Here is a 144,179-nt window from a genome sequence, read left to right on the forward strand (position 1 = left end):
TTGAAATAGCTAATAGTAGAATTCATGGGAATTGGGAGATGAATTACAAGAATTGAACTAGAATTAAGGCAATTAAGTTAAATCATGCATGCATGTACATTTCATGCATTTTGAAGTTGTTTCCAAGAATTTTCCTCATGCATGATATTATTTCACCTTAGTTTTGAAAATTCATGAAGTTTCATTCCATTTAACCTTGTTAGATCATGATTTGAAAGGTTGAAAGTCATGACAATTCATGCATGTCATGTTCACATCATATTCTTAAGTTTCAAGTTGAATTTTAAGTAATTGGCAAGCTTTTGGGCCTTAATTAGGCGAAATGGTTTTGAATTCATGATGTTGGACAAGTTCAGACATGTTTTCTCAAGTTTTGAGGCCCAAAGGATGTATTTTAAAGTTTTGACTTCGAGTTTTGAACTTGGGAGTGCAATCTGGAAATTTTAGAATTCTACTCTTCGCTCGAGCGATAGAATCTGTGCTCGAGTGACCACTCTTTCTTTGGCACTCCCCTTCGAGCGACCAAAAGTTGGCTCGAGCGTAAAATGCATGCTTCCAGAAGTTTTCATGTTTTGCAGACAACACGAGCGACAATAGTTACGCTGGAGCGAGGACCTCAGTCTCACGCTCGAGTGACCGTCGATCTACCGTCGAGCAGAAAATTCACACAACTAGTACTTTTGCTGAGTTTACAGACCGCTCGAGCTAAGGAAGTTGTGCTCGACCGACCTCTCACATGTTTGGACGCCCGCTCGAGCGAGGCCCCAATTTTTAGCATGTTTGCTTAAGTGTTTTCAAGTGCATTTTAGCATTCTCATTGCATCCTAGGCATTCCTAGGCCATGATTAAGACATAATAATGGGGTTAAGGGCAAGAAACACACTAAGAACGAAATAAAATAGGTTAAGCATTGTCCAAGTGTGTGTTTCAATTTGTGAATCTGTTATGTTTGTGTAGGTCACGCGCCGTGAGTTGTTGATCTATGGATTACTACCAAAGTTATCTGTGCAATTATTGTGAGCAATAACTTAGTAAAGCTATGTTCATTATAAAGTACTTTCCGAACATTATGGTACGATATGAACTGTTTTAACGATACAAAAGGATATGTTGTGATTACATAAATGATGATCCACTTCTTTGACATGTTTATGTGTTATCCTTAGCAGAGGCCCTCGCCCAGGGGAAATAGTACTGTGGCTTATGGTCATGAGGCCCTCGTCCAGGGGAATAATACCGTGGCCAGGCCCTTGCCCAGGGGAATAATATTGTGGCCCATGTTTCAGATATATTACCCGGTACTGGAGGTTCCATTATGGAACTTGATAGACTTGACCATAGGAATATGTTAATGCTCATGGATGTACAACGCATGATTTGAATGGGATTATGACTATGGTTCTATTTCTGATACGAATATGATTATGTATCTGATATGATAAAAGGTGTGGAATCTGTTCTAGGCATCATTCATTAAAACCTTTACTCTGTTATTATTCATTGGGCTCGAGCTCACTCTATTATTTATGTATGTAGGTGACCAGGCGCATGACCAGACTCAAAATTGATAATCTGAAGTTTTAGTTTGTCAACCAGGCTTTGTGCCTCCCGAGGAGGTTCCAAGTGTCTTGTGGTCTTATTTTGTGAACGTAAAAGGCTTTGTTTACTTTTGGATTCAGAACAAGTTTCTTGTTTATTTGTATATTGGGCTCGGTCCCCTTTTGCTTTATCTGTAACGAAAGTGATGTAGACTATGTATTTATGACGTCACGCCCATGTATATTATAAGTTTTTGAATTTTCGTCCCATGTATGTCTACACAACTCAATGGACTATGTATGTTTCTATGTTTGCTTCCGTTAGCCCCTTATATTTTGCTAATCAGGTCAGAGGCCTTCAGTAATCTGAGGATTACTGGCCGGTTATGACGCTAAACCTATAGGGGCGGGTTTTGGTCGTGGCAGAGTGGTATCAGAACATGAGTTATACCGCACAAACGAGTCCATATGAGCTATAGGACGTTCTAGAAAAGAAGTAGGGACATTTCACCTGCATGTGTGAGTGTGTGAGTTAATTTCTATAACTATGGAAATTGAATCTAAACATGAACTCAACATGAACTCACACAATTGAAATAAATGCATTGAAACTGAATACCTTGAACAATGTGGAAGGAATTACTTGCCTATGTTTATTTTTGCTTTGTTTACCTATAGCAAATGGAAAACACAAGAAGTGACAGTACAAATGAATCCTCAAAGGCTCGCATGAGCCGAATGGAACAAATGCTTGCAACCCTAACTGAAGCAATGATACACTAGCAAAGACAACAACCTCTGCCTCCTCCGCCCCCTTCGGTCCAAGTTGAGCTGGATAACAATGATATTATAAATCTAACTCAGAAGTTCATGAAGATGAAGCCGTCGACTTTCTTAGGTGGTATTGAATCCTTAAAGACAGTGACATGGCTACTTGAAATGGAGAAACTATTTGAAATGTTTCCTTGCTCCGAGACACAGAAGGTTCTATTGGCCACATATACCCTAAAAGATGAAGCCCAAAGATGGTGGTTGCTAATTCAAAATAGTAACGGGAACATAACATGGGCTCAATTCAATGAGATTTTCTATGATAAGTACTTTCTTCAGTGCTTTTGAGATCAAAAGGTTTCTAAATTCTAAGATCTTAAGCAAGGTAAGATGTCTGTAGCTGAGTATGAGGCTAAGTTCACTGAGTTGGCCAGATTTGCTCCTCATGTGGTCAACACAGACTATAAGAAGGCTCAGAAATTTGATGGGGGATTAGATTTGGAGGTGTTTGATTGAGTAGGCGTTTTGAAGTTGTCTACATATGTGGAAGTACTTGATAGAACATTGATGGTAGAGGCCATTCTAGCAGCCAAGAAACAAGCTAAGGCTCAAACAATTGAATGGCGAGGTAAAAGGTCCGGATTCAATTTCAAGAAGGGTCGGTCATTTTCAAAGAAGCAGAACACGGGATCCTCCAGTAGCTCTAGTCAGAGTAGTGGATCTATTTCAAACTGTCCAGATTATGGAAGGAAGCATAGATGAGTGTGTTACTGTGCATCTAGTGCTTGTTATCGGTGTGGCAAACTCGGTCATATAATGAAGGATTGTCCATTGGGGTCCAAAAATGCCAACCGCCCTGCAGCAAGTTCAGCCGGATCTGCCTCCGTAACAAGATCAAATGCAAGAACTAATGCCGGAGGTAATACTGGAAATGAAACATTAAGGCAAGTGAGAGTATTCACACTGGTGCCAGGGGATGTACAGAATACTGAGTCAATAGTGTTATGTATAATTTCTATCTGTGCCCAAAATGCATATGTCTTGATAGATTCTGGTTCTACACACTCATTTGTGTCCCATGCCTTTTCTCGGAAATGAACTAGACCATTAGAACCTATGAATTATTTATTGTCTGTTTCTACACCAACTAGGGGTTTTATGGTATGTGCATATATGTTTATCCAGCATGTGATGTTGTAATCAGTGATATAACGTTGTATGTTGGTTTATTACCTTTGGGAATTGATCATTTTGACTGCATATTGGGTATGGATTGGTTGACGAAGTACTGTGCAACTATTGACTGTGTGAATAAAACTGTTGTGTTTCGTCCACCCGGTCTACCTGAGTTTGTGTTTGTTGGGAATGGGGTAGTTCCTCCACCATACTTGATTTCTACCATGAAAGTTGTTAAACTACTTAGGAAGGGATGTAGGAGCTATGTGTTGTGTTCTGATCGAGACTTCTGCTAGTCCGAATGTGGAAACTATTCTCGTTGCTTGCGAATTCCCTTATGTCTTTCCAAATGAATTACCTGGGAATTTAATTAATAGAGAAATTGAATTCACCATTGATGTACTACCTGGGACACAACCTATTTCCAAAACCCCTTATAGAATGTCAACCTCAGAATTGAAAGAATTGAAAAGCCAACTTCAAGAACTGTTAGATAAAAAGTTTATCCGACCGAGCACTTCACCATGGGGTGCTCCAGTTTTGTTTGTCAGAAAGAAAGATGGATTTTTTAGGCTGCGTATGGACTATCAAAAATTGAACAAAGTGACTTTCAAGAACAAATACCCACTACCCTGAATAGATGACCTATTTGACTAGCTTCAAAGAGCACAAGTGTTCTCTAAGATAAGCCTTAGATCCAGGTATCACCAACTAAATGTTAAGGCAGAAGGCATAGAGAAAACTGCATTCAGAACTAGATATGGGCATGATGAGTTTTTGGTAATGCCATTTGGGGTAACTAATGCACCTATAGCATTTATGGACCTAATGAACAGGGTTTTCAAACAATTCCTTGATGAATTTATCGTTGTATTTATTGATGATATACTGACTTACTCCAAAAGCAGGGAAGAACATGAAAGCCATCTGAGAACTGCCTTACAGATTCTAAGAGAGAAGAAGTTGTCTGCCAAACTTTCCAAATGTGAGTTTTGGCTTGACAGTGTAGCATTTGTAGGACATGTAATCAACAAAGATAGCATATCGGTGGATCCACAGAAAATTGAGGCCATTGTGGACTGGCCAAGACCAACCAATGTGTCAGAAATCAGAAGTTTTCTGGGGCTTGCTGGCTACTACCACAGATTTGTAAAAGACTTCTCTAAACTTGCCATGCCATTGACACAGTTAACATAGAAAAATGTGTCATTTGATTGGACTGATCAACAGGAATCAGCCTTCCAAGAGCTGAAAACTAGACTGGTAATTGCACCAATTTTGGCATTGCCCATCAGAATTGATGGGTTTCAAATTTACAGTGATGCTTCCTACAAAGGCTTGTGGTGTGTGTTAATGCAGAATGGAAAGGTGATTGCCTATGCTTCTCGACAACTCCGCCCACATGAAAAGAATTACCCAACTCATGACCTTGAATTAGTAGCTGTGGTTTTTGCATTAAAAATTTGGTGCCATTATCTGTATGGTGTGACTTGCGAGGTATACACTGACCACAAAAGCTTAAAATATTTTTTACTCAGAAAAAACTGAATATGAGACAGAGAAGATGGTTAGAGTTGATTAAAGATTATAAGTTGCAGATTTTGTACCATCCAGGGAAGGCAAATACAGTCGCAAATGCCTTGAGCCGAAAATCTATTGGAAATTTGTCATGTTTACTCACTGGCCAGAGAGAATTGTTATGTGACTTAGAGAGGAATGAAATTGAGATAGTTCTGCGTAAACAAGGTGGAATTCTAGCCACCATCTCTGCTTAGTCTGCAATCATTGAAGAAATTAGAGAGAAACAACTTGAAGATGAGTTTTTGAAGAGAGTTATTGATGAAATTAACTAAAAACCGAGGCTAGGATTTGTGATTGAAAGTGGTGTGCTGAAATTTCATAATAGACTTTATGTACCGAATTGTTCTAATTTGAGGAAACGTTTTATGATTGAAGGCCATAATTCAAAATTTGCTATGCATCCGAGGAATACAAAAATGTACCATGACTCGAAACAAAATTTCTGGTGGTCGGGAATGAAGAAAACCATTGCTGATTTTGTGACTAGATGCTTACATTGCCAACAGGCAAAAGCTGAACATCAACGACCTGCTGGATTACTTTAGTCGCTTTCAATACCGGAATGGAAGTAGGAGCATATCATGATGGACTTCATTGTCGGATTGCCTCATTCCTCTTGAGGTATAGATTCTATTTGGGTCATTGTTGACTGTTTGACTAAGTTTGCTCATTTTCTGCCTGTGAAAACTTTTTATAATGCTGATAAATTAGCTAACATTTATATGAATGAGATTTTGAGATTACTTGGTGTGCCAGTATCCATTGTATCTAATAGAGATTCGAAGTTCACGTCAAGATTCTGGCAAAGTTTGCAACATGCTTTGGGAACAGAACTGCGATTGAGTAGTGCATATCACCCATAGACAGACAGGCAATCTGAATGAACCAATCAAACTTTAGAAGATATGTTATGGATGTGTGTATTGGATTTCCATGGGAATTGGGAGGCTTATCTTCCTCTGGCCGAGTTTGTGTATAACAACAACTATCATTCCAGTCTTGGAATGGCTCCTTATGAAGCTCTATACGGTCGGAAGTGTCGATCTCCGATTTGCTGGGTTGAGGTAGGTGATAGACCATTGTTGGGACTGGAACTTATGCAAGAAACAACTGAAAAGGTGAAATTGATCCAGCAACGTTTGAAAACTGCACAGTGTCGCCAAAAGAGTTATACAGATGTCCGGAGAAGAGACAGAGAATATGAGATCGAAGATCATGTGTTCATAAAAGTGACTCCGATGAAAGGCCAGACACGGTTTGGTGTAACGGGCAAGCTAGCATCGAGATATGTTGCGCAATATGAAATTCTTAAGAAGATCAATTCGGTGACGTATCGGGTAGCCTTACTGCCGGTCATGAAACATATGCACAATGTTTTTCATGTCTCAATGCTTCGAGACTATCTAAGAGATCCATTCCATGTGATTGAACCAACTCATGTGCTTCTGAAAGATGACAATATGTATGAAGAGAGGCCAATATAGATTGTTAACCGTCAAATCAAAAGACTGAGGAACAAGGAAATCCCACTGGTAAAGGTTGATTGGAAAAACCACGGAGGGACCTATGCAACTTGGGAAACTGAAGAAGATATGATGAAAAAAAATGTTGACTTGTTTCCGTTGGATCTGGTGTTCTTCCAAAATGAAGGTAACTCGAGTTTGGAGGACCAAACTCTTTACGGGGGGAAGACTATAACAATCCTAACCCATGATTAACTGTTAAGCCATGATTAAGTATGCCTAATAAGTAATTAAGATGAAATCCTGAGTTAATTACATGTGCATTGCATTATGTGTGTTTATATCTGTTTGCTATAGAAATATCTGTTTCTGTTTCTTTTTGGTTCTGCGAATTGAAGGCCTTATCGGCATCCGATCACGAAATTGACTTGAATTTAGTGTAAGTTGAAATTTTTAGAATTTTATGGTAGGTTTAATTAAAATATGATTCGGAACGAATTCAATTAGAATAATTAATGTCACTTAATTAGTCATTGATTATACTTCTTAATCAAGCCTATATAAGGCCACCCCTAGCACTTCCTATACACTTTACACTCTCATTCCCTCATCTTTTGAGATCAAACGTGAGAGAGAAAGAGAGAGAAAAGGAAGACTTGAATTCAACTAGAGGATTGTGGGAAATTAGAAGAACTTGTTTTGGCTTGGAAACTTAAACAATTAGCTATCTAACATTCAATTGAGAAGCTAAGGTAAGGACTCAATCCTTTAATTATGTAATTGAAATAGCTAATAGCGGCATTCATGGGAATTGGGAGATGAATTACAAGAATTGAGCTAGAATTAAGGGAATTAAGTTAAATCATGCATGCATGTACATTTCATGCATTTTCAAGTTGTTTCCAAGAATTTTCCTCATGCATGTTATTATTTCACCTTAGTTTTGAAAAATCATGAAGTTTCATTCCATTTAATCTTATTAGATCATGATTTGAAAGCTTAAAAGTCATGACAATTCATGCATGTCATGTTCACATCATATTCTTAAGTTTCAAGTTGAATTTTGAGAAATTGGCAGGCTTTTGGGCCTTGATTTGGCGAAATGGTTTTGATTTCATGATGTTGGACAAGTTTAGACATGTTTTCTCAAGTTTTGAAGCCCAAATGGTGTATTTTAAAGTTTTGACTTCGAGTTTTGAACTTGGGAGTGCAATATGGAAATTCCAAAATTCTGCACTCCGCTCGAGCGACAATAGTTGCGCTCGAGCGAGGACCTCAGTCTCATACTCGAGCGATTGTCGAGCTAAACTAAAAATTCACACAACCAGTACTTTTACTGAGTTTACAGACCACTTGAGCTAAGGAAGTTGCGCTCGAGCGACCTCTCACATGTTTGGTCGCTTGTTCGAGCGAGGCCCCTATTTTCAGCATGTTTGCTCAAGTGTTTTCAAGTACATTTTAGCAACCCCATTGCATCCTAGGCATTCCTAGGCCATGATTAAGAGAAAATAATGAGGTTAAAGGATAGAAACACATTATGAACGAAATGAAATAGGTTAAGCACTGTCCAAGTGTGTGTTTTAATCTGTGAATCTGTTATGTTTGCATAGGTCACGCGCTATGAGCTGTTGATCTATTGGTTACTACCAAAGTTATCTGTGCAATTATTTTAAGTAATAACTTAGTAAAGCTATGTTTGTTATAAATTACTTTCTGAACATTATGGTACGACATGAACTATTTTAACGATACAAAAGGATATGCTATGATTACATGAATGATGATCCACTTCTTTGACATGTTTATGTGGTATCCTTAGCAGAGGCCCTTACCCAGGGGAAATAGTGTTGTGGCTTATGGTCATGAGGCCCTCGCTCGGGGGAATAATACCGTGGCCAGGCCCTTGCCCGGGGGAATAATATTGTGGCTCATGTGTGAGGTATGTTACCTAGTACTGGAGGTTCCATTATAGAACTTGATATGCTTGACCATAGGAATATGTTAATGCTAATGGATGTACTGCGCATGATTTGAATGTGAATATGATTCTGATTCTGTTTCTGATACGAATATGATTTTGTATCTAATATCATAAAAGGTGTGGAATTTGTTCTGGACATCATTCATTAAAACCTTTACTCTGTTATTATTCACTGGGCTCCAGCTCACTCTATTATTTATGTTTGTAGGCGACCAGGCATGTGACCAGACTCAGAATTGATAATCTGGAATTTTGGTTTGTCAGCCAGGCTTTGTGCCTCCCGAGGAGGTTCTGAGTTTCTTGTGGTCCTATTTTGTGAACGTAAAGGCTTTGTTTACTTTTGGATTCAGAACAAGTTTCTTGTTTATTTGTATATTGGGCTCGGTCCCCTTTTTGCTTTATCTATAACGAAAGTGACGTAGACTACTGTATTTATGATGTCACACTTATGTATATTATAAGTTTTCGAATTTCTATCCCGTGTATGTTTACACAGCTCAATAGACTATGTATGTTTCTCTGTTTGCTTCCACTAGCCCCTTATATTTTGCTAATTAGTTCAGAGGCCTTCGGTAATCCGAGGATTACTGGCCGGTTATGACACTAAACCTGTAGGAGCGGGTTTGGATCGTGACAAACCCATTAGACTCATACTTTATTCATTCAAGCACTCTCCTCACTTAGTACCAAAACAACAATACTCCAACACCAAACACCATTATATGGGGGTTCTACAACCTCTCCCACACCCTCTTAAGTCTGAAGTGGACTCTTGGGGCCGAAACCCCCAATTCCCCTTCGCAGAACAATATACACCACCAACACAATCACATACAACCACACTACATCGCAGATCGATGAGGTCCATGATAGGCTCACTACCCACACCAATCTACATGCATCTGACAACAATCACAACACCACTTCTGTCACTACAAGACACAAGCCTCTTGCTCTTCCAACAAGCCTCCACTGCAATAAATTAAAACTTATAACATAAGCCAATATCAACCAAACCGAACATACTGACTAGTATAACTCCACCCTCGCCATATTCTAACTAATCATAATGACCCTCAAAATACCCATCTTCCACAACCAACTCTATTGTCCACCCATTCTAAATCAATTTCAACCAAACACAAATTATTTAGCATAGTAAACAATCCCTAAGTCAAAATAAGGCTCTCTGGCCATCACATTCCTAATTCAAAACGCAATAGTTCATACACGTCAATATGAAAATTTCTAAATTCCACAACGACTCATCACATTAAGAAAAGCTCAAAATCACAACGTATCCAACTCATAAAATAAACAACCCACCATATATACATAAACAAAAAACATTTTCCCTCCAACGGTCCACATCATACCGGTTACAAAACAAAACGACTACATAATAATTACAACCATTTGCCCTCCAGTCACAAAACAAGATAACCAAAACTAATTACCAAAAACAGCTATCCATCCGCCACCACCGCTATCACATTCCTAACTAGACAAGGACAAGAGCTATGATGGGTTATTCTCAACCCCCGGAACCCTCCAAGAACTATGATGCCAGGGACAAGAGCTACTAACTTGACCCAGCTGGCCACACTTGAAACAAACACGCATCTCCTCAGTTTGAGGGTAAAAGTTTAACCCTCCAAAGGCTCCCGAAGTCTGGCCTACTTAGTTTTGGTATTGGTATTGCCCCTCCCCAGACTATAACGATCCCAGGTTTACCCTTGTTGTATAGTGATCCGGACATGTGACCGTGGATGTTGGTAGTTGTTTATTATCTTATTTACATCCTTTCTTACTTTGAATTTGAGTTATAGGATGTGTTGAGCGGGTTTGTTACAGGTTGGTTGAGTTTAGAAACCAAAACTAGTTGCCCAGATTTTTGGCCTGTACGCTCGAGCGGAGGTGTTGGCGCTCGAGCGTAGATTACATCCATCCAGTATCTTGTTGTGCAGTGTTGTGAGCTCGAGCGTAGGGTTGGGAGCTCGAGCGGAGGCCGGGTTCTGCAAAAGTGCTGGGCGAGAGCATTCTACGCTCGAGCGGGAGGTTGGCCGCTCGAGCGGAAGTCTGTGAGTGGCCGCTCGAGCGGGGTGTTTTACGCTCGAGCGGAAGACTGGGTTTAAGTCCCGAAATTGTGACTTTTCAAATCACTTTTTCACTTTCTCTTCTCTCTCTTACTTTTCCAAAATCACCATTGTTGAGCCTCTCACTCTAGACTCTACCTTCTCTCTAGGTTTTGATCTAGTAGGAGTGATTTACTCACCTTTGGCCTTTACAAAAAAGTTGTTGATCGTCGAGGGCTTCATTTTAATCTGAAAATCTCGGGTTTTGGAGCACGTTGGGTTTTGTCGTCTTCTCCTTTGGGGACTCCGAATTTGAGGTAGGGATAACCTACTCCTCTCTATGGGTTTGTCTTTAAATTTTGGTATTTTGAGATGTTGGGGCTTTTGTGTAATTTTACAAAGGTTGGGGTTTTATTCATAATAAACCTAGATGCATGTTTGGGCATGGAAGAATGGAATGATTGGTGAATCATTGATGAAAATGGGACCTAAGGGTTGAAATGGTAATTATGGAAAATGGCCTAATTACATTGTTTAATTAATTGGGATAATTAATTGGTGAGAAATGAGGAAATGAAATGTTGATTGAATATCCATTTGTGCATTTATTTTCTGTTTTAGAAATAACTGCTTTGGGCTATCGGTGGAGGATAGTCGTGATTGTTGTAGACAATGCTTGATGATTAAGTAAACTGAAACTAATCAATGAAATGTGTCATGGAACTTGACGGTTGATTGAATACATTAATTATATGTATTGAGTGATTGTATATAGAACCTTTGTGTTTGTATACGTTATGTGTAGAGGAGGAGATAGGGGATGTACTCCGCGGTTTAGGGGAAGATAGGGGATGTACCTCTAAACCGGATAGGTATTGGGAGGAGATAGGGGATGAACTCCGTAGACAGAGCTCATATGCTTGTCTAGAGAAGTGAAGATAGAGCTCATATGCTTATCTTTGTGAAGTGTGGATACAGCTTGTATGCTTATCTGTGGATATTGTTGATATACATATCTGTTGAGAATGTGGATATAGCTTTTATGCTTATCTGAATGTGAGATATAGTTTTTATACATATCTGTGGAAATGATGATAGAGCTAGCATGCTTATCTGTTGAAAAAGGGAAAATGAAAAGTAAATGGGACTTGTAAGTCGTTGACATAAATATGTAATTTATGTGATTGTATCAGTGTTGACCAACTATCAATTGCTAATCTTTTAGTCATTGTCCATGGTTGGTTTAGTGTATTTCTACTGGGCTGTGGCTCACCCTATATGGGAATATCATTTTCAGGTACAGGAAGCATGCCACCTCCAAGGACATAGCTGGGAGGCTAGAGGCGGACATGTTTTGTTGTTTTACTTTTGATGTATTACATGTAACTTCAAGCCAAGGGCTTAATATGTATCGAGTTAGTACTCTTTGTTGTAACCAAGTGTTAACTTGGAAAGCTGTAAGCCCGTAGGGCATTTTGTTATGATGTTAACATGTAATACTTATGTAATGAGACGCTAATGAATAATAGAAGGTGGATTTGTTTATACGTCAACGCATGTCTTGATTGATGGGTTTAATGTTATTATTTTTTGAGGGCGTTACAACTTGGTATCAGAGCGTACCGGGTTCGAATACTTTGGGTACGTGGGAAGTGATTAGGATCACAATGGGTTTGTCTCGCTTGATAGAGACTTAGATGTAGTATCATATGTGATGTGCTTAAATGCTAACATGCTTATGTGATTATGTGGGTATGGGATTTAATTTCTAGGATGTTGAGTGGATCCTTGAGTTTCTGGGAGTCTTGTTGGAAAAGCACTTGATCAATGCTATTTCTAACCGGAACTCTAGTAACGTCTCGGGACTATCATTATCCGGAAATGAAGTTCGTAAGTGCTTATGTGTTTATGTGCTTATGTGGAGTGAATTACAGTTGTCCATGCATTAGGACGTGAGTGTTTAGATTCGGCACATTTATGAATGTGCTAACGTTCTGTGTTGCCTTTATTAGGATGTCAGGACGAGGAAGAGGTGCTAGGCGTGGTAGACCTGCGAGGCAGGAAGCGCCGTTACCGGGTGAGATTCCGGCAGTACAGGAGGGGGTTGGTCAGGCCAATGTGGCCGAGCCAGTGGGTCAGCAGGCTATGGGTGCCTTGGCCAGAGAGTTAGCAGGAGCTTTGGGTATCCTTAGAGCTGGGAATCAGGCAGCTGAGACAGGGCCTTCCTTCTTGAAGAGGGAGTTCTTTCGGTGTAATCCGGACGAGTTTATCGGGGATCCTAAAGAGCCGCTTAAGGCAGATGAATGGCTCGAACAGACAACGAAGACGTTTGAGATGCTTGGCATCGAGGACGGAGCACTGAAAGTGACCTTGGCATCCTTCCAGCTGAAGGGAGATGCGGGTCAATGGTGGAAGTACGAAAAGGCTCGTGTTGGTGGGACTTGGGAGGCATTTGTGAATGCTTTTCAGGAGAGGTTTTTGTCTGCAGTAGCTAGAGAGAAGCTGAGGGATCAGTTTAGCCGGCTTAATCAGCAGGGCTTGTCAGTGGCCGAGTTTGAGGCTACTTTTACCAGTTTGTCCAGGTTTGCACCTGAACTGGTGGCGTCTGAGGAACGCCGTTGCTATGAGTTTGAGCGGAAGTTGAGGCGGGGCCTCAAGTTGAGAGTTGGTGGGTCTTATATCCGAGAATATAGACACCTGGTAGATGCTGCAGCTCATATGGAGCTCATGATGCAGGAGGAGGATGAGGGGCAGAGAGGCTCCAAGAGGAGCCAAGATAGTCAGAGTGATGGCAGGAGGCAGAGGGGTTCTAACCCTCAGCAGTCGCAGGGTGGTGTTGCTAGATCGACCTTCCCAGTGCCGAGTGTGGGCTCAGGGAGAGGTGGTCAGGGGGACTTCACTTGTTACAAGTGTGGCCAGTTGGGTCACAAGGTTTCAGTTTGCCCGCAGAAGGGTGGAGGTCAGAAAGCTGATTCTTCTTCAGCTAGACCGCAGAGTCAGAGTTTGGGCAGGGGGCAGCTCTTGACTTGTTATCAGTGTGGACAACCTGGGCACATGAAGAGGTTTTACCCACAGTTGTGTGCCACTTCGGGAGCGTCTGGTTCTAGGCAGACGCAGGGTTTTCAGCCAGCTCAGTCTGTGCAGGCCTCGAGGGCCAATCCGGGAGCTTCGTCATCCCAGTCTGTGCAGCAGTCTTTTGCTCCGAGAGGTGAGCAGGTAGACCAGGGGCCTACGGGGCGCGTGTATGCTGTTACCGCGCAGGATTTAGTACCGGCTCCATCAGTAGTGAGAGGTACTTTTCTGTTTTGCAACTCAGTTGCTAATGTGTTGATAGACACGGGTGCATCTCATTCTTTTGTATCTGCTGCATTTGCATCTGTTTTGGAATTGGAGTTAGCACAGTTAGCATCTCCTATTTGTGTGGTATCGCCTTTGGGTGGTGAGTTGATTCTGAAACAGGGTGTTAGAGGATGTGATATAGAGGTCGCCGACTATAGGCTTCCTTTTCCATTTGTTGTCATGCCCATGAAGGGTTTTGATGTTATTTTGGGTATGGACTGGCTATCGTCATACCGGGCTATTATTGATTGCTACCGCCAGAGGGTCACGTTATGTACCTTGAGCGGGGAGTGGTTCCATTTCTTGGGAGACCGGGTTGGTAGTGTTTTGCCACCGGGGTTTGATTCGCGAGGGCGAAGTGAGCTTAGTGGTCTACTTGCTAGCTTTGAGAGTAGTAAGTGTGATGAGACACAGATTGTGTTACCGAGGGTGGTTTGTGAGTATTCGGATGTCTTTCCCGAAGATCTTGTTAGTTTGCCACCTCACCGAGAGATAGAGTTCTCTATTGATTTAGTGCCTGGTACGGCGCCGATTTCTATGGCACCTTACCGTTTTGCTCCAGCAGAATTGGTTGAGTTGAAAGTTCAGCTCCAGGAATTGCTAGATAAGGGCTTTGTTCGCCCTTGTGTTTCACCGTGGGGAGCACCGACACTCTTTGTTAAAAAGAAAGATGGTGCCTTGAGATTGTGTATAGACTACCGGAAGTTGAATCGGGCTACGGTTAAGAATAAGTATCCTATGCCCCGTATAGATGATTTGTTCGACCAGTTGAAGGGTTCCCGTTGTTTCTCTAAGATAGACTTGAGATCGGGTTACCATCAGTTGAGGGTCAGGGAGGAAGATATTCCTAAGACGGCATTCCGTACGCGGTATGGCCATTACGAGTTTTTGGTGATGCCATTCGGACTTACCAATGCACCGGCGGTCTTTATGGACTTGATGAACCGGATTTTCCGGGAGTTCTTAGACCGATTTGTGGTTGTTTTCGTGGACGATATCCTTATCTATTCGTCTTCTGAGGAGGAGCACGAGGCACACTTGAGAGTGGTGCTTGAGTTACTTAGAGCCCATAGGCTGTATGCCAAGTTTGGGAAGTGTGAGTTCTGGCTGGGGGAAGTCAAATTCTTAGGCCACGTGGTATCCGGGGAAGGGGTGTCTGTTGATACATCCAAGGTTGAGGCAGTGCAAGATTGGGCACAGCCTAAGAGTGTGTTTGAGATCCGCAGTTTTCTGGGATTGGCCGGGTATTACCGTCGGTTTGTGAAAGATTTCTCCAGGTTAGCGTCACCGTTGACTAGACTGACTCGGAAGGGAGTCAAGTTTGAGTGGAGTGAGACTTGTGAAAAGTCGTTCCAAGAGCTGAAAGTTAGATTGACCACCGCTCCGGTGTTGATTATTCCGGAGAGAGGGTTGGGTTATGCGGTTTATTGTGATGCCTCACGAGAGGGTTTGGGCTGTGTGTTGATGCAAGAGGGGAAAGTGGTAGCTTATGGCTCACGTCAGTTGAAAATACACGAGAAGAATTACCCCACACACGACCTAGAGTTAGCAGCTGTGATCTTTGCCTTGAAAATCTGGAGGCACTACCTTTATGGTGAGAGGTTCGAGGTATTCTCGGATCATAAGAGTTTGAAGTATCTGTTTACACAGAAAGACTTGAATTTGAGGCAGAGGAGATGGATGGAGTTCATCGAGGATTATGATTTTGAGTTGCATTATCATCCGGGAAAGGCCAATGTTGTGGCCGATGCCCTTAGTAGGAAAACCTTTAGTGATGTAGCTTGTATAGCCATCCGGGAATGGGAGATGTTGGGAGCACTTGGCGAGTTTGATTTGCTACTGGGCGAATCTGTTAAGGCTGCGGCCTTGTTTTCTGTTGTTGCGCAGCCTACACTTGTGATTAGAGTGTTAGAGGCACAGAGAGGTGACCTTGAGGTAGAATCCCTCCGAGAGACGATCTCCAGTGGGAAAGTTGAGAAGGGTTTGACGGTGTATCCCGACCTGAGTGTGAGATACCGAGACCGTTTGTTTGTACCGGAGTCTTGCCGAGAGGAGGTACTCCGAGAGTTTCACCATTCGCGCCTTGCGGTGCATCCGGGAGGTACTAAGATGTATCAGGATTTGGGTCGCCAGTTTTGGTGGCGGGGTATGAAAAGAGATGTGGCTGTTTTTGTATCGAAGTGCCTTACTTGCCAGCAAGTGAAGGCCGAGCATCAGAGGCCAGCGGGTTTGTTGCAACCCTTGCCTATTGCCGAGTGGAAGTGGGAGCATGTCACTATGGACTTCGTTGTAGGTCTTCCGAGGACTCAACGGGGTAGTGATGCTATTTGGGTGGTTGTAGACCGGTTGACTAAGTCGGCGCACTTTATTCCTATGCGCGTGAGAGATTCAGTGGATCATCTTGCCGACTTGTATGTTTGGGACGTAGTGAGATTGCACGGGGTCCCAGTGACGATCGTCTCAGATAGAGATCCTCGTTTTACTGCTAGGTTGTGGCAGAGTTTGCAGAGTGCCCTGGGCACTAAGTTGACCTTTAGTACGGCTTATCATCCTCAGACTGACGGACAGTCCGAGCGTACTATTCAGATCCTCGAGGATATGCTTCGGGGTTGTGTCCTGGACTTCAGTGGGACGTGGGAGAGGCACTTGCCATTGGTAGAGTTTGCCTACAACAACAGTTTTCAGTCTAGCATCGGTATGGCACCGTTTGAGGCCTTGTATGGTCGACCGTGTAGGTCTCCAGTTTGTTGGGCCGAGGTGGGTGATGCACCTTTGTTGGGTCCGGAGTTGGTTAGGGAGACGACGGAGAAAGTTGAGCTTATCCGTAGGAGGCTTGTTACAGCCCAGAGTCGACAGAAGAGTTATGCCGACCGTAGGAGGAGGCCTTTGGCGTTTGAGGTAGGTGATCATGTCTTTCTGAAGATATCACCTAGGCGAGGTCTGATGAGGTTTGGGAAGAGTGGGAAGTTATCCCCTCGGTTTATTGGTCCTTTTGAGATCCTTGAGAGGATAGGTGAGGTTGCTTATCGGTTAGCCTTACCGCCGCAGTTGTCCGGAGTGCATGATGTGTTTCATGTGAGTATGCTTCGGAAGTATGAGCCAGATCCATCACATGTGTTGGATTGGACTGATTTAGAGGTAGATGAGGATGCCTCTTATGAGGAGAGACCGGTTCGGGTCTTGGATAGGCGGGATCAGGTCCTGCGTGGCAAGACCATTCCTTTGGTGAAAGTCTTGTGGAGACATCACGGAGTGGAGGAAGCCACTTGGGAACGTGAATTGGAAGTCCGAGAGAAATATCCGGACTTGTTTGTTGTTATGTAATCTTATATTTAAATTTTACATTTTGTTGAACTTAAGAGCTTGGATATATGTCTTAAGTTGTGAAACATTGAAAATGTTTTGGTTATTGGAAGTATGTTTTGGAACTTGCCTCATATGGAAGTTGAAAGTGACATTATATGCGTTATATATATTGTTGAAATTGGAAGGATAGTGCATAATGTTGATGCATGTTGAAAATACATATGTTGTTTACATATTGTGATATGTCTCTTGTTAAAGGGATGGGATGACCGGTAATGGGTCGAATTGTTGAATGTTAAAATGTAACATTGTTTAAAATGGAGGAAAACTTGTTTTTGAAAACTTGTGTTTAATTTCGGGGACGAAATTCTTTAAGGGGGGGAGGTTATAACGATCCCAGGTTTACCCTTGTTGTATAGTGATCCGGACATGTGACCGTGGATGTTGGTAGTTGTTTATTATCTTATTTACATCCTTTCTTACTTTGAATTTGAGTTATAGGATGTGTTGAGCGGGTTTGTTACAGGTTGGTTGAGTTTAGAAACCAAAACTAGTTGCCCAGATTTTTGGCCTGTACGCTCGAGCGGAGGTGTTGGCGCTCGAGCGTAGATTACATCCATCCAGTATCTTGTTGTGCAGTGTTGTGAGCTCGAGCGTAGGGTTGGGAGCTCGAGCGGAGGCCGGGTTCTGCAAAAGTGCTGGGCGAGAGCATTCTACGCTCGAGCGGGAGGTTGGCCGCTCGAGCGGAAGTCTGTGAGTGGCCGCTCGAGCGGGGTGTTTTACGCTCGAGCGGAAGACTGGGTTTAAGTCCCGAAATTGTGACTTTTCAAATCACTTTTTCACTTTCTCTTCTCTCTCTTACTTTTCCAAAATCACCATTGTTGAGCCTCTCACTCTAGACTCTACCTTCTCTCTAGGTTTTGATCTAGTAGGAGTGATTTACTCACCTTTGGCCTTTACAAAAAAGTTGTTGATCGTCGAGGGCTTCATTTTAATCTGAAAATCTCGGGTTTTGGAGCACGTTGGGTTTTGTCGTCTTCTCCTTTGGGGACTCCGAATTTGAGGTAGGGATAACCTACTCCTCTCTATGGGTTTGTCTTTAAATTTTGGTATTTTGAGATGTTGGGGCTTTTGTGTAATTTTACAAAGGTTGGGGTTTTATTCATAATAAACCTAGATGCATGTTTGGGCATGGAAGAATGGAATGATTGGTGAATCATTGATGAAAATGGGACCTAAGGGTTGAAATGGTAATTATGGAAAATGGCCTAATTACATTGTTTAATTAATTGGGATAATTAATTGGTGAGAAATGAGGAAATGAAATGTTGATTGAATATCCATTTGTGCATTTATTTTCTGTTTTAGAAATAACTGCTTTGGGCTATCGGTGGAGGATAGTCGTGATTGTTGTAGACAATGCTTGATGATTAAGTAAACTGAAACTAATCAATGAAATGTGTCATGGAACTTGACGGTTGATTGAATACATTAATTATATGTATTGAGTGATTGTATATAGAACCTTTGTGTTTGTATACGTTATGTGTAGAGGAGGAGATAGGGGATGTACTCCGCGGTTTAGGGGAAGATAGGGGATGTACCTCTAAACCGGATAGGTATTGGGAGGAGATAGGGGATGAACTCCGTAGACAGAGCTCATATGCTTGTCTAGAGAAGTGAAGATAGAGCTCATATGCTTATCTTTGTGAAGTGTGGATACAGCTTGTATGCTTATCTGTGGATATTGTTGATATACATATCTGTTGAGAATGTGGATATAGCTTTTATGCTTATCTGAATGTGAGATATAGTTTTTATACATATCTGTGGAAATGATGATAGAGCTAGCATGCTTATCTGTTGAAAAAGGGAAAATGAAAAGTAAATGGGACTTGTAAGTCGTTGACATAAATATGTAATTTATGTGATTGTATCAGTGTTGACCAACTATCAATTGCTAATCTTTTAGTCATTGTCCATGGTTGGTTTAGTGTATTTCTACTGGGCTGTGGCTCACCCTATATGGGAATATCATTTTCAGGTACAGGAAGCATGCCACCTCCAAGGACATAGCTGGGAGGCTAGAGGCGGACATGTTTTGTTGTTTTACTTTTGATGTATTACATGTAACTTCAAGCCAAGGGCTTAATATGTATCGAGTTAGTACTCTTTGTTGTAACCAAGTGTTAACTTGGAAAGCTGTAAGCCCGTAGGGCATTTTGTTATGATGTTAACATGTAATACTTATGTAATGAGACGCTAATGAATAATAGAAGGTGGATTTGTTTATACGTCAACGCATGTCTTGATTGATGGGTTTAATGTTATTATTTTTTGAGGGCGTTACACAGACGAATAAGGCTGAACCCGACTAGATTGCGGAATACCCAAAGAAGTCCCCAGTTGCATACAAAAACGCTTAGTATGACCCAGTTGATTACATGCATAGCAAATAGGTGGTCCTCGAATTCGTGACTGGTACGAAGTCTGAACTAGTAAGGATCCCAATGACTGCTCCTGTCACGGCCCAAACCTACTCTGATAGATTTAGTGCTGTAACCGGCCAGTAATCCCGGGATTACCAAGGGCATCTGAATAGATTTACACCTAATAAGGGGCTGCAGAAGCAAATATATAAAACATACATAGTCCATTGAGCTGTGCAGACATACACGGAATAGGAATTTAAAACTTATATTTATATACAATACGTGACGTCATAATTACATTAGTCTTATGTCACCAAAACCCACAAATACAGGTCTTACAAAAACTAATTTAGACGAAACATAAGAAAATGCAAGTCTTAAACTTGATTCACAAAAACTTAATCACATCTCAAACGGGAACCTCCTCTGGAGGCACAAAAGTTAGCTGACAGAAAAGAACTCCAGGCAACCTCATTGAACCTAGTCCCGCTCCTGATCACCTACATACATAAATAATAGAATGAGCTGGAGCCTAGTGAATAACAACAGAGTAAGGGGGTTATAAATGATGTCAAAAACAGATTCAGAAATTAGAGTTCATATCAAAAATAGATTTAGATTCACATACTTATACATATTTCATAAGCAGTTATATGTGGAACAGCCATTAGCTATTAGATCAGATTGGTCATAAGACTCACATGCATAGTTGGTACCGACGACCTTAAAGGTCAATATCTTGTGCACAAATAGCTGTGGTATTGTTACGCCCAGGAGAGGGCCACGTGAACATAGGCCGCGGTATTGTTATCCCTAGGCAAGGGCCACATGAACATAAACCATGGTATTGTTACCCAAGGGCGAGGGCCACGTGCATATTGGCCATAGTATTGTTACCCTCGAGCAAGGGCCACATGAACTAAGGATGCCACAAATACATTTCAGAAAAATGGACATTCATTCATGATTCATAAAATAGAATTTTAGAAAACATATCATATCATTTCAGTCAGAAAATAATTATAATCAAACATAACTTTACAGAGTTATTACTCACAGATAGCTCCAATAGCAGAAGAGTCAAATAGTTGAATCAACAATCTATGGCGCGCGAGCTACACAAACACATAACGGATACACATGAAAACACACGCTCATAAAACACTTAACTCATTTCTTTTCTATCTTGGTGTGTTTCTAATCCTTATCTTCATTATTGTGTCTTAATTAAGGCTTAGAACTTCCTAGAATGCAATGAGGATGCCAAAATGTAACTTGAAACACTTGGTCAAATTTTCAAAAACAGGGTAGTGCCCTCGAGCGTAACTTCGTTTGCTCGAGCAGTCTACAAAGTCTGCAAAAGTACTAGTTGCATGATTTTTCCGCTCGACGAACGCTCGAGCCAAAGACTGAGTAAATATGGTCTCTGCTTGAACATAACTTTCTATGCTGGAGCGGTCTGCAAAAGTCTGTAAAACTTCTGAGAGCTCTCATTTTACGTTTGAACGTAACTTCGGTCGCTTGAGCAGAGGTCAAAAATAAGGGTGGTCTCTTGAGCGCAGGTTCTGCCGCTCGAGCCAACCCCCAAACTCTACAAAAGTACTAGGAGCTCGCATTCTCCGCTAGAGCACAAACTCCACCGCTCGAGTGGAGGATGCAAATTCTGAAATTTCCAGATTGCTGATTTAAGTCCAAAACTCAATTTCAAAGCTTCAAAACATCTTTTTGGGCCAAAATTTGGTAAAACATTGAGAAACTCATAGTATATGATGAATTACAAAACATTCCGCAAAATCAAGCCCAAAAGTTTTGCCAATTGTACAAAACAAAACTTGTAACTTAAAGAACATAATATGAAGACAACATGTATGAATTGTCTTGGCTTCAAAGCTTCCAAAACATGATCAGATGAGGTGTTTAACTCAAAAACATGTTAAATTCTTAGAACAAAACCAAAATGAGGACATGCAAGAGAAAATTCTTTGGAAAACAACTTTAAAATGCCATGAAATATGCATGCATGCATGGCTTGAGTTTTGATTCTTCAATCTTAGCTTAATTCTTGTAATTCAACTCTTAATCCATTTGAATCCTAGCATTAACCAACTCAATTATATAACTAAAGGGTTGAGTTCTTACCTTAGTTTCTCAATTGAGCTCTAGTTGACTAATTGTTTAAGTCTCTAAGTCCGAAACCTTGAATTCTCTATAACTCTCCTTCCTCTCCTTTGGTTTCCAAGCTCAACACTCTCTCTCTCTCTCTCTCTCTCTCTCTCTCTCATGTTTTTGAGTCCAAAGTATGAGAAATGAAAGTGTAAATTAATGGCCTTAGGTCAACAAGTTGCCTTATATAGGCTTGATTATGAAGTTTGATTAGTGACTAATTAATTGGCATTATTGATTTTAATTATTTGGTTTTGAATCGAATTCTAATTAGATTTACCATAATGTTCTAAAAATTCCAAATAACGCATAAATGGAGTCAATTTTGTATTCTCTGGCCGATAAGGCCTTCAATTTGCAGAACAGAACGAAAACACAAACAAATATTTCTATGATAGACATATATAAATACAAATAACATATAACATGTAATTAACGTAGAATTTCATCTTAATTACTTATTAGGCTTTCTTAATCAAAGATTATAAGCTAATCACAAGTCGGGGTTGTCACAGCTCCCCCTATGAGCACTCGATCGCCCCAAGTCCTGGTTGGCTAGATGATCTCGTTGGTGCAACTATTGGTTGAGACAACAACCTTGCCTTCTTCGTTGGTTCTTACTAGGTCTACCACAACCCCAAGTTGCAGGAGTTGCTGAAGTGGCTTCCTCCTCACTCTACCCCATGACTAGGATGAGGGCCTCCCCCTGAGCCGCCGTATCCACAAGCGCACGATAATTCCTATGCCAAGACCCGGCAATCCGTTCTTGAACTTCATCACATAACTTACTCTCAAACTCCATACAATAGAGCTCTTCGGTTTCCACTAACTCTGGAGCGAACCTCGATAGATTGGTAAACCACGTCTTAAATTGTGTTAAAGGTGTAGTACCTTGGTGTAACTTCAGCAATTGCTTCCTCAATTCTTCCCATGTAGAAGGAGCAAAGTCGTTACTTTTTTCGCCTAGACATCCTAATCAAAACAAACATAACGAATTTAGCACACATCTAATGGTGTCCCCAACAAAATCTCATACACTAGTATTAAAACACACAATGTATTCCATATAAGCACTTAGCCACCTAATCACACACGAATTATCTTCCTAAGATAAAATTTGTTCCACGAAACCCCAAGAATTCCTATTAGAATGAACATTGATGAAGTGTCTTTCTAATAAAACCTCCAAGTGTTTAACAGACACAAATCACATCCTAAGGATCCAATTTCATGCCCACTTAGCCACATAAGCATGTTATCATTTAGCATACTGAGCATACAACATCTCTATCAAGCGAGACAAACCCTTTTCTGGTAAGAACCACTTCCCATGTACCTAAAGTATTCTAACCTGGTACGCTCTAATACCAAGTTATAATGCCCCAAAATAAATAAACATTCTACTCCCGTATAATAGTACTAACATATGGAGCACAACAACAATATGATTATAAAACATCATTTCCAACACGTGCTTCAGAACATTCTTTTAGTCCTACAACATGAATTCTTATTAGAATGAATAAAATTAAACTATTATAGGTTAATGCCTTAAAGGCTACAAATTTTCAAGGCCTTGCCCAGTTACAAGGAAACCCGCGCCTTAAATTACAAACAAATAACCAAAGAAAACAATACATACGGGCCTCAAGCTCTAAGATCCTCCTAAGTCATCACCTTGGCGGAGGCACACCGGTTCACCTGAAAGTCGTTTCCCTCGTAAGGTGAGCATAAAGCTTAGTAGAAATAAACTTAATGACATGTATGAAGCTTAACAATGTCATAAGATGAATGCATGTGAAATGATATGATAAAACACATATTTTCTCTCTTTGAAACAATGTAATGCGAGATTTCCAAAACATCTTTCCAAATCAACAATATTCTTTCAAAATAATCAAGTGGTAAATATAATGAATAAATCTCTAGGGCTAGTGTTCATAATAGTAACTATACAAGTCACTAAGCCATTTTTACCGGTACTAACTGGAAGACTCGGCACCTACCATGCGGATTTTAGGTTTTACGCCTTAGATACATAGTCTAATTTAATTCTTCTTTAACACCTCCTTACAGTTTTACCATTTTATTTATCCTTTCAATAATACAATACTTTCATCTCAAAACAACAATGCGTTTTCCGAAACATTGAAATCCCCAATTACTAATCCATGATATGCACAATACGATGTATGATTTGTGAACATTTCCATTCCCTAATCCACATGCAGTTTCTACAACAATCAATACAACCCTCCACCAGTTGCCAAAAATAATTATCTCTAATTAAAAACAACAACAATAATAATATTCCAAAGTCATAACCAAATCGGAATCCCAATGATTTATACAAAATCTCCTGAGTTCCAAACAACATTCACACTTCTCATGAGTCTCGTGAATCTCAACCAAAAATATACAATTTTTCCAAAACCGTTCATATCATTTTCAATGAAACCACTATTTCAAAAGGATAAATAATACTTAGTATTTTTCCAATAATTCAAACATTTCTCAACCAAACCTCATTTCAATTAAAATCTTACAACCATTCCAATTTCTTCTTTTCCATAAAAAGAACACCCAAAACCCTAGTTTTTGATTAACTTTTGAGAAACCCTTTAAAACCCAATTTTCTTCAAAAACTCATAACACAACAACTACTTGGTTACTAATCCCAAACCATAACTGAAAACAAGTCTTTTTTTTCCCCAAATTTGTACATCAATAAATATATATATCCAAAACTACTTTTTTGAAAACCCTTGACTAGCAAAAATAATAGATAACGATGCTAAACAACATGCACACCGTTAAGAAAATCCCTACCTCAACTTCGGAAGAGGAGAAAGCCACAAAGCTCCAAAACTCAACGTCGACGAAAACAAGAACTTCTCATATTAAAACGAAGCTCTCAATGTAACCTATCTTTACTCCAAAGGACAAAGGTGTAAAGATCAAGGGTGGGGGTGTATTTGAGGTTTGAAGGTGAGTTTTAGAGAGAGAGAAGAGAGTAAATCTAGGTTTTTGAAATGTTTAGAGAGAGAGAGAAATGAAAAAGTGATCCAAAAAGTGACTTTTATGGACTGATATACGCGCAGACCGCTCGAACGACCAAAACTCCACTAGATCGAACAAACACAATTAGTGAGACTGCTCGAGTGAACTGAATTATCGCTTGAGCACACAATGACACCCTCCTAGAAGTTTTGCAGACAGAAGCCAACCACTCGAGCACAAGAAAGTTCGCTCGAGCGAACTAGTCAAATTCTGGGCAGCAACTTTTTTAAAAAACTAACTCCCTACCTGTTCCAAACGCAACTACAACACTCCAACAACCAAACTCAACAAGGAATAGAATGAATAAAGATATGAACAACCATTCAAGAATAGGAATCCCAGATCCAAAACAATAAACGGGTCGGGTCTAAACCAAAATCGTTATAGTGCAGGTATCAACATTCATTCCCAAAAAGAAAAAAATGCGTAATTGGGATAAAAGCTAATTTTTTGATTTTTTTTGTTACATTATGTCTCTACATTTTTACATGTTTAAAAAAAAAAAAAAAAAGGTCAGAAAGCTAATTTTTAACTTACTTCCCAAAAAAAACCCAATATGTACACATACATACATCATCCCCATGGATTCTACAACCTATGCATGCCTATGTATAATATCTACAACAACTACAGTTGTGCAAAATACTGCTCAATCCACTAAAATCGCACTGATCTGTATCAATCTACACCGCTCTATCCATTAATCACAGATTAAATTTTAATATTTACGGTACGCCTTCTAAATCACTCCGCTTCGCTATAATTAATACATATATATCTTTAACTTCCAATGAAATATCAAAGTAAAAATGAATATGAGAGAGATTTAAGATGTAAAATTTGTTACAAATTAGTACTTATATATATGAAACATATTATGTAAAATTAGTTTGAGTTATATATATAAAAAAATATTATACAAATTATTGTTATATGTTATGCAAATGTTTGATAATTGGTTAGAATATTCTTTAATCCACCAATCGCCTAAAACCGCCTAAATCGCGATTTGCCAATTCACTAATCTATCAATCCGCCATTCAATTTGTAATTTTACTCTCAAACTTCTGTTGAGCCTGATCTAAGGAAGGAAAGGTTGAGGTTAGCCACCTTTGCAAACTGAAAGCTTGCTAACACCAAAGCCCTTCAATAACTATCAAAATCTTTAGATGCTATTCTTCTTTTGGAAGCATAGTGGCCCTAAAATCAAAACAACTTAAAATTATAAGAAGTTATAAGTTTTTATTCCTTTTTTATGAGTGTTTATCATCATTTCTATATCCTAGATCAGTCACTAAATTGTAATCAAGTACTAGTATTGATCATAAACTGTCAACAACATCGTAATTTTTTACAAATTCTACTAAATATTGGTGTTGCTAAAGATATAGAATTTACAACAAAAATAGTTGATAAAATATCTGAAGAAATTATATATTATCAACAACAACTAGGGATAGTATTGAAAAATCTAGAAATCCCCTAGATGTTGATTTGTGATTATGTATCAATTTTAAGCAATATATAACAATCCCAATCAAACAATCAAGACAAAACAACACAATGATTTTACGTGGAAAAACCACAATTGGACACCTCCAATTGTGATAAAAAAACCACGGGCAACAGCCACAAAACAATCCACTAAGAAGATATAAAGGAATTACACAGGTATACTCTCAATTACCTAGCGAATCCACGCCTAATTGAACCAATCTCTATGTGCCTCTTCCAACCCGTCTTCACCTCAGAATTGTCTTTACGATGAGCCACACCAGAATCCACCGAAGCTTCAGGCTCGAATTCTTCAGAATCTACCGAAGAACAACTCTCTCTCTCTCTCTTGTGTATAACAAACAAAACCTTTGATGTACTCTCTTTAAACCATGAGTTGAATACTCAATAAAACATCAAAGAAAACTAACAAAATATCCCCAGATATAAACCTTAAGAACCAGAAAGAAGATTTGGAGGAATTTTGGAGTCGTCTAGTCTTGGGAGAAAACCAACTACTTATAGAAAACCAAAAGTAATCCTAGATTTGGAAGAAAACCCAATCCTTATTGAAATCCGGAAAACTGTGTTCACGCGGTCCGCTCGAGCACCCAACAGCCCGCTCGAGCGTCAGCTCGATCCCCGTCATAATCAGCGAAGCGGCAATCTTGAAAGCATTAGCATCACAAACTTCTCTAAAAGGCACAATTCGGGTTGGATTCGCATCTAAACACTCATAGCCTCACTGAAATAAAAGTGCGAAAATAAATACAACTGAAAGGAGTTTTGTCAAACGGGGTTGCCAAGAATAAAACCTAACAAGTATCACAATATATATATATATATATATGTAAAATAAAATTAAAAAAATAGAATCAATAAATAAAAATAAGTAATATTAATAATATTATTATTATTATTAAAATCCAAGTTGAACCACAAAATCAACATTCATTCAAAAAAAGAAAAAAAAACACACAATTGGGGTAAAAGTTAATTTTTTGACCTTTTTTTAAAATTTTTTTTGAGTCACATCACGTCTCTACATTTTTACATGTTTTTTTTTAAAAAAAGTTTAAAAAAAAAAAAGTTAAAAAGTCAGTTTTTAACTTACTTCCCAAAACAACCCAATATGTATGCATACATACATCATCCCTATGCACTCTACAACCCATGCATGCCTATGTATAATATCTACTACAACCACGCTTGTGCAAAATACCGCTCAATATGCTAAAATCGCACCGATCCATAGCAATTCACACCGCTCTATTCGCTAATCGTGAATTAAATTTTAAAATTTATGATCCACCTTCTAAATTGCTCCGCTCCACTATAGTTAATACATATATATTTTTTAATTTTCAATGAAATATCAACGTAAAAATGAGTATGAGAGAGACTTAAGATGTGAAATTTGTTACAAATTAGTACTTATATATATGAAACAAATTATGTAAAATTAGAAAATATAAAAAAATATTATGCAAATTAGTGCTATATATTATGTAAATGTTTGATAATTGGTTAAAAATCCACCCAAAATCGCTTAAATCGTGATTTGTCAATCCGTCAATCTGCCATTCAATTTGTAATTTACTCTCAAATAGCCTAAACCACACCACGCACAGCCCTAACTACAATCCCCTCAAAATTACTCAGCAGTTGTTTGGTCTGTGCTAAAATAACACATGCTATTTTAGCACATTATCCTATTTAGGTCACAATCATCTTATTTAAGTTACATCACCTCTCTACCATACTACTTCAAACCCAATCCATATTTCACATTTTTTCATAAAAAGTCAAAAAGTATACTAATCTAGCCCTTCCCAAACAACCCCTCAGTCACAGCCGCTCTCTCTATTTCTCTTCCCTCCTAGTATGCTCTCTCTTCACTCTCCTCTGTCTTCACCAGCTCCGTTACCGCGTTCTTCATCACCTGGCTCACCTCCTTCAAACTCCTCCTCTATCTCAGCCCTCTCTCTTCAACCTTCCTTAACATCTCTTCCTCTTCATCATGATCATCGCATGTCTCCCAATCAGAACCAATCAACAACAAAATCAAAACCAGGAAAACCATCGAAAATCTTAGAGAAATCACGAAAACCCACAAAATTGCCTCCCAATTTCGCTTAAGAAATGGTAGTTTCAAATCATCATAATCAAAACCCAGAAAAACCATCTAAAATCTCAGTAAAATTGTGTTGCAACATTCGGCAGAAAATAAAGCAGGTAATTGTCCCCTTTTTTTAACAACTCTGTACATGCACTGCTCCACCCCTCACTGCCACTGACTTCAAATTTTTTTGAACTTATCCTCACTCCTATTTCTTAATTTATATTTAATTGGACACTCACTTCATAAATAAAAGTCTCAATTTTGTTGGATCAAAAGTCCAAGCATTTTTCTACTTTGCCCAAATGGACAAACTTAAACACAATGACCAAAATAAGGAGAAATAGCATCACTCTACTTTTTATTTTTATTTTTTTATAGAGATACAAGAGTTTCATCTTCATTTACTTTACTTTTATAGTTGAAATTATCTACTTTTGAAAAAACTGCCAATATTGCTGAAAAATCTCCCGAGGCTTTCTTTCTTTACCCACCTCAAATTTAATGTTATTTCATTTTAGAACCTAGGTCAAAATTGTTGCGAAATGATTTTTTTTTTTTTTTAAAAAAAAAAAAACTCTATATTCGGTTCATTGGACCAACTAATTTAGGAGACCACTAGCAGCGTCCCAATTAAAGTCAAGATAAAGCCCATATAGATTGACCCAAAAAAATTATTTACACTTAAGAAGTTTTGAACTTGAGATTTTAAAAGAAGCACCAGAAAATGATTACTTAGCCCATGCAAAGAACGAAAAAATGAATTAATCAGTTATAATTTTGTTTATTTTGTTAATAAAAATAATGTATTAGTTGGTCATATTAAAAATAATGAAATATGAATTTCATAGCATTTAAATATTAAAAAAAAAGAAGTGATAGCTTTGAAAAATCAATTTCCAGGAAACAATCTTTGTTCTTGAAAAAACAAGGAAAAAAAATTTATGCGGTAATAATTATAAAAAAAAAAGGCTTCACTCTTATAATAAAATAAATCTTGAATTTTTTTATTTCGGTAATTTAAATCCTATACTTTTAATTTGTTTTCAATCTAAATTATTTGTCTATTTTTGTTCAGTAAAACTAATTAAAAAATAGTATTTTAATCATTATATTCAACTACAGAAGGTATTTTAGACATTTTAAGTATACCTATATTGAGTTTAAAAACTAAAATATATTTTTCCCGTCGATTTTACTTAATATAAGTAAACTAATGGTCTAGATTGAAAAATAAATTAAAAGATTGAAATTTAAATTGATAAGATTAAAAGTTCAAGATTTATTTTGTTATAAGAATTAAATGTTGGAATTTTTTTATTTTTTATTTTTTGGTTGTAATTACCCCCAAATTTAATGTTCAAATAAGAATGATGGCATGATAGAAATATAAGCAGAAGAGGGTTTGCAAGATCATGGCCCCGTTTGGTGTAACTGTTAAAACAACTTATAGATTATAACTTAACAGATTATAGATTATAATTTTAATCAGAAGTTGTTAATCTGTTTGGTGTGACTGTTGAATTATAGATTTAAGTTGCTGAGTAATGTTTGTTAAATAAGCTGTGAAATAGCTTTTTCAATTAATTTTTATTTTTTATTATTTACTACTTTTCTACATTTCTCATAAAAAATAATAATAATAATCTATAGTCCATTTGGATCTTTTTCTATTTTTAAAAAAATAAAAAATAAAAAAATCTAGGAGTATAACCATAAATTAACATGTCCACAGCAGAAGCTGATAATCAAAAGTAAGGGGTGAGCAGCTTCTGAGAATCAGCTTTTTTTAGTTAAAATAAGCTGTTAGAATCAGAAGCTGTTTGAAATAAGTTTAACCAAACAGTCCAAAATAACTTTTTTAAAGCTAAAAGCTATAAGTTAGCTTTGAAAAGTTGAAACAAACACCCCCATATAAGAAGCTTTTTTTAAGCCCTTTCTCAACTTAATAAAAACCTAAACTAGAGCTAACCACAAAAGTCATAAAAATCGGGAAGAGGTCCAATCTAAGCCAAATCGTACGAGTTTAAGAAACTTTAAGGTAGCGTTTGGTAGAGTTTTAAAATTATAATTTGAGAATAAAGTTGTATTTTGAGTTTGTGAGTTTTGGAATTATGATTTGAGTGTGGAAAATTTGTTTGATTATGAGTTTTAAAAATAGTTTTGAATTGAGTTTGAAATTTTCGATGTGACATGATATTTGATTTAAAAACTTACAATTAATAACCAAACACACAATCCAAAATTTTATTCAAAACACAAAAAATTTAAAAAAAAATCCGAAAATATTTTTTATTTAAAATATAAAAATAACAGGTGCAAAAAAAAAAAAAAATATTGTTCCGGTCAACCGGCTGAACCTCTGGGGAGACGTCCAGGGATATGACTGGGTAGACGAGTTTTCAAACGTAGGTGTGGAATTAATTTTAGAAGTTGTATCCAAATAGAGGGTTCATGTTAAGGGGTAGAATTATAGTTAGAACACTGCACCAAACACAGCCTAAATTTTCAATTCTGGCCTCACTTTTTCGCACAATGGGTTTGGATATTGATCTACATGCTAATCTGTCTGTTGTACAATTAACGAAATCTTCTATCTTTCTCTCCTATCACTACTATAAAAACACTGAAAGATAACGGTTAATCATGATCTTTCATAAACAATCTCAACCTTTTCTCCCTCACTAAGTATGATCTTTGAAGGTAGGATTGTTTATGGTTATAATTTATCACAGTTTTTTTAACCCTAATCTTACCTTCAAAAAACTGTGATTGTTTCTACAAAACAATTTTTTTTCTAGTATTATTAATTTCAGTTTACAAAAATAAATTGTGATAAATTTGGACTTTTTTTTTTTTTTTTTTTTTTCAAAAAATGGTTTCATGAAACCTTTTGATGCTACCATAGCTACTATAATACATTCCTAATGATTTATTTGTCTAGTTTCAATATATCTCACCCAAAAATAAAAATAAAAATAAAAATAAAAATGGGCATTACATTGAATCATGTTCTAATGAAGAACTTCAATCAAACAAATTTACTAACATGTAACGCCCTCAAAATAAACCCATAATAACCATAACATTAACATGCATTTATAAAAGAAAACGAATCATTTGAGTTAGTCATCAGAGTATTCTTATTGAAAGACATCACATGTAACATCCTGCAACATCAAAATAAATGCCCTAAGGGCTTACATCTTTCCAAGCTAACACTTGGACACAAAAAGGATGAGTACTAACTCATTTACAAGTTAAGCCCTAGGCTTGAATGTTTACATGAAATCTCAAAAATAACAAAATAAAACATATAACTAAAGACAAGTCTTCAAAATCCCAAACATCAAATCCTTCCAGGCTAAGTCCGTGGAAGTAGCTTATCACCTGAACCTGAAAATGATGTTCCCATAAAGGGTGAGCCACAGCCCAGTAGAAAAATACTAAACCAAATATAAGCATTGAATAAAGCTATAGCATTCAATAGATGGTTAACCAAGATAATCAATTTTATCATTAAACAGTCTCATGACACTAATGTCTAAGACACATTTCACTTTCCATTATTATCAACATGGCTCAGAACCTGGCCAAACTCACAACAGTGAATTATATATCATATTCACATTACTTTCAATATCAACAAAACAAATGAGACTCATGCTCATATCAAAACACTTCGTACTTCCCATTTGATACACATTTTAGTGCTGTATCAATAATCATGTAAAAACACTTCAATAGAATAAGCACACATAAAAATGGTGCTAATGGAGTCCATCCCCTATCTCCTCCCAAACAAAATCCGGTTTAGAGGTCCATCCCCTATCTTCCCCTAAACCGTGGAGTACATCCCCTATCTCCTCCCACACAAAACAATATATGCAAATGCAATGCTCAATCAATACACGTATTTTCTGTATTAATGCAATAGTCAAAATAAATGACTTAACCAATGTGATTAGTTTCAGTTATTCCTAATCCACATGCAATGTCTACAACAATCACGACTATCCTCCACCGATAGCCCAAAACAGTTATTTCTAGACTGGAAATAAATATAACAACAATTCAATAGGCGAGTGGTTTAAATTATCCAACTACACCATTTAATCAATGAATTCCTCAATTTCATGCATTTCCCCAATTTCCCCAATTTCCTTAAATTAATTATACAAATTAATTTATTAATACAACTAGGGTTTTTCCCAAAATTACCAAAGTACTCCCAACATATCAAAATACCAAAACTTAGAACAAAACTTATAGAATGGAGTAGGAAATCCCTACCTTGAAGTGAAGAACTCGAATGGATAAGATGAAGATGAAGACCCAAATTCCAAAGTGCTCCAAACCACCAAACGTTCAGATTAAATGGAAGCCCTCGACTCACTCTATCTTTTTAACAAAGGACTTAGGGTAGAAATACACTCTAAGTAGATCAAACCTAAGAGAGAAGGTGTGTAGGGAGAGGGAGAAGACGGTTCTAGGGTTTTAAAATAAAAAAGGAGATGAAAAATGATCCAGAAAGTCAGATCTCGGATTTTTATACCAGTCGCCCCGCTCGAGCGTGGAAACCCCCGCTCGAGCTCCACTCACAGACTCCCGCTCGAGCGCCCAAACTCCCGCTCGAGCGGCGAATGCACACTCCCAGAAGTTTTTACAGACAGGTCCCCGCTCGAGCGCCCAACTCCCCGCTCGAGCGTCACTCACGACTTCCCGCTCGAGCATCCAATCCCCCGCTCGAGCGGCCAACACTACACAGGAGATACTGGATGGGTGTATTCCCCGCTCGAGCGTCCAAACCTCCGCTCGAGCGGATAAGCCAAAATCTGGGCAACTAGACTTGGTTCCTAAGCTCAACCAACCTGCTCCAAATCTTCCCAACATAACTCAAGACTCAAAATAAGAAAATAATGAATGACAACAACAATTATACAATGACGGAATCTACGGAACCTAAGTCCGGATACAATAATCAAATGGGAAAAGACCGGGGTCGCTATATAACAGTTAACAAAAATTAATCCATAATTGATCAACTATAACCTTTCAAAGAGAATTCAGAAATTCCATATTAAAACCACCCTAATCCACTCCATGAAACAACAAAACAAGTTGATAAGTTCAACAAATTAGGTTTGCATTTGGTTGTTAACAATATAAATGCGTTTTCACTTCCTTCAACGTTACACTGGGCAGCCTGCAAGCAATAGCAATATCATAAAACAAATATTCAAATCCCAAGATCTGTTTTCCAACAGGCATAACGTACAAAGATTAAAGGATGCATTTAACTTGCATTCGATGGTGCATTTGAACATCAGATATGGTGAATTATTGATCCGTTGGGAATAGATTATTTTGGTGAAAGAAAATGTTTAAGAGTGACAAAAATTTTTTTATACTCACAATGATATAAGTATCATATGTGTCAATTTTGATTTGTTACAAATCCAATAATATAAAGCCCAATTCCCTTACCAAATCATTATAGATGAATTATTTAGTAAAAAAATTTATTAAAAAATTGTGATTATTGCACAATTACCAAGTGCTTCTCGGGCACGTGATAAGTAGCAACCAATAATACTTTATTTCATGATTCTTGGTATTTGTTCAATTTTAAATAATGGATTAAAAATACAAAACTATTACATGCATGTAATTTAATTAATGAATAAATTACACTTTACACCTCTGTATTTTATACTAAATCTCACTTTGATCTCTACACATGAAATTGTGACAGTCAACTCTTGCACTTTTAGTCAATTATCAATATCTTCCTCTAATTACTCTATTGTATAAATCTTTAATAAAAATAATAATTTAATAAATACATGACTACGGAGTGTAATTTACCCTTAATTAATAGATTAAAAATAGAAAATTACTAATTTCAAGAAAATTTAATATAATATTAAATATGCATTAATAATTTAAAATTAGACCGTTACTAAAATCAAGAAAAATCAAGAAAGTATTTATTAGGGTGCCTATTGTGCCTAATAATAGGGTGCCTATTGTGCCTATTGTCCTGATAAAAATCAAGAAAGTATTTACCAAAATCAAGAAAAATCAAGAAAGTATTTACTAAAATCTAGAAAAATCAAGAAAAATTAGGGTGCCTATTGTCCTGATAAAAAATAAAGAAAAAAAAAATTAGGGTGCCTATTGTATATGTCAAGCACTACTGGCACTGTTGTGCTGACGGTGAGACTCATTTCGATTCTTATTTTAATGATTGAAAGTATTTATTTTTTAGACTATATCGTGTATAATATACTTGTAAAAAATAAGATAATCGGTTAACGATAACCCTTAAATCGAAACATATTTATATTCAATATTATATTCAAAATAACATTGACTATTCATTTTTATCAGTACAAATGTATTTTGATAAAAGAGTTACTGTTGTCAGATCAGCTTGATTATTTATAGATGTGTTTTTCATGGTATACACTAAAAAATAAATAGTTCGAATTATCAATATAAGACTCAGAGTGAGCCTCAAAGCATGCACAATAGCACTCGCATGCTTGATGCACAGTAGGTACCCCAATTCCCTATTTAACACATGGGTAATGTTAGGAATACCAAATGTTTTACCAAACAAATGACGAAATATCTCACATGAGTGTGGATTTTCACATGATTGTGGGGTCAATAGGAGACATTTAGTCCTTTGTTTGGTAAAAAATTTGAGACCTATTATAGCGACCCCGGTCTTTTCTCTTTAAATTATTGTATCCGGACTTAGGTTCCGTGGATCCTGTCATTACTTATTGGTTGTTGTTGTCCTTTAATCTCTTTGTATTTGAAGTATAGGTTGTGTTGGGCGGGTCTGTTACAGGTTGGTTGATTTTAGATGCCAATAGGTGATGCCCAGATTTTGGCCTTCACGCTCGAGCGGAAGTTTTAACGCTCGAGCGGTCCCTTCGTTGTTGCTTCTCCGCTCGAGCGGGAAATTTTGACGCTCGAGCGTGATTTTCCATCTCCCAGTATTTTGCTCTGCAGTTCTTCCGCTCGAGCGATAGTTTTTACGCTCGAGCGTGATCCCTTGTTTTTGCTCCTCCGCTCGAGCGGGGAGTTTGACGCTCGAGCGGGTGCCAGCGCCTGCAAAACTTCTGGAAGGGTGCAATCGACGCTCGAGCGGCTTTCTTCACGCTCGAGCATGATTCTGTGTCTTACGCTCGAGCGGGGATTTCTACGCTCGAGCGTAGAGTCGATTATATCAGTCCGTGATTTCACTTTTTGGATCACTTTTTGACCTACTTTTCCTTCATAACTTTTTAAAAACCGCCCCTGGAGTGTTTTTATCTCTCTCTCTCCCTCTACACACCTTCTCTCTTTCGATTGATCTACTTAGAGTGAGTTTCTACCTTTGATCCTTTATTAAAAAGTTAGAGTGAGTTGAGGGCTTCGTTTTAATCTGAGAAACTTGGGATTTGGAGCACGTTGGTCTTTGGTCTTCATCTCCATCTTCTCCATACGGGTTATTTTCTTCGAGGTAGGGATTTCCTACTCCATCCTATAAGTTTTGTCCTAAGTTTTGGTATTTTGATATGTTGGGAGTAATTTGGTAATTTTGGGAAAAACCCTAGTTGTTTAAATAAATTAATTTGTATAATTAATTTAAGGAAATTGGGGAAATTGGTTAAATGCATGAAATTGAGGAATTCATTGATTAAATGGTGTAGTTGGATAATTAAAATCACTCGCCTATTGAATTGTTGATATATTTATTTCCAGTCTAGAAATAACTGTTTTGGGCTATCGGTGGAGGATAGTCGTGTTTGTTGTAGACATTGCATGCGGATTAGGGAAAATTGAAACTAATCAATTTGTTAAGTTATAATTTTAGACTATTGAATTAATACAGAAATTACATGTATTGATTGAGCATTGCATATGCATATTGTTTGGGAGGAGATAGGGGATGTACTCCACGGTTTAGGGGAAGATAGGGGATGGACCTCTAAACCGGATTTTTGTTTGGGAGGAGATAGGGGATGGACTCCATTAGCACCATTTTTATGTGTGCTTATTATATTGAAGTGTTTTTACATGATTATTGATACAACACTAAAATGTGTATCAAATGGGAAGTATGAAGTGTTTTGATATGAGCATGAGTCTCATTTGTTTTGTTGATATTGGAAGTAATGTGAATATGATATATAATTCACTGTTGTAAGTTTGGCCAGGTTCTGAGCCATGTTGATAATAATGGAAAGTGAAATGTGTCTTAGACATTAGTGTCATGAGACTGTTTAATGATAAAATTGAATATCTTGGTTAACCATCTATTGAATGCTATAGCTTTATTCAATGCTTATATTTGGTTTAGTATTTTTCTACTGGGCTGTGGCTCACCCTTTATGGGAACATCATTTTCAGGTTCAGGTGATAAGCTACCTCCAAGGACTTAGCTTGGAAGGATTTAGCTTTTGGATGCTGAAGACCATCTTTAGTTATTTGTTTTTATTTGATATGTAATCAAGCCTAGGGCTTAACTTGTAAATGAGTTAGTACTCATCTTTTTTGTGTCCAAGTGTTAGCTTGGAAAGATGTAAGCCTGTAGGGCATTTAGTTTGGTATTACATGTAATGTTTTTATTTAATAATACTCTGATGAATGGGATAATGAATTGTTTTCTTTTAATATTGCATGTCAATGATGTATATATATAATGGGTTTTTTTTTGAGGGCGTTACACCTATAATATTTTTCTTAACTACATCTTATCAAATACCCCAAAGACATTTATTAGCATTAACCATAATAATAATGGGCATTGCTAATCAAATACCCCAGAGACATTTATTAGAATTAACCATAATAATAATGGGCATTGCTAGACATCGGCTTCTTTTACTAGTATATATATTTGAACCACACACATTCCCATTTCCATTTTCATTCCCATTCCCATGTGTATTGAGGTCTCAAAATCATTCTTGTGACAGAATTCTATTGTCTTTCAGGTATTTGTTTATGATTTATGGCATTATATTTTTTCCTAGTTAATAATTTGTTAATTTTAATTAGAAATTTTTTATAACTTCCTTCAAATGTAAAGATGTTTTAGTCTGAATTCCAAATTACAGAGTGAAAAATTAAATAAATGTTAGTCAAGCAAAGCAGCAGTTCACAACATCTCTCCCTACAAGTATACTTTTTTAACAGAAAACGGTGTTAATTCATGCTTAATAGTTGTAAAATTAGTATATTTAAATCCATTTTTACTAAACTCAAAAAAATAAAAAATAAAAATTTATTGTATTTTCCTTCAATTACTTACAAATAATCACTTGCATTTTTTTTTATATGACAATCATTACTTGAAACAAATTATGCCTTGATTTTTGTATGTGCATTTGTAAATTTACTCAGTATTTCCTGTTTAATTTGTCTGTTCATTTTCATTGTTATTTGGTTAACTTTGGTTTAGCAGTTTGACATGTCTTTTTTAATCTCTTCCTAATAGAATAACATTGCTAACCATTATGCTCTATTTTTGGTTGATTAAAATGAATTGTATTTCCATAGTCTTTCATATGGAATGACTATTTATTTAAAATTGTGAAAGGTAATTCTATTTATAATTCCATAGTCTTTCATATGGAATGACTATTTATTTAAAATTGTGAAAGGTAATTCTATTTATAATGCGTTTGTTATTATTTTTTTAATTTAATTAAACAAATGAATGAATATTTTGATGGAATGATAATTTCATTCCACTTTAATCATTCCAATGAATGAAACACTATCTAAGGAGTTGGCATGGTAGTCAAGGCAGGGGAAATGGGATGTGCTCTCGTTATGTTGTTAAGTTCAAAATCTCCTTGCCCCAAACAATTTTTTGGGTCAGTCTATAGTTTAATTGGACCATTTCTTTGTAAACAGTGAGAAGTTATCAAAAATAAAAAATAATTCTCTCTCGCACTCTTATTAAAATAAATTTAAGAAATCGATTTACAAAAATAAATTTTACATAAATAATTTAATTAAAATAATATGACAATGGCATTTTAAAATAATAAGTTACTTTGATAAGACTATCTAATTTAAAATGAATTTTCCTATATTATAAATTTGTCACCTCATTGGTATAATTTTCTCCATAAAAAATCCTATGGTTAGCCATCAATCCAGTCAAATTGATATTTTCAGTTTTCAACTAAAATTAAATTGGAGCAATGCAAGAGATTAGTTTTTAATTCATTAATTCTTAAATAAATTACTTCATTGGAAATAAATTTAATTATTATAATTTTAAGGGTTTTTTTTTGGGGTCAATATATAAGAGAGTTATTTACAACCAATCTATCAAGCCCAACTTCTCTATCGAAATTGAACCAGTGACGTTTATACAACTATTAGATTAAATATCCTAATTTAACTCTTCTTGGGGAGAGTTGAATTTACAAAGGGTGAGAAGGCTAATTTCTAAAGGTGCTAATCTAATAACTAATAACTGATTCTAGCATATAAATATATATATATATATATATATATATATTTCGTCATTTTCCTTCAAAATTGTCAATTTGAGTCAAATTAATATAATTTCAAAACGGATGTTTAAATCGTTAAAAAAAATAATTATAAATTTTACTATGGTCCTAAAAATGTGTATTTTGTGTCATTGGTCTCTCAAGTATCAATTTTATCAATTTCGTCCTTTAATATTGTATGGGTTTTATTTTCTTCATTAATGTTTCATGACCAAATTGACAAAATTAAAAATTCAAGGACCAAAGTGATACGAATGACAAGAAACATATACTTTAAAGAACATGTGTGTATTTTATTACCATTCCGTTAGCTATTTAGAAGGTACACTTAGAATTGGAACAAATTGACTCAAATTGAAATTTCAATAATGAAATTGACAAAATTAAAACTTGAAGAACCAAAATGACAATAAACACATACTTTAAGGACTATTAATATATTTTGTTCAAAAATAAAATATGTGAACCTTATGTGTATAGATATAGTACGATTGTAATTTCATTAATTGCCTTAAATAATTATAGCATGACTGTTGTGATTTTTGATCACTGACTATGCTTTTTTATTTTTTTCCAGATCATCCCATGGACGTACATGCTATTGTATTATTTCTCTGTGTATGCTATCACCTTGTGGGACACAATGGAATTGAAGGAGACTGGAGGAGTTTAACTAAAGAAGAAGATTTGGAGTTGGAGGAGCGACTTAAGCATCTCAACAAGCCAGCAGTCAAGACTATTCAAGTATTTATTTTCAACTATTATTAGAAACATTTAGACTGCGTTTGGATCACGAATTTAGATAGAGAAATGGAATAGTTAGGTAAAGTATAATTATATTTGATTCATTTTTCACTCATGTTTTCTATTTCCCTTTTCAAATTCATATATAAATCTAACATCCAAACACAGTCTTAGTTCAATTTTGCTATGTTTGTTTCAAGGGAGTAAATTATACTTGATTAATAGACTTGCCATAATTGATGTTGATATTATCAATTGCATATCGTGTCCCAGTTTGAAATGTTCCTGGATTGAGAAATTGGTCAAATCTTATCATATCCCATACCACACTTGACATACATACGTAATGTAATGACCATAATGGGAGAATATTTTGGTGTTTTTACTAATGCAGACCCTTCTTAATCTCTCATTTGGTATCTTATCACCTTATAGAGCTCAATAATCAATCATATTTCCTAGGATGTCCTGAGACTAGTTTCGAGAACATTCAATTCCAATATTGTCCACTTAAATTTTCTATGAAAATCAAATGGCAAAGATTAATAGGCATCTTAGGCCTAATATCATGGATGTCTTGAATTGCAACCATCTAATTTGATGTTCTGAACTTGAGAATACAGAATATGGTATTATTATTTTTGCACAAAATTGTGAACAACCTTTCATGAATTGAACATTTGTATATAAAAATTAACAGAAAGATTGTAACATTTACAGAATAATTATGGAGATATATATGATTGCGTGGATTTCTACAAGCAACCTGCATTTGATCATCCTTTACTGAAGAACCATACTTTTCATTTTCAGGTTTGTCTCCATACATCCTCTTATCTCCAACACATAATTGAAGGCTACTTAATTATTTATTCAACGCTCTATAACACAAAATAAATCACAGTACACTGTAGTTCGCACAATAGGTGCTGGGATTATTGCACATCCATATGTACACACTAAAGATTAAAATCAAAAAGATTTGCATACAAAAGAGAAATATACTATGAAGCATAGCGAGTACAGCAATAATACCAAAAACCTTTAAAATCCGACACCAATACCGAAGTCTTGAAACTCTACCCGTTTCCCTACTTAAGATTAACTGATTCTAGAAGCTACACGTGCTTACTTACTCACTATCATTGTCCCCAGAATTTTTTCATATCCCCTACATCTTTACAAACTTCTCAATCTCACACCTCTACAATACTTCTTTTTTATTGGCGAAGGGAATAATTGTATTGATCAAATCCAATACATAAAATATAATTTTGGGACAAGCATCAATAACAGAGAGGAGAGTGTAGGGAAGATTCATATTTACAGGCAAACCATAGAAATGTTAGTCCCATACAATTAATAAAACCCTACACATTGAATTACTAGTGAACTCTTAACTTCACAACCTAACCCAAAATATAGTATGGATCGTACAAAATTTGATACACACACCCAACACTAATAACTGTATGAGGCTCATAGAAAATAAGACATGCACGTATCCAACAGTAGAATCCAACTCTTGTGAGTTTTCTGTAATCCATTATGTGATCAATTTATGTCCATGTCTCCTTTACCTTTTTCGAATTGAGTTGAATTGCAGATGAAGCCCACTTCATTACCTAAGAGATCAAGAGATCAAGTTTCCTCAAATGTTAGCAAACCTCTACATCTAGGACTAAAGGGCGGGGGTTGCCCGGTTGGAACAGTTCCAATTAGAAGAACTACTAAAAAAGATCTCATTAGAGAGAAACTTGCTTCAAAAATAATGACTCCTGCAGATGACACCGGTGGTGTTGATGTAAGTTATCCTAGTCAATCAAGATTATATAGCTTCACAATATTAGTTTTGCACTATTGCTTGTTTTCTATATTTGGTTTTATTTGTTTGTATGAATCACCTTCTTGAATGAACTGAACACACACGTAAAACACTGTAGCCACATTTTTTGATCCTATAAATTGATTTTAGTCCTCATTTTTTGAAGCTATATGTTTAGCCTCATCTTGTTGAAAGTTTTAGGCAAACTTTTGATAATAATTTTACTTGCAGATGTGATTGTTTACATGGCTTGAATCTGCACAACCAAAAACACTAAACATTAAATCTTATAGTTAGGGCACAATGGCTTTTTTGAATGAAAAGAGGGGGAAAAAATCAACAAAAAAAAGTATGAGCGTATATATATATGTTTGTTGGGTTGGGTTTCCCTTGTATGTAGAGGATGACCCAAATATTTGGTAAAGCCCATGTAAGTCTCAAGCCCACATGGAGAGATTATGGTAGCGTTTGGTTTACTTTTCAAAACTCAACTCTGTTTTTAAATCATGATTTAAATGCAACTTGTTAACCAAACATATTTTTAAAATACAACTCAAAATTACTTTCAAACTCCTCGTTTTTCTTTTCTTTTATTATTAATCAATCACTTTTTCTCTCTCATCTCTCATATTTCATCTCACCTCTCACATTCTCTCACATTTTTTACATCAATCAATCAAAAAAAAAAAAAATACAAATCATCCCAAAACTATTTTTAAAACTCATAACTAAATAAATTTTTTCTTTTCAAATCATGATTCAAAAACTCAAAATTCAAAACATAACTCTACACTCAAATTAGAATTCTAAAATTAAACCAAACGGATAATGTTTTTTGTTTGGTTTTTGATAAACTCTGTCCAGCTTTGATCAAACGGTTCGATCATCTGATTGAGCTGAAATTTGAACCGTGGAGATTAGATTTGGAGCATTCTGAATTTGGTTTTCTGCCTCGTGAACAGTACCCTTTTTTTTGGTGAGATCTTTCCTAAATTTTGTAACTAGTTCTTTGGTTGCCAAGAAAACTTATTTGTAGTTGTTCTTGATTATTTGCCTCTAGCTCTAACTAGAGAGAACTCTTGTGCACCCATTATTCCACGTAAAAATTGCTTTTGCCTTTTTTTTTTTTGTTTTTTTTTTTTGTTGATTGGCAAACTGCTCTTCCCTTGTTGTGTGATTTTTAGATTTATTATTTTCAGATTATATATATATATATATATATTGTGCTCTATTCAAATTGTTCCCTAATAGATTCACACAAAAAGGGAGAAAAATTACTTCTGCTATTTTGTGCTAGATTTGGGTATTTCGAATTGGCCTTTGGTTTTCTCCCAACAATATGGATATGTTCAGATTCTCACTGTAAGGGAAAATATAAAAGTAACACATATGTTTTGGACTTTTATTACCCAGTATGCCATAGTTGAGACGATAGATGGTCCAAACAAATACAGTGGAGCATCAGCGGTGCTTAGTGTACACCAACCAGATGTCGTGGGTAAACAATATAGTGCAGGGCGAATGATGATTCAAAATGGGCCTGATAGCTTACAAGTCGGGTGGAGGGTAAGTTGATCTTCTTGCTTCTTGTAAATTTAACTTCTTACTTATTTTAGAAACAATTTTCACAAGTAAAAACTAGTTTCACATAGACAAAAGCATTTGTTGTTATTATGTTTTTGGTTTGTCTCAGGTGGATCCATCTCTGTTTGGTGACGCACGTCCTCGACTATTCATATATACGAATGTAAGTATCATTGCTTTTTATTGCATATTACTTGATTGACTATATTTTCTTAGTAACTCTTACAATATATTCGTATATGTTTGTCTACCAAACAGGCAGGTCAATCTCATTGTTTCAATACAAATTGTCCTGGATTTGTGATTGTGGACACAGCAATACCTCTTGGTCAAGTAATAGAAGAGGTCTCTATACGTGGAGGGACAACGGTTGGGATAAAAATCTACATCTTCCAGGTTACATTTGAAAACTTTTAATTATGAAACAAGTTCCCAAGTCATGCTACCATTGTGTCAAATAATTATTACACCAATAATTATGAAACAAAAATCGTAATTAAGTAATTAGTGGTAAAGAAATAGAATTTGCGTTCTTCTGTTCAATTATTCAATTTTGATATCCATGTAAAAATATATAGGACCTAGCTAATGGAAACTGGTGGCTTGGAGTTGCGAATACCAATCTCGGATTTTGGCCAAAGAGAATACTTGGTGGCGGATTAGCAAACTTAGCTTCACGTGCTGAATGGGGAGGAGAGGTATTTAGTCCACTGGGCACCCCGAAACCTGCAATGGGGGGAGGTCATTTTCTAATTGAGGACACAAGATATGATGCACACTGCAGGAATATTGCACTTAAGAGTCCAAGTGGAGGGGATATAAATCCTCAAACTTACGAGTTTACAAACAGTAGAAAACTGTATGAAGTGAAAGATGAAGGATACCAGGGGGCTCTTTTTGGGCATCTGGTACTATATGGGGGCCCTGGAGGTTCCTAGAAGGAGAACACAAATTTGGTACTTTTAAAATTTCATTTTGGCATGAATTAATAATGTAAAATTGACCGCCCCTTGTCCTTTTATATATATATAATTGCATGTGCTTTGCAAAACTTTTATTAAGACTCAAATGCTATTGTTTATGCTTGGGGTGATGCACAATCCAACCCTTTTAGCTTTGCAAATTTTAATCTTCTTGACTGCAATGTCATCGATTAAAAAATTTGGATTATTCAACAAGACCTGCTTTGAACGTTTACGGGTGCTAAGCCAATGTAATTGGAATTACTCACAATTATTATTTATTTATTTATTAGTACCCACACAGAGATTGTTTGAATATGATCACCAAAATTTGCTTACATAGATTAAGATCTTAGCAAATCATTATAAGAACTCAAAAAGATAAAAATAAAATAAAATAATTTGATTTTGTTATTTCATGGCTTAGCAAGACTCAATATAGAACAAAGGGAAAAAAAAATACCAAATGAAACATAAAGCCATTAATCAATCCAAATTAATCTAAATACAACAAAATATCACTTAAATGTTACTTTTCTTACATTTTCAACAACAAAATTACCAACTAAGCTTATATAATCAAATTTATCTATCATATCATTTTCAATGAATAATTTAGTTAACTGCAATATACATTTGTCCAATTAATAATTAAACATCAATCTCTTTTTTCTATTGTTTGGTAACTAGTTTAATTATTTTTTGAGGGGCCTTTAACTGTGGTTTGGGCTTTCCATTACGTGGGAATTTAAAATTAGAGCAATTAATAATTGTGAAAAATTATAATTCAATGGAATAATTATAAAATAATTACAATATAGATTGATTTTTAATTTTTAATCTTTTATTTTTTTTTGTGCAGCAACACACAAATAAAATAAATAAAAAAATTCATTACAATAACAAAATTTTGGACAAAATCATATTATTCCTTCTGCCAACATATCAAAAATAACATTAAAAAATAAGAAAATAAAATGGGAAAACATAGTTCTTCATGAATTAGATATGGATTTTTCAACCATAATCCTCTACATGCCATATCCATTTACTTTCCCACCCCAGGGCCAATATTTACCATCTTCTAGTGTTCATTTTATACATTCTGTAAATTGGGAAATAGCACAAAAAAAATATCTCAATGATACTATCAAAAAGGAGAGGATCAACCACGAAGGTGGGGATGGTTGAATTGTAACAAATCCAAAAATTGTGAGATAATCTATCATGTCACTATGATTAAATTAGAACAACTTTTTTAGGAGTTGAATCTTTTCAATGCCAAATAGTCTGCCTATAATTTATTTGAACTTCCAAAAAAATATACCCAACAGAATGATTAAAAAACAAAAATGAACAAAATCCATACACTTGGAAATAACCATGAATAATCCATATATATACATATATATATATGAACAGATGTGACGAGATATATAAGGAATAGAGAAGGAAATGACATGAGGCACTAGAATGAAAATTTTGGTGAATGAAGAAAGAAAATTTGGGAATAAATATGTAACTATTAGATTGAAGGGCATACTTGAAAATAGAGATCAAGGATTTAGGCAACCATAGTAATTAGCTCCAAAGCTCCTTAATTCATTCCTTTGCTCAGTCTTTGTTAGAACTAATAGGGAAAAAAATTAGACCAAAAATGAAAATAAGTTACAAATGAAAATCTAAAAATTGCAGAATGTATGAAAACAAAAAAGGTTCATTCAGGATAAATTCTCAGCTCATGATATTGGATGCTTCTGTTGTTTTGGCTCCAGACAAGGTAATCAAGCTATATATTGAATAACAAAATATCAAGCATAGAAAAGTCCATACAAACAAATGAATAATATACAAAACAGAACAAAAATAGACCACAATTGACAATGAGGATTCCAACAACTTCTTTTTTTTTGGTTTCCCAAGGTATCCCCAGGCTTCACCCCGGACTAATCCTCCGAGGTACGGTCAGGCACCAAGGCGGGGACCTCTCCCAAGAAGGTTTGCTGCATCGACAAGGACTCGAACCTGAGACCACTTGCTTAAGCGACCAGAGCTCCTTCAACTCAGGCCAACCTTCGTTGGTCCAACAACTTCTTCTGCATACATATAACAGGACTTTCCATCAAAATATGACAAATTAAAGAGTGCAATCAAAATTCTGCTATCTACAAATATGATTTAAGAAACTATGCCATTTCTATGACTGAAATAAACCCAGTCCTTCCATTGCAATAAAGCCAGTACTTAAGTGTTAAATAGTTGATCTAATCTATCCTATTTATCAAGGCCATACTTAAGAAGAAGTGCCCTAGAGAGGAAAAAAAATTGAAATAATGAACTGAAAATAAAAATAAAAAGAATGAAAAGAAAAGAAAAAGAATGTAACGACACTGTTTTGTCTTCAAACTATAGGCTATCATTTGGTCACCAATTGTTATCATACTCAACTCCCTTCCTTTCTCATTATCATCAATCATCAAATCTAGAATTAATAATAGGCTTTCGATTGAATGAAATATAATGTAAAAAAAATTACTCAATTGATCTCACTGTCAAAATTCAACACCCTCCTCTCCCCAAGTTTATCTAGCAACTTTGCCTCTCTTGGAAAGGAGGAAGCTCTATATTTTGAGGCTTATTTCTATTTAAGCAAGAAGAGTTGTCTTGAGAGATTGTCACTCATACATATTCAAACTGATAGTATGTTTCATCTGGTGGGAAAGATATTCCTCTGCCCTTGCCAAAGAAAACTGTGTTGAAGATTGGCTCAGATGTTCAACGATGGCTGTTGATTGATGGCTACCATAAATGTTGGTGGTGGTTGCCATAAATGTTGGTGGTTGCTTGTTGAAGACTTTGGCCCTCCATTTCATCTATAAATGGTTAGTGAATGGAAGAGGGTCAGTGTGGTGAGTTGAAGAGAGATTACAGAGCAGAGAGAGAGAATTATAGAGTGTGTAATTCTTTGTTCAAAATATAGTGAAATCCGTTGCCCGTGGACGTAGGCGATTTGCCGAACCACGTAATTCTCTGTGTGTTCTTGCTTGTGTGCTTGTGTGTGATTGTTTTTTTGCCTCCTAGGCATAACAAATTGGTATCAGAGCATCGTTGTGCCAAAACAAAGCATCCGCAACTCTATTTTCTGTAAACTGAAAAATTTGAAGTTGTCGAAATCAACTTCTGAATATACCAGGAGGTCCGTCTCGACGAGAGGAGTCCAGACCCAGAAAGAACGGCCAAAACGAACTTAACCAGAAGACCCACGCGTAGCAAGAGGTAGAAGACGACTTTGTGCAGCAAAAATATATACTTCAAATATATATTTGAAGGGAAAACCAACACCAAGATGAGCTCTGTCCAAGTGGTTAAGGTTAAGCATTGCACTCCTTCGGCCAAGGTTCAAATCCTTGGAGCACCAATATTGCAAATCATTTTTGCAAAGCGCCACGCGTCAGCCCAGTCACTGCCACGTCTGGACCACATGGCTACCTAGTCACTATCACGTGTCGAGGCACGTCACAGCCAGTTCAACTGCCACGTCAGAGCCACGTCAACACATCTACCACGTCGTCATCCTAGTCAGCTAAAATTTTTGAAATTGTAGAGAGGCCCTAAAAGTTTGAGAAATTGTATTTCAGTCCATAATAGTTTGAGAAATTGCATTTCAGTCCCTGAAAGTTTGGGAAATTACATTTGAGCCCCTGATCTTGTTGAAATTTCAATTTAGTCCTTGGAACTTCTATTAATTACAGTAAGGTCACTGGATTTTTGGGAAATTACAATTTGGCCCCTGGATTTGGAGAAATTTCATTGAGGCCTCTAGAGAGGTGGAGACAAGTGCTTTCCTAGCTAAATCAACCATTCTGGACACAACCGCGGATTCCTTTTTTTGAGATTCGGACCTGAATTTTCAGTGAAGTTTTCGGGAGTTTAGAATTTTCCATGTTCCAGGCTTTTCAAGCATCTGTTATTGTTTGTGGGGGAGATTATTGAGCAGTCTCAATGGCAGAATCTACAGAGACGAGATCAACCGAGTCCACAAGTAACCTAGCGACTACAAGCAACTCTAGGCATTGGACCCCGGTGTCCTATGCTAAGTTTGAGGTAGAAAAGTTTGATGGAAACAGCAACTTCGGCATGTGGAGATGCAAAGTTAAAGATATGCTTGTCCAGATGAACCTGCACTTCACTCTGGGAGACAAACTAGATAACTTGGACGGGATAGAATGAGGGAAAGTGAATCTCCTGGCCTGCAGTTCCATCCGACTTTGCCTTACAAAAGAGGAGAAGTATGCCTTCACAGAATATGATATTGCGATGGACCTTTGGGAGGCGCTGGAAGACAAGTTCATGACAAAGAGCATTGAGAACTGGCTCTATTTGAAGAAGAGGTTGTTTCGTTTCGACTATAAGAAAGGTATTTCGATGAACGAACACCTAAACAATTTCAACAAAATTCTTACCGATTTGAAAAACTTGGATGATCACATTGATGATGAAGATAAAGCACTATTACTGTTGAATTCCTTGCTTGACACATATGATCATCTCATCACCACTTTACTGTATGGTAAAGAAAAGATCAAGTATGTTGATGTTTCAAACGCCTTAGTAAATAATGAGTTCAGAAGGAAAGATAAGTCTGCAAACAGGGACTCAGCATTCACAGTCAGAGGCAGGATAATTACCAGAAGATATACAGGGCGAGGAAAGTCTTGCTCAAAATCTAGAAGGAAATCATCAGATAGAAGACGGCTTGCAAAAGACGAGTGTGTTGCTTGTCGCCAGAAAGGGCATTGGGAAAAAGATTGTCCCAATAAAAATAAGAAAGAGGAAAAGGTGAACGTTGCACGAGATGGAGATAATGGTGAAGGATCAGCCTTCATAGTTTCATCATATGGCCAACCTGATGAATAGATTCTAGATTCCGGATGTTCCTACCACATGTGTCCTAACAAGCAGTGGTTCTCGAGCTTACGAGAGTTCGATGGAGGAGTTATGTTGATGGGCAACGACCAAGCTTGCAGAACAAAGGGGATTGGAACAATTCGACTGAAGATGCATGATAGAACAATCAGAATTCTTGAAGATGTTCGGTACGTACCAGATTTGATGAAGAATCTCATCTCAGTGGGAGTTTTAGACTCCAAAGGTTACAGAGTAACTGTGGAAGGTAGAGTCCTCAAAATTGTTCGAGGAGCATTTGTTGCAATGAAGGGTACTCAAAAAGGAAATTTATAATTTCTAGACGACTTTACAGTCACAGGGAGAGTGGCTGCCTCCACCAGGTCAGAGAACGATGCTTCAGACATTTCCAGACTTTGGCACATGTGTTTAGGGCATACTGGAGAAAAGGCTTTACAAGGGTTAGTAAAGCAAGGCCTATTGAAAGGCGCCAAAATAGGGAAACTTGAGTTCTGCGAGCATTGTGTACTGGGCAAGCAAACAAGAATCAAGTTTGGTACTGTTATTCATCGTACCAAAGGGATTCTAGACTACGTTCACACTGACGTATGGGGTCCTTCCAAGAATGCTTCTTTGGGAGGTAAACACTACTTTGTGTCATTCATTGATGATTTTTTAATGAGAGTTTGGGTTTACACAATGAAGCATAAAGATGAGGTATTAGATATCATTCTTACATTGAAGAAAATGATTGAGATCCAGACAGGCAAAAAGATCAAGAAGCTCAGATCTGACAATGGCGGGGAATACACATTAGATCCCTTCTTTGAGGTTTGCCAGAATGAAGGGATAGTGAGACATTTCACAGTTCTTAGAACACCACATCAAAATGGAGTTGCAGAACGCATGAACCGCACTTTGGTGGAGAAAGTCCAGTGTATGCTATCACATTCTGGATTGATCAAGGCATTTTGGGGCGAGGCATTGAACTATGCTCGTTATCTTGTTAACCGACTACCTATTGCAGCACTTTATGACAAGACTCCCATTGAGGTATGGTCAGGAGCGCCAGCTACTGATTATGATCAGTTACGTATCTTTGGATGTCCAGTTTATTTTCATGTTACAGAATCTAAGTTGGATACTAGAGCCAAGAAAGCTATCTTCTTGGGCTTCAGTGATGGTGTCAAGGGATATAGGCTTTGGTGCCCGGAATCAAAGAAAGTTATCACTAGAAGAGACGTTACCTTTGATGAGTCTACAATGCTGAAGCAACCAAATCCTCAAGAGAATCAGGAAGCATTGAAGAACTCAGTGCAAGTGGAGTTTGAGACTCTAGCAAAGACTATTTAGCCAGTCAACCATCCTGGTTGACAGCTCTGAAGAAGATTCTGAAGAGAGTTCAGATGAAAATGAAGATCCAGAGGCGCCACAATAGTCAGAACCCATTGCAATCAGAAAAGGAAAAAGAGTTACTAAGCAACCTAGTTGGATGACCGATATGGTGGCCTATGCACTTCCAATCATTGAAGACAGTGTTCCTTGCACTTTCAAAGAAGCAGTGCAGAATGCTGAAAGTGTCAAATGGAAGGAGGCTATGGATGAAGAAATCGGGTCACTTCACAAGAACCAGACTTGGGAGTTGGTGCAACTTCCAAAAGGCAAGAAAGTAATTGGGTGTAAGTGGGTTTACACTAAGAAGGAAGGCATCCCAGGCAAAGACAACATCAGATTCAAAGCTAGATTGGTAGCTAAAGGCTATGCCCATAAGGAAGGAATAGACTACAATGAGGTATTCTCACCTATTGTGAAGCACACATCTATTCGTATCTTGCTAGCTTTGGTTGCACAGTTTGATCTCAAGGTCACCCAACTCGATGTCAAAACTGCCTTCTTACATGGGATCTTGAAGAGGAGATATACATGTCCCAGCTAGATGGTTTCAAAGTTGCTAGAAAAGAGAATTGGGCATGTAAGCTGAACAAATCGTTATACGCGTTGAAGCAATCCCCAGAAAGTGGTACAAGCGATTTGATCGGTTCATGACGGAAAAGAAAAACACAAGAAGCCAGTATGATCATTGTGTATATTTTCATAAGCTTTCCGATGGTTCCTTCATTTATTTGCTCTTATATGTAGATGATGTGCTGATTGCATCTAAGAGCAAGGTGGAGATTGATAAACTCAAGGCACAGTTGGCAGGAGAGTTCGAAATGAAGAATCTTGGCAAAGCAAAGAAAATTCTTGGCATGGAGATCAAAAGAGCTAGGAAGAAGGGCACGGTTTGTCTGACACAAACCCAGTATCTAAAAAAGTGTTAGATAGATTTGGCATAAATGGAAAAACAAAAGCTGTGAGTACACCATTGGCCCCTCATTTCAAGCTTAGTGCTTCGATGTCTCCACGCACAGAAGAAGAACGAAAGCATATGGCACAGGTTCCATATGCAAATGCAGTTAGTGCATTAATGTATGCTATGGTTTGTACAAGGCCTGACATCTCACATGCTGTGAGTATGGTAAACAGGTATATGCATGATCCGGGGAAAGGTCACTGGCAGGCAGTGAAATGGATCTTAAGGTACTTACATGGCATAGTTAATATGGGTTTGAAGTTTGAGAGAGATCATAGACTCGAACAGAATCTGGTTGGATATGTGGACTCAGATTATGCTGGTGACTTAGACAAATGCCGGTCAACAACAGAGTATTTATTTACACTTGCTAAAAGGCCGGTGAGTTGGAGGTCAACACTTCAGTCAACAGTGGCTTTGTCTACTACAGAGGTAGAGTACATGGCAGTGACAGAAGCCTTTAAGGAAGCTATTTGGGTACATGGGTTGATTGAGGACTTGGGTATTGTTTAGAAGCACGTTGAGGTGTACTGCGATAGTCAGAGTGCCATTTGTTTGGAAAAGAACCAAGTTCATCATTCCCGCACCAATAACGAATTTTTATCTTCGATATCCATTAGAAGGGTCAATGTGCAAGATATTAAATCACACATAAATGATTGAATAGGCAGGCACCCTGAAAATGCTATGAGGTGTTTGGAGCTATGAAGTCCACTCCCACAATACGGTTTGGGCAAAACAAAAAGAAAGTCCACAAAAAACAGAGATTCTTGGAATTTCAATACACAAACACACTCTATAACAAGTTATACTTCCTAAACTGGGTGGTCATGGTCAATTCACTTGATGAGTTGATGTCTTAGATCTTCTAGTCATCTGGATATAAGATACGTAGGTCCAGGTATTATAGTAAATAAAACCGATTATCATCAAAATCATAATATCTATAGACTCGACAAAATAGGGATTCAAAACAATAATCATCAATCTGTATCTAAAACTCAAAATCAACAGTGTATCAAAAGAACAAAAGCACAAGCTCAATATTGAATTGGAGTAACACCAAACAAATGATGTTCCCAAAAATTTGTCTGTTCCAACACTTGAACACGCCAAATGAAACTATAATGCATGTACTGTAACGCCCCCAAAATAAACCCATAATATACATAACATTGACATGCATTAATAAAAGAAAACCAACCGTTATTCTATTCATCAGAGTATTCTTATTGAAAAACATTACATGTAACATCAAATTAAATGCCTTACGGGCTAACATCTTTCCAAGCCAACACTTGGACACAAAATATGAGTGCTAACTCAAATACAAATAAAGCCCTAGGCTTGAATGTTTACATGTAATATCAAATAAATAAATAACAACTAAACTAAACAGAGTCTTCAACTCCAATTCCTTCCAAGCTAAGTCCTTGGAGGTAGCTTATCACCTGAACCTGAAAATGATGTTCCCATAAAGGGTGAGCCACAGCCCAGTAGAAAAATACTAAACCAAATATAAGCATTGAATAAAGCTATAGCATTCAATAGATGGTTAACCAAGATAATCAATTGTGACTTAATACCGTCTCAAGACACTAATGTCTATGACATGTTTCAATTCCCATTATTATCAATATGGCTCAGAACCTGGCCAAACTTACAACAATGAACTATATATCACATTCACATTACTTCCAATATCAACAACATTCATGAGAATCAGGCTCATATTAAAACACTTCATACTTCCCGTTTGATACACATTTTAGTGCTGTATCAATGACATGTAAAACACTTCAATATAATAAGCACACATAATAGTGATGCTAATGGAGTCCATCCCCTATCTCCTCCCAAACAAAATTCCGGTTTAGAGGTCCATCCCCTATCTTCCCCTAAACCGTGGAGTACATCCCCTATCTCCTCCCAAACAATATGCATATGCAATGCTCAATCAATACATGTATATTCTGTATTAATTCAATAGTCTAAATTTATGACTTAAACAATTTGATTAGTTTCAATTTTCCCTAATCCACATACAATGTCTACAACAAACAGGACTATCCTCCACCGATAGCCTAAACAGTTATTTCTAGACTGGAAATAAATACATCAACAATTCAATAGGTGAGTGATTTAAATTATACAACCACACCATTTAATCAATGAATTCCTCAATTTCATGAATTTAACCAAATTCCCCAATTTCCTGAAATTAATTATACAAATTAATTCATTATTACAACTAGGGTTTTTCCCAAAATTACCAAAGTATTCCCAACATATCAAAATACCAAAACTTAGAACAAAACTTATAAGATGGAGTAGGAAATCCCTACCTTGAAGAAAATAACCCGAATGGAGAAGACGGAGATGAAGACTCAAATTCCAAAGTGCTCCAAATCCTCTCTTTTTCAGATTAAAAGAAAGCTCTCGCGAAGCTCTACCTTTCTTTCAAAGGAACTAGGGTAGAAGACCCCAAGGAATAGATCAAATCTTAGAGAGAAGGTGAGAGTAGAGAGAGAAACTCTCAAATGGCGGTTTTTAAAAGTTAAGAAAGAAAAAGTAGGTCAAAAAGTGATCCAAAAAGGGAAATCACGGACTGATGTAGTCGACTCTACGCTCGAGCGTGAAAAACCCCGCTCGAGCGTAAGACACAGACTCACGCTCGAGCGTGAAAAGAGCCACTCGAGCGTCGATTGCACCATTCCAGAAGTTTTGCAGGCGATGGTATCCGCTTGAGCGTAAAACTCTCCGCTCGAGCGGAGTGACAAAATCAAGAGATCACGCTCGAGCGTAAAAAAAATATCGCTCGAGCGAACGGACTGCAGAGTAAAGTACTGGGAGATGGAAAACCACGCTCGAGCATAAAAACTCCCACTCGAGCGGAGAAGCAACAACGAAAAGCCCGCTCGAGCGTTAAAACTTCCGCTCGAGCGTGAAGGCAAAAACTTGGGCATCACCTTTTGGTTTCAAAGTGCAACCAACCTGCTTTAAACTTGCCCATCACAACCCAAGACTCAAATACAAAGAGTAAAGGCTAGAAGTGATAATGATACAGAACAAATCCATGAAACCAAGTCTAGAATACAGTATACAAAGAAAGGAAAAACCGGGATCGCTATATGTACCCCATCAAAATCATGCCCGCTAAAAGCCTTGTCATCCACTGCCTCAAGCAGGAGGTGCCGATCCTTTCTTCCTCGGAGCTGCTTCAGTCCCTAGATGAACATACACCAAAAATTTCAGTAAAAACAAAAAGGATATACAAATACATATACATACATTTAAGGCTAACTTCACTTTTACTCCTTAAATTATGAAGCACGGATACTTCAAAAAAGGAGACGTATCCGTACTGGATATTTATCAGACACCGATACTACTTGGATACTTGTGGATACGTATCGGATTCTTTTTAAAATTATTTGATATTTCTTAATTAATTTTGGAGTATTGGATACTTAATTTTGATGTATCGGATACTCAAAATCACATATTACTTATAATATTTTGTTTAGCTCTTTAATAAGAGGAATATAGTGGCAGTTAAAGTAGTAGAATTTATCAAATTGATGTATCCTTATTGTCTCTCTCACTTCTCGTTTCTCTCTTCTCTCTCGCTCTCTCATGTTTCTTCTCTCTACTCGTTCTTTTTTTGGTGTTGCATATAAAGATGATGTTTAATTTGCATTTGCTTTTAGTTTTGGATATTTTATGAATGTTTGAAGACTCTTAACTTAATAGAAATCTCTTTCTTTATTTATTAATTTGCTTTAGATTTTATTTTCATGCATATTACATTATTAAAATTATAAAAATAACTTTTTTTTAATGAACGTATCCTCGCTGTACCCGTATCTTACTTTTTCAAATTTTGGCATATCTCCGTATACATATCCCCGTATTGCTGTATCCACTTCCTGGGTAGAGAAGAGAGGTGGCATTGGTGATGCAGGGATTAGGGTTTGGATGGAAGAAGATGGGGAGTATTATGAAATTTTTATTCCAGGACAACTGTATGAAAGAAAATTTTCATTTAAGTGTGTGAATTGAGGGAAATTAATGTGTGGAAATAAAATTACCCCAACTAAACACTTATCTTTTTACTTGCACTCCACAAACAAATAGTTAAGTACTTCTAGAATCCTCATTTCAAAATAGAAAATATGTTTAAATTTTGAAATGACATTTTTATTAATCAAAGTAAGCGATAAATGTTACAAATTTGGAGAACCATCAACAACATCAAATTGATCATATTATCTAAAATTAGAAACTTGAAGAACAAAATGAATGAAATTAATTAATAGTTTACAAAAATTAACCACAGCATACATAGAAAAATGAAATTAACCCTATTGAAAAATGTAAGGGGGTGGGAGGTATCACCTTCTCTGAAACCACTCTTGAATCTGCGAGGTACGTTGCGGAGGTACCTCATACGACCTGTCCCAGTCGTCTTCCTTCGGATCGCCTTCACACTCCAGTTATCTGAAAATATGCATTTGTACACCCATCAGATCCAAATACATACATACACACACATATATATATATATATAGAGAGAGAGAGAGAGAGGGCTTACATGTCCTCTTACGGGCAGTAGGGAAAGCACAAGCAGAGCATCGACTCTTCTGGAGATGAAAGCTGCGGCGGCCACACCTCACACAGAGGGTGTGGGTCTTGTTCCTTCTCTTACCAAAACTCCCTGTTCCCTTCCCCTGTTTCCATTCATCCACTTCTATAAGCCCTTACACATATATTTGTATGCATAGAGAGAGAGAGAGAGAGAGAGAGAGAGAGAGAGAGAGATTACCATTGTTGCGCAGCTGCAAGAAACCCTAGACCTGTGAGAGCCGTTTTGGAGGAGAAGATACAATATATATGGTGAATGTATGTGAGTTGAGAGGTTTAGGGTAGAATCGAGATTCCATCCTCGACTTTACTTCTCGACTTTTTATGGGTCATTGAGCTCATTTTAGACCCAATTTCGATCCAATTTGGATGATTCAAGCCGCTCACATTTTATAATTTGTTAGATATATTATATTTATAAAAAATTAAATTGATCGAATATTAAAAAATATGTGTTCAGATTATTGAACTAAAAATTATTTTTTTAAAAAAATAAATAAACAACTTTTTGAACATATATTTTATGATATCCAATCGACTTAATGTTTTATATGTATAATATATTCAAAAAATTTGATAATATAAACGATTCGAATCATCAAAATTATGCCTAGAACTAAGCCTAATGACCCAATAAATAAAAAGTCAAGGAAAGGATCATGATTCACTTAGGGTTGGCCAAGTTGAATCTTGCTGAGCTTCCAGACGGGCTTCAGCCCAGTTTCACTCAAAATGAGCTAGGCTTTTGGATGCAGTAAAGGCCAACAAGCCTAAACTGACCCAATTTATGGAGGGCCGATAATTCATGGTTGGCCTTACAATTCAATTATAAGAATAAGTTACACTAATCTCCTTTCAAATTTGGAATCTCATAAATTTAACATAATTAAATTGAGTTCTTTAAAGATTTTAATTCAAATAAAACTTGGCTTCCCTTTTTATCATAAATTCATTAGTCTTATGAATAAAAAAATTAATGTTATCATCTCTTTTATATTAAAATATATATTTTATATTTTTTTTATCTTTAAATTTTTATTCTATCAATATTAGTTTCGATCTCTTTAATCTAACTAAAATAAGAGTTAGTATAATTATGTTAAAATTGTGAGCCTTTTAATTTTTTTTCAAACCTAACGGAGGTCAATGTACGCTAATTATAAAGTATAGTTGCTCTTTTATTTTTTGGTTACACAATATGAATCATTATTAGTTTGTTAGCAACCAAAACAAAGGGTGTAAAATTTTTCTTCCTAAGATTTAAATCCACAAGATAGGCTTCTCATATGGATAGGAGTGTATTGTTTGACCCAGTAAGACCCATCATAAGTTCATTTTGGTAATCCAAATAATTTAATTTGTAAGATATTTTGTTTATATCGTTTATACAAAAAAAATGTCAATCCAATAATCATAATTTATTTAGTATTACATATGTCACGCCCTCAAAATAAACCCATAAATCATACATTCATGACATGTTTGGACAAAAGAGAATAAAGCATAATTTCATAAATCAGAATATTCTTTACAAAAAGTATTACATGTTAACAACAAAAGCAAATGCCCTACGGGCTTACAGCTTTTCAAGTTAACACTTGGTCACAAAAAGGAGAGTGCTAACTCAATTACACATTTAAGCCATTGGCTTGAATCTACATGTAATACATCAAAAGGGAAAATAAGACAACAAAAGTCTGTCCGCCTCTAGCCTCCCAAGCTATGTCCTTGGAGGTGGCATGCTACCTGTACCTGAAAATGATGTCCCATATAGGGTGAGCCACAGCCCAGTAGAAATACACTAAACCAGCTATGAACAATGACTAAAAGATTAGTAGTTGATAGATGGTCAACACAGATACATCTACTTATATCACATTTCGGTTTCATGACATTAAGTCCATGTTACATTTCATTTCCCATTTCCTTTTCAACTTTGAGTTTGAAAACAAGGCTCAACACCTAACCAATCAACTTAATGAGATTAAGACTCATCTTTAAAACATTTTCGAAATTCATGAAGGATACACATCTTGATGCTGTATCATTAACACAAAAACCATTTCCACACCTTACGAAAGATACACATTTTGGTGCTGTATCAACATAACATAGAATCACTTCTATACTCTACAATTGACAACGATATACATTTTAGTGCTATATCAACTCAATTCAAACACTCCCATAATCAACACTTGATACACATTGTAGCGCTGTATCAATGCCACACAAAATCCGGTTTAGAGGTCCATCTCCTATCTTCTCCTAAACCGTGGAGTACATCCCCTATCTCCTCCCACATAACACATGTATATAAATGTAGATCATATACAATCAATCAATACATAAAGTTAGCGTATTATTCCAACCGCTATATTCGATAGCATACTCAATTGATTAGTTTTAGTTTGCCTAATCATCATGGATTGTCTACAACAATCAAGACTATCCTCCACCGATAGCCCAAATCAGTTATTTCTAAACAGAAAATAAATGCACCAATGGATAAATCATCAACATTTCAATTTGATGAGTGATACTTGATCCAACTACACCCTTTAATTCCATACGTTCCCAATTTCAACATTCTCAATTCAATTCTTCATTTCTCCAAATTGATTATACCAATTAACTTAACTATGTAATTGGGGCATTAATCTAATAAGTTACATAACAACCCTAAGGTTCCATTTTCAACCACAACCTATCATTTAACTCATTTCTTCATGCCAAACATGCATATAGGTCTATTATAAATAAAACCCCAACTTTTGTAAAATTACACAAGTGACCCAAATTTTTCCCAAAATTACACAACAACTCCCAACATATCAAAATGCTAAAATGGAAAGACAAAGCTCATATGAAGGAGTAGGGTATCCCTACCTCGAAGTTTGAGCTCAAACGGAGATGAAGACCAAAAACCAACGTGCTCCAAATCTCAAGTTTTTCAGATTAAATCAAAGCCCAAGACACCCTCTAACTTTTTAACAAAGGGCTAAGGGTAGAAACTCACCCTAGGTAGATCAAATCTTAGAGAGAGAGGGTCTCGGATCTAGGGTTTGTAAAAGAAAAGGGGATGAAAAAGTGAAGTTAAAAATCGCTGCTGCCTGCTGATATAAAACAGGCTCGCTCGAGCGAAGACTGGGTCGCTCGAGCTACCAGACACAAGAAAAACTCGCTCGAGCAAAGAAAGTCTCGCTCGAGCCAAAAACTCGAAGCTTCAGGTCTGCAACCCAGAAGCATGCTCGAGTGACAGAATGCTCGCTCGAGCGAGGAACTCGAAAACATACACCTCGCTCGCTCGAGCGAAGGAAATCTCGCTCGAGCGTAGAAACACAACTTTCAGGTCCAGAACCAGACGCAAACGCTCGCTCGAGCAAAGCCACTTTGGCTCGACCCATCAGACACAAAAAAACAACTCTCACTCGATTGACGAAACCCTGGCTCGAGCGAAGAACCAAAACAAGAAGCTCGCTCGAGCGACAAACGTCTTGCTCGAGCGAAGGACCAAAATTTTGGACAGCAACCATTTGTTCCCAAACACAACCAACCTGTAACAAACCTGCCCAACACAACCTATAACTCAAATACGAAGTATGAAAGGATGCAAACAAGATTTAAACAACTACCAACATCCACGGAACCAAATCCGGGTCACTGTACAATAAGGGATAAAACCCGGGATCGCTATAACATATATCTCCAAAAACAAAATGAACGATATGTATCTTTTTTAAAAATAGATAATTTTTTTTTTGGGTAAAAAATGTGATAAAATGAAGATATTATGATTATTGTATCGACCCTTTTTTTTTTTTTTTAATGATATACATGACCTTATAAAATAAATGATTCAAATTATCAAAATGAGACTCGTGATGAGTCTCACAAGTCCAAACAACACCCTAAAGTGAAAATCTCTACCTAAATCCACAACCTTACAACACAATTAATCAAGGGCAAATTACACAAAAGTCCTCATAGTTTGGGGCTTGTGTCACTTTGGTCCCTGACTTTTCAATTGTGACACATTTGACCATTAATTTTAAATCTTGTTCCAAATAAGGACAATTGAAGATATCATTAGATTTTTCAAGGATAAAATTATCAATTTGATAAAATATAAACTAATTTGACAAAAATAAATGTCAAACAAATATTTTAAAATTTTTAAATTTTTTTCTACCCACTAAAAATAAAATTATGTAAAATTGATAAATCTTTTAGACATTTATTTATTTTTTTTACCAAATTAATTTTTATTATGTGATTGAATGATGATCATGTAAAATTAATTTTAAAAAATTAATCTTGTAATTTTTATTAATTATACATAATTTTATCATTGGTGGATAAAAATAATTTTAAAAAAATTAAAAATATTTTTTTGACATTTATTTTTTGTCAAATTAGTTTATATTTTATCAAATTGACGATTTTACCTTTGAAAAATCTAATTATATTTTCAATTGTCCTTATTTGGAACAATATTCAAAATTCATGGTCAAATGTATCACAATTGAAAAGTTAGGGACCAAAGTGACACAAGTCCCAAACTATAGGGACTATTAGTGTAATTAACCCATTAATCAACCCCATATTATGTAGATATAGAGCGTATTTGGCATGATGGAATGGGTTGAAATAAAATATTTATTCCATCTTTACATTCTTTTTCCCATGTTTGGTACACCTTATATAAGTGAGAATAAACATTCTAATATAATAATCATTTCAACAGAAAGTTAAAATACACAAAAAGTTGGAATACCTATCCAAATAGGCATTCTATTCAATCATGGAGTCATCTTATAACAAGTGTCTATTGTTATGTTAGCTACCACCAGAGTGCGTTTGACAATTTAGACTCTCGGGCTTATTTTGGAAACAAGGGTAAAAGTCACTTTTCAGCTTTTAACCCACTTTCCTTTCTCACAAAAAAAGTCAAAAAGCAGCTTTTAACTATCTTCCCAAAACACCGATCTCTTAAACTTGTTTCACTAGTATAATGTGAAACGAAAAATGAAAGTTCAAATCTGGCAACTTTATAGAAAAATAAATTTAATCGCAAAATATGCAAAAAAAAACTGATTACATCACCAGATCTCAGAATTGCCACATAATCTTTTTAGAAAATTAAGAAACTCGTGACTCGTACCAAAAGCCAGTGTCCATTATAACTAGAAATGCCTTGATTTGGGAATTTAGGTATGAGGGGAAAGGTCATAAATTGAGCACCATCGCTCGTCTGATCAAAGATCGACCTCCATTAAATCATGATATGAGCTTTATAAACAATATGTGCTTATTTTCTGATTATTAATTAATACTAAAAATTACTATGTGAAACAATCAAGTATAGATTGTGTCATCTATTTTGGAATATTTTGATCCCATGCATTTTAAAAGAATTTTGAAATACGTATAACTCAAATGAAATTGAGCCCACGGTTATAAGAATCAATAATATTTCAAATTGAACGACATAATCTTCATCCATTGGTAATCATAGAGATATATCAACTAAGCATGTAATCGAATGGTAGAACGCTAAACATAATAAGAAAAATCATGCACAGACGGAATTCTGAAGTTATAAATGCTCACCTAGTATTTATAAGCGTCCCATGAAAGAATGAACTAAAAAGTTAGCAAAATATGCATGATTCTATATGCAAATTCTAATGCAACACATACACAATAATGCAACTATAGATTCGACTACTACGTATATCATATGTGAGTTATCTCAAAGTATAAGGTAGCATACAAAATCATATAGGAAATGATAAGTCCACAAATGCAAATGACCCGAATCCGAATGCATGAAATTTGAGTGCATGAAATATGTATACAAGGCATGAATATGATAAAAAGAAAACGTAATGCTATTAACAATAATGGAAAGCATGGAAATAAAAGAGATAGAAAAAAAATGGTGATTGAAAGACATACATAGAAAAGGGATAGAAAGAAATAGAGGTTGGAAGTTATTACAACAGGCACTTACGATGAAAGGAATAAAAGATGTGGGGTTGAAAATTAATACATCAATGAATGAATATAAAGAAGTAGGGTTAGAAGTTATGTACAACAATGAATTTATTTAATTAAATAGAAACTGAATCTAACAAATCATAAGGAAATAAGAGGGAAAGTATAACAGAAGCCTCAAGTGCCCATGAGATCATCTGCCGAAAATTGCATTGTTCTCCTCTGTTTTTCCTGGAAAAGTCATCTAGCCATATGAATAAACCATCTTGCCGAATGAAAACATAGCCAAATGGATGATTTATTCATCTGACTGTACAAGAAAATTAGGAACAATCCTGTTTTATACAGTAAGCCCAAAACAAAGGCAAACAAAGCATTTCCAAAGGATGACCCCTTTCTATCACAATGATGTTTCAAGAAAGAGGTAGACAGGTTTCACTCACCATCCAACAATACAAGGAACTGTGCAACATGATATTCACAACAATTTATCAAATAAAAAGGTGAATAAGCATAGAAATTGGAGGTTGGAAGAAGTCAAGCCCAATAAATAAATGAAAACTTACATTCATTTCTTTGTGAATAAAGATAAGTTAATACCCAAATTCATACTATTAATTAGAGAGAGTAGATTGCCACCATTTCTAAGGTGAAGCCTCATGAAAGCAATAAAAGCTCTATAGGGCTTCTAAGAAAATACAAACAAAATAAAAGCTAATCACCTTCTCAACACCAAACCTCAAGAATAATCCAACTAGCTCCATGTAACAATCATAACTACTCATTAGAGTTGAGGATGGATTGAAACACATGAACCAATATACTTGGATGATGAAAAAAGTGATGAGAAAGTGTATGAAAATGAAAAAATTACATTACATAATCAAACTTGTGGATGGGTGGTTAATTTCTAACTCCCTCTTGTCTACAAGGTTCCAATCACATATCTAAATATGACAACAATGAAGTATGGTACTAGAAAGCAAGGAAAATGTGCAAGAATGCAAGCAAACAAAGAATTCAATCAACTCAATGGATGAGTGTCTATATCCTAGTTCCTACCTACATCCATGAGGACCAATCATATGACCACAACACAATAATAACGTAGTACAAAGCTTGATAATAAACAGAGAAAAAGAGAGGATGAGAAAAAGTTCAAAAATTCAGCTCTTGAAGAGAGGGTGAACTTCTTGGTTATCAAAACTCTATCCTAGCACCCTCAAAGTTCTTGAGTATGGCCTAGAATCAGCAAGAAGCTCTAAAGCTAAGCTTTAATGGTGTTTTGATGATATAAGTGAGAATAATGAAGATGGAATATGCTATTGTGCTCTCAAGAAGTCTTTTTTAGCTCTTGAGAAATTTTGTAACTTTTGAAAATGAAGTTTGAGACTCATATATATAGAATTTTGGACAAAATATCTAAGATATCTGTGTAAAACTTGTAGACGAATATGAATTTGCCGAAAATGCTCTGTATCGGGACAATTCAGCCGGTTGTACAATTATTCATCTAGCTGGCCACATTTTCCATCCAACCATAAGTTGTTATACTGCCAGTGAGAAAAATATACTATTAGATCAATAGTGTAAGGCTAGTATGATTTGAAAGGAAAAATAGGTATTTCCAGATAATTATATCCCTTCCATTTACTCATATTATGTCATACACTCAGTCTATTGAAAAAGATATTATTTGGAGTTCGAGAACGCGAGCCTCGAAACATTATAGAAATGTTTGGAACTATGCAACCAAAACATTTTGAAAAAAGGGTTTTAAAAGGGTCAAAAATAGCTTGGCCAAAACGGATATTAGATTGGGATAAGGGATTAAAACTTGAATTTTGGCTTTCCTGTTGAGGAATTCAAAAGATTGCAAATTGCGACTTTCATCATCAAGTGTTAGGAGTAAAGTGCCCAAGTCTTAAGACCGATCAAAATGGAATGTCTACACTACCACTATTATTTACCACTGCCACCGTCAATCTACCATTACCATTTACCACCACCACCCCTTCCACCACTGCTGCCACAGCCACCTCAACCACTATTACTCTACCACCATCATCGCTGCCACAACCACAAGCCAACCGCTACCACAACTACCATCTTGACACCACCATTACTACCCTATTTTCGCCACCACACCAACCACCACCACTACTTTACTATCGTTACCACCATTGCCACCACTACCTTACTATCGCCACCACCACCTATTACCACATTGTATTACCACATCGCCACTGCTGCTGCCACCACAACCACCAACCTACCACCACCACTTATTACCACCACTATCACCCTACTATCGCCATCATCACCTATCACCACCACACCATACCAAATTACAACCATCATTGATTTTGCCACCATCGCCATCGCCATTGCCATTGCCATCACGTTATACCACCATTTTAACAAGTGTGATAAAAAAATAATTAAAAAGTTTATTTCATTCCATTAGTTTAATAAGTATAATCAAATATGTATCTATTTTTATGTCATTCTATGTTAGTACTCAAATTGTGGTATGAAAATGAGCAATTCATTTTATTCAACATTCTATTACATTCCATCGTACCAAACATGTTAGTTTGGAGAGGAACAACCAAACTTTTCTGAGGATTAAGGTAAAATATCAATAAAAGACATTTTTTTATGTTTTATTTATTTATTTTACATTACAACTCTGCAATGTAAAATTCTTTTTTTCCTCTACTATTGTAATTGAAATTTGAGATTATTCGCGGCCTTTAATATTAGGGACTTTTGAACAATCAGAGCTTTTTTATACATACAAAAAATAAATAGTTGGGTAAGAATTATTTACTTATTTTTTAAAATGGGCCTTTGAAAGAAAGAAAAAAAAAAATCTCATCTCAAGAAGCTTTGCTTTGGGAAGATGGTAAAAAGTGACTTTTTGGCTTTTAACCAAGTTTTTGGCTTTTTTAGACAAATGATTTGGGAAGTTGGTAAAAAGTGACTTTTGAATTTTTTTATTAGTGTTTGTTTATGATGTCAAATCATAATAAAATGACCAAATTACCCCCATTTATTTAAAATATTTACAACTTCACCAATGTAACACATTTTGACCCATGAGGGGTAAAATTGTAATTTCACCGTTGGCTAAAAAGCTATAGCGATCCCGGGTTTTGCCCTTGTTGAATAGTGATCCGGACATGTGTCCGTGGATGTTAGTTGTGGTTTATTATCTTGTTTGCATCCTCTTTACTTCATATTTGAGTTATGGGATGTGTTAGGCAGGTTTGTTACAGGTTGGTTGTGTTCGGGAGCCTAGTGTTGCTGCCCAGAATTTTGGACCTTCGCTCGAGCGAGGATTTGTTCGCTCGAGCGAGAGTGGGGTTCGAGTATGGTGGGTCGAGCCAGAGTGGCTCGCTCGAGTGAGCGGTTGCACCTGGTTCTGGACCTGAGAGCTGTCTTTCTTGGCTCGAGCGAGCTTCCTTCGCTCGAGCGGTCTGGATTTTTTTTCTTTCGCTCGATCGAGAACTTCTTGGCTCGAGCGAGAGTTTTCTGTGTCTGGTCGCTCGAGCGACCAAGCCTTCGCTCGAGCGAGAGTGTTTTATATCAGCGGACAGCAGCGTCTAAAACATCACTTTTTCACTATCTTTTTGATCCAAAACCCTTAATCCGACACTCTCTCTCTCTAAACTTGCACTCTTTCTAAGAATTGATCTCCCTAGAGTGTGAATCTAGCCTAGGGCCTTTGTTAAAAAGATAGAGGGCGTTGAGGGCTTTGATTTAATCTGAAAAAGTTTGGTTTTGGAGCACGTTGATCTTCGAGTCTTCATCTCCTTTTTGGCTCAAACTTCGAGGTAGGGATATCCTACTCCTCTCTATGGATTTTGTCTTTAAATTTTGGTATTTTGAGATGTTGGGGTTGGTTTGGTAATTTTGTGAAAGTTTGGGGTTTTTGTGTAATTTTGCAAAAGTTGGGGTTTTATTCATAATAAACCTAGGTGCATGTTTGGCATAGAAAAATGGAATAAATGTTGAATCATTGATGAAAATGGGACCTAAGGGTTGAAATGTTGATTATGGGAATTAACCTAATTACATTGTTTAATTAATTGAGATAATTAATTGAGAGGAATGAAATGTTGATTTAATATCCATTTGTGCATTTATTTTCTGTTTAGAAATATCTGCTTTGGGCTATCGGTGGAGGATAGTCGTGATTGTTGTAGACAATGCATGATGATTAGGCAAACTAAAACTAATCAATGGAATGTGTCATGGAACTTGACGGTTGAAAGAATACATTAACTGTATGTATTGAGTGATTGTATATAGAACCAATGTGTTTGTATACGTTATGTGTAGAGGAGGAGATGGGGGATGTACTCCGCGGTTTAGGGGAAGATAGGGGATGTACCTCTAAATCGGATAGTGTTGGGAGAAGATAGGGGATGAACTCCGGAGATAGAGCTCATATGCTTATCTTGGTGAAGTGTGGATAGAGCTTATATGCTTGTCCGTGGATATTGTCGTTATACATATCTGTTGTAGAATGTGGATATAGCTTATTTGCTTATCTGAGAATGTGGATATTGTTGTTATACATATCTGTGAGAATGTGGGTAGTGCTCATATGCCTATCCGTTGAAAAGGGAAAAATGAAAGGAAACTTGGACTCAAAAGTCGTATGACATAAATATGTGATTCATGTGAATGTATCAGTGTTAGCCATCTATCAATTGCTAATATTTTAGGCATTGTTCATGGTTGGTTTAGTGTATTTCTACTGGGCTGTGGCTCACCCTATATGGGAATATCATTTTCAGGTACAGGAAGCATGCCACCTCCAAGGACATAGCTTGGGAGGCTAGAGGCGGACATAGTTTTGTGTAGTTTTACTTTTGATGTATTACATGTAAATCCAAGCCAAGGGCTTAATGTGTATGAGTTAGTACTCTTTTTGTTGTAACCAAGTGTTAACTTGGAAAGCTGTAAGCCCGTAGGGCATTTTGCTTTTGTTGTTAACATGTAATACATATGTAATGAAACTATGAGAAATGAATGAATGTGGAACTTTTGAATATCGAAGCATGTCTTATTTGATGGGATTAATGTTGTTATTTTGGGGGCGTTACAAAAGCAACTTCCCAAATGAAAAAAAAGACAAAAAAGCTAACTTTTGGCTTTTGCTACAAACCAAAAAAATGGCTAAAAGCCAACTTCTTGGTTGAATCTTTTGAAAAAAATTTATTACGTATTAGGCAATGTAGTTTATTTATTTATTTATTTATGTTGGAGTGGGAAGGGATTGTTTAGACAAATAATTTGAAAGGTAAACTAGACTAGCAATTTTACGTTTGGCAGTTTTCAAAAATCAAATTTTAAGTTTTTAATTCGTATATTTTTAGTGAATTTATTTAATATTTTGATCATTTTTTTTTTTGATACATCTAATTTAGATATACTCAAAAAGTAAAACATTTGTCAAGAAATCTTTAAAAAATTTAATAAGTACAAAAAATATATAAATTCAGTACATTTTTGTATTTATTGAATCTTTAATTTTTTTTTTTTTAACTACAAATATCTTACTTTTTAAGGACATCTAGATTAGATACATCTAAAAAATAAAAAATAAAAAAATTAATCAAAATATTAGAAAAAATTGCTAAAAATAAAAAAATACAAATTGAAAACTCAAAATTTGATTTTAAAAATTGGATAACCAAATAGCTAAAATTTCACAGTTTTGATGTAGTTATATTAATTTCTTTTTCAATAAGGCTAAATGGATTTGAATTAATGCAAGTAGTGAAAAAATATAGAGATAAATAATGTAAAATATACATTGTCGTGTAAAAGGTATGACACTATTGTTTTTCTATCCATATAACTATCATAAAATGAGATTAAGTGTTATGTGAATTAAAACCTTAATGAAACTCAATATAATCATATCAAAATTATAAGATTTATCATATTTTCTTTAAATCTTAAAGAAAATCATTGAGATTTATTCTAAATTAAAATTTTGAAGTGTTTCGAAAAATTGAAACATTTAGCGATAGTCATAGTGGCCTTATGGTTAGGCCAACTGTGATTTGGCCTAATCACAGAGTGGTAACTCCTGGAGTTAGACTCTAAGAAGCCAAGGCTCCAAAAGTTACTACTACGTGGTTGCTACACAGCAGGGCTAACTGTGATTTTGGATACTAATTACATTTTAAATAGTGGAGTTCACTTGTCTAACGTGATGATTGGTTATTAAATGGTGATATGTGATGACAAGGTATCACCTATATACTAGGTAATGCTTGTTTTATTGAAATGAAAGTGAAATGGGATAATTGTGCTTTTGAACTATCTATTTTCACATTTGATTTACTTAGAAAGTGATTGACAATATCTTATAGGATGAGACTTCTCTCTAATTCACTTTGTAAATTGGATAATGTTGTTGAGCTTATGAGACTCATCACAGGTCTTATTGCAGTGATATGAATCATTCAATATGTAAAACTCACCAAATACTTTATCTTTGCAAAAAGTTACATTGATCAGATATCGATAACTCCTTGGTCAAATTATATCTTTTTCAATGGTAGATATAATTTTAAAATAAATTATTGACAAAAATGTGTTTTGAAGAAAGGATTATCGATATTCAATTAACGTGATTTTTTGTAAGGATAAAGTACTCAAAGAGTTTTATACATTGAACGATTCGAATCATCAAAATAGAACTCATGGTGAGTCCCATGGGCCTAAAAGCACCGTCTAATCCAGAGAAGTCTTATCCTACATTATAAATGGTGAAGGAAATATAATACTATATACACAACGAAAAATAATATGGATTCAGACATACTTTGTGGGCAAACAAATTGCACAATGAATCCAGCTTAAAAGGTGAGTCACGTACTCTTAAATAATCTCCACAGCAATGGAGTAAAACTATTAGAGTTTTACCCACACCAATCACAGTACAAAGACATAATGGTTTATGGGAAGAGAGAACGTATGTTTTTTTTTTTAATGTGAAATATAGAACTCAAGGTCTATTTATATAGGAGAGTTAGGAGACCCATGGGATAGATATATTATCCTAGATAATGTCTGTCTCATATATATAATATCTAATTAATAATTATCATATATTATATTGACAATTATCCCCTATCAAGATTATCTCATATCTTGATATATAATCTATCAGGTTATTTGGATCTCTCCTAATTGGGTCATGCCACCATGGGTGACCCAATTGAGTCTGGGCTCTAAACCCGATCCAATTTCCAACATCTCCTACTCGAACATGCTCTGGCATGAGACCATTGTCGCAATAGATGAAGTTCATGGCAAAACCCCCTAGTATTATGATATTTGGAATTTTCTGGAAAATGAGACATGTCCACCAGGGACAAATGGCAAAGACAAATGGGGAATACGACGTCTAGCCGTCCAGTTTATCATCTACGAGGGTAAGCTATAAAAGAGAGGCCATCTGGGAATGCAAAAGCTGCGTGTGGAAAAAGAGGAATCAAAGCGGCTCATGGAGGCCATCCACAGAGGGGAATGTGGAGCACACATGAACGGTGTAATGCTAGCTCAGAAAATCCTTAGACAAGGCTATTATTGGTCAACTATGGAGGATGATTGTATTGGTTTTGTACGTTGATGCCACAAATGTCAAATCCAATCTAAGCGCATAAATATCTCGCCGTCAAAGCTTTACAACATGACTTTGCTATGACCTTTCTCAGTCTGGGGAATCGACATTATCGGTGCAGTCTCGCCAAAGGGTTTCAATGGACATGAGTTCATCTTGGTGGCAATTGACTATTTTACAAAGTGGGTGGAAGCTCGGTCTTATGTCATGTTGAAAGCATCACATGTAGCCAAGTTCATCAGAAATAACATCATCTGCCGGTATGGAGTTCCAAACGAGATCATATCAGATAATGGCTCACACTTCAAGACAGAGGTGGTGGATTTACTCGAGAAATATAACATGACTTTTCACAAGTCATCAACATATAGACCACAGACCAATGGAGTTGTTGAGGCCGCCAATAAGAATATCAAGAACATCCTACGGAAGATGGTGGAGACCTATAAGGACTAGCTGGATAAACTGTCGTTTGCACTTTGGGGATACAGAACATTAATTCGGACATCCACATGAGCGACCCCCTATTTGTTAGTATATGGAATGGAAGTCGTTTTGCCAATTGAAATTGAAGTACCGTCGCTGCGAATTATAGCTGAGTATCAGATAGCAGAGGTGGATTGGCAACAGAGCAGGTTTGAGGAATTGATATTGTTTGACGAGAGGAGGTTGAAGGCATTGTATCATATTCAGGGTTACCATTGCAGAATTGTTAGGGCTTTTAACAAGAAGGTTAAGTGTAGAAATCTGAAGGAAGGAGATATGGTGCTTAAAGACAACCGAGCTCCCATCCATGACCCTAGAGGCAAGTTCAGACCTAATTGGACTGGTCCTTACATCATCAAAACTATCTGGTCAGGAGGGGCGATTATCCACATGGATCTAGATAGCCTGGAATTTTCACAGTCGATCAACATGGACATGTTGAAGAAATATTATTCCTGAGAGGCTCGCTAGGCCGAAAATCCGAAAGGGTGACCTAAGCAAAAGTTAGAGCATGAAAAATTAAAAATAAAGAAAAATTAAGCTTGTAAGGTCAAAAACCAGGAAGGGCGACTTTGGCAAAAGTTAGAGCACAAAAGAAGAGAGTTAATACTCGAGTGAACTTGAACCGAACTACGTAAGGCCTGATTCCCATCTTTGGGATACGTAGGCAACTTCATCCCAAAATTCGGCCGTAACCATCTCCAACTCAATAGTCCTAGTTGTTCATTTTGATCAGGCTATCTTTCTCCATTATCTGTTAGCTTGGTTGTGTGATCTTCATTTTGGCAGAAGGGCCGGTTGTAAGACAGAGTGGTGCTGGTGAATGCAGTTATGGGTAGTTGTAATCTTCTAATTCAAGGTTGCGCATCTTGAGGACTGATTCCATGCATGTCAGGCAGTGATCATTTTTCGAAAATGGTTTTGAAAAGTTTTAATAAAAGTTAATTTTTCTCAAAATTTTACTTTTTACAACTTAGACCATTTTGGGACCAAAAAGAAAATTTTTAGTGCTCACAACTTTAATTCCATTGATTTCAACACAAGTACATTCTCTAACTCTTTGATTTAAATCAAAGTTGCTTCTACATCATAAAACTTGAAAAGTCAAAGCAATAAACTAGGGATATAGATGAGTCAGGTGTTCTTGCGTCCTCTACTCGTGCTCGTGGAAGCCTCTACCATCAAAGTTGGTCCAACCTATACCTTGTCCTCGAGCCAAGCCAAGCACTCGCCAGAAAAGGCATAACTGAAGTTGACCGCAGGAGCTAGAAGCTCTCTTATCCTCCAAGCAGGGAGGTACCAAGTCAGGTTGGAAGCACGAATTGGAAATGGGGCCTGGTATTCTACACCTTTATCTGGGCGGGTCAGATCATGTCCAAACTGGAAGGAGAAGTAGAACATGCAATGTGTGAGGCCAATCAACTGTACACCCGGTTGTCGAGACATGCTGTAGCTCATCTCAGTCAAATTAAGCAAGGGGCAATGCCAAGTTATGTCAGCTGCAGATCTGCTGCACATCCAGTTGCACCACCATCCCTCAGTAGGAAAGCCTACTAGCCGCTAGTGGAAAAAGTAGGCTCGGGCTGAATACTCGTGGTAAGGGTCCACTACTTTCAGTTTATCCATTAGCCATACTTGGGAAAGGATGAAAAATAAAAGAGATTAAAGAATAAAGAGATGTACGTTGAGAGAAAAGCAAAGAAAAGGGCTTAGAGAGAAAAATAGAGTGTGAGTGCCAAGTGATGTGAGAACTATAATAAGAAAGGGTAGGAAACATTACCTGGAGTAATAATGGACTCCCTGCGAACCGAGTAGTCTCTTGCCTATGCAAAACATCAAAACCCATCAAAGTTTCGGGCAAGGCCAAACTAATGCAACTCTTATCCTCTTTCAGACATTGGGCCACCTCGATCAACCAAATGTTGGCTTTGCCGCAACTAGGGGCAAGAAGGAAGTGCGCAAACATACATAAATAGAGGACATGTTGCTGATAACCTCACCAGAGGAGGTCACCTCTATCGCCGATGTCAGAAAATCAATGAATCAAGCCGGGTATATCTATCTCCCCGTCGTGAGCCAAAGATCGAGCTTCGTACAAAGTGAGACCACATATCCGTCCCAAAGCCTGGGCATGGTCAAAATGGGGCTGAGGCATGATCTCCTCATCACGCTGGGATTCCATCAAAGCTTGAAACTCTTCAAGAGTCGGACACATTTCCTGTGCTCCGAAGCGAAATACATGTGTAATTGGTCCCAACATTGGACCGCAACATAGAGGAATGGAAGACAAAGTGAAGTATAGCTTAACGGAAAAAGCGCGTTTATGCCGAAACCTAAAAAATTTACCTTTTCTGTGTCGTCCAAAGTAGCTATCCAATCCTTGAGCTTCTCGACAAGGAATATCTCCATTTGTAGAAGAAATAGTAGCAAAAATTAGGTTCTATCAAAGAATTTGCGAAGGAAGACCTTTTGCGGAAGATAAGGCTGTGAGTGGATGCCAGCTGTCAGCTGGCTGATGAACCACCACATTTGGCCGGCCGGCCACCTTTACTGGCCAGCCGTCTCCTTTAGTGGCCGGCCATCCACTATTGTCGGCCTGGCAGTTCGGCAGTCTGATTTTGTTCCGGTCTTTTTGTTTTGAGGTCTTGTTTTGAGTCTTTTATTTTTAGCAAGTGTAAATAGTTGTGTTTAGGTTGTTTTTACTTTGCTTTCCATTTATTGAGTTGTATCTTGTATTTTAGTCTGTGGACGGCTCATTATCCGATTAAGAACATCATTCCAATACAAGCATTTTCAGTTTCAAATCCATTTTCATTCTATGCAAGTGTGGTGCTCATGATGCAAAAACGAAGCTCTTTTTATAAAATTGTAGGATTTTACCCTGATCATAGCTTTTATAAAAAGAGAATACAAGTTTTTTCAAAAAACAAGAAGTACAAAAAAGATATAGCTAAAATGATTTTTTGACATTTAATGTCCATTTTTTTTTTATATTGAATTTGAATTTGAAAATTAGATATGGTTAGATAAGTCAATAATTTTAAATTATATTTATTTTTTAGTTTCAAATATTTAAAAAAATGAATAATATTTTGAAGTATATATTTTTATAACTTTAAATTATATAATAAATTTAAATTTAGAATTTTCTTTTAAGGATTTTCAAATATCAAATTAGATGTGACTTAGATATGATTAAAGTTATTTATTTGACTTTCTATATATAAATATTTTGCTTTTAAATTTAAAATTATAGATACGGTTTAATCCGCTAATAGTTGTATGTCACTTATATTTCTTAACTTTTAAAATTTCATATTAATGTTTTAAAATTCTTAGAGTCTCTTAGATCAAAAGTTTCTTTTGCTCGGAAAATAGTTTGCATATAGATATGGATCAGAGTATACTCTACACCTAAGAAACACACTAATTGATAAATTAAATATTCACTTAGTAGAATTGAAATTGAAAATTATGAAAAATATAATTATTGGCTTTTAAGGACTACATATATAAAATCAATAAAAGATACATTTTTTATTTTATTTTATTTGTAATCTATATGATAGAGCTATAATCAATCACAAATTCTATCTTTTTTTTAAATAACATTAACAATTTAAAAGATTATATATGGCACATTGATCCATTAAATGTCTTAAAAAATAACAAACATATAAAAAATCTCATACCTAATCTTAGCATCGAGACCAACAACTATTTGTAGTTACTTTAGAATTTGAAGGAGGCATTCATGGTTGTGGTAGCCGAATAATAGCAGATGCAGATAGGCAGGGTATATTTTCCCTGCCTGTGTATAGTATGCATTCGGCTCCTCCCCTGACGTTTCAGGTGCCGAATAAGTCGATCAGGGGGGTTGATTAATTGGGGGGGGCGAGTGAATGAGTACATGACAGATCAATAGCGGGCCCTACCTAGAAGACTAGGAGTGTATATAAATAGAAGAACAACAACCAAATAGAGATATGTGAGAATTAGTATGCTTAACTTAAGACACAAGCAATCTAGAGAGCAGACACTAACTTATTCGTCGGAGTGATAATTCCGGCACCCCCGACTGGAGTGTTCATTCCTTTTCAGGTGACTAGCTGAAGATCACGAGCGTCCCCCAGGATCCGAAGAGTATTTCCAAACCACTTCTCCACAATTGGCGCCGTCTGTGGTAATACTCAAGCACATCTATGGCAGGCGTGACAGAAGATCCCCCGGCAGTCGTTGTCGACCCTACGCCGTAAGATGAAACCACTCCAAGCAATATGCTTGGGCCAGAGAACATTACCGCAAGAAGGGCCTTGAACTTCGGTTTACCCTCGACATCAGCACATGAGGCAATGCAAGCGATTATGGAGCAAGAAAAGCAAAATGAACAAAGGTTGGCCGAACATGATCGCTGAGAACGAACGTCTCCATCAGGATTTGGCCTTGGAAGTGGCGAAGTCCAAACAAGTTGTACGCCAAGATCCAGAACGACCTCTGAGGGCAAGAGGTCGACGACCTCGAGCTCGACAACAAGACACTAATAATGACTCTGACTCATTATCCTTGGAGCCCAAAAAGAAGGGTCGACTCGAAGCTGCCAGTTCCTCTGAAAAGAGTGTACGTATAAGGCATAAGCGAAGAAGAAACAGTTCAGACGAAGAAGATTAGCATGATCCCTTTGTGCGATGGATCGCAAGGGCGGTTCTGTCTAAAAAGTTCAAAGCTCCGTTGTTCACTCTCTATGATGGAAAGTCAGACCCCACCGATCACATCCACCACTACAAGCAAGCCATGACATTGCATGCAGACGACGAGGCCCTCAAGTGCCGAATATTTCCCAGCAGTTTGGGACCATTGGCTATCAGGTGGTATTATAAACTGGAGCCGGCTTCGATCAAGTGATTCGACCAACTCCAAAAATTCTTCAGGGCAAGGTTCATCACTAATGAGGTCCAACCGAAGCAAGCCGATTCTCTATGGGCAATGCAAATTCAACCGGAGGAAACCCTTCGTGCATATTCGGTGCGGTATTGGAAATGTTTTAATCTGTTAGATGATACTTGCAATGACTCCATGGCCATCACCGCCTTCAAAATGGGGTTACATCCAGACAATGCCCTCCACAGCTCTTTGACCAGACGGCTCCCAAAAGCAGTTTGGGCGTTAATGAAAAAAGTTAAGGAATACTGCAAAGTAGAAGACGATGCCCTCCGGGTCAAAGATGGGCATAAAGCCGCTAAGTCGGCCCAGCCTGAAGTCGTGCAGCTGATAAATGCTATACCACCACGGAGCCCTGAATCACGGAATCGGGCTAAGCGAGATAGAAGACGAGATTCACGCCGATCACCAGTGTCCACACCGAGCTAATGAGCAGCTTTAAGTGGATAGCATGTGTGTGAGGTGCACCGACAAGAAATACACGGAGTTGACAGACCCAATCGGTGTGGTTATGGCTAAGGTTCAACACCTTCCGTTCTTCAAATGGCCATAAAAAATGGTGGGACCTCCCGACACGAGAAGATGGGATAGGTGGTGCGAATATCACAAAGATCACGGTCATGATACTGACAGTTGCTATGCTTTGAAAGACCACCTTGAAGAGTTGGTACAAGACTGTCGGCTTCAGCAACACGTTCAAAAGAACTCAACCAAAACAGTTGCCCTTCGGTAGGATTCACCTCCGCCCGGCATCATTCATATGATATACAGCCTGCCAACAGCCCCAACTGTGCATCCAATTTAATCGCTTCCAATCCTCCAAAAGCAAATCACACCTGCAAAACGGCCATATGAAGCTCCGAATATTACCTTCGACGATTCTGATTTGATCGGCGTAACACTCCCCTACATTGATCCATTGGTCATTGAACTGTGCATAAACCGATTCACCGTTGAGCGCGTACTTATTGATCTGGGGAGCACATCGGAAGTTATGTATTACAAGACATTCACCAAACTCGGCTTCTCCGAATCGGATCTTTCTCCGGTTCCTTATCCACTGTTTAGTTTCAACTCCAATTCAGAATACCCGTTGGGGAAAATCACACTACCCGTTCGAGCAGGCTCCCGAACAATGGATATGGAATTCTTGGTCGTCAAGCTACCATCGTCGTATAATCTCATCATGGGGCAAACTTGGTTGCATACTATGCAGGCCGTGCCATGCACCTATTATCAACTGCTACGCTTCCCGATAGAACGCGGCATTGAGCAAATCCGTGGCTCCCAGAAATCAGCACAAACATGTTATCTCCTTGCTGGAAAGACGCCAAAAGAGTTGCAAGTGAATTCTATTGAGGTCCCGGATCAAGAGAGCCTCGACGATGTTGGGCGGCTCGCAAGTGAAAAGGCCACAGAAGCCCTAGATCGAGTTGAAATTGACGGAAACCCAGACAAGTTCTTCATGGTTGGCGCTTCCCTGAGTCAAGCCGACAGTTAGCAGCTAATTTCCTTCTTGCTCGGCAACCTTGATGTATTCGCTTGGACTCCATATGAGATGCCGGGTGTAGATCCGTCTGTTTCGCAGCACCGTTTAAATGTTGACCCTAAATGCAAGCCGATTATCCAGGAGAGTCGACGGTCAGCCGCAGAGCACACTGTCATCGTTGTCGAAGAGGTTAACTGGTTGCTTGATGTCAGGGCAATCAGGGAAGTGACCTACCCTACATAGCTCTCAAATACTGTGGTCGTAAAGAAGAAAAATGGGACTTGGCAAGTCTACGTTGATTTCACGGACCTAAACAAAGCCTACCTCAAAGATTGTTTTCCTCTCCCCAGAATAGACCAACTTATAGATGCTACGGTACGTCATCAGCATATGAGCTTCCTCGATGCCTACAGAGGCTACCATCAAATTGTCATGTATCCAGAGGACCAGGACAAAACTACATTCCTCACCCCAAGAGGAACCTATTGCTATAAGGTTATGCCTTTTGGGCTGAAAAATGCAAGGACAACATACCAGAGCCTAGTCACCACCATGTTCAAGGAGCAACTCGGCCACACTATGGAAGTATACATTGACGATATAGTGGTCAAGTCCAAGGAAGAGCAGAATCATATAGTCGATCTGGAAGAGACATTCGGCATTCTACGCAAATATAGAATGAAGCTGAACGCTTCCAAATGTGCATTCGATATCAGCTCTGGCAAATTCTTGGGTTATATTGTTAACCACCGAGGAATCGAAGCCAACCCAAGGCAAATCATAGTAATCCTGGAACTCGGTTCCCCTCGATCGGTCAAGGAGGTTCAGAAGTTAATGGGGATGGCCGTCGCTCTCAATAGGTTCATCAGTCGTTCCACGGACCGCTGCCGACAATTCTTTCATACACTATGGCAGGGCAAGGCTTTTGAATGGTCCGCCGAGTGTGAAGCCGCTTTCAACAGCCTCAAGACCTACCTCCGATCAGTTCCACTCTTGACAACACCTTCGGCAGGTGACCCGTTCATTTTGTATCTAGCAGTTTTCGATCGGGTCGTTAGCGCCGTACTGATAAAGGAAGAGTTGGGGGAGCAGCGGCCAGTGTATTATGTGAGCAAGGCAATGGTTGACGCCGAAACACGCTACCTTCCATTGAAAAAACTCATTCTGGCCCTCGTCATGGCAGCGAGAAAGCTGATGCATTACTTTCAGGGACATACCATTGGGGTACTAACAGACCACCCCCTTCGGCCGGTACTCCGTAGTGCAGAAGCATCAGGGCGTGTTTCAAAGTGGGCTCTTGAACTCGGCCAGTATGATATTCAATTCCTACCTAGAACCTCAATCAAATGATAGGTGCTTGCCGACTTTGTGGCCGAATTCACTGGGGGTCTTGCCGACTTCAAGTCTGATGAAATTCTACCTAAGCTAAATTGGAGAATTTATGTTGGGGACATTTGGCAGCTATACTGTGATGGATCATCCAATCAACGGGGCAGTGGAGTCGGGGTAGTAATCATGGCTCCCGACGGCACAATAATTGACCAGGCCGTCAAACTCGACTTCGAAGCAACAAATAACGAGGCCGAATACGAAGCCCTTCTGACCGGTTTGCGGAATGCACATCTTCTGGGTGCTCAGCGTTTGATTGTATTTTGCGATTCAAAACTGGTGATCAATCAGCTAAAGGGGGAGTACGCGGCCAAAAATGACCGTATGGCAGCTTACATGAAAACGGCTAACTCCTTGCTGGCAAAGTTTGACCATCATGAATTGAATCAGATAACACGTGATCAGAACACACGTGCAGATGCCCTGGCTTGCCTAGCCTCCTCCATTAACTCAGAGATTAAACGAACCATCGAAGTAGGTTTCATCTCGAAGCCGAGCATTAGCCCATCGGAGGAAGTCCAGGTCAATATCATAGAATCAGGATCGAGTTGGATGGACCCTATTGCTGCATTCCTGTCTTTCGAACAGCTCTCAGCGGACAAGAAAGTAGCGCACAGGCTTCGAAACAAAGCCTTGCGATACTACTTGGATCCGCAAGGAAAGCTTTGTACGAAATCCCTTTCTGGCCCATACCTGGAATGCGTTCATCCAGACAAAGTCGAAGAGCTTTTGACTGAAATACATGAAGGCAGTTATGGCGTACATTCTAGCGGACGCTCTTTGGCTCATCGAGCTGTAACACAGGGGTATTATTCATCGACAATGAGAGCAGATGCCGAATGTTATGTGAAAATATGTGAACAATGCCAGAAGTTCTCCCCCTTAACCCATTTGCTTGCTGAAAAGTTAAGCTCTATCACCAGTCCCTGGCCGTTAGCCCAGTGGGGACTTGATATCGTTGGACCATTACCGAGGGCCCCAGGGAACAAGCGGTACTTGATTGTCGCAACTGATTACTTCACAAAATAGGTCGAAGCAGAGGCATTAATGCACATTCGAGATGCTGATGTTAAGTGCTTTGTATGGAGAAATATCATAACACGATTCGGCATTCCAAGAGCACTTATCTCAGACAACGACACCTAGTTTGATTGTGGCGTGTACCGAGAGTTGTGTAGCAAGTATGGTATCCGACCTTACTTCTCCACGCCGGCTTACCCACAAAGCAATGGTCAAGCTGAAGCCTCTAACAAATCCATCTTGGACGGCATCAAGAAGAGGTTGGAGAAAGCTAAAGGAAAATGGGTTGAAGAATTTCCAAGTGTGTTATGGGCATATCGAACTACGCCGAGGCGATCCAGTGGAGAACGCCGTTTGCTTTATGCTTTGGAACCCAGGCAATCATACCCCTGGAAATCGGCCTCCCAACCTTGAAATCGCAAGTTTTTGATATGGGTCGAAACGACATGATGCTGGCCTTGGATTTGATTCTGATTAAAGAACGAAGAGACTGTGCCCTTACATCCATGGCACGGTACCAGCAGCAGCTTGCTAAGTCGTACAATCAACGTGTTTAGCTACGCCGCTACACACCAGGAGAGTTGGTCCTAAAGAAAGTACTTCCAGTTGCCAGGAAACCGGCTGATGGAAAATTGGGTCCTAACTGGGACGGCCCCTATCAGGTCGATTCGATCGTAAGAGTAGGGGCATATCGGCTCAAAGACATGTCTAGAAGCAGTCTGCCACGGCCTTGGAATTCAACACACTTGCGTAAATTCTATCATTAAACCCAATCTGTGGGGAATGATACTAGTTTTGAATGGTTCACCATGTACACATTCCACTTTTGTAATGCAAAGGTTCCTGTTTACTTGCTACGACATCTAGTTCAAAAGTGTTCTGACAAAAAGCCTTCGGATTTGGAGCCCCATCCGTGCAGGTCACGTTTGGGCCGATTAAGCCTCCAGATTCGGACCGCCCTTTGTGGATATCACGATTGGCCAAGCCAAGTCTCCGAATTCAGAGCTCCATTGGTGCATAACACCTTTGGGCCGATTAAGTCTCCGGATTCGGAGCCCCATTCGTGCAGGTCACGTTTGGGCCGATTAAGCCTCCGGATTCGGAGCGCCCTTCGTAGATATCACGATTGGCCAAGCCAAGTCTTCAGATTCGAAGCCCCATTGGTGCATGACACCTTTGGGCCGATTAAGTCTCCGGATTCGGAGCCCCATCTGTGCAAGTCACGTTTTGGCCAATTAAGCCTCCGGATTCGGAGCGCCCTTCGTGGATATCACGATTGGCCAAGCCAAGTCTCCAGATTCGGAGCCCCATTGGTGCATAACACCTTTGGGCCGATTAAGTCTCTAGATTTGGAGCCCCATTTGTGCAGGTCACATTTGGGCCGGTTAAGCCTCCGGATTCGGAGCGCCCTTCGTGGATATCATGATTGGCCAAGCCAAGTCTTCGAATTCGGAGCCCCATTGGTGCATGACACCTTTGGGCCGATTAAGTCTCCGGATTCGAAGCCTCATCCGTGCAAGTCACGTTTAGGCCGATTAATGCTCCGGATTCAGAACGCCCTTCGTGGATATCACGATTGGCTAAGACAAAAAGCCTCCAGATTCGGAGCCCCATCCGTGCAAGTCACGTTTGGGCCGATTAATGCTCTGGATTCGGAACGCCCTTCGTGGATATCACGATTGGCCAAGAAAAGACTCCGGATTGGGAGTGCTCTTTGTGGATATCACGATTGGCCAAGACAAAAAGCCTCCGGATTCGGAGCCCCATCCGTGCAGGTCACGTTTGGGCCGATTAAGCCTCCGGATTCGGAATGCCCTTCGTGGATATCACGATTGGCCAAGCCAAGTCTCCGGATTCGGAGCCCCATTGGTGCATGACACCTTTGGGCAGATTAAGTCTCCGGATTCGGAGACCCATCCGTGCAGGTCACGTTTGGGTCGATTAAATCTCCGAATTCGGAGCCCCATTAGTGGACGACATTTTTGGGCCGATTGGCAAACACTTTTGGGCCAATTGGCAAATACTTTTGGGCCAAAATAAGTCTCTAGATTCGGAGCGCCCCTCATGCATGATTGGCAAACATTCAAAATGAAATAGGACAAGCCGTATAAACGTATGGTGAAACATGCCGTATAAACGTAGGCTGAAACATGCAAACATTCAAAATGAAATGGGACAAGCCGTATAAACGTAGGCTGAAACATGCGAACATTCAAAATAAAATGTGTCCTTAGATTAATCGATTGGCATGAAGTGTACTAATAGAAGCAGAAAGTACGCTAACACTTGAAAACGAAGCGTTTTATTAAATTAGCCAACAATTACATAATTTTGCACGCAATCTGCGTTTGAGCATTACAATGTCTACTTTATTCGGCGGCTCCCTCATCATCACTCTTCTCAACTTCAAAAGCGAAAAAGGGAAAATCATCCCGCTGGTACAGCGGCAACGCTGAATCCACACCTGCCGCCTCGAGAGCCTCAGCCTGCTGAAGTACCTTGATCCAGCCATGCTTAAATCCACGATTTTCATATCGGCAAACTTCTTCAGCGAGTTTCTCCATGGTCTTCTGTATTCCGACCTTTCGGCCATCATGGAAGCCTTTTTCATAGGTCGTGGTCCTCGCAGTCTCAATCATAAACATGCTAGCCGTGTTCCGATCGGCAATAGCATGACTTATCAATTTTTGGGTCACTCTCTCTTCCACAACCGGGTTGAGATGGCCAGCCGATTGAGACTTGGCGAACTTGATTTTCTGTAGTTCACGCTCGGCCTTCTCTACGCGAGCTTCTAAGTTCCGAATGTGTTCATCTTTCTGTGTTATATCCCGCTGAGTGGTGTAAAGACGCATGACAATTTCATAAGCAGTGTACAGTCCCTTCACTGCCCCATGAACGCCTTCACGAAACACTTCGAAATCCTCCTGACCTACCATCGACTGCTGGACTCCGGGTGAAAAAATTTGTCGAGCGAACTCGACTGCCACATTTGGATCACGAATGATTGAGTCCGCCTCTGTCATTGGTCTATTTCCCACGAAGACCGCAAAACTCAATGGGCACGGTGTCGCATCGGATTCCCTTCCAGAACGGGGTTGACGAGATCTGCCCCGTGGCTGCTTGTCCTTCTTAGGCGACCTACTTCGACGATGAGGAGATTGGTGTCTCTCCCGATCCCTCGAAGTCCTACTTCCCGTGCGTGAAGGTTCGCCACTTCGACTCATATCTCCTCCCAGCTCAACTAATGTCCTCGCTTCTCCTCTGCTATTGAAGAAAAGTCTATCTGACATTCGCACTTGTTTAACTTTCTTCAAAGAACTGGACTGAGTTACTGACTCTGAGCATATAAATAGGACCTTTATGCACGAAGTACACGCCCATTTATTCCCTACGGGGGCAGGACCTTCGAGGTGATCTCATTAATATTAAAACCTTAACAGCCCGGCGCCGATTGAGTAATGTGCCCCAGCCGCTTCGTGACTCGATTTATCAGAACAATGTGCATCTGTTCATTTTATTTGGCTTTTCAGTTCATGAACCAGTTGGGGCAAGGGTAGATTCATCAATATAATCGGCTTATGTACCCCAGCCGTTCCATGAACCTCTGTTATTCGGCGTTCTTGTTCATGAACCAGTTGGGTAAGGGCAGATTCATCAATCCAGTTGGCTTAAGTGCCCCAGCCGCTCCATAAATCGATTTATCAGAATAATGTACATCAGTTCATTTTATTCGGCTTTCCAGTTCATGAACCAACAGCGGCAAGGGCAGATTCATCAATATAATCGGCTTATGTACCCCAGCCGCCCCATGAACCTCTGTTATTCGACGTTCTTGTTCATGAACCAGCTGGGCAAGGGCAGATTCATCAATCTAGTCGGCTTAAGTGCCCCAGCTACTCCATGAATCGATTTATCAGAACAATGTAAATCAGTTCATTTTATTCGGCTTTCCAGTTCATGAACCAACTGGGGCAAGGGCAAATTCATCAATATAATCGGCTTATGTACCCCAGCCGCCCTATGAACCTCTGTTATTTGGCGTTCTTGTTCATGAACCAGCTGGGGCAAGGGCAGATTCATCAATCTAGTTGGCTTAAGTACCCCAGCTGCTGCATAAATCGATTTATCAGTACAATATTCATGAGTTCATTTTATTCGGCTTTCTAGTTCGTGAACCAGCTGGGGCAAGGGCAGATTCATCAATCTAATTGGCTTATGTACCCCAGCCGCCCCATGAACTGATCTGTCAGCACCTCATGAACTCATGTTATTTAGATTCATCAATCAAATTCATTAATATAATCGGCTAATAAGTTTGCCGTCTCACGTAGTCTTGAAATTTTGTTCTAACTGCTGATTCATTTAATTACGTACTCACATAGAAAACAGTATAAGCAATAACTTGAGAGCATAGAAAATTTTCATTTATAAATTGGGCGCTAACAGCGGTCATTTTACACATGAAAATCGGTTAACATCCAAAAAAGATGAAAATCTACTAACAAAAAACTATGCATCTAAGATGCCTACCAAAAACCAAAATATGCCTCGATCATTCCTCAGAGTCAGACACCAGCGGGTCAACGTCCATCTGCTCGTATGGAATCGGCTGTGCCAATGTCACATTCGCAGCAGCGAGGGCTTTGACCCAGCCGTGTTTGAAGCCCCGATTCTCAAACTTCGGCGCTTCTTCTGCGTAGCTCTCCAAGGCGGCCTCTTGCCCAGCTTGGAACGCTTTGGAAATCTCGGAGTCGGCCTTTTCCCTTGCCTTCTTCGATTCCTCCAAATCGGCTTCTAGCTTGGCGATTGCCTCTTGGGCTAACTTAAGTGCCTCCTTGCTGGCCGTTGCCTTTTCCTCGGCGGCAAGCCATAGGTGATCAAAATTTCGAGCTCGCTCGGCCTTCGAGTCGGCTCTGGCGCGTTCTACCGCCGCTTGTGCTGCCTCATTATCGGCCCTTTTAGAGACTGCCACAACGTTGTTTCGTTCATTGTCAATTTTCACTTTCAATAGGCCGATCTGTTCTATGGCGTCATGGTGACGGCGGCCCATCTCGGCTATCCTGCCCACCACCTACAAAACAAAGAAACAACAAACAAATAATTAAAAAAAATATTTACAAACGTGGATGCGTAAAGACAGAAGATTGTAGATAAAACAAGTAACATACCGATAGGGCCGACTGAGCGGCCAAAGCAGTTAGCATCAAATCTGGCTTCGCTCGAAATACGGCTCTGTCGACTGGCAGGGATATCGAGGAGGCATGCTCAAGGTCACAGCCGGGTCCCTCAAAGCTGAAGAGTCTGAGGAAATCGACATATTTCTGACCCTTGGTTGAATCGTGAATGGAAGGACCAAATCCGACTCCTCAACTCAGGGTCGTTTATCGCTTTGGTCTTTTTCTTGCTCGGCCTCTCGATCGGCGGGGCACTATTCGCCCCTTTGTTCACCCTCGTTGGATTGCCCCACCTACTCCATCTCGGCCATTTCAAGTTGAGCCGTCTCTTCGGCAGTAATCGGAGGAGTAAACTCAGCGGCCATAAACGGTGTAAACTCAGCAACCATGGCGGTTGGAGTTTCTGATCGGACGGCCTCGGCCCTCCGCCTAGCGGCCATTCTCTCGGCATTCTTGTTCATCGCAAGTTGCTGAAGTGATTCCCCAGCCATATCCTCTGGATAAGCGCCTGGAAGATCTCCTAAGTTTGTAAAAATGTCCTCAAAGACGTCCCCTCGGCCGAACGTGGATGGAGGGTTGGACAAATTCAATCCAGCCTCCTCAAACGCCAAATTGAAGGCTTCTTCTACCTCGGTTCCCAATTGGTCCGGGTCCTTGGCGATATGCTCGGCTACTTGTTCCTCTGCTTGTTTTGAATTAAAGGCTTCTAAACCGATCTCTTTCAGATTTTTAAAGCTGGGAAAGATGAGGGCTGTAAGGTGATCTTCGCCTTTTGGAACTGGAATATGGTCTGTTACCGAAAACGTTCTGTAGGACGGCGCGTAGCGTAAGAGAACATGGGCTGCCCTTCCTTGTTTCTGAAGATTTGGACGACCAACGAATTACAGAGCAGTTTTAATATCCGTAAGTACAGCGTCGTTAGCCGAAGCCAACACTTTCTTCAATGCGTTGCCTGTGCAGACAAAACGGTGAGTACATGAAAGAAGAGCCGAATACACATGCAAAAATATAACCAACTAGAATGAGCTATATGGCCACCTAGATCGCCTTTTCGCCTTGGCACGGGATCCATGCAATCTACACCCTCGTCGAATTCCCAGTTGCCTTGAACAACGACCATCGCGTCGTCAACATGCTTGCCAAAGCTGGCAAGCATGGTCACTAGATGATGATCGGTGTCCTTGGCCCTAAGAAAATAGCGTCTTAGATGGCCAGTGGGCTTGGCTAAGACATGGCAATGCCGAATTGCAAGAATGCCAAGGTTAATCCTAAGACGACCGTTTAATTCTACGATCCCCATTATGATGCAACAAAAATTCACATTAGGCTGGAAAGGAATTAGACCCCAATGTCGAAAGACGGCTCTCAAAAATGGATGAAGGGGAAAACGGACGCCGCCTTTAATAATCGATAGGAGAGGAAAGATGATTGTGATTTTGTCGGTCCTCTGCATATCGGTGGTGCTGTCTTCCACGAGTGACAGATGAACGTCATCAGGGATGGAACAATGGCGTTGGAAGCCGGAAATCCGGTCCGAAGAAAGGAGCGCTTTCAAATTTCTTGCCATCGTATTCAACCTAAGGGTTATGCAAAACTAATAGTAAACGAGAAAATGGTATTGGGAGTGAAAGATAAGGGAACTTACAGGGAGCGGAAGGAATAATAAGGGACAGAAGAGAGTTGCAGAGGTCGCGAGGTGGAGGAATTGTACTAGAAGGCGAACCAAAAAAAATTTAATCTAAGTTTGTTGCCTTACTCATAAAAAGAACTTCTCAAACAAATCATTAATTGATTATTAGCAACTCTCTATCTTTGATATAGTGATTCCGGTTTTAACCCGACTCTTGTTGCATTCTGGACTCGAGCTTATAGTTTCTGAATGTTGTTCATTGTTGTTTTTCCCCTTAATCCCTCTTAATTTTGGCTATTGGATTGTAGTTATGTGTTTGGAACAGGTTGGCTGATTATTTTTCCAAACCTTTATTGCCTAGATTTTGCTTCTCCGCTCGAGCGGCCATTCCTGTACTTGAGCGGGCTTTGAAATTTTTGCTCCTCCGCTCGAGTGACCATTCTTGCGCTTGAGCGGGCTTTGTAAACTCTTAGTATTTTTGCAGACCTGCAAATACTAGAATACTGTATTCTACGCTCGAGCATCGTTTTCCACGCTCAAGTGGGTGGACGCTCGAGCGTCCAATCTTGAGCTTGAGCGATGTCCTTCATCTGCAAAACTGCTGAAAGCGTGTATTCTACACTCGAGTGTCACTTCTTGCGCTTGAGCGAAACATTATGTTTGACACTTGAGCGTCACTTTCCACACTCTAGCAGATTGCGTGTAGAACAGATTCCGAAGATGACTTTTTTCATAACTTTTTCATTCCTCTCTCTCTCTAAAACTCTCTAAAACCCTAGATCTTGAGTTTCTCTCACTAAAACTCATCTTTTCTCTACTATTTCACCTAGATCCATTGAGTTCTTCACCCTAGTGCCTTTGAGAAAAAAGTAGAAAAAGTCGTGGGCTCTCTTTTTATTCGAACAAAAGTGGGTTTCGAAGTCTTTTGAGTTTTAACTTTGCTTTGCTCGTCTTCTCTTCTTGAGGTAGGGACTTTCTACACTTTCATATGGTTTTTAGCTTAGTTATTAGTCATTGTGTAACAATGGTGGGCTTTGGGTGTATTGTGGACAAACCTAGGGTTTGAGTTGTAAAACAATCAAAAGAGGGGTTTCTAAGTGTATGTAGTGGGAATGGTGTTGTAAAAATGAAGTTGGATGAATATTGAAATAGATGATGGAGTTGGGTATGTAATACCTCTCACCTTTGAAAATTTTGAATAAATTATTTGTCTTAAAATTGAATATCTGTTTAGAAATAACTGTATTGGCTATCAATGGAGGATAGCTATGATCATTGTAGAAATTGCATGAGGATTAGGTGAATTAAAACTAATATATTGTTGGATGTCATTGAATATGACTATGTTTTAAATACATTATATATGTATGATGTTTGGAAAGAGAAATGGGATGTACTCCATTGTGTAGGAGAAGAAATGAGATGTACTCCATTGTGTGGGAGGAGATAGGGGATGAACTTCATTGTAAATTAAAGTTGGCCAAAGTGTCCAGGGTGAAAGTCCCGAAATTGTGTGTACACATGGATACCAATCCCGCAAACGAAATTTTCGTAAAATGGTAGATTGAATTGTTTATGTGGTAATTGTGTTGATTTAGATAACCACTGAGTTGTAGTCTCAATTAGGTTGTAGAAAGATGATGAAATTGACTCATGAATTGAAATGAATTGAAGGAAAATGTAATGAGATATGAACTTGGCACTCTTTGATTATTTAAAAATGTGAATGTTTTGTCACAAGCATTGTATATACACATTGTACTTATATCTTTGTTAAATCTCATATACTGTGTTAGATTATTCCTACTGGATATTGGCTCAACCTATTTGGGAAAAACCATTTTCAAGTGTTGGAGACATACCTCTGCCAAGGCAATAGTTCGAAGGGGCATTTGGGAGCAAGAGCTTCTTTCTTTTGTTGTATTCTTTTTGTATAGCCAAAGGCTTTAACTGTATTGAGTAAGGCTCATTTTTGTTGTAACTAAGCAATGACTTGGGAAGATGTAAGCCAATAGGGCATATGATTATCTGTTTAGTTTTTTGTTCTTCAATCATTACAACACATGCTGTAGATTCAGAATGAACGTTTGCGAATGTACATCTAATGTGTTATCTTTTGTATACGGACTCTGATGAATGAAAGTATCTTATTTATATTATTTTTCCGCATATGAGTTGGTTTTGTTGCATTATTTTGGAGACATTTCAACTTGGTATCAGAGCGTATCGGGTTTGAATACTTTGGGTACGTGGGAAGTGGTTAGCACTACAATGGGTTTGTCTCGCCTGATAGAGATGTTGTATGCTTGTAATGTTATGTGATACATGTTTATGTGATTATGTGGGTATGAGATTTAATTTCTATAATGTTGGTCGAGTCCACGAGTTTCTAGGAGTCTTATTGGAAAGGCACCTGATCACTGTTGTTTCGAATTAGAACTTTGGCAACGCAGCGGGATGGTCATTATCCGGAAATGAAATTCGTATGTGTTTATGTGAATATGTGCTTACGTGGAGTAAATTATTGTTGTCCATCATATTAGGACACGAGTGAGTTAGCTTTGGCACATTTGTGAATGTGCTAATCTCTTGTGTTACCTTCATTAGGATATCAGGACGTGGTCGTAGTGGTAGGCGCAGTAAGCCTATGAGGCACAAGGTGCCAATATCGGATGATATTTCGGCACAAGAGGAGGGAGTTGATCAAGCTAATGTGGCTGAACCAGTGGGTCAACAGGCCATGAGCTCCTTAGCCCATGAAATGGCCGGAGCATTACGAGAATCTATGGACATTCTCAGAGCTGAGAATCAAGTCCAGGCCCAGGTAGCCGAGGTAGGGCCATCTTTTCTAAAGATAGAGTTCTTCCGGTCAAATCCGGATGAATTTTTGGGTGATCCCAAGGAGCCACTGAAGGCAGATGAGTGGCTAGAGCAGATAGTGAAGATGTTCGAGATGCTTGGCATTGAGGATGACTAGTTGAGGGTGACCTTGGCTTCTTTCCAGCTGAAGGAGGATGTGGGTCAGTATGGTGGGAGTATGCGCGTGGACGCATTTGGGTGACTTGGGAGGTTTTTGTCAGCGCCTTCCAAAACAAGTTTCTACCTCCTACGGTTAGGGAGAAGTTGAGAGATCAGTTCTCTAAATTGGTGCAGTTGAACACACTAGTGGTTGAGTTCGAGGCCACATTCACTATCCACTCTAGGTTTGCACCTGAGTTAGTGGCGACCGAAGAACGCCGTTGTTTAGAGTTCAAGAAGAGATTGAGGACCGGACTCATGTTTTGAGTGGCCGGGTCCATGATTAGAGATTATGGGTGCCTTGTGGAGGCGGTGGCCCATCTCGAGACTATTATGTAGGTAGAGGAAGAGAGAATGAGGGGCTCCAAGAGAAGTCAGGACAGTCAGGGGGACGGTAAGAGGCAGAGGGGTTCTAACCCCCAATCGTCCCAAGGAACTCAGTCGATGTCCACTTTTCCAGTACCGAGTTTGGGTTCTGGGAGAGGTGGTCAGGGAGATTTTACATGTTTCAAATGTGGTCAGTTGGGCCGCAAGTCTCCAGTTTGCACGCAGAGGGGAGGAGGGCAGCGGTTTGCACCGTTTTCGGCTCGTTCACAGGGCCAGAGTCAAAGGAGAGGGCAGCCGCTCACTTGTTATCAGTGTGAGCAGGCGGGGCTGTACACACCCCATTTTGACCGGCCCTAAGACTTGGGTACTTTCTTTTGAACATCACATGATGAAAATTAGAACATGCCATTTTATGATTATCTCAGCAGAAAAATCAGATTGAAACTTTAATCCCAAACCTCACCTATTTTGACCAAATTATTTTATATCACTCAAATCTTTTTTATTATTTTATTAATTTGTAGTATTTTATAATTTTATGTGTTTGTACATATTTTTAGATATTTTTATATAAATTGGTATAAATAATATATTTTTGATAATTTATAAATAGAAAATAATAAAAAAAACAAAAAAAAAGGAAAATAACAATAATAATAATAATAATAATAATAATAATAATAATAATAATAATAATAATAATAATAATAAAGATTGAATTCAATTTATATATATATATATATATATAGCTTAGAATATTTGGTCAGGAGGGGTTTGGTATTTGATGAGTTTGTGAGTGGAGCATAATAAGAAGATGAGAAGAGAGGGTTAGAGGAATGATAATGTTTTTGGAGTGGAGATGGAGATAGAGATAAGATATTTGTGAGGATGTGTGGGGTGTTGGAATAGATGAAAGAGAGATTATAATGAGTGAATGCAGAGTAGGTGTTGAAGTGTGTTTGGTTAAAGAGGTAGTGAGTGGTGTATTATTTTAAAGAAGACAATCTGAAATTGAAAAAGGAAAGGAGAAGGAGATAGAGATGTTGAATTCGGTGGGTGCAAAGGTAAGTGGAGAAGATTGAAAAGAGAAGAGAGCAAGTGAGAAGGTGGAAAGGATAATACACAGAGAGCCACATGCAAAAATCGGGGCGCTCCCTCTTGGCAAGAAAAGACAGAGCTACACACAGAGGGGACAAGCAAAAAAACACACAGCTGGTCTCTCTCTCCCTCTCTCACGGGGTTGACAGAGGATCAATTTGTTTTTAAAAAGCAAAAGACACACATGCATCCATGCTTCATCCCTCTCCTATGACAGATATACACATACACACACAAGATCCACTCAACTCTCTCACTCTTTCTCTCTCTTATCACACACTGTAAAAGGAGTTAAGGTTAAACCCACTAAATTAGTTAGGCCCAATAATCCAAGGTTGATGGGCCCAAATTTATCGCAAGTCCAAGACTGGCGGGCCTAGATTTATCGCCATCAAAACGGGCCAAATCTCTCTAAGCCTCGAAAGGGTTCGGATCCACGAACTTAGAGACTTACTCAGACTCGGACTCGAAAGGGTTCGGATCCACGAATCTAGAGATCCGAAGCACTTGGCTTCGAACGGATTCAGATACAATCTAGAAGCCGCTCCATTAATGAGTCCCAGAACACTTGCGGACTCGGAGCTTTTCGGGATCTACGTACCAGAACCATGGGCGTAATGGAATCTGAACAAAGGACCCGATCCCGAGGACGGTGAGTGGAGATAAATTCACTCTTTGGTTAAACTAGCCTATACCCGGGTTGAGGTGGCACGATCTAGGGGGTCCCTGAGACTCGGCAATATTTGCGGCAGGACGTCCTCTAGGACTACCCCTGACCCTTTGGGATGATTGGGGATCATTGGTTAGGTGTGGCTAAGAAGAAGGGTTTGCCGAGAGGTTGATCTCCTCTTCGGGGTTTTCCTCATCCTCAGAGAGGTCTCATCCTCGGAGAGGTCACCTCCTCGGACAAGGTGGTTAGAGAGAATATTCCCCATGTGCCTTGCACATGGGCTCTATCCTACATCATGAGGTGCCTATAAATAGCACCCACCCATAGCTTTACAATGGATGGATTTTGGAGATTTTTAACTCTTGGGAAAGAACTAATTTCCCTTCTCCATTATCAACCTTGAGAGTGAAAGTGGGAGATCCATGGGAGAGCCTTGCCATTATCCTCTCTCTAGCCATTTTGCCTTCTTCTTCACCCAATCTCTTATCTCCATCATCTCCTTTATTTTGTGTTCTTAAGTTGAGATTATTAAAGAATCTAAGCCTCTCATACATTATCTTCTAGAGAATTCGAAGTTGTTCTTCAAGGATCTTCGAAGATCTTCGAATTTTCCAACTCCTTTCTTGAACCCTCTTCTACATTTTGGCGACTCCACTGGAGAGGCGGATTGGTTAATGGTCTCAACGAGATCTGGAATCCACACAACTCCAACAAGGATGGCGGGAGAAGATGAAGTTCACTAACAAGGATCCTCTAATGGTGGTGATGACAGAACCATGGCTCCAGATCAACCACTTTTGCTTGAAGCCATTCAAGGACTTCAAAATACTCAGCAAGAGATTCTTACCACTCTTCACAATCTCACTCACACCATGTTGGTGATGAGTTCTAAGTTTGCACTGGCGCCAAATGAAAATCAAACTGGTGGTGGAGTTATTCCCGCCGGAGTGCAAAATCAAATCCAAGGAGAAGTAGGCCCCAATCAACCTATGGCTGATGGCAACACGGCCACAGTAACACATGCTCAAACCACAGTAGGCGGCAGCAGTTTGCCCATGCCCGGGCTCCATGGCGTGCTAAACCAAGATCCAATGGTGACTAGGGGAGTTTCTGGTGTAATGAATGGCGCTCCGGCGACTGTTGGTGTCCAGGAAAACATAAGGAGCATGATGGCGCAAAAGGGAGCTCTGCCCGTACCTAATCTTGTTACGCCACCAGTAAATGTTACCCAAGCACCAAGCGGGCTGCCTTTGGTGCTGACAACAAATCTGCAAGCATAACCCGGTATAGCGGCGCCGTGCGGTGGACTCTACGGGCCTCAATTCAATATCCCATCACCAACTGGCTTGTCTATAGGCGCTGATGGCAAGTATCGTCAAATGTCCTCACCAATAATGAATTCGCAGCACTAGAATGGCCAAGTCGCCCCTAGCTCAGTCTTCGGGTCCATAAGCCAAGTCCCGGGAATACCACCATCAAACTCTCTCCCTCAACAGTTTCTCACTCTCGCCGATGTGTAGGCCATGTTCGACCTTGAACGGGGCAAGAGGACCTTACCCTCTTTGCTTGATCCAGGCGTCAAGCCGCCTTACCCCATTGAGATGCTGAGCTATCCATACCCTGAGGGGTATACAGTGCCGAAGTTCATCAAGTTCGACGGCAAACAAGGAAATGCCCGAGAACATGTTGTGCGATTCATCGAGACTCTAGGTATTCATGGTTCAAACCACGTCCTCCGACTGAGAGAATTCTCTAAGTCCTTCACCGACCGAGCATATAGTTGGTATGTTAATTTGGCCCCAAACTCTTTCCGAAGTTGGGAGGAAATGGTTAACAAATTCCACTCCAAGTTCTTTCAAGTGGCGTAGAAGGTGACCACACTTACATTGTGTAAAGAAAAGCAGCACGAAAGTGAAGACATCCTTGACTACGTCAAAAGGTTTCAGGACAAGGCCGTGGATTGCCATGAAGCAGTGGAGGAGAGTTATCTGGTTCAAATTTCTCTAGAAGGGGCATTGAGCAGGTACAAAATGTTTCTAGTTAATCACAAGCTACCCACCTTCTCAGCATTAATAGAAGCAGCTCGGAACATTAGCATTCCTCAGGCTCAGGAGTCCGAATTTAAAGCCAGTTACAAGACTAGCTTCAAATCGTCTCGTGGACCTATCATTGCTGCTGCCTCTGTCCCAGATACTCGAAATTCACAAGGGGGAAGTCATAGAGGCCAGAAGAGAAAGCAATATAATGGTGAAAAGGAGAATGTTTCTTATCCATGTGGAATCGAGGAGGTAAAAGCTTTAGTTAAGGAATGGGTGGCTGACGGAGAGCTAAAATTGCCTTATGTTGAAGAAATGCCATCAAAAAAGGACCGTGAGAGCCCTGAATTCTGTGTCTACCATTGTACATTGAAACATCCGACAGAGAAGTGTTGGACTCTCAGGAAAATCTTCAGAGATAAAGTCGAGGCGGACGAATTGAGGTTCAAAAAGCAAGGGACTCAAGACATCCGAGAACAACCCTATCCCCAACACCGAGACTAGGGCAAGAATGTTGCTATGATAGCTTATGAAGGCCCGATGATCGAGGCTATCGCCAATCTCGATGACGATGATTGTTATCTAGACGACATCCTCGAGCCAGAGGGTGAGCAAGTTTACTATGGAAGTGCTCTCGATCCAGAGGGAAAAACATTTATGACTCATAGCGAAGATCCCTTTGATCTAGAAGGAGGAGAAGAGTACTATGGAAGAGGAGGACACCATGTTTATGTGGCATCTTATTTTGAAGAGACCGAGGAGATGGTTAACTACGAGCCTCCAAGAGTGGAAAAAGATCCGGATCACTATGCCAAAAGCTTGCAAGACTGTGTAAAGTTCAAGCAGTTCTTTGACCAGCTTGGACTTTCCAGGGAGGCAAGAACAGAAATCACCAAGTCTATCATTAATATAGCCGAGGCACACCATGAGGAATGCATGTCGACTGAGGGATCTATCCCGAGGAAGGCGAAAGAGCAATCTAGTGCCATTACTTTCTCCGAGGCTGATCGGAAGTATCCTTTTTCTCACAATCACCCGCTTTATGTGACTGCTTTTATTAACGGGCTTGAGTTCAAAAGGGCCTTTCTAGATAGTGGAGCCTCTATCAACATTATGACTCGCGCTACTCTAGACAAGGCCGAAATCTCTTAAAAACGCATTGTGAAGCAATCGATAGTCATCACTGGCTTCGGTGGATAAAGGAGAGTTACTATCGGATGCGTAACAGTTGATTTAGCCGTCGGAGAGATTCGCTCGGCCACCAAGTTCCATATTATCGATTCCGAGGCAAATTATCACATCATTCTAGGGAGGACCTGGATGCATAGATATGGGGCTGTACCATCGAGTTATCATCAGTGTGTTAAGGCTAAATAGGGAAAGAAGACGGTGACAATTCAAGCTACAGAAAGGCCTTTCGAGATCCATGAAGCTCATTATTCTGATGCCATCTACTTCACCGAATTGGCTGTTAAAGAAGTTCACACCACCTCTAAGCCTCGAGGGGTCAAAATTCCTCGTTGGGAGGATATCAAAGATGACAAGGAGCTGATGGCAAAATCAAGTAAGTGGGTGATGTCTAGACCAGAAAGTCTGCCTATTCCTCGGAAGGTGATGAAAGTCCGAGAAGGAGGCAAGATGGTGTACTATTTATGAAGGTGCGGGGAGTTGGTTTCTTCAGTCACCGACTCTGAGTCAAAAGAAGAGCCTCCTGACAATGATATAGTAATAAAGCCTAAAGTGGCTCTAGAATGCATGCAAGATGGGCCGAAGCCTCAGCCTGAACAACTTATTGAAATAGATTTGAGTGATGGACAAGATGCACCGAGGCCGGTATTCATAAGTTCAAGCCTTAGCCTAGAGAAGCGGGAACAGTTGTTAAAGTTGATAAGCCGATACCTAGATGTGTTTGCTTGGTCATATAAGGAAATGCCCGGACTAGATCCTAACCTAGTCTCCCACTATCTTGATGTGTTCCCAAACTCCAAGCCAATTAAGCAAGCTGCTCGAAAATATCGTCCAGATCTCAAAGAGAAGATTGAGGAGGAGATTGAAAAACTTCAACAGGTTGGTTTCATCCGGCCAATACAGTACCCCACGTGGTTAGCAAACATCGTGCCAGTAAAGAAGAAGTATGGCCAAATCAAAGTATGTGTAGACTTTCGAGATTTGAACAAATCTTGCCCGAAGGATGAATTCCCGCTTCCTTACATCGACACCCTCGTGGATGCCACCTCGGGACACCAGATGTTCTCATTCATGGATGGATTCAGTGGATACAATCAGATTAAGATGGCTGAAGAGGACGCAGAAAAGTCTGCTTTTAAAACACCTCTCGGAAACTTCTTCTATACAGTCATGCCTTTCGGACTCAGGAATGCCGGTGCAACTTACCAAAGGGCTATGACTACAATCTTTCATGACATGATCCATCATGAGGTGGAAGATTATGTTGATGATCTAGTGGTGAAATCCAAGAAAGAAGAAGACCATCTCCGAGACCTTGAGAAAGTATTCAAGAGATGCCAAAAATTCAAAATGAGGATGAATCCTCTCAAATGTGCTTTCGGGGTGACGGCTGGGAAGTTCCTCGGGTTTCTTGTACACAGACATGGTATCGAGGCAGATGAAGACAAGGTCAAATCTATCAGAGCAATGCCTCCCCCGCATTCTCAGAAGGAGTTAAAGAAGTTCTTCGGGAAGGTGTCTTATATTCGGAGGTTTATCCCAGCACTTGCAGAGATCTCTACCCCTTTCGGTTCATTGTTAAAAGGAGATGCCAAGTTCGAGTGGAACCAGGAGCACCAAAAGGCCTTCGAGAGAATCAAGGCGGCCTTGACCTCGCCTCAGACCATGATAGCCCCGCAGCCCGGGGTGCCTCTAATGTTGTACTTAACTTCAACCCCCGAGTCCATAGGGGCATTATTGGTCCAAGATGTAGATGGAGTAGAACGCCCGGTGTATTATATCAGCTGGAAGATTCGAGGAGCAGAAGTCCGATATACTCCGGTAGAGAGACATTGTTTAGCTTTGGTATTCACTGCCCAAAAGCTCAGACATTACTTCTTAGCACATCAGATTCAGATTGTTACTAGAAGTGATCCAATCCGATACCTCCTCAGCAAGCCTACTCTAACCAGGAAGGTGGCAAGATGGCTGTTAGCACTGGGTGAATTCGAGATCACATGTGTAGCTCCCAAGGCAATCAAAAGCCAAGCCTTAGCTGATCTCCTTGCTCAATTTCCAAGTGGTGACTATGAACCAGTGAATGAAGAATTAAGAGGAGAGGTGCATGCAGCTATGGCTTCCGAGGAAAGCTTTTGGACATTGAGCTTTGACGGAGCAACAACCGGAGGAAAAGGAGGAACTGGGATAGTCCTTACAAGCAAAAGTGGGGAAAAGTTATATTTGTCTTATAAACTGGATTTCCATTGTTCGAATAATGAAGCCGAGTATGAGGCTCTTATTTTAGGCTTGATAGCAGCTGAGAAGCACAGTATCAAGAAGATTCGGATCCGGGGGGACTCAAAGCTGATAGTGAAGCAAGTTTCAGGACAGTTCGTCTTAAAGAAGCCTGCCTTGGCCACATATCGAACAACAGTCCAAAGGCTTCTTGACAAATTTCAGAAGGTTGAAATAGAGCATGTGCCTCGCTCCGACAACAAGTTTTCAGATGCCCTCGCAACATTAGGGGCAAGAGTTGATATCCCAGAGGAGGAGACGACAATTGTTATCAAGAAGAGAACAGAGCCTTCAATAATACCCAAAGACGAAGACCTTCCGGAGGACTGGAGAGCAGAAGTCCTTGAACAACTCAGAAGTAAAATTGGAAAACTAACTATAGCCAAGCTTGCCTAATTCATAATTATTCAAGGTGAACTTTACTTCCAAGGAGGTACCGGATTCCTAGCCCGGTGTGTTGGCCAACAAGAAGCAAGCTTCCGACTACAACAGATCCATGAAAAGTCTTGTGGGGATGGAGATATCAGTCTGTACAGAAGAATCCAAAGACAAGGTTATTATTGGCTCGAGATGGAGAAGGACTCGAATCAATTACAAAATGAATGCCCCAAGTGTCAGTCATACATCCGGGAGGATGAGAGTTGCTTTGAAATTGATACCCCTGACTGGAGGCAAGTCTACATTGACTATCTCAAAGAGGGAACACTACCTGAGAGCCCGAGGGACATTGCACACCTGAAGAGGAGAGCGAGACGGTACTTTCTTGATCAGGACAAGCTTTACAGAAGAATTATTGAGGGCACTCCCCTGAGGTGTCTCTCTAAGGAGGAGTCAGATCTAGTCCTCGGAAGAGCCCACGAGATTGAACATCAAGGAGGGGCTCGGCTGTTCGAGCAACTTATACACCTTGGGTATTACTGGCCGACCATGGAGTCAGATGCATCCCATCACATGAAGAGGTGCCAGACTTGTCAGAAACACGGAAATTTGATCCATGCTCCAGCCGTAGACCTGCATAGCATCCGAACGCCTTGGCCGTTCCATGCATGGGCTTTTGATCTGATAGGGCCCATCTCCACACCTTCTAAGGGGTACAAGTGGATTCTTGCAGCCACAGAATTGAGCACAAAGTGGGTCGAAGCAATTCCTCTTAAGAATGCTACGGGGCCTGTAGTCGCGAACTTCATCAAGGAGAATATCATTTGCCGGTTTGGGGTACCGAACACCATCCTCTCGGATAACGGCACTCCCTTCATAAACAAATATGTGAAGAGCCTCCTAGAGACTTACCAAGTGAAGCATCATAAATCCACACCCTACTATCCAAAAGGGAACGGGCAAGCGGAGGCCACAAACAAGACACTAATAAGGATTCTGAGCAAGATGATGGATGAGTTTGGGGGGACTTGGTCCGAACAGTTGATAGTAGCCCTATGGGCGTATCGCACTTCAAAGAGAAAGCCAACTCAAGCAACTCCTTACTCCCTTGTGTATGGGTCCGAGGCAGTGTTACCTATAGAGTTGGAAACACCATCTGCTTGAATGGCTCTTGCCTCGGGGATGGTACTGGAGCCTCGAACCACTAGATTGGAAGCATTAAAGGAAAAGCATGACAGAGCTGCAAAAGTCATGGAAAGGTATCATGAGTCCATCGCCTGAGCCTATAATCAGACTGTGGTGCCAAGAAAGTTCGAAGAAGGTGATCTAGTATGGAAGATTGTAGACCCAATCATGCGAGGACAACCTTTGCCCAAGTTTTCTCCAAAATGGGAAGGGCCCTACAGGGTGGTTCAGGCGAACTCAAGCGGGTACTACAAGCTTGTAAGGGTTGAAGATGGCTTCCGAAGTGGCCCGCTCAATGCAAAATTTATCAAGCATTACTACCCATAGTTAGACTCATCTATGTTGAAATTCATTTTCATTTTTTAGTTTCCCTTATGTTATGAAGAAGCTGGTTTTCTCTATGGTGTATGTTTTATCCCATCACTTGCAGTGAATCTATTATACTTTTGTCAAGAAAGTTGAAGAACTAATGAGAATATTTCAGCTTTTATAAACATGTGCGTATGATTGTTCTTTCCATTGTATCATTCGAAATAAATATTTTATCAAGTAGAATGAGAAAACAATGCGAAAATATCCAAACAACAAAAATTTTATCATTTCATTGCATTGTCCTAGATAAAACATTTTTATCGAAAGGGGCAAGAAAGTAATAAAAAAAATCAATCTCTCCTAAAGACACCCTCGAAGAAGCTACCCATCACATCTACATCTAGAGGACAAACAGTAGAGTGTGCCTCTAAAGTCTCCAAGGCCCGAGCATAACCCGACTCAAGTTCACGAAGAGTTGCCTTTGTCTCATTTATAGAGGTTCGATAAGAGGCAAGCACAGACATAAGTTCCAGCCGATGACAGGCGTTCGAAGCTATATCCAGGCGTTTTCGAAGCCATGATAAGTCCACTTGGTGACGCTCCATGTCAGAGATCCCCTGATACGCCGTCTCGACTACTTTCCCATTAAGGTCACACAACCGTTGCCTGCCCAAGCTATATAAGATAGTGGCAAAAGACTCGAGAAGAGCAGTCTGAATGAGTGGACACTGACAAGCAAATGAAGCAAAGGTCCCCAGGTAACTCGAATGCACAAGCTGTAGAACTGAAGCAAACTCAGGAGCTACCCAATAATGGAGAAACGATACCTTGCCAGAAGCTGAAGGAGGAATCGGGGCCGGAAAGCTGCTAGTCTCAGGAATCTCCCCAATGTCTATCTGGTTAGATGAACCACCCAGAGGGGTAACTCCCGGCAGAGGTCCCGTGCCTGAGAATGCGGAGCGATAAGGGGAAAGACCAAAAGCATCACTATCAATGTGGAAATCACTGAGATTCAAATCCAAAATATTCAAAGGCACTGGCAAGGGAGAACCTCCAACAGTCGTCTCAAAGGCAGGTGTCCCCTCTTGAGAAGGGGAACCATGAGGAGTCACAAAGAGAGTCGGAGCAGAGTCTGAGGCAGGTGAAGGCAGGACCCCGGTAACAGCTAACACTGAAGAAAAGATAAGAAAGTCTTATTAGGGGTAGGGAACAATAAAGCCATTTGAGTAAAGATTTCTCACAGATAGAAGTAAATGACAAACTTCAGAAAGAAAGATTACCAAAGGGAGAATCAATATGCAAAGCCGGAGCAACTGAAGGACTCCTAGCATCAGCAAGGTCACTTGGCCGTATAGAGAGCACCTGATCGATCTCAATGTCTGATGAAGCCTGAACAGTAGCAGTCATCCCTGAAGAAGGAAGGAGGGCCAGAGGATGAGAATCACCATAAGTGCCAGAGCGAGTTTCAGAGATTTCTAGCACATCCACCTCCACACCATTCCCAGAGGTGCACCTCGTCTCTACATTGCTTCTAGAAGCATGGCCTGTGGCATCAATTTCTGTGGCATCAATCCCTCCAGCAATCTCAACATCAGAACAGTGAGCCCCAATAACCTCGTCACCAAGATAGCGCTCCTCCTCAGCTACGGTAGGGCGGTGACGACGCATGCGTGGAATAAGGTCACAAAAATGATCGGAGGACTCAGCCTCATCATCATCGTCACCTATAACTACTATACGAGGGGGGCGCATCTTCACAAGTCTTGCAGACAATGGGAGGGTGTCGTCTAAGTCTCAGTCCGACCTGGGGGAGGCAGCGTGGCCAGGAGCCACGGTACTGAGAACGTCAACAACCGCAGGGTCCTACACAATATGGGCAAATAAAAGTTTTCATTTTAGAAGGTATAAGGTATAGTCGCAAGAAGGAAAGTAGCTTCAAATCAAAAATTTTGGGTACCTCATGAAGCCTTTTGGAAAGGCGAGGAGCGGAAGGACTGGCATCAGAAGCCCTCTTGTGAGCCATCTTCTTAAGGTGGGTCATCCGAGGACCAGAGGCCTTATTCAAAGGGACCGACTCTGGAGAAGTAATTGCCAAGCTAGAAGCAAATGCCCGAGCAGAAGAGTTAGTTGGAGCAGATGAAGTGAAGAAACCCTCGTACATGTGATCAGATTTCCGGCTCTCGGGTAGCCGAAGAGAAGAATCCTTCTTATAAATCGGCGGAGGCAAACATACGGTTGGTCTGCTCTGGACAAATGCAATAAATGCATCGATATTCTTCTGCCAATATCGCCTGAAGGAGGGGGTGAAAGCCCCTACTTGGCTCAAGCCTGGCATCGTCAAAGAGCCGGATATGGGAAACACGGTGTGTACAAGCCCGCGACTGAAGCGCCCGTAGCTCTCTAAAAATGATAATAAAGGAGGTGTTGGCCCCGGGGCACATTGATCAAACCCGAATTGACATGCTACACGGTCAGGCCTATAAACGGCACTATCAACGCCTTCCTCATGCCATACCGGTAATGAACTCGGACGGATCATAATCAGCATATCAACAAAGGGTGTAGGGATGTTCTTCGGCAAAGGAAAGGACACCGAGCAGAAGGAACCATGATAGATAAGTGGTGTGGCCACACCCACAGGTGGGCATACATACGGCCGTGCCACAAAGCATCGGGGATCATCCACCAGAGTATTCAAGGATAAGGTGGAAATGGTACGTGACCAACGTGTAATCAATGACTGGCAAGACTTCGCTTTCTCAAATGTCCGAGACCCATTGGTATCGAGCACGGGGATGCCATCTTTATCCACTATCTCCCAAAGAACCTTCGCCTCAAATACAGTCAGAGCAGGGGCAAATTTTGGGAACCTCTCGAAGAAGAAACAAAGCAGGAACTGGCTGTGAATGAAGGAGACAGGCTCATATCGACCCACGGAACGAACCATATCTCGATGTAGTAGATCCAGCCGATAGTAGAGATTTCCAAGGAATAGTGGAGCCAAAGGGATCCAATCTCCTCTGGAGAGCCTGACTGCCAAGGGGAAGACGAAAGGATTGAGGGAATCTAGAGTTGTGCTCGGAAGAATGAAGAATGAAAGGAAGCAAGCCAGAAATCCCAAGAAATAGAGCCTGGAGCCATACATCGGACCGGCCTCATACTCCCGAGAGTCAGGGTTAGCATCTCTGGCCACGGGCTGAAGATCTTTGAAGAAGTGGCGGATCCATGCAGTATAGGAGGCACGGTCCGTCCTTACTCGACTAGTCCTCCTCGTTGAACCATCAAAAACGGAACTCCACCGACCACAAGTTTGAAGATTTAGCTCCAGAGATTGGATCAAAGAATCATCTTCGGGGGGTGTCTGCTCAGGGTCGAAGGCATCAGGGCCGGTCACTTCCAGATGCAGCAACATGAACGCATCCTCAAGGGTGGGCCCCATCTCGTGCTGGCCAAGTATAAAGGTGTGTGTCTCAGTGCTCCACCAAAGAGCCATGGCTTCCAGGCTAGCATTGTTGCGACGGATGGATAGGGATCGAGATATTTTCACTGGGATCAATAGTCGGGCCTCTTGAAGCCGCTGACAGAGGTTCTTGTCCGAGAGGACATCATCGACCCACTCCTGCTAACCAAAAGGAGGGTTTGAGAAGGCCTTGAACTGAGGATAACAGTATGGAAAGTCCCCCCGCTCAATCCGAAAGCGTAGCACCGAGGAAGGAGAAATGAGGGCCTCATGTCCAGAGTCAGTGTCCTCAGTGAGACATAATGGAGCCCCCTTTGGAGATAGAAGAGAAGTGGTGGAGGTAGCCACCCTCCAGAAGGGGTCCTTCCGACCAAAATAAGGAGATTTCCTCCACTCAGATGCCGGAGGTACATCCCTCTCTTTCATGAGAGCCGATTCTGATGACCCCGGGACTACGGGATTCTTTCGAGAAGACATATGGCTGAAATAACAGGTATAAATAGCAAGGAGTTGACCGTATTAAAATTCAGAATATTGGAATTAAAGCAACACATTCGAATGAAATTTCGGCATCAACTATTCGTTTCTCAGAGAGTCCATGAATTCAACAAATTCTACGAGGAATTTTTTTTTACACCAAGAGTTCAGGCACGATGTCTACTATGCTAAGGGTCGCAACAATCAGTCATTTTTATAATAAGATTTACATTATGGGTTTATCAACAAATTCAACCTCGAACGTCATCAACGATTCATTTCCTCGGATTTCAAGTTTCTATCATCAATAAGAGGTGCAATGTCATAAGCCGTTTTGTGATGAAGTTCAAGCGAGCCATTTTCTCAAAATCTATGTTCCATATTAAAGGTCCAATTTATACGGGACTCAAAATTTGGACAGAGTGAAGTTCAATAGCAAATTTCAGGCTCGAGATCCGAAGTATATTACATTGCTCATCAGTAGCAAGATTTAATGGATTGTCGTGCAAGCTACAAGAATGTTCCTCCCAAGTCAATATTATTTGCTCAATTCAAGTGGCAAATATTCTATTACGAGGGCAAAATTCAGCAGCAATGGTTCAAGTTATGCAATAGCCCAGAATTTCTTTGGCAAATTTCAAGTCAGAAAAATCGTTTAAATAAATCCCACAGCTTATTTCAAAAATTGCAAAGCCCAAACAAATTCAAGATTCACATTGGGATTTCAAATCACCAATATTATTTTTATTTAATGTATCAGAACATGGAAGTTCAAGCATGGATTCAATTTGTTTAATATAGCAGTGCATGGGTTTATATATCTATTTCTTGAGCACAAAGATCCATCAATAAGAAGGAAAGTGGATTTATTCATTTATTTATTACAAGAGTTGCCACCACACAAATATATATATATATATATATATAACAATTGAAAGAGTTACTCACAGATTCACGCCAATGGAAGAAGAGCACGGCTGGAAGTACTGACAAGACCATAAATGTGAGCCAGATACACCTGAGGCCGACGCCAAGCTGAGAAGTGCTAGGCAGGCCCACACACACGTCGCGTTGAAAGGGCAACGTGCGTAGTCGGCGTTGGATAGTTGAGGACGAAGGCAGTGTTAAAGATGTAGCTGAGTCGGCGTCGATCAAGATCAATAAGATTGAGCTAGGCTGAGCAAGACCACACACGTTGCGTTGAGAGGGCGAACGTGTGTGGTCTGTGTTGGAACCGTTGAAGTCAACAGTGATCGGAGGTGGAGCAGAGAGAGGCTGACAGTGGCACTCGGAGGGTTGAGACAACAATCGATACGCAAACAGAAGTAGATTTCAGCGATTGTAGGAGCGAAACCAAGGTTCGGCGTGCCTGAACGTCTAAGCTCAACTAGGCTGAAGCAAAGCACCGATGGCGAGCAACAGCCTGGATTACACGTCTGCGGCAGTCGTGACGCTGAAACAAAACAGTGGCTGTGTCACGGCGTTGGGGCAGATTGGCGGCGTCGCTTGAAGCCACGAGGAAGTTCAGTGCAAATGGCAGCAGCTCTACTTTGTTCACAAAGAAGAAAAACTGTGTTGGTCCCATTCAAGAGGAGTCTAAAAAAAATAATAATGAAATAAAAATATATAATATATATATACATCATGAGCCATATATATATATATATTCGAAATGCTTACTAAAAGCGAAGATGAGGAAGAACGTTGGACAATAGAGGAGCAGTGATGTTGCAGAAAGGCTGACTGTGAGTTGGCGATGAAGCTGGGCAGTCGAAGCCAGCAGTAGCAGCGGCGTCAGTGCTGGCTTGGGCTGTGATGTTCGCGACAGTCGGAGCTGAGCTATGTGGGTGGCATTGCAATGGTAGTCGACATTTGTAGTGGGTCGTAGTCGGCATTTGCAGTAGGTAGAGCTGTGACAGGATGTTAGCAACGCGAGGAGGCAGCGACCGTGACGAGCTAGTGCCGGTGCTGGCCTACCGTGACAGTGGCTGGATCTTCAGCAACGAGGCTAGAAGCTGCGATGGAGGTCCGTGCAAATGGCAGCAGTGCTGGGTTGCTGAGTAAGAAAGATGGCCTCTCGATCTAGAGAGAGAGTAGGATGAGAGACGAAGTTGAAATGGGTGTGGCGGCTGTGCGAAAAGTTGGTGAGCCAAATAGGGTTTTGCCATTTCCTTAAATAGAAAAAAAGGAGGTGTGATGCTGTGTGATGCTAGAATATTCCCTCAAGGTTGTGTATATCCATATAACATATAACGGCTGCTGACTCATTGTTTTGCCAAACAAGAAAAGTGTGTGGTATTATCCTCTCTTTCTTTTTGTTTAAGAATAAAAAAAGGTTAAATTAAAATATATGCATGAATATGTGTATTTTTCTCAGATTAAAAAAAAAGTACAAAAAAATAAAATTTTTGCTTGTCAAATTTTTTTGTAAATTGAAGTGCGTCATCAACTTTATCCATAGGCTCTGTCGTGACAACATGTTTTTTTTTTTTTTGGGAAACGTGATGCGAAGCAGGGTCGAAGAAAGGACAGTATGCATGTTTGAGAAATTTAAAATTTCTCATACACGCAAGGGGCAAATGTAAGAGGAGTTAAGGTTAAGCCCACTAAATTAATTAGGCCCAATAATCCAAGGTTGATGGGCCCAAATTTATCGCAAGTCCAAGACTGGCAGGCCCAGATTTATCGCCATCAAAATGGGCCGAATCTCTCTAAGCCTCGAAAGGGTTCGGATCCACGAACTTAGAGACTTACTCAGACTTGGACTCGAAAGGGTTCGGATCCACGAATCTAGAGATCCGAAGCACTTGGCTTCGAACGGATTCAGATGCAATCTAGAAGCCGCTCCATTAATGAGTCCCAGAGCACTTGCAGACTCAGAGCTTTTCGGGATCTACGTACCAGAACCATAGGCGTAATGGAATCCGAACAAAGGACCCGATCCCGAGGACGGTGAGTGCAGATAAATTCACTATTTGGTTAAACTAGCCTATACCCGGGTCGAGGTGGCACGATCTAGGGGGTCCCTGAGACTCGGCAATATTTGCGGCAGGACGTCCTCTAGGACTACCCCTGACCCTTTGGGATGATTGGGGATCATTGGTTAGGTGTGGCTAAGAAGAAGGGTTCGCCAAGAGGTTGATCTCCTCTTCGGGGTTTTCCTCATCCTCGGAGACGTCTCATCCTCGGAGAGGTCACCTCCTCAGACAAGGGGGTTAGAGAGAATATTCCCCATGTGCCTTGCACATGGGCTCCATCCTACATCATGAGGTGCCTATAAATAGCACCCACCCATAGCTTTACAAGGGATGGATTTTGGAGGTTTTTAACTCTTGGGAAAGAACTAATTGCCCTTCTCCATTATCAACCTTGAGAGTGAAAGTGGGAGATCCATGGAAGAGCCTTGCCATTATCCTCTCTCTAGCCATTTTGCCTTCTTCTTCACCCAATCTCTTATCTCCATCATCTCCTTTCTTTTGTGTTCTTAGGTTGAGATTATTAAAGAATCTAAGCCTCTCATACATTATCTTCTAGAGAATTCGAAGTTGTTCTTCAAGGATCTTCGAAGATCTTCAAATTTTCTAACTCCTTTCTTGAACCCTCTTCTACACACACCATACACAGCACACACTGATCCACAACACACACCATACACACACACTGATACACTCAATAATCAACACACAGATGCACTGATCTCTCTCTCTCTCACAACACATATTTTAGCTTATAATAGGTGGGTGGCTCGTCTGTGCGATAACTCTTCCTAGGGGGAGGGGGAGCTACTCACATGGCGGTTCCGACCTCATGTTTCAAGTTGGCGTAATAGCTCTCTCGCTCCCTCCTCCGACAGCGGCTCTCTCCTTCGGCAACAGTTCCAGCGTCGGCTCTCTCCATCGGCTTTGGCCAAGATTCCGGCTAGAACCAATCCTCACTGCCACTGTGTTTGGATCTGCGACTCTGCAGTAGGAAGATTGATGGCTGGGTTTGGTGATGGCTACGCAGAATCGATCCTCATCAACACCACTCTCTCTCTCTCTCCACCATCACCATAAACCCACCGTCTCCACCCACCTCCGCCATACTGCTACCACCATATCTTTCTTGAAGACAAGCTCCGTTACCACTGAGATTGTAGAGTGACTCACCACTATTAGCCACTAATGGAGTTTCCCATTGAAATCCACTCACACAACCACTATTTAATCAAGTTTGTTATATGTCTCTCTCTAATATTTTCAATTGAGCTGAGTAGGTAAATTTGACCAATGCATGGTCTTCCACAAGACCATGTATTTGATGATATTCCATTAAATCCAAACCTGAATAGCACTGTGATTCTGTTCCTCTTTTATTTTTATTTCCTTCTGGAGTTTCTTTCTCTTTGTCAGCACATCAACTTAATTTTCATCTTTTATTTTTATCCATGCTAATTTATTTGAGTCTTGGGTGTATAATCGGGTAATGGATTTTCTTTGCAGGTGAATTGAAGAGATATTTTTAGACTTGTTTTGTGTGTCAGTGGGAGAGCCTGAGATCTCATGGAGAAAGCCTCTGCAATCTAAGTGAGCAAGGAGTCTAAAGTGACATTCCATTTCTAGGCCTCCATTGAAGATGAGTTTATATGGGCTGAGGCATGTTGGATCAGATTGACGACAAATGGTTCTTTGCCAGTTGTTGGCTTTATGAATGGCCGGGGGTTTAAAACTTTCATTTTTAGTTCGAGTGTTTGTGAGGATTTTATTTTGTCCATCTTCTTCGGATTTGTAATATTTAAAGTGTTGTAATAATTCCCCACCTCGCTTCTTTCTATCCCATTCTCTAATCGCTTTCCCTAACTGTACATATGTATATATCTGGCATGTCATGCATATCCATGCTTTACATCCATGTTTCATGCATTAGGATTCGGCTAAGTTTGCGTTTGTGGATTTCATCAATTCCTACATGACTATGTGCGTTATCACATGTTTTGTGATATTTCACATGTCACATCTTAGAAGCCGAATCTTTAGCTGCATCTCATGATTGAATTGCACTAGGAATTTGTATATAAGATCATGCATATTTTATTAACTTCGTTTTGTAGCTGTTCGAGGGACGTCGGTAAATCTGTGAGTTTTTATGTTTTAGCATCCCATCTGTATGTGTTTTTCTTATTATGTGTTAGCATTCTACCATGAGGCTATTTGCTTACTTGATATAATTGTATGAATGCCTGTGGATAAATGCTTGTTGCTTGAATTAGAATGATTCGATGAATGTACGTTTAACCCCACTTTGTCAAGTGGCAAATTTACAAACTTTAAGCCCACTTTGTAGTGGCAAATTCACAAACTTTAAGCCCACTTGAGGTGGAAAATTCAAACACTTTTCGAAAAACAAACATGAAATTGAATTGTTCCAATTTGAGCAAACTAGTCTATACCTTGTGTGCTTCACATAATAAATTTTAGCATTTATTAAATAATCAGAACATGAACATATAAAGAAAATAAAAGTCATATCATGGTTTAGTAGAGGCTGATCTTTTGATCGGGTGAGCGGGGGTGCTCATTATTGACCTTCCCCTCTCATACCTAAGGTTCCGAGCCAAGCATCTTTGGTTACGATGAACAGTGGCCTTGGCACAAGTCATGAGTTTCTTAATTTCCCAAAATATTAGGTGGCGACTCTGAGATCTGATAACGCAGTCCATTTTTGACAAAGTTTTTGCAATACAATGGATTTTTCTAAAAGTTGCCAAATCTGGACTCTCATCTACGTTTCACATTGCACTCGTGAGACTAGATCAAACAGATCGGGAGTTCGAACTGTTTAACGCGCATGGGTACCCCTTGGGCAAGTTAGCAAACCTCTACATATAGGACTAAAAGGCAGGGGTTGCCCGGTTGGAACAGTTCCAATTAGAAGAACTACTAAAGAAGATCTCATTAGAGAGAAACTTGCTTCAAAAATAATGACACCTGCAGATGACACCAGAGGTGTTTATGTAAGTTATCCTAGTCAATCAAGATTATATAGCTTCAGAATATTAGTTTTGCACTATTGCTTGTTTTCTATATTTGGTTTTATTTGTTTCTATGAATCACCTTCTTGAATGAGCTGAACACACACATAAAACACTCTAACCACATTTTTTGATCCTATAAATTGATTTTAGTCCTCATTTTTTGAAGCCATATGTTTAGCCTCATCTTGTTGAAAGATTTAGGCAAACTTTTGATAATAATTTTACTTGCAGATGTGATTGTTTACATGGCTTGAATCTGCACAACCAAAAACACTAAACATTAAATCTTACAGCTAGGGCACAATGCCTTTTTTGAATGAAAAGAGGGAGAAAAAATCAACAAAAAAAAGTACGCTCATATATATATATATATGTTTGTTGGGTTGGATTTCCCTCGTATGTGGAGGATGGCCCAAATATTTGGTAAAGCCCATGTAAGTCTCAAGCCCACATGGAGAGATTATGGTAGCGTTTGGTATACTTTTCAAAACTCAATTCTGTTTTTAAATCATGATTTGAATGCAACTTGTTAACCAAACATATTTTTAAAAAACAACTCCAAATTACTTTCAAAGCTCCTCACTTTTCTTTTCTTTTCTTTTCTTTTATTATTAATCAATTAATTAATCAATCACTTTTTTTTTCTCATCTCTCATCTCACCTAACATTCTCTCACATTTTTTACATCAATCAATCAAAAAAAAAAATCACAAATCATTCCAAAACTATTTTGAAAACTCATAACTAAATAAATTTTCTCTTTTCAAATCATGATTCAAAAACTCAAAACTCACATAACTTTACACTCAAACTATAATTCTAAAATTAAACCAAAGGGAGAATGTTTTTTTCTTGGTTTTTGGCCCATGTGTGTGAGGAGACAAAAACCCTCTCTACTACCCTAGAGAGAGAGTAGAGTGTAGCCACCAAATAGAGAGTGAAAAGGGAGCCAAACAGTTTTTTGATAAACTCTGTCCAGCTTTGATCAAACAGTTCAGTCATCCGATTGAGCCGAAATTTGGAAGGCGAGTTCACACTAAAGGCTCTAAGATCTGAACGGTGGACATCAAATTTGGAGCATTCTGAATTTGGTTTTCTGGCTCGTGAACAGTACCCTGTTTTTGTGAGATCTTTCCTAAATTTTGTAACTAGTTCTTTGGTTGCCTAAAAAACTTATTTGTAGTTGTTCTTGATTGTTTGCCTCTAGTTCTAACTAGAGAGAACTCTTGTACCCCCATTATTCTTTGATAGTGGAGATATTTGATGGACTATGGTCTCGTGGTTTTTTCCTTCTCACAGTGGGAAGGTTTTCCACGTAAAAATTGCTTTTGCCGTTTTTTTTTTTTTTGATCGGCAAATTGCTCTTGCCTTGTTGTGTGATTTTTAGATTTATTATTTTCAGATTATATATATATACATATATTGTGCTCTATTCAAATTGTTTCCTAATAGATTCACACAAAGAGGGAGAAAAATTACTTATGTTATTTTGTGCTAGATTCGGGTATTTCGAATTGGCCTTTGGTTTTCTCCCAACAGTATGGATATGTTCAGACTCTCACAGTAAGGGAAAATATAAAAGTAACACATATGTTTTGGACTTTTATTACCCAGTATGCCATGGTTGAGACAATAGATGGTCCAAACAATTACAGTGGACCGTCAGCGGTGCTTAGTGTATACCAACCAGATGTCATGGGTAAACAATATAGTGCAGGGCGAATGATGATTCAAAATGGGCCTGATAGCTTACAAGTCGGGTGGAGGGTAAGTTGATCTTCTTGCTTGTTGTAAATTTAGCTTCTTACTTATTTTACAAACAATTTTCACAAGTAAAAACTAGTTTCACATAGACAAAAGCATTTGTTGTTATTATGTTTTTGGTTTGTCTCAGGTGGATCCATCTCTGTTTGGTGACGCACGTAGTCGACTATTCATATATACGAATGTAAGTATCATTGCTTTTTATTGCATATTACTTGATTGACTATATTTTCTTAGTAACTCTTACAATATATTCGTATATGTTTGTCTACCAAACAGGCAGGTCAATCTCATTGTTTCAATACAAATTGCCCTGGATTTGTGATTGTGGATACAGATATACCTCTTGGTTTAGTAATTGAAGAGGTCTCTATACCTGGAGGGACACAGATTGAGATGGAAATCTACATCTTTCAGGTAAAATTTGAAAACTCTTAATATACATGAAGTCCACACCTAGACCACTATATTGGCAGATCACAAGCTCCCAAGTCATGCTACCATTGTGTCAAATAATTATTACAGCAATAATTATGAAACAAAAATCATAATTAAGTAATTAGTGGTAAGGAAATAGAATTTGTGTTCTTCTGTTCAATTATTTGATTTTGATATCCATGTAAAAATATACAGGACCTAGCTAATGGAAACTGGTGGCTTGGAGTTGCGAATACCAATGTTGGATTTTGGCCAAAGAGAATACTTGGTGACGGATTAGCAAACTTAGCTTCACATGCTGAATGGGGAGGAGAGGCATTTAGTCCACCGGGCACCCCGAAACCTGCAATGGGGGGAGGTTATTTTCCAATTCAGGACACTAGATATGATGCATACTTTAGGCATATTGCACTTAAGAGTCCAAGTGGAGGGGATATAATTCCTCAAACATACGAGTTTACAACCAATATAAAACTGTATGAAGTGAAAGATGAAGGATACCAGGGGGCTGACTTTGGGCATCTGATACTATATGGGGGCCCTGGAGGTTCCTAGAAGGAGAACACAAATTTGGTACTTTTAAAATTTCATTTTGGCATGGATTAATAATGTAAAACTTACCACGCCTTGTCTTTCTATATATATATAATTGCATGTGCTTTGCAAAACTTTTATTAAGACTCAAGTGCTATTGTTTATGCTTGGGGTGATGCACAATCCAACCCTTTTAGCTTTGTAAATTTTAATCTTCTTGACTGCAATGTCATCGATTAAAAAAATTAGATTATTCAACAAGACCTGCTTTGAACATTTACGGGTGCTAAGCTAATGTAATTGGAATTACCCACAATTATTTATTTATTAGTACCCACATAGAGATTGTTTGAATATGATTACCAAAATTTGCTTACATAGATTAAGATCTTAGCAAATCATTATAACTCAAAAAGATTAAAATAAAATAAAATAATTTGATTTGTTATTTCATGGCTTAGCAAGACTCAATATACAACAAAGGGGGAAAAAAAACCAAATGAAAAATAAAGCCATAAATCAATCCAAATTAATCTAAATACAACAAAAGATCACTTAAATATTACTTTTCTTACATTTTTAACAACAAAATTACTAACTAAGGTTATATAATCAAATTTATCTATCATATCATTTTCAATGAATAATTTAGTTAACTGCAATATAGATTTGTCCAATTAATAATTAAACATCAATCTCTTTTTTCTACTGTTTGGTAACTAGCCAAATTATTTTTTGAGGGGCCTTTGACTGTGGTTTGGGCTTTCCATTACGTGGGAATTTAAAATTAGAGCAATTAATAATTGTGAAAATTATAATTTAGTGGGATAATGATAAAATAATTACAATATAGATTGATTATTTATTTATTTATTTATTTATTTACTTTATTTTTTTGTGCAGCAACACACAAATAAAAATTTTAAAAAAAAATTCATTACAACAACAAAATTTTGGACAAAATCATATTATTCCTTCTGTCAACATATCAAAAATAACATTAAAAAGTAAGAAAAGAAAACGGGAAAACATAGTTCTTCATGAATTAGACATGAATTTTTCAACCATAATCTCTACATGCCGTATGCATTTACTTTCCCACCCCAGGGCCAATGTTTACCATCTTCTAGTGTTCATTTTATACATTCTGTAAATTGGGAAATAGCACAAAAAAAATATCTCAATGATACTATCAAAAAGGAGAGGATCAACCGCGAAGGTAGGGATGGTTGAATTGTGACAAATCAAAAAATTGTGAGATAATCTATCATGTCACTATGATTAAATTAGAACAACTTTTTTAGGAGTCGAATCTTTTCAATGCCAAATAGTCTGTATATAATTTATTTTAACTTCCAAAAAAATATACCCAATGGAATGATTAAAAAACAAAAATGAACAAAATCCATACACTTGGAAATAACCCTGAATAATCCATATATATATGAACAGATGTGACGAGATATATAAGGAATAGAGAAGGAAATAACATGAGGCCCTAGAATGAAAATTTTGGTGAATGAAGAAAGAAAATTTGGGAATAAATATGTAACTGTTAGATTGAAGGGCATACTTGAAAATAGAAATCAAGGATTTAGGCAACCATAGTAATTAGCTCCGTAGCTCCTTAATTCATTCATTTGCTCAGTCTTTGTTAGAACTAATAGGGGAAAAAATTAGACAAAAAATGAAAATAAGTTACAAATGAAAATCTGAAAATTGCAGAATGTATGAAAACAAAGAAGGTTCATTCAGGATAAAATCTCAGCTCATGATATTGGATGCTTCTGTTGTTTTGGCTCCAGACAAGGTAATCAGGCTATATGATTGAATAACAAAATATCAAGCATAGAAAAGTCAATACAAACAAATGCATATAAATATACAAAGCAGAACAAAAATAGACCACAATTGACAATGAGGATTCCAACAACTTCTTTTTGTTTGGTTTCCCAAGGTATCCCCAGGCTTTACCTAGGACTAATCCTCTGAGGTACGGTCAGGAGCCAAGGCGGGGACCTCTCCAAAGAAGGTTTGCTTCATCGACAAAGACTTGAACCTGAGACCACTTGCTTAAGCGACCAGAGCTCCTTCAACTCAGGCCAACCTTCGTTGGTCAAACAACTTCTTCTGCATACATATAACAGGACTTTCCATCCAAATATGACAAATTAAAGAGAGCAATCAAAATTCTGCTATCTACAAATATGATTTAAGAAACTATGTCATTTCCATGACTGAAATAAACCCAATCCTTCCATTGCAATAAAGCCAGTACTTAAGTGTTAAATAGTTGATCTAATCTAACCAATTTATCAAGGCCATACTTAAGAAGAAATGGCCTAGAGAGGGAAAAAAAAATTGAAATAATGAACTGAAAAAATAAATAAATAAATAAAGAAAAGAAAAGAAAAAGAATGTAACGACACTGTTTTGTCTTCAAACTATAGGCTATCATTTGGTCACCATATGTTATCCTACTCAACTTCCTTCCTTTCTCATTATAATCAATCATAAAATTTACAAGTAACAATAGGCTTTCGATTGAATGAAATGTAATGTAAAAAAAAAATTACCCAATTGATCTCACTGTCAAAATCAAACACCCTCCTCTCCCCAAGTTTATCTAGCAACTTTGCCTCTCTTGAAAAGGAGGAAGCTCTATATTTTGAGGCTTATTTCTATTTAAGCAAGAAGAGCTGTCTTGAGAGATTGTCACTCATACATATTCAAACTGAGAGTATGTTTCATCTGGTGGGAAAGATATTCCTCTACCCTTGCCAAAGCAAACTGGAGTCCAGATATTGTATGTATCCCATCAGTCAGCATCATCACCAGCAAAACACATTGGTAAAATAAAAAATATCGTAAGCCTCCTCATGCAAATTGCATACCTCCTTTGTTGTTGTTATGATTGTTATTATTATTATTATTATTCATTTTCTGAATGTTGAGCAAAGATCATAATGTCAATGCCAAAAGTTAAGAAGACTTACATGCCCATTATGTGGGAAGAAAATGAAGCAAAGGCTCCAAACTTTCTTTATTACGGAAGATGATTAAAGATAGGTGACGATAGAGAAATTGAACCACATTGCCAATGGAAGATGACTAAGTTATAAGTCTAGGAACTGTTGTATTGAACAGCTCAAAATCAAGTTCAAGCACATAATTTCCATTGTACCTAGACCAGGTTCCAAATTCCAAATTTTAATTAAACTTGTGAGAAATTAAATATATAAAAAAGGCAGCAATTATCTATGAGATTCTGGTCATTTATCAAGTATGTCACATCAAACAAGGAAATTAACAAATTCATAATCATTAAACAATTTCAAGAGAGGTTCCTCACTCCCCATCCACAAGTTCTTTGAAGCAAAGATATTCTTGAACAATTAATTGTTCCACACTCAGTTCATACACATTGACACAAACAATTCCCAAACACCAGGTCTTGGGTGAATTGCTATTACGACAAATGAGGGTAGAACTATAGCTTCCTGCAATTGCAATGTATTAATCCAATGCGCAAACAAAAAGAATCTGAACAAAATATAAACAGAAAAAGAATTCATATGTGCCATTGTTCTACAAGGCTTCCAAAGAATATGAATCTGCCACAAGAAGCATAATGCAGGTGGGACACAAAATCAGCACCAAAGACAGAAATGAGATTATTCACTGGAAAAGTAAAACACTGACATTTAAACAAGCATTAAAAAGATTATTCGTCTTCTTTTCCATGTGCATTAACAGACTCAGTTTATGCTACTAAACAAATCATCTTCTCTTGCCAAATATTAAATAAGAGATGTTAATTTCAATGGGCATCATCTAGATAACTAGACCTTTGCGGATGTTAATGTCAGGTAGGAGTTTCTCACTACTATCTCCTCCACCCATGGATGGTAGTCACACTTGCAAACGTGGATTGTTACCTCAGATTGGAGAGTACATGGTATATACCCTGAAAAGTTGGGCTTATTTCCCTTACCTATGCTGACAAAAACAGAGGAATTAAGATGGAGAGTTGGGGGAAAATGTTACCAGTAAACCGAGACACCGGTTGGTCTCTTCGATAAATCCAATTGGAAATAGAAAATGCCGGAGATACCTCTCCTTCCATTCAACTGCTTATTAAATATTATCAACATTCAAGAATTTGAATACCATAAACTAACATAATTTCATAAATAAAGGAAACCGAATCTGAAACTAACACCCTTTCACACTCGTACACCCATATCTATATTCACTCAGAATTCTATACTAAAAACTAATACTATTGTCATAAAGACTTACATTCCTGCTGGACTAAAAAATATCCAATTGTGACTGACATTCTGTAACAATACATCCAATAGGAATTATACATGCTCCTAGCTTGCAAGGTAAAGCAAGTGACTTCTATATCCATAGTATAAACACATTTGGGATTTCATCTAAATGGAGAAATAAAAATAAAAATCATCCACGTATAGCAACATTAGAGATTAAATAGTGTGCATAATAACAATATCATAAAAATATTTCTATATAAATATAGTGTACGAGCAAGAAATAATCTTCTCGTATAATCCTGTTGATCAAGTCCGCGCTCCTCCAAATATCGTCGCTTTACTCCCTGAAAACAGAAACATGAGCTAGCCAGCGGATGTGTGCCGGATACCTCTCCGATGCCTAAGTCAACAAAATAGACAAATAGACAAAAGCTCTGTGTATTCGAGAATCAAAGTTGTGTTACCTCTCCATAGGTGATGTTGTGAGCTTTTATAGGTTCCGCGTGGCACAATCCAAGTAGGACTCTTACTCCTCCATGTAGAGTCCTCCTAGGAATCGCATTCCTGAAAGATAATGCTCATCCTTCAACACCCCCCTCACTGCTTAAACCAAGTGAGATGGTTCTACCGCGGTTGGATGTCAATACGACTGAGATAACATGGCCATGCTAAAGCCGCAGACTAGACCGAGCTCCAACTAGCTCGGTTCTTCCTTTCACTGCGCGTGCCTCGGTTTGACACTCCAACTAGGCTGTTCATTTAATACCGAGCTAACCAAGTTTGGCGCTCCAATGCACAACGCCAAGCTAGCTAAGTTTTCATACGGTTGTACCTCGGTTGCCTGTTGAAACCACGTTATCCATAACGTGCCTCAACCGAGCTATTCAACAGCAAGGCCTTGAGTAAAGGCCCACAATACCTCGGCTCAGTCTGGTTTGACCGAGCTAACTGCTGCCGCTCTGACCATGCCGACCAAGCTAACAACAAAGCTCCTTTGGACCGGACTAACTTCAAGGCCCTTTTACTCAATCCTTACTGTGGCCCACAGAATGGCCCATTACCCAGCTCAGCCCAATTTACATAGAAATTACCCTCTCAATTGCCCCTTAATTCCATCTGCGCAGCATGATAGGGATTACCTGTTACCAGCCGAGCTAAGAAAAGCTTTAGCCTTCTAACCGAGCTAAACTCATACTGTGCTATCAATCAGTTTGGTCAAAACGTCTCTTCAATCGTTGTAACTGAATCGCTTCTTATCCCAAGAACACGTGGCACACTATCATTAGCCCAATGCAGCTGTCATGCCGTCTTCGTTTTTCCCGTAATTTGAACAGTCCCACCCAATTTCTCCTTCTTCACACAAAAACCACTCATTTTGAATCTATCACGTCTACTATTCATCTTCTCTCTTTTTCTTGCTTAAACCTTCATTGCTGCCACTTTTGCACCTGTGAAGCTTGCATTTTCAACATCACCTTCGTGGTTTCAGACCTACATCCTTCCTCCTCCAATCTATAAGTAACTCAATCCTTTTTTGCTTTCCGTTTGACTGGTTACATGTACTATTTGTATATACATGTTTTCTCACAACACTTTTCAAAATAGTTTTCTCTGTAATGAGTAAGAACAACTTGAATAGTACTCATCACTACTGATTTTGCAAAAAAACTGAACTGGGACGTCTTAGATCCAAAATCATACCCCAATCGGACTAGGAAGTAGTTTGTAGTAGGTGCGAGCCTTAACAAAATTGAACAACCGAGCTAAGACTTTATGAACACTTGTTGTTTCAAGTAGGTCTAAGAACCTTTTGCTTTATTTAGCCAAGCTAGCGAATTAGATTAGGTTTGCACAATGCCGCACTAGAAAGCCACCATCACCGACCGAGCTAAAACTTGAGGCTAAACCAGCTTCCTTAGTAAAAATCGAGCTAAGATTGATGCCCCAATAGCCTTAACCACCGATCGAACCATGACTTGGAGCTAAACCAGCTCCTTTAGTTAAAATCGAACTAAGAATGCTGCCCCAAAAGTTCAACCGGGCTAAAGTCCCTTGCTCAAACCGAGCTCTATATGCATAATGGCCCACGTAACCGAGCTAGGACTTCATTTATCTCTGCCTTTGCTTCTTTTAGCACGGTCCAACAATCTGTGCTTAACACCTTTCTTTTTCACTTTGCAGACTCTGATTAGGTTGGCCAGGCACTCCCTTGCACGTCCATCCGAGATACCCAATATCTGCTTGGAGCCGAGCTAATATTCCATGCTAATTTATACATAATTTAAATCCTTATGGATAAATATAGGTTTTTAGTGAACTTACCAGGGGCTATGGCAGAGTTCCGAAGGGACTACCATATCCCTAATGATGTTCATCTCACTTTAGCCGAACTAGATACCATACCTTGGGGAAACCCTGGCTTTGTTCCCTTTACACTTCTTTCCATTGTAGAAACCGGACTAAGATTCCCTGTGCAACCCCTTCTATGCGAGTTCCTCAGACAAACCAACCTCTGCCCTACCCAACTTTCCACAAATTCATACCGCATAATAAATGGCATCGCCGAGCTAAACCGCCGAGCTGGCCTTAACCTCGGTTTAGCCAAGCTCTTTCACCAATACTCCATAGGATCAAATGAAGATGGCTGGGTTTACTATTTAAGAATAAGGCGTTGGCATGAAAAGATAATAAAAAATACCTCGGATAAGGATGTCAACGATGATGATTTTTTCTGGGTTTCTGAGAATTTTGAAGACCATGAGGCCCAGATCCCAGGCAACCGAATAAACTGGGACAAAGGAGTCGCCGGTATAATTACCTCGGCTTAGTTTTATGCTTTCTTTTACCTCGGTTTTCTTACGCTGAACCGTACTGACTATTGTCTTTTTTACTTATTGCAGATTTAAACTTTCTCAAGTCCCAGTACAGCTATCCCAACCTAAACACACTTCGCACCGCGCTGCGATATCCCAGTAGAAATTGGGCCGAACTACTGGATTTTGAACTGACGTATAGACACAGTAGTAAACAAAAGACCAGGGTAACTGACTTTTTGTTGGAAGCCTCTCCTGTACCAAATCCGACCTTGCCTCAAATCAACCTGATCCCACTGAGTGCCGGACAAGAAATGGCCAAAAAGAGAGCCGTACGAGCACTCCTTACCGAGATAAACCGGCCCAAGGTACCACAAGCCGGTCAAACCAAGGACACCGTGGTAGCCCTGCCATCCCATCAACCTGAATCGTCTCGGACTCGCAAGCGAGCTCGATCTTCTACTATCGAGCCATGCCTCATCGATGAGGACGAGCCTGTGCTTCCCCCTACTGAAGTACCGAGCCCACAACCTAAGAGCCCAGACCGAGCTAACTCCTCTGATTGGGCACCGAGATTAACATACCAGAACCGAGCCATCAGACCAACAGATTCAGTGGTGGTAGATAAAGATCACATGCTGGCCTTCAACCTGGCTAAGAGCGTGTGTCTGCCCCCTGATATGGATCACCATGCCCACCTTACCGAGCTAAAAGCTATCCGCTCGGCCACCAAATCAATGGTGCTGGTGAGTACTCTTTCCTTTGTTTTCCTGTTTTGTCTAACTGTTAGCTCGGTTCTCACTCTAAATTGCTTACCATATCTATGCAAGCTATGCAAAAGAACCAGATTGCTCATAAGCGTGTGCTAGAGCTACGCAAAACAACAAGGCAAGCCTTGGCAGAGGCTGAAAAGAAGACGGCCGAGCTAAACGAGGCCAAACAACAAATGGCCGAGCTACAATCTGAGGTCGCCTACCTCACCGGCCTAGTTGACATAGCCAAGGTGGACAAACAAAAAGCTCTGACCGAGCTGAAGGATCGCTATCTGCATGAGCTTGCCATAGTTGAGCAGAATAAGAAAGCCGAAATGACTGAACTTGAGAAGAAGATTGGCGATGGAGAAGACCGTGACTACAAAGAAGGTGAGGCAACCTACATCCTACAGTGCGAAGCTGCCAAGGATCTATTTTTCAAGTGCGGGTGGAAAGCGGCGGTGGAACAGCTTGGTCACGGTCCAGAGACTGAGGTTTCCTGAACCCTCCATCGTACTTCATACCGAGCCGCATGGCGGAGTATGCAGCCGCCATTCAACAAAAATTCCTTGAATCTGAGGATGATGAAGAAGAGATCGTGCCTAACAATGCCCCAGTCATCAATGATCCTGCCATCCAGTCAGCATGGGTTGAACCACCGGTGGAAAACTTGACAACCGAGCTACCCACTGAAACCGGGCTTCGAGTTGAACTGGATGTTGATCTTGACGACCTGTTTGCTTAACTTTGTATTTTCTTCTTCTTTTTTTTACTTTTGGAAAGAAAATTGTAACCGGGCTGAAATCTCACCCTTTTGTAACTCTTGATTTGCTTTCTCAATGAAATGGTTTCTTGTTTTCTTCAACTGTCTATTCGGTTTACGTCTATGATATAATTTGAATGAAGTAAATTCTCTGGCCGAGATATTTTATCCCGGTCTTAACTTTGTAATCTAGCTATCGATACCTGCCAACCTCTTCAGCCTAGATTCTTATCTCGGCAAAAGAACAATAAGTGTTGGTTTTTCCAGCCAACCTCTTCAACTTAGATCCTCATCTCGGTTGAAGAACAATAAGTTTTGGTTTTTCCAACCAACCTCTTCAGCCTAGATCCTTATCTCGGCTGAAGAACAATAAGTGTTGGTTTTTCCAGCCAACCTCTTTAGCCTAGATCCTTATCTCGGCTGAAGCACAATAAGTGTTGGTTTTCCAGCCAACCTCTAAGTTGGTTATTCCTGCCAACCTAAAGTAAAGTGTTTGGTTGTTCCTGCCAAACGTCCTACAGCCTGGATCCTTATCCTGGGCTTAGGAGAGGTGTTGGTTTTTCCAGCTAACCTCTAAGTTGGTTATTCCTGCCAACCTAGAGTGAAGTGTTTGGTTATTCTGGCCAAACATCCTGCAGCCTAGATCTTTATCCTAGGCTTATGAGGGGTGTTGGTTTTTCCAACCAACCTCTAAGTTGGTTATTCCTGCCAACCTAGAGTAAAGTATTTGGTTATTCCGACCAAACATCCTGCAGCCTAGATCTTTATCCTGGGCTTAGGAGGGGTGTTGGTTTTTCCAGCCAACCTCTAAGTTGGTTATTCCTACCAAGCTAGAGTAAAGTGTTTGGTTATTCCGACCAAACGTCCTGCAGCCTGGATCCTTATCCTGGGCTTAGGAGGGGTGTTGGTTTTTCTAGCCAACCTCTTCAGCACTGATGCTAATCTTAGTTGAAGAGAGTGCAAAGTTGGTTATTCCGGCCAACTATGCTTTCAGTGCGCCTAACTCACTAAAACAATCTTTTACAGAAGGAAACAACTATACTGAAAAGAAACTACTTGTTTTATTGAGAAAGAAAAAATCACAAATACTTGAAAGAAAAGCTAAAAATAAAATAGTTTGAGATTAGTAGTGTTCTATGGCCTGGGAATGGCTTTGTCGTCCTCGTCTTCCAAGTGGTATGCCCTTTTGCCAGCTAATCCAACCACTTTGTAAGGTCCTTCCCAATTGGGCCCTAACTTGCCATCTTCGGGTACCAGGGTGTTCCCCATTACTTTACACAGTACCCAATCTCCGATCTTGAATTGCCTTGGATGTACGGTCTTGTTGTATTTCCTGGATAACTCCTGTTGGTATGAGGCGATGTGAACCAGTGCTCTGTCTCTTCTTTCTTCTGCAAGGTCGAGCTCTAATGCGATGGTTTCTCTATTTAAGTCTGGATCAAAATTTTCGCTTCGAATGGTGGGGAGGCCGACTTCCAGTGGGATTACTGCTTCCATGCCGTAGGCTAAGGAGAATGGTGTTTCTCCCGTTGATCGTCGAGGTGTGGTACGGTAGGCCCATAAAACATAAGGAAGCTCCTCAGCCCACTTTCCTTTTGCTTTCTCTAACCTTTTCTTCAATCCATCCAAGACAACTTTGTTTGATGCTTCTGCCTAGCCATTTGCTTGGGGGTATGCTGGTGTAGAGTTGTAGAATTCTATCTTGTACTCCTCACAAAAGCCTCTAAAAACTTTGCCATCGAACTAGGTGCCGTTGTCTGATATCAGTGCCTTGGGTATGCCAAACCAAGTGATTATATTCTGCCAGACGAACTTCTTCACATCTTTCTCCTTTATTGATGCTAGTGCTTCTACTTCCAACCACTTTGTGAAGTAGTCTGTTGCTGCAAGGAAGAACTTTCTGTTACCGGGTGCTGTTGGGAGTGGTCCTACTATGTCCAGGCCCCACATTACAAAGGGCCACGGGTTAGTTAATGGTAGAAGCTCTCTGGCTGGCAGATGTATTTGGTGTGCAAACTCCTGACATTTCTCGCACTTTTTCACATACTTCTCCGAATCTGCTTGCATATAAGGCCACCAATATCCCTGCGAAATTGCCCTGTAAGCCAATGATTTTCCCCCTTGGTGGCTTCCGCATACACTTTCGTGAATCTCGAACAGGAATGCTTCGACCTTGCTGGGATGGACACACTTCAGGTAAGGTCCTGTGAAGGATTTCTTGTACAAGGCCATTGATGGAGAGAGCCAAAATTGCTGTGACTTTGCCCTTATCTTGTTGGCCTCCTTCTTCTCTTCGGGTAAAATGCCGTCTTTTAGGAACACTATGATGGATCCATCCATGAAGGGCCTAGTTCGGCGCAACATATTTCTTCTACTTCGGGTTCTTCAATGCTTGGTCTGGGTAGGAAGTCGATTAGTAATGGATGTGGGATGGATGTATCTGCCATTGAAGCAAAGCCTACTAGTTCATCTGCTCTGCTGTTTTCTTCTCTGCCAATCTGCTCTATCCACACTACTTCGAACTTCATGATCTCTTTTCTGACTAACTCTTGGTACTTAGCCATCCTTTCATCCTTTGCTTCGTAGTCGCCTGAAATTTGGTTTACCACCAGCTGTGAGTCACTGTAAACCACTAGCTCGGTGGCCTTCATGTAGAGTGCTGATTTTAGTCTTGCCAGAAGCGCTTCATACTCTGCTTCATTGTTTGATGCTGGGAAGCCAAGGTTGACTGCCTGTTCTACTACTAGGCCATTTGATGAGATGAGGACTATGCCGAGTCCTGCTCCATGCCTGTTGGATGCTCCATCCACAAAGAGCTTCCACATCTCTTTGACGAACAGCTTCCAGCAAGTAGAGGGATCGGATGATGCCTTGGGGTCCTGAGTGTTGCTGGTGTTTTCTTCAAAGTCCACACTTACTGTTTGCCCCTTGCTATCTGATTGTACCAAGTCTTTATTTGTCGATGGGTCTTTGCTTGGTGCAGCATGGTTTGTCTCTCTCTCCTTTTGTTCACTCTGGTCTATTCTGGGAGGTGGCTAGGTATCCTGCATTAGAGGTTGCACTATTCCGGCGCCACTTTCCATCCCTATTTCGGTTGTACCCGTTAAGTCAACTGGGCAGATGTGATAACTTCCTGGTGTGAATTTTGCGACAAAGTCTGCCAAAGCTTGGGCTTTTATCACGGTTCTGGGTTGAAACTTGATGTCAAACTGTCCCAATTCTACCGCCCATTTCAAGATTCGCCCAAAAAAGTTCGCCCTCTCAAACAAAGCTTTTAATAGAAAAGTTGTGAGGACAATTATGGTGTGGGTGTGAAAGTAGTGCAACAACTTCCTTAAGGCCATCATCAAGGCTAAGGCCAGTTTTTCCAAAGGTAAGTACCTGGTTTCTGCGCCCAGCAATGTCTTGCTGACATAAAAGATGGGCAGATGTTGGATTCCTTCCGCTCGGACCAACACTGAGCTAATTGCGTGCTGCGAAACTGCTAAGTACAAAAATAGTTTTTCTCCAGGTATTGGGGTCACTAGCAGCGGTGGAGAAGACATGTATTCCTTCAAACTTTTTAGGGCGCGGTCGCATTCTTCTTCCCACTCAAATTTGGCCTTTAATGCTTGAAAGAATGGTCGACATCTGTCTGACGACCGACTTATGAATCGGTTTAGCGCAGCTACTATGCTGGTGAGATGTTGTACTTCTTTTATTGAGTTGGGTCTCTCTAGGTCCTGAATTGCTTTGATCTGGGAAGGGTCTGCCTCTATTCCTCGGTTGGTCACTAGGAAGACCAGGAATTTGGTTGATCCTACACCAAACGCGCATTTAGATGCATTAAGGCGCAATTTGTGCTTCTTTAGGATCTGAAACATCTCACCTAGGTCCTTGAGATGGTCATTCTCATCCTTGCTTTTGACTACCATATCGTCGATGTAAGCCTCCATTGTTCTGCCTAACAATGACTTAAACATCTTGGTCATCATCCGCTGGAATGTTACCCCTACGTTTTTTAGGCCAAAGGGCATGACCTTGTAGCAATACAGTCCTCTTGGTGTTGTAAAGGATGTGACCTCCTGGTCTGGTTCATACATAGCGATCTGATGGTAACCTCTGTACGCATCAAGAAAGCTAAGTCGATTGTGTCTTGCCGTTAGATCTACCAGTTGGTTTATCCGTGGCAAAGGGAAGCTGTCCTTTGGGTATGCCTTGTTGACTGTTTTGTAGTCCACGCAGACACGCCATTTTCCATTCTTCTTTGGCACCACTAGTGTGTTGGATATCCACTTGGGATAGTGCACCTCTCTGATAGCTCTTGCCCCTAGAAGGTTTCCCACTTCTTCTGCCACTATCTCGGCGTGGTGGAGTGCTGATTTGCGAGTGTGCTGTATGATTGGTCTTGCAGTTGTGTGGACATTCAATTGGTGACAGATGAAGTTTGGGTCAATGCCAGGCATGTCATACGGCGTCCAGGCAAACACTTCGATCTTAGAGGTCAAGAATTCCATGACCTCTATTCTCTCGGTGCTAGACGTAGATGAGCCAAGCAGAAAGAACTTCTCTGGGTCCTTTTCATCTATCCTTACCTGTACCAAGTCTTCCACTGCCTTCTGTTCAGCGGCTTTGCCAACATCCGCAAACAATTCATTGCTCTCTAGTTCTTCCACCATCTGAACAAACCCTTTGGCAGCTCGGCTGCCATTTACTGTGGTAAAGCATTGCTTGGACATAATTTGGTCACCAAAGACCTCCTTAATTACTCCGGCTTCGTTGGGGAACCGCATTACTTGGTGGTAGGTTGACACTACCGATCGCATGGCATGCAGCCATGTCCTTCCCAAGATGTTGTAAGTGGAAGGGACTTTCAATACCCAGAATTCCACTTGTTTCGTCATCCTTCCTGCTCTGACTGGGAAGATAATCTTGCCGACTGGCCACTCTGGCATTGAGATGAATCCGATCAGGGGAGATACGGCAGGTGCCAAGTCTTCGTCCTCCAGTTTCAATTGTTTGAAAGTTTCATAGTACATTATCTCACATGAGCTCCCTTGGTCAATCAAAATTCGCTTGACGTCGAAATCCTTGATGCGGAGAGTGACGACCAGTGCATCATTGTGAGGGCAATATATCCTTGCCAAGTCTCTGTCTGAAAAAGACATGACATTCGTGGCCTCCGTTCTCCCATTTTTAATGGGGGGCTGCACACTTAATACCTCCCTTAAGTGCTCAGCCTTCTTTATCATTCCCTTGAGCTCGCATACTCGCTCATGCTCGAATACCCCATGTATTACGTTTATCACGCCTTGAGGTGGGGCGTCGATCGGCGTTCCGTCTGGGTGATCGTGGTTTTGGGGGGCTGGCTGCGTCCCTCCCTCAATGTACTTGTCCAGATGCCCAGCTGCCACTAACTCCTCCAAATGTTGTCTCAACGGCGTGCAATTTTCAGTGCGGTGCCCCTTTTCCTTATGGAAGGTGCACCAAGATCTTTCGTCGTAGTCCTTTTGCGCTTCTCCCAGCTTAGCTGGCCATCTGATGAAAGGTTCATCACGTATCTCGCTGAGAATTCGGTAGGTTGGTTTCTTGAATACCGTGGTAATGGCAGTGCGGACTCTCAACCATCTTTTATCTTAGTCTTCTCCGTTGTCACGCCTGCCTCGCCCGTTCTTGCTTGGACGTTCTACTGTGTTGACTTTTGCCGAAGTCTTTTTATCTGGTATTGCAGTTGTTCCAGACTTTGTATTAGCACGGGCGACATCCTCCTCCACCCGAATGTGCTGGTGTACTCTCTCAATTAAGGCTTCCATTGTGAGGGGGGGCGTCATGGTAACTGAGTCCCTCAGCCTATTTCCGACTGGAAGACCACTTTTGCATTGCGCGATGGCGAGATTTGTGGAGAAATCTCCTATCTGGTTGAAGGTCTCCCAATAACGACTGTTGTAGGATCTCAACGTCTCCTTGTCGCCCATGTCAATGGAGAGTAGCTGATCGATTTCTATTGGCGTCTTGGTGTTCGTTCTAAACCTTGTCACGAACGCCTCTGCTAATTGTGCCCAGGAGGCTATGCCGTCTTCTGATAGCCTTTCGAACCAGGTTAAACGGTCGCCAAGGCTGGATGGGAATAGGATGCACATCAAAGCCTTGTTCCACCGGTATAATGCCATGACCTGGCGAAAGTGGCTTAGGTGCATGTAAGGGTCTGTCTTCCCCTCGTAAGTCATAAATTTAGGCTGGATGAAGCCTGAAGGTAAGGGTGCGTTCTCAATCGCCGGAACAAACGGCGAGCTATGTAGCCTTGCCAATGCTTTATCTGTTGGTTCGTAGGCAATGTACAGTATTGGCATTCCTACCTCGACGCTTCCGTGCGTCCGAGGAGCCAACCACTAAAGGGCTGAAATTCTATGCGGGTCGTGTGCCCTGGCATGTCCTTCCGCCGTGCCCTTTCTTCAAGCACAATCCGTAAGTCAGACGATCTAGGCAACTCTATTTGCCTGGATGATGTCTGGTGCATATGTGAGGGCCGATAGGTACTTCCCTCAGTGTAAAACCTCAATGATCTCGTTCTCTCAGACCTGGAGTAACAAGTTCTGGAAGTCCTTGATTGAGTGTCGCCTGTCCTGAGGCTTTTACTCTCTGCTTGCGATGGCGTGGTATGCCTACCACGATCTTCAGAGTGGCGAGGAGGCGGATTGCTTTTGTACCCCTCTCCTGTCGCCACCCCTTTCCCTTTTATCTGGCGCTTCATCAATTCCATGTCCGCCGCCATTTTCCTAATTAACTCATCCTGCTCCTTTACCCGATCCTCCAAAGCTTGAGGGTCGATCCTCCTCCTCTACCTATCAGGACTTGATGAGCGACGGGGGCTGTTACCCTGCCTTCCCCTTGCATCCCTCCAGGGATTCTGTCGCTGGGGCTCTAGATCTGCCATGGGAGGGATGGAAGGCAAGCCTTTACGCCTCCCACCTCCCTCCGGGGTTTGCCCGTCAATGGCGGACTGCGACAAATCCTCATTGTGTGCCATTGCGTCTAATCTAGCAAGGAAAACTTTGATCAAGAGATTTTGTTCTTTCTGTGATTCCCACAGACAGCACCAATTGTACGAGCAAGAAATAATCTTCTCGTATAATCCTGTTGATCAAGTCTGCGCTCCTCCAAATGTCTTCACTTTACTCCTTGAAAACACAAACGTGAGCTAGTCGGCGGGTGTGTGCCGGATACCTCTCCGATGCCTAAGTTAGCAAAATAGACAAATAGACAAAAGCTCTGTGTATTCGAGAATCAAAGTTGTGTTACCTCTCCATAGGTGATGTTGTGAGCTTTTATAGGTTTCGCGTGGCACAATCCGAGTAGGACTCTTACTCCTCCATGTAGAGTCCTCCTAGGAATCACATTCCTGAAAGATAATGCTTAACCTTCAACACCCCCCTCACTGCTTAAACCAAGTGAGATGGTTCTACCGCGGTTGGATGTCAATACGACCAAGATAACATGGCCATGCTAAAGCCGCAGACTAGACCGAGCTCTAACTAGCTTGGTTCTTCCTTTTACTGCGCGCGCCTCGGTTTGACACTCCAACTGGGCTGTTCATTTAATACCGAGCTAACCAAGTTTGGCGCTCCAATGCACAACGTCAAGCTAGCTAAGTTTTCATACGGTTGTACCTCGGTTGCCTGTTGAAACCACGTTATCCATAACGTGCCTCGACCGAGCTATTCAATATCAAGGCCCTGAGTAAAGGCCCACAATACCTCGGCTCAGTCTGGTTTGACCAAGCAAAATGTTGCCGCTCTGACCATGCCGACCGAGCTAACAACAAAGCTCCTTTGGACCGGGCTAACTTCAAGGCCCTTTTACTCAGTCCTTACTGTGGCCCACAGAATGGCCCATTACCCAACTCGGCCCAATTTACACAGAAATTACCCTCTCATATAGGTTGAACAAAATTCAGCTACTTATAACAACATTAGAGATTAAACAAAGTTTTCATTTTGTCACTTGTTAGTACTATCTGTAAAGCATAAGCATATAGGTTGAGCAAACATTTTAAAGCAAAAGCACCCAGAGAAAAGGAAAACTAGAGGATAACCAATCCCCTCATCAAACTCGCATCCATATATAAGCTGGTAGAATAATGAAGGTGAAGCTTTCACGAGAATATTTAATCCAAAAAAATTGTAATTACCTTAAACCAGTGTAATTGCACTGTGAAGCTCATTTAGATTGAGGGTTTTATATATATATATATATATATATATATATCAATTTCACATCTTTCTTTTTGCAACACACTTTCTATCTTTCTGAGCATTAAATTACCTTTTGATTAAAAAGAGGAAAACCCCGAAAAGGGAACGTGTGGAGAATGTGTGGATTCGAGGAGTCGAGAAGAAGGCAATAGGCAAGTTATGTTAGGCTTTTCATGCTATCAATTAAAAGTGGATAAACTTTAGTTAAAACTTCTTTAATGATTGGGTATAAATATAGCAATGAAATCATGTGATGGTACCACTAAATAATGTGAGAGTTCTTACATCGCAGTTGCAAAGATTATATAGTTCAATAAGCCAGAGAGACAATAGTTGTTTACTTAATCCTAAATATATTTACAAGATTTAATTGGCTAGTGATACCATGATAAATGATTTGTAACTAGAAAATTTAAACAGAAATAGCTTAGAATAATGTATCCATAACATTTTTAAAACTATAATTATAATAATGAATGTTTTGATTAAAAATAAAATGATCACATAAATTCTATTTGTATATTATTCTATCATAAAATACATTATTTGGAGAACTATTAAAGAAACAGTATTAGAAACAACAGAAACTTATACGTTGTCCATTGTCAAGGCTATTCAAGGGAGCAAGTATTTGCTATCAGATTTTGGTCATCTTGTGCAATAGATTGTGGAGGCAAGCGTGGGCTGCAGTGGAGGCATTGTTGTCATGTGGCAAGTCTTTATTGGGACACATCATCAACAACACGAACAGTATCACTGTTGACTGCAGCAAAACCAATCCCCCCCCCCTCTCTTTTTTTTTTTTTTAAATATAACCAATCCCTACCTAGGTAACATGTGCAAGCTATAACTTCATCTATAGCTAAATCAACAATGATTCATCCCCTTAAAATTAGAGCTCTAAAAATAAAAAATAAAAAACATTAAATGGGGTCCATATTCAAATTAGAGCTATTAGAGCTCTCTCTCTAAATGGGGCCACACACAAATAGGGCCAAGCGTTATCTTGCTCACACAAATAAGTCTGCATCCAATTGGAATAATTCATAGCTAATTTTTTTTGGGGGAGGAGGAGGGGGAATCGGGAAAATTATCAGAAAGTCCTATATGAGAATCAATTACTCAAAACAATCCCATCAATTTTCTAATACACTAATAGGTCCTCTTTCTTTTAACAATTTTACCATGAGATTCTATTTTAAAATTTTGGTATGATTTGGTAGACCTTTCTACCCTTCCTTATTAGGGGATGCCATCTTAGGGAAGTTGAATCCAATTTTTGGGCACATTTTCATTACTTCAATGTAACAACATAACACACTAAAAAATTTTATAGTGTACTTATAAAAAACGTAACACTACTCCAACGTAGCACTAAAAGACTCCTCTAACACTGTAACGTAACACACTAAAAGACCCCTTAATCTATTTTTTCCAAACGTAACATTTCAATACTTTAACGTAACATACTAAAAAATTTCTTAGTGTAGTTTTTACAAACGTAACACTCCTCCAACGTAATACATTGAAAAACTCCTCCAACGTAAAAAAAAACTCCTCAATGTACTTTTGACAACCTTAACACTCCAACGTAACACACTAAAAGACTTTTTAGTATACTTTTTCGAACTGTAATACTCCAGTTGTAACGCCCTCAAAAAATACATAAAACCCATCGCTTTAGACATACACTGATACAAGAGAAATCAACACTTTTATTCATCAGAGTAGTTCTTACAGCAGTATTACAAGTTAACAACAATAGTAAATACCCTACGGGCTTACAGCTTTCCAAGTCAGCGCTTGGTTACAAAAAGAAAGAGTACTAACTCAAATGCATATTAAGCCCTTGGCTTGAGATTACATGTAATACATCAAAGAAACAAAACAACAAGAAGGTCTGTCAGCCCCTAGCCTCCCAAGCTACGTCCTCAAAGGTGGCAAGTTACCTGCACCTGAAAATGATGTCCCCATATAGGGTGAGCCACAGCCCAGTAGAAATATACTAAACCAACTATGAGTAATGACTAAAAGATTAGCAACTGATTGATGGTCAACACTTACACTTCCATTTACATCATTTTACAATCCCGTGACGGTTAAGTCTATGTTACCATTCACCTTTCATTTCGTATTTAGCTTTAAATTTGGAAACAAGGCTCAGTACTCTAGCCCAAACATTTGATGAGATTATAGTTCATCACTAGAACACTTTCGAAATTCAAAGGGGATACACATTTTGGTGTTGTATCAGTAACACATAAACTACTCCTATACTTCACAAACGATGATGATATACATTTTAGTGCTATATCAAATCAAACAAACTTTTCAATAGATAAGCATATGAGCTATATCACTACTACAACAGATAAGCATAGGAGCTCTATCAATACTACAACAGATAAGCATATGAGCTGTATCAACACTCCAATAGATAAGCATATGAGCTCTATCAACACTACAACAGATAAGCATATGAGCTGTATCAACATTCCAATAGATAAGCATATGAGCTCTATCAATACTACAACAGATAAGCATATGAGCTGTATCAACATTCCAATAGATAAGCATATGAGCTGTATCAACACTTCAACAGATAAGCATATGAGCTGTATCATCACTACGATGGGAGAGCATATGAGCTGCATCCCTGGGTCCATCCCCCATCTTCCCTTAACCATTAACCAGTTTAGAGGTACATCCCCCATCTTCTCCTAAACCGTGGAGTACATCCCCCATCTCCTCTCATACACAAGTAATACATATAAACACAGAATCACATACACAATCAATCAATACATAAAGTTAATGTATTCTAACAACCGTCTACACATAATGCATATAAACACATTGGTCACATGCACAATCCACCAATACATAAAGTTAATGTATTCTATCAACCGTCATACTCTATGGCACATCCAATTGATTAGTTTTAGTTTGCCTAATCATCATGCGTTGTCTACAACAATCAACACTACCCTCCACCGGTAGCCCAAAGTAATTATTTCTGAGCAGGAAATAAATGCACAAATAGATAATATATCAACATTCCAACTAGACGAGCAATAAAAGATTCAACTACACTCTTTAGTTCCATACGTTCCCGATTTCAACATTCTCAACTCAATTCCTCGTTTTCTTCAATTAATTATATGCACTAATTAATTAAACCAATTAGGATAAATTACCAAAATTCACAAAACAACCCTAAGGTTCCATTTCCATCAATGTCCCAACATTAATCTCATTTCTCTATGCCTAACATGCATATAGGTTTATATATTTAAAACCTCAACTTTTGTAAAATTACACAAAGGCCCAAACTTTCTCAAAATTACCCAACAACCCCCAACATATCAAAATGCTAAAACTCAAAGACAAAGCTCATAAGATGGAGTAGGTTATCCCTACCTCAAGTGATGGGACCCAACGAAGGAGATGAAGAAACGAAAATGCTCCAAATCCTGAAATTTTCAGATTAAAAGATAGCCGTCGACGATCAACACAACTTTTGTAAAGGCCCAAGGTGAGAAAAAAACTCTTACTAGATCAATCCTAAGAGAGAAGTTAGGGTTTTAGTGAGAGGAACTCTCAAAATAGCTTTTTGGAAAAGTAAGAGAGAGAAAGGATGTTGAAAAGTGAACAAAAAGGTCGGATCTCGGCTTTATATAAAAGTCGCCCCGCTCGAGCGGCAAAAGCCCCGCTCGAGCGTCACTCACAGATCCCCGCTCAAGCGTCCAATCCCCCGCTCGAGCGGCGGATGCACTCTCCCAGAACTTTTACAGACATGGTGCCCGCTCGAGTGTCAGGCACAAACACCCGCTCGAGCGGCTAATCCCCCGCTCGAGCGTCTACCACTGCAGGAGAAATACTGGATGGGTGATTTCCCCGCTCGAGCATCAACACCCCCCGCTCGAGCGGACAAGCAACAACAAAGTCCCGCTCGAGCGTCAAAAGCGCTGCTCGAGCGGAGAGACCAAAAACTGGGCAAAGATTTTATGTTTTAAAACACAACCAACTTATTCGCAACTCGCCCAACATAACCCAAAGCTCGAACACAAAAAGAAAGGGATAGAAAGAGGATAAGACAACAGCACCCTTACGAAACCGAATCCAGATTACAGTTAAGCACAAAAAGAAAAACCGGGATCGCTATAACTCCAACGTTGCACGCTATACTAAAAAAACTTCTTAGTGAACTTTTCACAAACGTAACACTTCTCCAACGTAACACACTCAAAAACTCCTCCAACGTTGCACTCTACACTAAAAAACTCATCAATGTACTTTTCACAAACGTAACACTCCTTCAACGTAACACACTAAAAAACTCTTCAAATGTAACACTTCAACAACGCTTTAAAAAACTCTTTAGTGTACTTTTTCCAAATGTAACACTCCAATATTACACTAACACACTAAAAACCTCCTTAGTGTACTTTTTTGCAAACGTAACATTATAACGTAACTCCCCAAATGTAACACTCCAATGTGACAAACAAATAAGTTATTACACATCCAAAAGGACTAAATGGATTACAAGAAAAAATATGAGACTATATGAATCATAAGTCCAAAATATGGGACTTATTGGTCAATCTTCCAAAAAAATCAAATTTTTTTTTTTTATCTTTAGTGATTTTTTTTAATGTTAATTTTTTTTTTACTTGTTCGATCTGTCTTATCGAGATGAATCTAAAAAGTATATACTCCTGAAAAATTGTATAAAAAAATAATAAAGACGAAAATAAGTCAAAAAAATATTGCTTATTTTGATTATTTTGTCTTTTCTGATTTTTTTTTTTAAATTAATATTCTAATTCGTGTTGTCGAACTGAATCTAGAAACCTACTTTTTTTTTAAATAATTTTAGAAAACAAATTCGCTAAAAAAAAAAAAAAAGCCCTTAAAATGCACTTTCCAAAGCACACATAAATAGTCAATTCTAAATAAATACTACATAATGAAATATACCTAGATAACCTGAGTTTTGTATAAGCTATAACTACATAATAGTCAAAAGGGAAATAAATTTGCTTACACATTATTTTTTTTTTTTTTAATGTATGTGAACAATTTATGATGAGTTTTAATAAGTATTCTTAAGGCATTTGTTAAGAATGTAATAAATATGAGTAGTTACTCCCATCCCACTATTATAGAAAGAAACAACGATTATAAACGTATTGTATTAAACAATAAGTTTTTTCTAATGGGATTGAAATACCCTTTTATACATTTTTTTAAAAAAATTTATCTTCTTATTATTATTATTTTTTGAAAAATAATATATAAATCCACTTTTTAGATCTATTCTTTAGATTTAGTGATATGTCACAAAGATAATTGGTTGATAATTAGAGAATATTTAATTATCAACCAATCATCTTCTTGACACATCACTGAATCTATGATGTGAGTCTAATTTTTGGGCTTAAATAACAGTGTTCTTATTATTTTTTTTTCTATCAATTCACCTCCCACCCGTCTTCTTTTTGAATTGTGCAAATATCATTTACAGTTTTTAAATTTTTTATTTTCATGTAATTTTTTTTTTTTATACATTTTTTCCGAAATGATTTAGTCCAAAATCTATGGCTGTGATAAAATTTAAGAACATAATAAAATGAAAGTTACAAATTATAAAAAAAAATTGTAAAAATTAAACAAATATTTCTAACGAAATATTATGAATTATTTTAATCATAAATGTAAATAAAATAATAATTTTTAGATGAAAGTGTATTGATGTCATAAATCTCACCAATATCCACCAATCAAAAAAAATGTGTTTTGTTAGCTCATTAATCAAACCCATTGCAATTGATGCAAGTCAACACTCAAAAGCCCTTCCAGCAAATGATTTTTCAAATTGGCACACAATAACCACTCCCATCCATATTCATTAAAAAAATTTGCACCTATCAGTTTGCATAAAATAGATATGAGTTTTTATGAATTTCCATAACTAGTCCCAATATTTATAGGACAGAACTATATGTACCTATCAGTTTGCATAAAAAGATATGAGTGTTTAAGAATTTTCATTACCTCGCCTCAATATTTATAAGGCAGAACTGTGGTCCCCTCCCATAATCTTGTCTTAAGGGGTCCTTCGCATTTAATTTTCATATTTTTAATTATTCTCTTTAATAACTTTTTATAAGAGCATCTATAATAGATTAATTAAAATTATGTAATAAAATATATTATATGATAAAAATAATAAAAATAAAATTCAAAAATATGTATTAAAAATTTGTTAATTTAAAGATTGAATGGTAGTACAATAACAATATTAAAATGTATTAAAGATATACAAATATATATAAATAAATAAAATAAATAAATAAATAATACAAAAAGTAGAGTGGTTCCCACTCCACTATACTGTTGGCGACAGTAATATGATATTGTTTGGGGTTGCTTTTTCAAAAATGAATATTATAATATTTTTAGTTCAACAATGACATTCGCCACTGTTAGGTTTTTATTCTTGGCAATCCCGTTCGACAAAACTCCTTTTAGGTGTATTTATTTTCGCATTTTTTATTTCAGTGAGGTTATGAGTTGTTAGATGCGAATCCAAACCCGAATTGTGCCATTCAGAGAAGTTTGTGATGTTAATGCTTTCAAGATTGCCACTTCGCTGATTATTATGGGGATCGAGCTGTCCGGTCAGCTCGCGGCCGAAGCAAAATGTAAAATTGCATTCAAAATTGCATGTCCGTCGTTGCTCGCTCGAGCCAAGGAGTTCTCGCTCGAGCTAGGGCTTGCTCGCTCGATCCAAGGAATGCGCGCTCGAGCCAGGGATTGCGTCCATACAAAAACCTGAAAGAGTGTATTCGTCGCTCGAGCCAAGGATCCGTCGCTCGAGCCAAGGCACTAGTAGAAATCATGAAAAATACACTCCTCGCTCGAGCCAGAAAAGCTTCGCTCAAGCGAGCCTCAGAATCCGGATTTCTCAAGGAGTTTGTTTTCTTCCCAATCTAGGATTACTTTTGGTTCTTTATAATACTTGGTTTTCTCCCAAAACTAAGGAAATTGATTGAAGTCCTCCAGATCTTCTTTTTGGTTCTTAAGGTTTATATCTGGAGATATTTTGTTTGTTTTCTTTGATGTTTTTATTGAGTCTTCAACTCATGATTTAAAGAGAGTGCATCAAAGGTTTGTTTGTTTTACACAAAAGAGAGAGTTGTTCTTCAGTTGTGGATTCTGAAAAATTCGAGCCTGAAGCTTTGGTGGAATCCGGAGTGGCTCATCAGAAAGATAATTCCGTGGTGAAGATGGGGTTGGAAGAGGCACATAGAGGTTGGTTCAATTAGGCGTTGTGGATTCGCTAGATAATTGAGAGTATACCTGTGTAATTCCTTTAAATCTTCTTAGTGGATTGTTCTTGTGGCTGTTGCCCGTGGTTTTTTTATCACAATTGGAGGTGTCCAATTGTAGTTTTTCCACGTAAAATCGTTGTGTCTCTTTGTCTTGATTGTTTGATTGGGATTGTTATATTCTACTTAAAATTGATACATAATCACAAATCAACATCTAGGGGATTTCTAGATTTTTTCCAGCCACAACTAACACAAATGTTAACACCTGACAGGTTTAACATCAATGCTAGCAGCTCCATTAAATAGGATAATAAGCATCACAAAGCTCACCAATTGATAAAATCTGACATTAATACAATAATAATATCAATTATATAATATTTACACATCATGAGAAATGAATGAATTTTCTATGACAAAAGATAAAAATATTTGTTATGTGCAATGTTATTTTGTGGTAAAAATTATGGGTTTTTACTTTAAGATTCATGATATTAAAATTTTATAAAATAAAAGATATGTAACATTATTATAATAGTTAAAGTTCCTCAACATTTTCACAGAGAAATTTCAGCGCAAAGAAATTTGTCTTCATAAAGAAATTTCAACTCTTCACATAAAATAAATTTCTTTGTGACAAATTGAAATTTTTCTAATAATATTATTGAGAAATCTTAACTCATAAGAAAAAATATATATATCCTACTACCAAAAGTTGGAAAGGGATGTTTTATTAATTGTTTCTAAAAATTAACAATATTAAATTTATGATATGAAAATCAAAGCGAAAGTGAAAGTAAAAATTATGAACCATTATAATTATATTATGAATGATATAGTATAAATGTTACACACTTATGAGTTGTTGTGATTATGTTATATATATTGTGATGGCGTGTATACACCATGACAACATTTATCTTTTTAAATGTACACGCCATAACAACTTTCTAAAATATTATGTATTGAAATATTTTTGAAAATTCAAAAATTATTTTTGATAACACAATAATCATATAGAGTGATTAAAAATCTCTTTATACATTTCAAACTCGAAAAGGATTGGAGGTGATTGGTAGGAATGGCAATGGGCCGGGCCGAGATGACACTCCCCATCCCCGATCCCCGAAGATTAAAAAATTCCCGTCCCCGGCCCCAATCCCCGACGAGGAAGGCATCACCTCCCCCACCCCTGCCCCCTAACGGGGATCAGGTTTCCCTGACCCAGAAAAATCCCCGACAGACTTGTTCACAACACACACAGACATCTGTTCAACAAATAATAATAATAATAATAATCTGTATATGGACAACAATCAACAGCAGATCTAGAACACACAATCAACAACAGATCTAAAAAAATTTAATCTGTATATATATGGACAACAATCAACAACAGATCTAGAACACATATACAGATCTATATATAGAATAACAATCATCAAAAAATGTAATCTATATATGAACAACAATCATCAACTTAAAAAAATAAATAAATAAAAAATATAAAAAAAAAAAAACATTTGTTCATCAACAACAACAGATTTGTTCATTATACACACACACACACATATATATATATAGAGAGAGAGAGAGTTGTTCAGATCGGTGGTTTGACGGTTCACGGACCACAATCTGTTAGATCGGTGGCTTCATGGTGGTGGATCTGGATGATGATGATGATGACGACGAGAAGTGAGAGAATGAGAGAGAAATAAGAGTGAGTGAGTGAGTGAGTGAGGGAGAGGGAGATGGATAGAGAGAGTGAGGGGGAGGGAGATGAGAGACGCGGCGAGTGTGAGTGTGAGAGGAGGGTTTGGTTTATATATATATATGGGGATAAAATGGTAATTTCACTTCAGGGATCAACGGGGACGGGCCGGGTACGGGGCTGGGACACATATCCCCGTCCCCGGCCAGAAACTGATTGGGGATTGATTTTTAAATACCATCCCCATTCCGTTGGGGATATTTTTTGAGAAAAAAACGCTCAAATCGGGTCGGGGGATCAGGTAGGGTCGGGTTTTCAATTTGAACTCACTCGATAAATTCATACTATATATTTGTTTATCGATTCAATTGAAACTTGTTTGAAACAAATTAAAATAAAATAAAAAATAAACTTAATTTATTTAAAATAAAAATAAGGGTTCATTACACTTTTTACTCCTAAACTATCACCAAATTGTTGACTTAATTCTAGAATTATCAATTGAGTCTATTTAGTCCTTAAAGTATATCAATTAAAATTTATTTAGTCTCTAAACTATCAGTTAAATTTATTAAGTTCCTAAAATATTTAATTCAAATCTATTTAGCCCTTGAAAGGTTTATAAAAATAAAATATAAATTCATAAGTATTATAAATTCGTAAAAGGCCCTATCTACTTAAAATATAAGCCTTTTATCTAGCAGATTTCGTTTATAATTTCTTATTGATTGCTTTTAAATTTTTTGTTAAATTTTTTTTATAATTTAATTAATATATTATTTTGTTCTATTATAATTTGTAGCAAAGTGCAATTATTCAAATTATCTAATTCTATTTCTTCAGTATGTGTAATGCTCGTAAAATTTTATTAACAATACCAACCAAATTTTGATACTAATTTAAACACACACAAGAAAATATTTTTTAAAGATAAAAAATACTTTGTTTTTTGATACATGTAAGAACAACATATAGTTTTATACCTATGGGCGAGGATATGAACGTTTGACCTGGAATAGCTACAACACCCCTACCACTTGATAGAAATCACAAAATTTCTAAAAAGAGGTGAGAGATTAGCTGCTCGAATTTGAGGACTTTTGTAACGCCCTCAAAAAAATAACAATAAACCCATCAGGTAAGACATGCATTTACATATAAACTAACCACATTCCTTTATTACATGTTAACATCAAAACAAAATGCCCTACGGGCTTACAGCTTTCCAAGTCAACACTTGGTTACAACAAAGAGTTCTAACTCGTTTACACATTAAGCCCTTGGCTTGAAGTAACATCTAATACATCAAAAGTAAAACGGCAAAACTATGCCCGCCACTAGCCTCCCAGCTATGTCCTTGGAGGTGGCATGCTTCCTGTACCTGAAAATGATATTCCCATATAGGGTGAGCCACAGCCCAGTAGAAATACACTAAACCAACCATGAACAATGACTAAAACATTAGCAATTGATAGTTGGTCAACACTGATACAATCACATAAATTACATATTTATGTCAACGACTTACAAGTCCCAATTACTTTTCATTTTCCCTTTTTCAACAGATCAGCATGCTAGCTCTATCATCATTTCCACAGATATGTATAAAAACTATATCTCACATTCAGATAAGCATAAAAGCTATATCCACATTCTCAACAGATATGTATATCAACAATATCCACAGATAAGCATACAAGCTGTATCCACACTTCACAAAGATAAGCATATGAGCTCTATCTTCACTTCTCTAGACAAGCATATGAGTTCTGTCTACGGAGTTCATCCCCTATCTCCTCCCAATACCTATCCGGTTTAGAGGTACATCCCCTATCTTCCCCTAAACCGCGGAGTACATCCCCTATCTCCTCCTCTACACATAACGTATATAAACACATTGGTTCTATATACAATCACACAATACACACAATTAATGTATTCTATCAACCGTCAAGTTCCATGACACATTCCATTGATTAGTTTCCGTTTACCTAATCATCATGCATTGTCTACAACAATCTCGACTATCCTCCACCGATAGCCCAAAGCAGTTATTTCTAAAACAGAAAATAAATGCACAAATGGATATTCAATCAACATTTCATTTCCTCATTTCTCACCAATTAATTATCCCAATTAATTAAACAATGTAATTAGGCCATTTTCCATAATTACTATTTCAACCCTTAGGTCCCATTTTCATCAATGATTCAACAATCATTCCATTTTTTTCTATGCCAAACATGCATCTAGGTTTATTATGAATAAAACCTCAACTTTTGTAAAATTACACAAAAGCCCAAAACCTTCACAAGATTACCAAACCAAGCCCAACATCTCAAAATACCAAAATTTAAAGACAAAACCCATAGAGAGGAGTAGGTTATCCCTACCTCAAATTCGGAGTCCCAAAGGAGAAGACGACAAAACCCAACGTGCTCCAAAACCCGAGATTTTCAGATTAAAATGAAGCCCTCGACGATCAACAACTTTTTTGTAAAGGCCAAAGGTGAGTAAATCACTCCTACTAGATCAAAACCTAGAGAGAAGGTAGAGTCTAGAGTGAGAGGCTCAACAATGGTGATTTTGGAAAAGTAAGAGAGAGAAGAGAAAGTGAAAAAGTGATTTAAAGAGTCACAAATTCGGGACTTTAACCCAGTCTTCCGCTCGAGCGTAAAACACCCCGCTCGAGCGGCCACTCACAGACTTCCGCTCGAGCGGCCAACTTCCCGCTCGAGCGTAGAATGCTCTCGCCCAGCACTGTTGCAGAACCCGGCCTCCGCTCGAGCTCCCAACCCTACGCTCGAGCTCACAACACTGCACAACAAGATACTGGATGGATGTAATCTACGCTCGAGCGCCAACACCTACGCTCGAGCGTACAGGCCAAAAATCTGGGCAACTAGTTTTGGTTTCTAAACTCAACCAACCTGTAACAAACCCGCTCAACACATCCTATAACTCAAATTCAAAGTAAGAAAGGATGTAAACAAGATAATAAACAACTATCAACATCCACGGTCACGTGTCCGGATCACTATATAACAAGGGTAAACCTGGGATCGCTATAACCTCCCTCCCTTAAAGAATTTCGTCCCCGAAATTAAACACAAGTTTTCAAAAACAAGTTTTCCTCCATTTTAAACAATGTTACATTTTAACATTCAACAATTCGACCCATTACCGGTCATCCCATCCCTTTAACAAGAGACATATCACAATATGTAAACAACATATGTATTATTAACATGCACCAACATTATGCACTAACTTTCCAATGTCAACAATATATTCACATATATAGTGTTACATCCAATTACCATATGAGGCAAGTTCCAAAACATGCTTCCAATAATCAAAACATTCTCAATGTTTTACAACTTAAGACATATTTAAAAGCTCTTAAGTTCAACATAATGTAAAATTTAAATACGAGATCACACATCAACAAACAAGTCCGGATATTTCTCACGGACTTCCAACTCACGTTCCCAAGTGGCTTCCTCCACTCCGTGATGTTTCCACAAGACTTTCACCAAAGGAATGGTCTTACCACGCAGGACCTGATCCCGCCTATCCAAGACCCGAACCGGTCTCTCCTCATACGAGGCATCCTCATCTACCTCTAAATCGCTCCAATCCAGCACATGTGATGGATCTGGCTCATACTTCCGAAGCATACTCACATGAAACACGTCATGCACTCCGGACAACTGCGGCGGTAAGGCTAACCGATAAGCAACCTCACCAATCCTCTCAAGGATCTCAAAAGGACCAATAAACCGAGGGGATAACTTCCCACTCTTCCCAAACCTCATCAAGCCTCGTCTAGGTGATATCTTCAGAAAGACATGATCACCCACCTCAAACGCCAAAGGCTTCCTCCTACGGTCAGCATAAGATTTCTGCCGACTCTGGGCTGTAACAAGCCTCCTACGGATAAGCTCAACTTTCTCCGTCGTCTCCCTAACCAACTCTGGACCCAACAAAGGTGCATCACCCACCTCGGCCCAACAAACTGGAGACCTACACGGTCGACCATACAAGGCCTCAAACGGTGCCATACCGATGCTAGACTGAAAACTGTTGTTGTAGGCAAACTCTACCAATGGCAAGTGCCTCTCCCACGTCCCACAGAAATCAAGGACACAACCCCGAAGCATATCCTCGAGGATCTGAATAGTACGCTCGGACTGCCCGTCAGTCTGAGGATGATAAGCCGTACTAAAGGTCAACTTAGTGCCCAAGGCACTCTGCAAACTCTGCCACAACCTAGCAGTAAAACGAGGATCTCTATCTGAGACGATCGTCACTGGGACCCCGTGCAATCTCACTACATCCCGAATGTACAAATCGGCAAGATGATCTACCGAATCTCTCACGCGCATAGGAATAAAGTGCGCCGACTTAGTCAACCGGTCTACAACCACCCAAATAGCATCACTACCCCGCTGAGTCCTCGGAAGACCTACAACGAAGTCCATAGTAACATGCTCCCACTTCCACTCGGCAATAGGCAAGGGTTGCAACAAACCCGCTGGCCTCTGATGCTCGGCCTTCACTTGCTGGCAAGTAAGGCACTTCGATACAAAAACAGCCACATCTCTTTTCATACCCCGCCACCAAAACTGGCGACCCAAATCCTGATACATCTTAGTACCTCCCGGATGCACCGCAAGGCGCGAATGGTGAAACTCTCGGAGTACTTCCTCTCGGCAAGACTCCGGTACAAACAAACGGTCTCGGTATCTCACACTCAGGTCGGGATACACCGTCAAACCCTTCTCAACTTTCCCACTGGAGATCTTCTCTCGGAGGGATTCTACCTCAAGGTCACCTCTCTGTGCCTCTAACACTCTAATCACAAGTGTAGGCTGCGCAACAACAGAAAACAAGGCCGCAGCCTCAACAGATTCGCCCAGTAGCAAATCAAACTCGCCAAGTGCTCCCAACATCTCCCATTCCCGGATGGCTATACAAGCTACATCACTAAAGGTTTTCCTACTAAGGGCATCGGCCACAACATTGGCCTTTCCCGGATGATAATGCAACTCAAAATCATAATCCTCGATGAACTCCATCCATCTCCTCTGCCTCAAATTCAAGTCTTTCTGTGTAAACAGATACTTCAAACTCTTATGATCCGAGAATACCTCGAACCTCTCACCATAAAGGTAGTGCCTCCAGATTTTCAAGGCAAAGATCACAGCTGCTAACTCTAGGTCGTGTGTGGGGTAATTCTTCTCGTGTATTTTCAACTGACGTGAGCCATAAGCTACCACTTTCCCCTCTTGCATCAACACACAGCCCAAACCCTCTCGTGAGGCATCACAATAAACCGCATAACCCAACCCTCTCTCCGGAATAATCAACACCGGAGCGGTGGTCAATCTAACTTTCAACTCTAGGAACGACTTTTCACAAGTCTCACTCCACACAAACTTGACTCCCTTCCGAGTCAGTCTAGTCAACGGTGACGCTAACCTGGAGAAATCTTTCACAAACCGACGGTAATACCCAGCCAATCCCAGAAAACTGCGGATCTCAAATACACTCTTAGGCTGTGCCCAATCTTGCACTGCCTCAACCTTGGATGTATCAACAGACACCCCTTCCCCGGATACCACATGGCCTAAGAATTTGACTTCCCCCAGCCAGAACTCACACTTCCCAAACTTGGCATACAGCCTATGGGCTCTAAGCAATTCAAGCACCACTCTCAAGTGTTCCTCGTGCTCCTCCTCTGAAGGCGAATAGATAAGGATGTCGTCCACAAAGACGACCACAAATCGGTCTAAGAACTCCCGGAAAATCCGGTTCATCAAGTCCATAAAGACTGCCGGTGCATTGGTAAGCCCAAATGGCATCACCAGAAACTCGTAATGGCCATACCGCGTACGGAATGCCGTCTTAGGAATATCTTCCTCCCTGACCCTCAACTGATGGTAACCCGATCTCAAGTCTATCTTAGAGAAACAACGGGAACCCTTCAACTGGTCAAACAAATCATCTATACGGGGCATAGGATACTTATTTTTAACCGTAGCCCGATTCAACTTTCGGTAGTCTATACACAATCTCAAGGCACCATCTTTCTTTTTAACAAAGAGTGCCGGTGCTCCCCACGGCGAAACACTAGGGCGAACAAAACCCTTCTCTAGCAATTCCTGGAGCTGAACTTTCAACTCAACCAACTCTGCTGGAGCAAAACGGTAAGGTGCCATAGAAATCGGCGCCGTACCAGGCACTAAATCAATAGAGAACTCTATCTCTCGGTGAGGTGGCAAACTAACAAGATCTTCGGGAAAGACATCCGAATACTCACAAACCACCCTTGGTAACACAATCTGTGTCTCAACACACTCACTACTCTCAAAGCTAGCGAGTAGACCACTAAGCTCACTTCGCCCTCGCGAATCATACCCCGGTGGCAAAACACTACCAACCCGGTCTCCCAAGAAATGGAACCACTCCCCGCTCAAGGTACACAATGTAACCCTCTGGCGGTAGCAATCAATAACAGCCCGGTATGACGATAGCCAGTCCATACCCAAAATAACATCAAAACCCTTCATGGGCATGACAACAAACGGAAAAGGAAGCCTATAGTCGGCGACCTCTATATCACATCCTCTAACACCCTGTTTCAGAATCAACTCACCACCCAAAGGTGATACCACACAAATAGGAGATGCTAACTGTGCTAACTCCAATTCCAAAACAGATGCAAATGCAGCAGATACAAAAGAATGAGATGCACCCGTGTCTATCAACACATTAGCAACTGAGTTGCAAAACAGAAAAGTACCTCTCACCACTGATGGAGCCGGTACTAAATCCTGCGCGGTAACAGCATACACGCGCCCCGTAGGCCCCTGGTCTACCTGCTCACCTCTCGGAGCAAAAGACTGCTGCACAGACTGGGATGACGAAGCTCCCGGATTGGCCCTCGAGGCCTGCACAGACTGAGCTGGCTGAAAACCCTGCGTCTGCCTAGAACCAGACGCTCCCGAAGTGGCACTCAACTGTGGGCAAAACCTCTTCATATGCCCAGGTTGTCCACACTGATAACAAGTCAAGAGCTGCCCCCTGCCCAAACTCTGACTCTGCGGTCTAGCTGAAGAAGAAGCAGCTTTCTGACCCCCACCCTTCTGCGGGCAAACAGATACCTTGTGACCCAGCTGGCCACACTTGTAACAAGTGAAGTCCCCCTGACCACCTCTCCCTGAGCCCACACTCGGCACTGGGAAGGTCGATCTAGCAACACCACCCTGCGACTGCTGAGGGTTAGAA

General features: G+C 39.3%; 3 protein-coding genes and 1 pseudogene across 3 annotated transcripts; 3 read left to right on the plus strand and 1 right to left on the minus strand.

The window, feature by feature from the left end:
* The first annotated feature begins 2,699 nt into the window (after window positions 1-2,699).
* Window positions 2,700-44,121, plus strand: LOC145823968 (protein neprosin-like). Its single transcript, XM_082923547.1, has 9 exons — window positions 2,700-2,813; window positions 3,461-3,740; window positions 39,608-39,774; window positions 40,495-40,587; window positions 41,381-41,578; window positions 43,013-43,165; window positions 43,293-43,346; window positions 43,442-43,579; window positions 43,762-44,121. Exons 1-9 carry the CDS (start codon window positions 2,700-2,702, stop codon window positions 44,119-44,121), a joined length of 1,557 nt encoding a protein of 518 aa, XP_082779673.1.
* Window positions 44,122-50,973: 6,852 nt separating this feature from the next.
* LOC145823969 (secreted RxLR effector protein 161 pseudogene) lies at window positions 50,974-51,916 on the plus strand (annotated as a pseudogene).
* A 2,647-nt stretch (window positions 51,917-54,563) lies between these two features.
* LOC145789435 (large ribosomal subunit protein eL37x-like) lies at window positions 54,564-56,404 on the minus strand. Its single transcript, XM_082865939.1, has 4 exons — window positions 56,229-56,404; window positions 55,998-56,133; window positions 55,802-55,903; window positions 54,564-54,630 (listed from the first exon to the last, which is right to left on the minus strand). The coding sequence occupies exons 1-4, from the start codon at window positions 56,229-56,231 to the stop codon at window positions 54,584-54,586; spliced, it is 288 nt and encodes a 95-aa protein (XP_082722065.1). The 5' UTR covers window positions 56,232-56,404; the 3' UTR covers window positions 54,564-54,583.
* Window positions 56,405-109,880: 53,476 nt separating this feature from the next.
* Window positions 109,881-111,017, plus strand: LOC145823970 (protein neprosin-like). Its single transcript, XM_082923548.1, has 4 exons — window positions 109,881-110,027; window positions 110,155-110,208; window positions 110,304-110,441; window positions 110,658-111,017. The coding sequence occupies exons 1-4, from the start codon at window positions 109,881-109,883 to the stop codon at window positions 111,015-111,017; spliced, it is 699 nt and encodes a 232-aa protein (XP_082779674.1).
* Window positions 111,018-144,179: the final 33,162 nt, after the last annotated feature.

This window comes from Camellia sinensis, chromosome 4, assembly GCF_055761805.1.
Source record: "Camellia sinensis isolate YWXY chromosome 4, ASM5576180v1, whole genome shotgun sequence".
NCBI classification, from domain to species: Eukaryota; Viridiplantae; Streptophyta; class Magnoliopsida; order Ericales; family Theaceae; genus Camellia; species Camellia sinensis.

Coding starts and splice junctions, on each gene's coding strand:
- LOC145823970 (XM_082923548.1), top strand. CDS start 109,881: ATGGTTGAGACAATAGATGGTCCAAACAATTACAGTGGACCGTCAGCG. Junction 110,028..110,154: donor GCTTACAAGTCGGGTGGAGG/GTAAGTTGATCT, acceptor GGTTTGTCTCAG/GTGGATCCATCTCTGTTTGG. Junction 110,209..110,303: donor GACTATTCATATATACGAAT/GTAAGTATCATT, acceptor TCTACCAAACAG/GCAGGTCAATCTCATTGTTT.
- LOC145789435 (XM_082865939.1), bottom strand. Junction 55,904..55,997: donor TACTGCCCGTAAGAGGACAT/GTAAGCCCTCTC, acceptor GCATATTTTCAG/ATAACTGGAGTGTGAAGGCG. Junction 54,631..55,801: donor CAAGAGTGGTTTCAGAGAAG/GTGATACCTCCC, acceptor ATGTTCATCTAG/GGACTGAAGCAGCTCCGAGG.
- LOC145823968 (XM_082923547.1), top strand. CDS start 2,700: ATGTCTGTAGCTGAGTATGAGGCTAAGTTCACTGAGTTGGCCAGATTT. Junction 39,775..40,494: donor CAGCAGTCAAGACTATTCAA/GTATTTATTTTC, acceptor TAACATTTACAG/AATAATTATGGAGATATATA. Junction 43,580..43,761: donor TAAAAATCTACATCTTCCAG/GTTACATTTGAA, acceptor AAAAATATATAG/GACCTAGCTAATGGAAACTG.